This window comes from Rhinatrema bivittatum, chromosome 4 (assembly GCF_901001135.1).
Source record: "Rhinatrema bivittatum chromosome 4, aRhiBiv1.1, whole genome shotgun sequence".
NCBI lineage: Eukaryota > Metazoa > Chordata > Amphibia > Gymnophiona > Rhinatrematidae > Rhinatrema > Rhinatrema bivittatum.
The window spans coordinates 14,794,066-14,938,244 of NC_042618.1; the positions used below are offsets into that span (position 1 = coordinate 14,794,066).

Here is a 144,179-nt window from a genome sequence, read left to right on the forward strand (position 1 = left end):
TTTTGCATAGCTCCTTTTGATTGGCTGGTTTTCAGCCACGTGGACGTTCTAAATTCCATGGTATATTTCCGTTTACAGAAGAATCCACTAAGGAAAGCCGTGACCACACTCTTGCTGTTACTCCTGAAGCAGATTTGATGAATTGAAACATGGATCTATGTTGAGTATGTCAGCTTTGCAAGTTACATACAATTAAGTAAAGTTGAATTTTATAAACATTTGGAAAAAAGTAAAAAAAAAAAAAAAAAAAAAAGGACATTAATGACTATGGGACAAATGATTAGAAAGTACAAACAATGTCAGATGAATGAGCCTGTTTGTTACTGGATGATAGTCCCGCATCATTATTATAAACTTACAGTTCTGTGGCAGTCATACATAAGGTGGACTTTGTTAGCTATGTAAAATAAGATACATGACATAAATCTGAAACAGAATGACATACAACACAAAACAAATTTGTATTACATAAGAACGTAAGATATGCCATACTGAGTCGGACCAAGGATCTCTAGGGGCAGACTTCCCTTTATGACAAATGGCATACAGCCTTTTTACTTCCTGTAGGAAGAAACTTAAGGGCGCCTCCCTGTGCAAATACAATGAAATTCACAGAGCAGGGGGAAGAGTGTCAAAAAAGAGGTTTTGGAGAGCGACCTTGTCTACTTCGATGGCACAGGGCTCCCCATGAAAGAAAGTCTGCTTTCAGATGTAGCTAAAAGCACTGGGACTTTCCTCAGGGCCACAATTTAGATAGTAGGCAGCCTGCCGTACCAAAACACTGTTAGCATAAGTCCCAAAGTGCTCTTTGAGGGTGAACTCAACTGTGTCTAAGGACTCTTTCTACCTCAGCGGGGAGGCTATGTATTGTCTCGCTTCTTCACTGAAACTCCATGGGAGTAAGAGCACCTGCTCTTTTTCATAATGTGTACCTACTACCTCAAAAGTTTCATGCAGTCTAGCTAAGTGTTACAAGATAGGGATGTGAATCAGGCTTCGGACGATTGAAAATATTGTACGATATTTTCAAAATCATCAGAAATTGGGGGCTCCCCAAAACGATAAGAGAACCCCCATGAACAATATCGTGGGGGTTTCCTATCGTTTTGGGGGAGGGCGGGAAAAACGGCAATCAAAAATAACCCCTAAACCCACCTCGACCCTTTAAAACTAATCCCTTAGCTTCCCCCACCCTCCCGACCCCCCCCAAAAAAGCAAATGTTGCTTACCTGATGTAACAGGTGTTCTCACAGGACAGCAGGATGTTAGTCCTCACAAATGGGTGACATCGAGGATGGAGCCCACCACGGAAAACTTCTGTCAAAGTTTAAACAGAACTTTGACTGGCCCCTACTGGGCATGCCCAGCAAGGCACTGACCCTGCAGCCAGCAGGGGTCTCCCTTCAGTCTGATTTTCAAAGCTACAGGCAGTGCCTAGAAAGTAAAATAAAACGAACCCAACACCGCGGGGAGGCGGGCGGGTTTCGTGAGGACTAACATCCTGCTGTCCTGTGAGAACACCTGTTACATCAGGTAAGCAACATTTGCTTTCTCACAGGACAAGCAGGATGGTTGTCCTCACAAATGGGTGAGTACCGAGCTGAGGATGTCCCGACCTGCACCAAATGTACCCAACGGTGTGCAGCAGGCACAACAACTGAGGAGAAATTTGGGAAAGGGCATCCGCACCCTACCGGGAGGTGGAAGGGTGTTGGTACATCAGGTTGGAAAAAGGTTACGCAAGACAGACTGGCCGAAGATGGAGTCCTGTCTTCCAGCCTTGTCCAAACAATAATGGGCTGCAAAAGTATGGAGAGAACTCCAGGTTGCAGCTTTGCAGATGTCAGGAAGCGGCACCGATCGAAGGTGTGCCACTGACGTCGCCATGGCCCTCACAGAGTGTGCTTTAACACGGTCTTGAAAAGGAATGCCAGCTTGCTCATAGCAAAAAGAAATGCAGTCCGCCAACCAGGAAGAAAGAGCCTGCTTACCCACAGGTTGTCCCAACTTATTAGGATGGAAAGAGACGAATAATTGAGTGCTCTTCCTGTGGGAAACTGTACGGTCTAGGTAAAAAGCTAGAGCCCGTTTACAGTCTAGGGTATGCAGGGTCTGCTCTCCAGAGTTTGAGTGGGGCCTGGGAAAAAAGATAGGTAGTACGATAGATTGATTGATATGAAACTCCGAAACTACCTTAGGTAAAAATTTAGGGTGAGTGCGGAGTACCGCCCGGTCCTGCAGGAGCTTAGTGTAAGGCGGATAGGTAACTAGGGCCTGTAATTCACTAACCCTGCGAGCTGAAGTAACAGCCAAAAGGAATAACACTTTCCAAGTGAGATATTTCAAGTCACAGGAGTGCAGAGGTTCGAAAGGAGGTTTCATTAGACGACCAAGAACCAGGTTAAGGTCCCAGGATGGGGCCGGAGGACGCAAGGGTGGCTTTAGATGGAGTAAGCCCTTAAGAAAGTGTGTTACTAGGGGTTGCACTGAAATAGGATTACCCCCAATACCCTTATGGAAGGCGGCTACCGCACTGACATGCATTCTGATAGAAGAGGTTTTAAGACCTGATTCAGAGAGATGCCATAAATAGTCCAAGAATTTGGAGATTGGACAGGAAAGGGGATCAAGGGACTGAGAAGTGCACCATGATGTGTACCTTTTCCATTTGTATGAGTAAGACTTTCTTGTGGAAGGCTTTCGTGAAGCTATCAGGACCCGAGAAACGGAATCTGAAAGGTTAAATGGTTGAAGGACTAACCTTTCAACATCCATGCCGTCAGGGACAAGGCTTGGAGGTTGGGATGGAGGAGGCATCCGTCGTTTTGAGTGAGCAGATGCGGGTCCTTTCCCAGAGGAATGTGCCTGCGGATGGAGAGATCCTGGAGTATTGGAAACCATACTTGGCGTGGCCAGTAAGGTGCTATCAGGATCATGGTTCCTCCGTCCTGGCGTAGCTTCACGAGAGTCTTTGACACAAGAGGGAGTGGAGGGAATGCATAGAGCAGACCAGTTGTCCACTTGAGGGAGAATGCATCCCTCGGCCGAGAGTGCTGGCTCCGAATGAGAGAGCAGTAATCGTCCACTTTGTGGTTCTGAGGGGACGCAAAGAGGTCTATGCGGGGAGAACCCCACTTGTGAAACAGAGAGGTCGCTACCAGAGGATCGAGTGACCACTCGTGTGGGTGGAAGACACGGCTCAGCTGGTCTGCCAATACATTGTCTACTCCCGGCAGGTAAGTGGCCCTGAGGTACATGGAGTGGGAGAGGGCTTCCGCCCAGATCTGCGCAGCTTCCTGACACAGAAGGAAGGAGCCTGTGCCTCCCTGCTTGTTTATGTACCACATGGCCACTTGGTTGTCCGTCTGGATTAAGATTATCTGATGAAAGAGATGATCTTTGAAAGTGCGGAGCGCATAGCGGATTGCTCGAAGTTCCAGGAAATTGATCTGGTGTTCGGCTTCCTCTTTGGACCATAACCCTTGGGTTTGAAAGTCGTCCACATGGGCTCCCCAACCGATGTGAGAAGCGTCGGTGGTTAGGATTACTTGCGGATCCGGTGGAAGAAAAGGTAAGCCCTGAAGGAGGTTGACCTGAGTCATCCACCAGGTTAAGGATAGGCGCAGCGCTTGTGTGACTGTGACTATGGAGGACAGAGGCTGAAAAGCTTGAATCCATTGGTGTCGTAGAGTCCATTGTGTTACTCTCATGGCTAGTCGGGTCATGGGAGTGACTTGAACCGAGGATGCCATGTGTCCTAGGAGAATGAGGAACTGGCGAGCCGTGGCAGTGTTCTGAGACTGGAGCTGGCGAGCCAGGGACATTAGGGTGTGGACCCTCTGAAGAGGAAGGTAAGCCTTTGCCTGTAAGGTGTCCAAGTCTGCTCCAATGAAGAATAAGGTTTGAGACGGGACTAAGCAAGATTTCTCGTAATTGACAAGAAACCCTAAGGAAAGGAGTGTTTGAATTGTCAATTTTAGGGAGGATTGAGCTATCTGTTGGGTGGAGGCCCTGATTAGCCAATCGTCCAGGTAGGGGTAGACGTGGACACCTTCCTTCCTTAAGAATGCTGCTACCACTACGAGACATTTGGTAAAGACTCGTGGGGCAGAAGCCAGACCGAAAGGTAGGACACGGTATTGATAATGGTCGTGGCCTACGAGAAACCGCAGATATTTGCGATGGGATTGTGTGATCGCAATGTGGGTATAAGCGTCCTTGAGGTCGAGAGAGCACAGCCAATCCCCTCTTTGTAGCAGAGGGAGCAGCGCGCCTAGGGTTACCATTTTGAACTTCTCTTTTTGAAGGTATTTGTTGAGGGCTCGAAGGTCCAAAATGGGACGTAGTCCCCCTGATTTCTTTGGTATTAGGAAGTATCTGGAATAGAATCCCTTGCCTCGTTGAGAGGGAGGAACGGGTTCTATAGCATTTGATTGCAGAAGAAGAGACACTTCCTGTTGTAATTGAGCCAAATGGGTGGATAGACTCCACGCTTGAAGAGGCGGGGAGTCTGCGGGAAGAGTTATGAAGTTGAGGTGGTAACCCTGTGCGATAATTGTTAGCACCCACTGATCTGAGGTGATCTGCAACCAAGGTTGTAGAAAATGGTACAGTCGACCTCCTACAGGAATGTCTGGAAGAGGGGTTTGGCATGTGTTCCCTACAGGGGAGTCAAAGGCCAGCCGCAGGCCCAGGAGGAGGGGCTACAGTAGGCCTTTGTTTCCTAGGCTGACGCGGCTGAGGCCTAGTAGAGGATCGAGCTGGACGAGGCCTGGCCGATGGAGGGTAGTAACGGCGTGGCCGAAAGAACGACTTCTTAGAGTCCTTCTTAAGTGGTTGTTTGGAGGAAACCTCAGACGGAACAGAAGAAAGTTGTTTCAACGTCTCGTGGTGATCTTTCAATTCAGCTACTATTTGCTGAATTTGTTCTCCAAACAAATTGTCCCCTAAGCAGGGTAAATCCGCTAAACGATCCTGGACCTCTGGGTGAAGGTTGGATGACTTTAACCAAGCCCAACGTCTGGCCGAGATGGCAGTAGCTGAAACCTTTGTGGAGGCATCGAAGATGTCATAAGCCGTTCTGATCTCGTGCTTCCCCGCTTCAAACCCTTTGTTAAGAAGGGCCTGAAGCTGTGGCTGGTATTGGTCAGGTAATGTGTCAGCAAAATCTTGCATCTGTTTAAGGATGGCTCTGTTATATTGCGTCATGTAGAGTTGATATGAGGCTATGCGAGAAATCAGCATAGCTCCATGGTACACTTTCCGTCCCACACTGTCTAGGAATTTATTGTCCTTGACCGGCGGAGTGGAGGAGTGTGGCTTGAGACGCTTGGCTTTTCTTTGTGCGGACTCCACCACAACAGAGCGATGATCCAGTTGAGGCTTTTGAAAGCCTGGTGCTGACTGGACGAAGTATGTGGAGTCAGCCTTCTTGTTAACTGGTGATACAGATGAAGGAGATTCCCAGTTTTTCTTTAAGAGATCGAGAAACACCTGGTGAATGGGGATGGAAGCGATGATTTTTGGAGCGTCCAAAAATTGAAGCAGTTCCATCATCTGGTGTCTGTCATCGGTCTCAGATTGCAGCTGAAAAGGTACAATTTCGGACATCTTTTTCTACTCTCTGTAGGAGAAGGCGGTGATGGTAAATCTGTGTCAGAAGATGTATCATCACCCCAGGTATCATAGGGATCACTTGGGGGTTGAAGCCCCGATGGACCTGGTTGAGGATCCGAAGGCATCGAAGGAAACCTTGGAGGAACCGGTGGTACAATCGGTACTGGGAACGGCATCGAGGGTTTCGGTGCTGCCGATGGAGTCGGTGCCGGTCTTGGAACCGATGGAGCCAAAGGATAAATCGGTGGAGATATACGAGAAGGCACCGATGGGACCACCCCGGAAGGGGGAATCAGGAACGGTGTTTCTCCCGCCGATGAAAATCCAGTCGGAGACGATGGCGCTGTCGGTGCTACTGGAATCATCGATGGGAGGGCATGTACAAGTGCCTCCATACGTTGTAGTAGCGGTGCCAGCGCTTCCACCAAAGGTTCGGTGGTCGGTTCCTTCCTCGGTGGCGGAGTCGGTGCCGGGGTCGATGCCGGTGGCGGTGCCGGAATCGGTGCCGGAGACGGTGCCAATGGAGGTTGGAATCTTTGCATCGCTTTCTCGATGGCCTCCTGGACCAGCCGGTCCAGTTCTGCCCGGAGACCAGGGGTAACAATACCCGGCTCGACGGGAGAGGGAGGCTGAGGCAGAGCCGGAGGGACCACCGTAACCGGTGGGATCACGGCTCCCACACCCCGAGAGGGTGAGGGTTTCCTCGATGCCTGCGAACGAGACGTGGACGGTGCCAAGTCTGAACGAGGCCTCTTAGTCGGTGGCTCGGCTTGTTCAGAGGTCGATGACTGTGGATCCTCGACAGGCCGAGACTTGTGCCGTCGATGGCGATGCTTGTCCTTCCGGTCTCCTCGCCCATCCGGGGAGGGGACAGGAGTCGACGGCCGAGAAGTCATCGATGGTGGACGGTCACCGGAGGGTTGACGATGGTGGTGCAACTTCGACGGTGCCGGTTCCGATGACGTCGATGCTATCGATGGCGTTGGGGTGGGTGCATGGAAGAGGAGCCCCATCTTCTCCATCCTGGCTTTGCGACCCTTAGGTGTCATTAGGGCACATTTGGTGCAAGTCAGGACATCATGCTCACTACCCAAACACAAAACACAAACCCTATGGGGGTCTGTGATTGACATAGTCCGGGTACAATTCGGGCATCGACGGAACCCCGTCGCCATGGCTTAAGGCCAAATTTAGTCGCGGGCTCGGTAATTGCCAACAGGCCTCGAGGGCCAAATTCGACGGTAGTCGAAGAAAAAAGGCAAAAAACTTACCGGTTTCCGCGGAGGTGACAAAAATTTGTCGAAGGGAGACCCCTGAGGGGCAAATTTTCTTCGGAAAGAAAAATACCGAATTCCTGTCAGGAACGTGGTAAGAGAGCTCCTTTCACCGCGTGGCAACTGCTGCGCGGAAAAAAGAAGACTGAAGGGAGACCCCTGCTGGCTGCAGGGTCAGTGCCTTGCTGGGCATGCCCAGTAGGGGCCAGTCAAAGTTCTGTTTAAACTTTGACAGAAGTTTTCCGTGGTGGGCTCCATCCTCGATGTCACCCATTTGTGAGGACTAACATCCTGCTTGTCCTGTGAGAAAACTTTTTACAGGTACCTGGTGGTCCAGTGGGGGTCCCGGGAGCAATCTCCCACTCTCAGGCCGTCGGCTGCCACTAATCACAATGGCGCCGATGGCCTTTGCCCTTACCATGTGACAGGGTATCCGTGCCATTGGTCGGCCCCTGTCACATGGAGGGAGCACTGGATGGCCAGCGCCATCTTTAAAAATACCCGTGAGAGGTGAAGCTCCCACTAGTGTCGGCTGGTGGTAAGCCTGTCATGGTGTTGGGCTCTGATGCCAGCCCCCCTTCTGGGAGGTTGGGAAGGGCATCTTCCTCTTCCCATCCCAGGCTGTATGGGGGGGCAGCTCTGTGTGTCCCTTGCCTTTGTATTCGTGAGAGACTATGGCTTTATTTAGAAGCTAACACCTCTGTTTGTCCCCTGGTTTCAGCTTTTCCTGTGTTTCTGCTAATTTCTCCCAGTCTTGAAAAAAAGGCTGCCTGCAGCTCTGAGTTATGCATTCCTCCTTCCACCCCCACTGATCCTTATGGAGGTGTGGGGTCAGCGGCACTGCTTGAGCTGTGCTGGGATACTCTGACATTTGCTCAGCTTTGTAAAGACAGGATTGTGCATTACATTATCTGCTTTCTCTGCTGGATTCTTTGATCCTTTCCACTCTTTTGCCTATCAGTTGCCACTAATTGCCATTTTATTTCTGTCAACTGATTTTTAAAGACTTAATCTTTTTTTTCTGACTCTTCTTTCTGCATTTTAATAGCTAATTCTAATTTCTGAATCCTATTTTCATACGGCTCAGAGTCTGTCGCTATTTCCTGCTGTCTGATCCTTTCGTGCAATGCCTAGATCTGTTCAAGGTATACAGCTAGTTTATCTAGACGAGGTTCTGTAGGCTGGGCTTCAGCAACCTGTTTTTCTAAAGTTTCTATTTTTTCTGTTAATTCTAGAATTCTGTTTTTGCCATTGACTTGCAATCTGCTTCTTGCAGGGAGCATTTTTGAAGGATATCATCATTCTCCAGTACCAGATTGGTTGCCTGTAGATGTGAGTTATCACTTTTCAGTAACTCTCTTAATAAGTGCAAAGTGGTAGCATATTCAGCTAATGTCTTAAGAGTTAATTTTGATTCACTAACCAAAAATTGCAATGTAGTTAAATATATATTAGTAACATTACCTAACTGCAGATATGTTTCTTTTAAATTCTCTTATATTCTAGATATCTGGAATGGCACATCCTCTTTCTTAGTGAAAACTTGTGTGAGCTTCACTAATGCTTCATTTTCTAGTTCTACTAAATCTACCTGAGCATCTGATGTCATTTTCTACAGATAGGTGTAGGGATCTGTCTGCTACAAGACACTGCCAACTGCCCTCCCACCTTACTTGCGAACCTAATTCAGGAAAAGACAACGTGTATTCTCCTCAAAAATAGGCTTTTATTTATCAGATCTGGCAAGGTTTAGCGTTTAGAAAATAACAACAATTTCTATCTCTAACATCCTGGCCACTAGGCACCAGTTTTCCCTAAAGAAAGTTCTGTATCATGGGTGGTAACAGACACTCCATAAACCTTAGCCTGCTTAATCTATTTATTTATTTATTTATTGTTTTTGTTATACCGGCTTTCATGACGGGTATCACATCAAACCGGTTTACATTTAACTTATTTATTTATTTTTTATTTAATATTGATACTTATGGCTAACTTACTTACCCCTGGTACCGATTCAGGTGATATCCCTCTGTTTACCTTTGAAGCAGATGCTGGCTGAAGGTCTGGAGAATGTGTGCAGGGGAAAGTCTTGCTTCCTTGGTTTGGCACGGGCAGAGCTGGCAGCAGTCCGGGAGACAGGCTTCTGGCTCTGGTACTTGTCTGTTACGATGGTCAACCATGGAAGCCGTGGCTGACCGCACTCACCCGCCTTCTCAGCAGTGTGGAGACGCCGTGAGACCTTCCTCCGAGGAAGGATTACTGACGCTGCCGATGCTGCGGCAATGTCAGCCTTTCCTTTTAAAGGGGCCAGCGTGGGAAAGACCCAGGCCAGCCCCAGAAGTTCCTCACTTTGGTGAGGGTATTTAGGCTGCCTTCTACTTGCTACCTGTGAGTTAGCAAGGACTCAAATCCGTTCTTGTCTACGCTACTCTGCCGCTTCCGTGCTGCCGCAGGAAGCTCTCCTCTCTCTCTGCCCTTCGGGGTATATGCTAACCTGGGTACCCACTCCTCGGGGGCCCTCTGCTTTATTTCAGGTGCCTTACAGGGAACAGGTACTCGCTCCTCGAGGGCCTGCTCTCCCTGCCTCAGTGCCTGTACCTTCTACAACAGACCTCGTGGAATCGCATATCAACAGCAAACACTTAGTGAATACTCTAACACTCAATCTCTCATCCACAGTATCTCCTCGCTGGGAGACCTGCTGCGGAACCTCCTGACGTCATCAAGGAGAGAAGGGCTCCCTCTGCCGTGGTCCCTGAGACTGCAACTACTACACTGCCTCATTACTGCCACCTCTGGTGGTTCTCTTCAAGCTGTTTAATAAAAGAACTCTTGTGTTGGTGTAGTACAAGTCTAGCCCTGTGCTGTGGCTCCTCACGTGGCTCCTCCCCATAGGCATGGTCACCTCCACAGCACCCAAGGATCCACAAACACACATAATTACAACATTGTCGGGCTGTCTGGGGCTGGCTCTCATTCCTCACTGTTTCACACTCTGTGTCCCACTCTGCACCTGAGCAGGAGTCTCCTGCCCCAGTCTCTTGGCCACACCTAGTTTTCTCCCCTCCTCTATATTAGGGCTGATGGTCTGCTTCAGGTTCCCTTTTCTTTTCAGCGATGCTCTCCAGATTCACACTCCTCAGGGTTTGCTTCCACAGGGGGTCCTTCACTTTTAGGGTTTGTGCTCCTCCTTTTTTACTTTGTCCTTATACTTCCCAGCAGATAAATATGCATATGCTCATGCATAATCACGTGGTGGGTAGAAGGTATTTTGCCGCATTGCAGATCTCCCTCCCCCCCCTCTCCATTACTTCGAGGTGGGTCCTGCCATGTTGCAGGTCTTCTTCCCCCCTCCCCATTTCTTCATGGGTAGAACTGCTATGTCTGTATGCCAGTGTCAGTATTTTTCTCTCCGACTGTCCCCCTCTCTTCCAAGTGACCTCTCTTTGTGACCTCTGGCTGCTTGGCCTATCCATGACTCCTGCTTATGAGCTTAAGTTGTTGTCTCTCTGTCTCCCTTGCTCCTATTGACACAGGAACATGCAAACAGGCACATCTTGATAAAGTACCCTTCAGTGTATTAGGGCAGGGCCTTCATTTTCCACTGCAACTGTGCTGTTTAAAAGTTTACCTGGGTAAATTCACTCTCTTGCTGTGACAGTGTTTGGGGCCTGTACGCTTCTTTGGCTACGATGATTCATTTTGTGATTCAGTGGTACAACATGAGATATCTCCCTACACCCCCCTAAGTCCTTGTATTGTCCGAAAGAGTAAATAAGCGATTCACATTTATGCATTCAAGGCTTTTCATGATTTTGTAGACCTCTATCATATTTCCCCCCTCAGCTGTCTCTTCTTCAAACTGAACAGCCCTAACTTTTTCAGCCTTTCCTCATGCAGAGCCGTTCCATCCCCTTTATCATTTTGGTTGCCCTTCTCTGTACTTTCTCCAGTGCAACTATTTCTTTTTTGAGATCCGGCGACTAGAGTTGCACACAGTATTCAAGGTGTGGTCTCACCGTTGAGCAATAGAGAGGCATTATGACATTCCTTACACACTTCCAATTATAACGAGTGCCCCCTAGGCCCCAGCGATTCTGCAGCCAAGGGAGAAACTACATACATAGCCTGTTACATAATTTACAACATGCCAAACCATCAACAAACAAAGCTCCCCCACCTCTAAATTCAATCATCTGAAGAAAGCTAAAAGAGGTCCCTGCCTTCAGTCTCAACTCTCTGCTTTTTTTGCTCCAGTCCTTCCCTTCACAAGTAGCCTGGAGCAAACAGAAGACGAGAGTGAGGCTGCAGTAGACAGAGCAGGGAAGAAAAGAGGCACTCTGTTCCCTAATCCATCCTCCCCCCCATACCTGCCAAAAATCCTGAAGGGAACAGGAGGGAAGGAGTGAAGTTGGAATGGATAAAGAAAGCACTTAGAACATTTGAATTCAAAATCAAACCCAAAGATGATTTTAACATAATTCCTGCATGGAATGATATATATTTTTTTTTAAGTATTTTTTTTGTTTTTTTATGCAAAGGTTCTTGCACCTGCCTATTGGCCAATCATGCACAAGCTACAAAGTCCTGGATGCGTGTTGGCAGTCTGCCACTGCTGGTATCCCGCAGGTGATAGACAAGGCATTAATTTCAATTCAATAGAAGCCTTGATGACTGGAACCAGTGCTGACAAGTTTCAAGCTTGTGCTAATTCAACCCTTTTTTGTATCTGTTACCCTGTGTCCAGTATTTGTGCACCTTTCTTTCTGTGTAAATAACAGCCTGACAAACTGCTGATGCTCAGGGCAGCTTCAGCATATGTACCGTAAGCTCATATACTCAGAAAGGTGACAAGGATTTTCTCAAGAACATAGAAAAAGGTTGCCTGCACTATTTCAATTCAAAGCAAAAGTGACATTGCACAGCTAAAGGTTTGTAACTTATGTCTTGATAAATAGTTGATTTTTGTATTTGGCAAATTTTGTATATAATTTTAAATATTGTTTAAAAACAATGTGAAAGGTTTTCAGTGAAAAAAAACAGATCTTTATGTAAATTATGCAAACTTGCTGCAGAATTTTGAAAAATCTGCTGCGGGAGACTAAGGGAACTGATTATTGCCACTACTAATTGAGACGAGAACTGGACTGGGGCTCACGGATTTTGCCTTGCTTCCCTTACCACACTCAGGAAGGAGGTAATGTGCAGGACCTGGTTCTCACTTTTTTTTGTGTGTGTCTGGATTCTAGGGGGTTCTGCTCAACAGAAACACAAGAACTCGCAAACCTAACGCAAGGGGTCACCACATGGCTCCTTGGAATGGGCTACTCCAGTTCTGTCCGGACCCTGTTGCATGCATGGAGTTCTAGCCCTGCTTTTGTTAAGAAGTACTGCAAGGCCAAAATAGAATCCCCCCTCCCCCCGATTCCAAAAAATGCGAGGGATCCTATCAAAGGAGCCTGGTGGCAGCCCTCCTTCCCCCACTTACCTCTCTGTCTGATGAAGGTGATTTTACCTTCAGACTGAGGCAGTAAATGGATCTTTGGACTGGCTGCACTGCACTGTCAGACTGTAAAGACTGCACGCACATTCTCTGAACAGAGCTGGTGTCGTTGCATGCTTTTATCATCAAACAAACTCTGAAGCTGCCAGCAGCGCCCGTGGTCGCCTATACTCTGCTGAAAGCACTTGGATAATCTTTCACCAGCACCAGTGACTTAAGAGTAGGTCCCTCACCTCAATGCAAGGAATCCAAAGTGTACTAAACAGGGCTGCCAACTGGCTCCAGTTTTCTCAGGACAGGCTGATCCGGTCCTGTTTTTACCCCACTGCATGCAGGGGAGATTTATGCTCCCTCCTCCTCGTCCTGAAGAAATTAATAAGGTAATCAGAACTAGAAGTCCCATGGATGTGAAGGGGTAAAAACCAGGATCGGATCAACTTAACTTGAGAAAAAACAGGGCCTGCAACCATAATAGTGAGGTAACACAATACAGAAACAGAAATGACGGCAGAAGACGACCAACAGGCCCATTCAGTCTGCCCAGCAAGCTCTCACACTTATTTTCTCATACTTATCTGTTACTCCAACCCCCGAGTTCAGGGCCCTTATTGGTAGCTTTTTTATTCTAATTTCCTTCCACCCCCACCATTGATGCAGAGAGCAGTGTTGGAGCTGTATCAAAGTGAAGTATAAGGCTTAATGTTTGAGGGTAATTACCGTCATATCAAGCAAGTTACCCCGTTGTTTGTATACTCATACTGCTCAGATCAATGCCTTGTTAGATGTAAATCCTATTTCTTCACTCCCCCTGCCGTTGAAGCAGTGTGCTGCCCTGGATATGCATTCAAAGTGAAGTATCAGGCTTAATTTGCTAGGGGTAGTAACCGTTGCAACAAGCAAGCTACTCCCATGCTTGTTTACCCAGACTGTGCAATTCAGTCCTTGTTGGTTGTTGTCTGAATGTAAATCCTCTTTTCTTCATTCCCCTCTGCCGTTGAAGCAGAAATTTACGCTGGATATGCATTGAAAGTGAAGTATCAGGCTTAATTGGTTTGGGGTAGTAACTGCCGCAACAAGCAAGCTACTCCCACACTTATTTGTTTACCCAGACTGTGCTACCTTGTTGGTTGTTGCCTGAATGAAATCTTCTTTTTCACATTTCCTCTTGCTGTTGAAGCATAGAGCAATGTTGGTTGTTGCCTGAATGCAAATCCTCTTTTCCACATTTCCACTTGCCGTTGAAGCATAGAGCAATGTTGGAGTCTCATTAACCGTGTGAATGTTTATTGTATAAGGGTATTAATCACCAGGTAGTAGCAGTCATTCCCGCAAGCCACCCCCATACCTCTTCTCTTCATTCCCATCCTCCAGGCTTTATGGATCCACAGTGTTTATCCCATGCCCCTTTGAAATCCTTCACAGTTTTGGTCTTCACCACTTCCTTCGGAAGGGCGTTACAGGCATCCACCACCCTCTCCGTGAAGAAATACTTCCTGATATTGGTACTGAGTCTTCCTCCCTGGAGTTTTAAATCGTGACCCCTGGTTCTGCTGATATTTTTCCAATGGAAAAGGTTTGTCGTTGACTTTAGACCATTAAAACCTTTCAAGTATCTGAACGTCTGTATCATATCACCCCTGCTCCTCCTTTCCTCCAGGGTATACATATTTAGATTCTGCAGTCTCTCCTCATAAGTCATTCGATGAAGACCATCCACCTTTTTGGTCGCCCTTCTCTGGACCGCCTCCATCTGGTCTCTGTCCCTTCAGAGATAGGGTCTCCAGAACTGAGCACAGTACTCCAGGTGAGGCCTCACCAAAGACCTGTACAAGGGGATAATTACTTCCCTTTTCTTACTCGAAATTCCTCTCTCTATGCAGCCCAGCATTCTTCTGGCTTTAGCTATCGCCTTGTCACACTGTTTCGCTGACTTCAGATGGTTAGACACTATCACCCCAGGTCTCTCTCCTGCTCCGTGCACATCAACCCTTCTAACGTATTGTCTGTTCCACACAGGGGCAAGAAAGTGAAAACAGTCCAGACAGCTAAGGATAACACCTTTACTCTCATAAAAACAGGAGAGCATTCTCACATTTAAACAAAAGGAAAGCACGCATTGACGGAGTTTGATGTGCACCAAGCAGAAGTGAAACCTCGGGGTAATCTTAAGGCAGCAAAACAGCGCAATCAGGCAGTGGCCAGAGCCAGAAGGATTTTTGGGTGCACAGGGATAGGTATAACCAGCAGAATAAAGGACATGACGGTGCCTCTTTACAGGTCATTGGTGAGACCTGAGCTAGAATACTGTGTCTGGTTCTCGAGGCCATACCTACAAAATTTCATGGGGGGTACAAATGGTCCAAATACAGGCTATCGAAATGGGGCAGGGTTCAAACAGAAATGTAAACAGTTATTTTTATTTTGTTAAAGTCTTGTTATGATGTTTGATTTTATAGGTGTGTTATGTTGTTACCCACCCCGGACTTTGGCGGGTGTGGGCTACAATTAATTTTAAATAAAATACAAGAATAAACAAGAGGAGACTTAAGGACCTAAATAAGCATACCTTAGAGGAAGGGCAGACAGGGGGAACATGATAGATACATTCAGATAAATATAAACATCTTTCAGAGGAAAGAATAGTCTAGAACAGCGGTATTCACTTCCAGTAGCAAACAGGTTAGGTTGTCAGGATATCTCTATAGAATATGCATGAGATAGATCTGCATGCACATTGCCTCAACTGTATGCATGTGTATCGCATGCATATTCCTTACAGATTCCCTGAAAGCGTGACCCATATGCAGCCCTCAAGGGCTGGACATTAATGCCACAGCTCTAGGACAAGAGGTCATGGTATGAGGCTCCAAGGGTACAGATTGGGGATGAACATCAGGAAATATTTCCTCACAGAAAAGTTGGTGGATGCATGGTGTGGCCTCCCAGTGGAGGTGGCAGAGACAAAAACTGAAACAGAATTCAAGAGATCATGGGATAAGGATTCTCAACTACTGTCATCTGTTATGACAACGGTAGGAACGTGGTTAAGAGGCTGCAGTATTGCAAACAACCCAACTTTTACTCCCTCAAGAGTTGCGATAAGGGGAGAGATGATAAGGACAAAACAAAGAGCTGATAAAGGAAACCCAAGCCGGTGACACTGCAGGCCATGGTACCAGTAGGCAACAACTCCCCAGAAACCAACCGGATTGGTGCGGACATGTTGGCGGTGGCCGGATACTGCCAAGCAAGTTCACAGGGACCCGGGGAGTGCAGGTTTCTGACAACAGCCTTACTAGTTTTGGTAGCTGTTTCCATTATTACAGAGTTTAGTGGTAAGGCAGGGGGTCAGGTGATGAAGAGGCTTGAGTGCTGGATTACATATGGGATCATCTCGCAGGTTCATCTACCCAGTATGGAAAAAACAAAAAACAGCTTGTATAAGGAGCAATCCCTTCTAAGTGGCCTTGCTTCTATGGTTGGCATCGGGGACATACCCTTGCAGCGTTGATAGGGATAACTGGGAAGACTGGATAGGCCCACTGGGCTTTCTCTGCCACATTACCCACCGTGGTACCAGGTTTGTATAGCAGAACCTCCTTGTATTTTTTTTTTTATATTCACAGACCGTGACAGTTCAAAACGAGAATATTTCAGTCAGTTTTATTTTTATTGTTTTAACTTTAGCCCCATTTCGGATCCTGTGGAAGAAAGGGTCTTCCAGAGCTGTGCAAACCAAGAAAGCAAATAAATAAATAAATAAACATTTTAAAATACTCTTTAAAAAAGTTAGAAAATATGATGGCACTTAAGCTATAAGCACTTAAAACGTGTTGGTCGAACTTAATCATGGTTTTGTGTTCTTTGCTCTTGTCTTTTGTACACAGTATTGTACATTACATAATGGATTCAGCTTCTATTTAACCCTTAATCCACCAAAGGGACACAGAGCCCTGAGATTGTAACATTACCATGATTTGACTAGAAAGCTTCGAAGCCTAAATTTAATTTAACAAATAAACAAAAAACCTGCCAGAACTGGGCTTCATGCATGGAGCTGGCTCTCTTTTTTTTTTTTTTTTTTTTATCAGCATTACGGCATTAAAACTGAAAATTTCTTCAACAATATAAAGTGTCAACAAATTTTTTTTTTTTTTTTTTAAATGACCCACTCTTTAATGCAGTCACTAAATTTTCCCCTTTAGAAAAAGAAACAAACAATCAGCCTTTTTTTGTCAGCTTTTGCAGGTTCATGGTCAGTGTTCTTTGAAGACATGAATTTTTGCTTTAAAATTTCATTTTGCCATTGGTTTTTCAGGTAATGTCCACAGTGTGTTTCATGGTGAAAGCGATCAAACATTCATGATGTAACGTGCTGATGTCACATCAGCCTCAAGCTGATTTTGGAGGTTAGAAAGATGATGCATCCAATACATGAAATTAAAAAAAAAATGTCGTCTGCTTCACGTGCCAAGGTCAAATATGCATTATCTGACTTGCCAAGCACCAGAAACCCCCTATCATGTTTTGTTCACCACGCATGAACGTCGCAGCTTACTGCAGGTACCATTCAATAGGCGAACCAGTCTCATCTTTTCTCTTTTAGTAAGGTACTTCTATAGCATGATAGGTGCCTTCTGCAATCATTGTGCCCTGGTGGGATAAGTCTTCCAGTTGCATTGCCATGGCAACCCATCTATTTCCCATTCACCATGGCAACCTACCATACACAGACATCCTTGAAGCTTCTACAGTCACCATTCCCCACGTCCTCTGTTTCTGATGCATCACGGCAGAGCAGGTTTTCAGTCCTCTTATGGCACAGTGAATAAAGTCTTCACCGCTTTATACTTCGTTCCAGTTAAATCAGAAGTCTTTATAAGGCACGTGTCTTAACATTTAATCATAAAAGTACCATTTTGATCAATTTATTAAATCAAGAGTCTATTCTATCAGTTTCTATCTTCAAGTAAAGCTTTGTTCTCGTTTTCTCCATCTTTGGTTTCAGTGGGTACAGCCCCATTTTCCAGATCTGAGTGCTGGATAAAGTCGGATAAGGTGCCTGTGTCAGAATTGCACATTTTCTCCCTCTCGTCTTCCTTCTTCTCCTCGTCGCCCGTATAGTGCCTGAAGGTCTCGTAGATCTTGCGCACGTCCTCTGGGATGTTCTTCTTCAGGTCCTTGTTTTTCCGCTTCATCAGCTTGGAGCAGGAGGCGGTGGAGGAAGAGCCAAACTTGTTGACGATGTTGTCCTCCGACGCCCCCTGTCCGTGCTTGCTGAGCTGCTCTGGTCCCTTCAGGCGCAGGTTGTTGGGCCGGTTGTTGATGCTCTCCTGGGAGGAAGCCTTGAAGCGGCCAGCCTCGAGCTCAGCAAAGACGGAGCGCTTCTCCGGGGAGAGCATGTCCAGCGAGTGGGCCCGCTGGTCGAGGCCCAGCCGCCGGCGCTCCATGCTGCGGATGGTGGCCGCCCTCTGCAGCTTGTCGTGGATCTCCACGCTCATCCGCCGGCGGGTCTCTCGGAACTCTGCTGTCACATTGGCCTTCCACTCCGCGGCGTGGGCTTTTATTTCACCAACCTGCACCGCAAAAAACATACAGGAGACAGGGTCAGGCATCAAGGTCGCACCTCTCACTTTGTGTGGCTTTCTTTCTTCTGCCCTCTGTTCTCTCTCCATCCCTCTTCTCTCCTTTCTTCCTCCCCACATTTTCCATCACCCTTTATGTTATGTGCTATTGTGTAATTCAAGCCCTGTCCACTCTACTCCCATATTGTACTTTAAATACTATCAGAAAACCAGAGTTTCTGCCCTACTTTGTGACCTCCCAATCTAAATGGATTTGAATGTTGTTTCTAAATCAGATATAGCACTTTGGCCTCTACACATTTTAGCTATTTGTTTGCAAAAAAGGAAGTTGGGTATATAAATACCAAACCACTGCCAGCAATAAAATAGTACTCTGGTAAGGGCACAAATAATTTACTTTTTATTTATCTAAATCTACTGCGCTATCTATAGCATTATCTATCACGTTAACGCTCCACAGAGGGAATTTGATTGTCATCACATACTGTACTCACTAGCAGTGATAGAAAGTGAACATAACTATTTGTACCGTAAGGACACGTTATCTACCTTCTTGTCACTTCCTGGCTCACAAGAATAGGCTCGTGTGCCATTAAAAATGCCCATGAAGGACTAAAATAGCCACACTGCTGCTGATGGTGCTGGGAAAAAGCTGGGCCACACAGTATTATTTATAATTCAGGTCATGTTGTATTTTTGATGAGTCTCTCTCATCACACATTATCGGGAATATTTGCATGAGAACAGGATCTGCACGTGCTGCTGCTTATCTCCACTCAAAGTCATAATTTTCCAATCGGCAGAAGTGCAATGCGGTGCTCTGCAAATGAGGGCGATGCCGTAAAAACAACAGGACGGCAATCTACCCAGAAGGCGAGCTGCAGAGCGGTGATGGTGAATGCTGCCCTTGGTGGGGGAGTACAAATAGCAGAGGCCAGCCTTCGCGCTCGGTGAGAGAAGCCCCCCCAACTGATTGTTTGTTAAAGATTTGTACATTTATACATAAAGCAGAGGAAAAAAAATTACAGTTCTTCCTACACTTCTGAACTGGATCAACTGCTCAGGGGGAAGCCGGATTAAAACATTAAAATGCTGCTTTATATTCATGTATCTGGAAGAACTGGTGTTCTCAATAAGTGAGAACCCCCAAAAGCTGGAACACTTTCATTCAGTATTTCTACCTGGCTCGTCAGGGCACCTGCGCTATTCTCCCCCATGCCCCGGAGTTATCTATTTATTTATTTGATATACTGCAATTTCACTGAAAATTATCAGAGGTTCACAAAAAACTGCATGCAATTTACAAATGTGATAAAGCATAATTTAGAAAAACTACAACAGAGGCGTTGCTATGTATTTAAAAGACTCCGGCCCATAGGGTCTTCCCCTGAGATGTTGATCATTAAACTCAACAATCACTATCAGTCTCCTCTCCACCCACCTCCATGCTAAGAATGATCCTGTAAAAACACAGGAGGCTTATGGGGATAATTTAAGAAATCGGCACCAACCACACTGGAAGAACCAAAGGGGATGCACTGAACTGGCTGATACATGATCAGTTTCTTATCAAGGGGCTCTCTCGCCAGCTCTCTTCCATTTGGCGAGGTACTCCTCATCTTCTTACAAAATTATTTAGCCCTCCACCACCTCTCTCCATATAACAAAAAATACTATTTTACATAAAGCATATAGGGCCCGATATTCAGCGCCATTCGTTTTAACTTAACTGAACAAATGGTGGAATCTGACCGCCTCCGAGTTATCTGGTTAAGCAGTTAGCCGGATAAATTGGAGGGATTCCGGTTAATTCTGGGTCCTAAAGTTAGCCAGCTAAAGTTATCCGGCTAACTCTGCAGGCCCGGCAGTGATACTGAAAATGGACCTCCACAATAACTTACATTCCAGTCATGGAATTCTAGGCAGGTTCTGAAACCTTTTTACTGGATCAGCAAGTGAATGATCTAAAAATATTGTACATGAGCTTTTGAAACCACAGATGTCACATCAGAGACATTATTCACATCCGGAGATGGGAACTATGTGGTCTCAATTGCTCATTGGATAATACTTTCATTGATGCAGTAAAAGACATCTCGGCCCGCAGAGAATAGAGTTCGTTTTAGGAGCCATACAGCTACTAGTTCACTGCATTACATATTCCAGTCTCTGGATGGAAAGTCAAATTTGTTTCTCTACCTTGGTTATCTAGGAGAGATTTCTTTTGCATTGGTCTCTGTCTTTTTTTTCCCCGATGTCCTCCTCTGACTTCTCCTAACTCCTTTTTATTTTACTGTACTTTGTTGATTTCAGAAGTCGCCTTTCTTTAGTAAAATCAAGGCAACGTACAGTAAAATTAGATTGATTATTGTTTTAATGTATGGCAATCAAAACAAAATAAAACAATAATCACGTAAATGTCTTAAACAGTGAAGGTAAACCCGAATTAGAAAATAGTTTCTAAACGAAGACAATGGTTCATGGTTAAAAATGGATAATGTTAAAAACAGAGACGGTAACTTTGTGAGCAAGCGCGCTTGTTTTATTCGCAAGCGCTCATATGCTGTAATTTTAAATCGTATGTACAAGTGCGCACGATGACTTAAAATACACCAAATGCGCGTCTGCATGCTACGTTTAGGCGGTTAACGCGAGGAAACGTTCTCCGCGTATTTTCCTCAGGTCTTGTTGGCTTTTACACGCACGGGTGCGCGCCCTTGAAAACATGCGCGAGTGAAGCAATTAACCAGTCTGACCACTGAGTCCGCCAGTTTGCCCAGTCACTCTCTTAGGTCCTTCAGCCTGCGCTATCCCTCGTGTACCCTCAGACCCCTCTCACCCGGTCAGTTTCTGGCGAGAACCAGTTCTATTCTGACTTACACCTGAGAAAGAGCAGAAGTAAAGATGTGCAGGTAATAGCCTGACGCGCTGTGCTTGCCGGTTTAAAAATCGGGATTCATGCACGTAAATGTTGGCCCCGCCCCCCCCATAAAAAAAAAAAAAAAAAGCACGCATTCTCTTGCGCACGCGCGTACATGTTTGTGCGTAATTTGCCGGCTTTAAAATTGAGCCTTTTAACGCGAGCATCGCTTAAAAATTCACCCCACAAGGTTAAAACAAAATAGAAAATTAAAATAAACTAAAACTAACGTGTTGCACAAAACTCGAATAAAGAAAGAGAACAGTAGGCCACGAGGGCCAAACTCGACGGTAATCGACGAAAAAAACTTACCGCGGGGCCAGAGAAAGTTAGAGGAGGAACCCCAGTGGGGCAAAGTTATTTTAAATAACTCCGTGAGGAAAAATTCCTGTGTTCAGGAATGTGTTCAGAGCTCCTAAACCGCGAGGCTACTGCTGCGTGGAAAAAAGAAGACTGAAGGGGGACCCCTGCTGGCTGCAGGGTTGGTGCCATGCTGGGCATGCCCAGTAGGGGCCAGTCAAAGTTCTGGAAACTTTGACAGAAGTGTTCCGTGATTGGGCTCCATCCTGATGATGTCACCCATATGTGAGGACTACCACCCTGCTTGTCCTGTGAGAACACAATATACATCACAGTCTTTGAGTAATTAATTAAAAATGTAATACAGAAAAGGTATTACTCAAAGATTTAGAGTTGTAAATATTTTGAGCAGAATTCCCCTAGAAGTGCAGTGTAAGAATGTCCCCCCTTCCATCTTTCACCCTAGTCCCCTGGCCAGACCTCTATCACTCTGCCCTCTCAGGCCCCAACTCTTCTGCTCTCCACTATTTTCCCCCTGCCCCTCCAGGCTCAACTCCTTCCACTCTATTTCCACCCTCAGCCCTCCACCCCCACAGTTTGACCTCTCTCTCATGCAGCCTCTCATCCAAATTCCCTCTAACCCTCTCATACAGGCTCCCTCTCTCTCACACACACACACATAAACATCCCATTACACAGGCTCCTTCTCTTCCTGCACATACACATCCCCTCACACAGGCTCCCTCTGTACCTCTCTCACACACACACTCCCTCTCACATAAGCTCTCTGTACCTCACTCTTACACAGGCACACACACACTGTCACACAGGTTCCCTCTCTCTCTCATACACACACACCCTCATACAGGCTCCCTGTCTCTCTTGCACACACACACACAGACACACACACACACAAACACTCTCTGTACCTCTTTCACATAGACTCACACTCACATAGGCTCCCTCTCTCTCTCATGCACGCACAAACACCCCCCTCCCCGAAAGGCACCCTCTCCTTCTTGCACAAACCTCCCCTTCATTCCTCACACAGGCTCTCTCTCACACACACATACTTGCACACAGGCTCCCACTCTTAACTACACACACACACATACCCCATCACATAGTCTCCCTCTTTCTCATACATACACAAGCAAAATCCCTCTCTCACACACACATATGGGATCCCAATCTCACACTCACATACACACTCCCTCACAATCTCTCCTCATATATACACTCCCTCACACAGGCTCCCTCTCTCACACACATACACCCAGGCACCCCACAGCACACTACCGCTCTCTCATACAGGCTCATGAGCGCTGCTTTCTTGTTCTCACACTGGGCCTTCTCTGCCGCCGGGCCTGCCTATCTTTGCTGCGAGTGGGACGGGCTCCGCTTGTGGCCCGCCAGTCATCCTGATCTTTGGGCATGAGCAGGATGGGCTCGCTTGTGTCCCACTGGGGCTTGTTGTTCCTCAGCTGTGAGCAAGATTGGTTCTGCTCACGCCCTGCCGGGCCATCTTGATTTTCAGCTGTGAGTGGAATGGGCTCCGCTCGTGGCCCAGAGAGCCTTTCTCCAAATTCTGCATGGAAAATACAAATTCTGTGCAGGAGGGGAATTCTGCGTCTGCACTCCACAGTGGCGCAGAAGCCCCCCAGGAGTAGAATTTGTCTCCTTCACGCCATTATCCCTATTGACTCCCTTACCCCATTCATCCCCTCTTCTACTTCTTCCCATCACCCTCAACCCCAGTCATTCCTGTGAATACTCTCCCCTCCCAATATCCCACTCTCCAATACACTCTCTGGCTCTCTATCGTACATTCTTGTCCATCACCCCTCTTTCTCTCTCTTAAACCCTCCCTCCTCCCAAAATCTGGATCTCCCTCCCCCCTCCACTTCCATCACAACTTTGCCTCTCCTCCATCACCATTTCTGGCTTTCTTTCACACATACCCTCCCCCTCCAGTTCTCTCTTCCACCCTATTACCACCAGCTGTTTTGCACCTCCTCTCCATGTACTCCCTCACACATATCCCCCTCTTCCCGCACCCCTATACCCTGGTTCTCTTTCATCACCTCAGAGAGCCCAAGTTTACACTGCTGATTTTAGGAAAATGGGGTAGGATACTGCATTCACCTCCCCTTTATTCATCCAACCTCTTCATTTCTCCCAATGTTTATCCTCTCCCACCACCAACCTCTTGCGACATCAGAATACACCTCCTCTTCATCTCACCCTATTTCAGCATTTACCTCCTCCCCCTCGATCACTTACAGCTCCCCGACCTTGCTCCAGAATGCCTCCTTCCTCCCTCGCTCATCCTGCCTTCAGCTAAATCCCGAGTCCTGGGATCACAGGCTGCAACTTGTCCAGCTCTCTGCTCCCGTTTCTCCCCACATGCTGCCTGCAGTGTCTGCTCAGTCTCACCCCGTCTCTCTCGCCGGTGGAGACCGGAGGGGAATTGGTAAGCGTGGAGTAGACATTCCCTTTTCCAGCCCCTCCCTTCCTGTCCCCTGCACAGAAATACACAGAGCAACTGTTTGAGATCAGAGGTCCTGGCCAATAGATTTGGGGCAAGAGCCCTATGTGCCCTTGGCTAGCAATACCCCGACCTACATCATTACCACAAACAGTAATAAATAATAAAAAAAACCGCCACAACATATAAAATAACAAATAATGAAAACTAACAAAATGAAAGAGTAAATAATTATAAAACAGATCAATCTTAAAAACCATCTATAAACAATAACTTAACTAATACATTAATCATCTGAGTTACTAATACATTAATGATCTGAGTCCTCTACTATTCTTTACAATTTCCACAGTCTCTCATATATTGATTATATTCTATTAATACAAAGTTATACATGGTATTGTATTCGTTCAGTTACTATGTTATATTGTAAAGCGCAATGCTGAATTATTGTTTGAATGTAAGCCGAGGTGATGCTACTTACGTACCCCGGTATATAAAAATCTGTAAATAAATAAATAATAAATCAATCAATTAACCAGAAAGTAGCTGCTAAAATACAAATACATCTTCACTATAGGCCTGAGTAAATAACCAGGCCTTGAAATCATTCCAGAATTTTAAGTAATTCTCATTCCGCATGGTTAAAGGAACCAGGGTCGGTGCTTCCAGTAGGCAAACTAGGTGACTGCCTAGAGCGTGAGAATATTGGGGGCAGCAAAATCCCACCAGCACGAGGCCCACAGGGGGAGAGCCAATACTGCTAAAGAAGGGAGCTCTGTGCTGGAGCTGCCAAGAATAAGTAAATTGAGGGTGGGGGAGGTTCACCTAGGGTGCCAAATACTCTTGTACCATCCCTGAAAGGAACCACTGCATTTCACTGCAGAAAAGCAAACGGCTTTTCTGCAGTGAAATGCAGTGAAATGCAGTACTCTTGTACCATCCCTGAAAGGAACCACTGCATTTCACTGCAGAAAAGCAAACGGCTTTTAGCAGATACGCGCGGAGCCGCGCGTATCTGCTAAAAACCTGGATCGGCGCGCACAAGGCTATGGATTTTGTACAGCCGGCGCGCGCCGAGCCGCGCAGCCTACCCCCGTTCCCTCCGAGGCCGCTCTGAAATCGGAGCGGCCTTGGAGGGAATCCTCTAACGCCCTCCCCTCACCTTCCCCTCCCTTCCTCTACCTAACCCACCCGCCCGGCCCTGTCTACACCTCCCCCTTACCTTTCTCCGGGGATTTACGCCTCCCGGAGGGAGAAGTAAATCCCCGTGCGCGAGTGGGCCTCCTGCGCGCCGGGCAGCGACCTGGGGGTGGGTACGGAGGGCGCGGCCACGCCCCCGGACCGCCCCGGGCCGTAGCCACGCCCCCGTACCCGCCCCCAAAACGCTGCCGACACGCCCCCCGAAACGCCGCGACGACCGGGCCCGCCCCCGACACGCCCCCCCTCGGAGAACCCCGGGACTTACGCGAGTCCCGGGGCTCTGCGCGCGCCGGTAGGCCTATGTAAAATAGGCTTCCCGGCGCGCAGGGCCCTGCTCGCCTAAATCCGCCCGGTTTTGGGCGGATTTAGGCGAGCAGGGCTCTTAAAATCCGCCCCTAAGTATCTTACATCTCAAAACCCGCTTTTCTTTTATTAAGTGGCTTTCCTTCCTAGGGCTGCAAACCTCTGCAGAGAGCACACGCAAAGGGAAGGGGGACTGAGACAAAGCAACCTCGATTCCTGACAAATAAGGCACGGAGCTTGTGCTGAAATGAGTAAACCCATGGAATCCGGGTTCAGCCTATCCTGGGGAGAAAGAAAGAAGTTTCATGTCCAACCTAATCATTCAGGCACTAAGCAAACTGACTGGCAGAGAAAAGAGGAACAGAAAATGCCCACAGAAAGCTGTTCAGTCACAAGGAATAATTACAAGCTCTGCCATACTCCACCTTTGCACTTTTCTGCAATATCAGACATACAATACCTCTTCTTTTGTTTTCCTGGATATGACTCGAAGCCAATCGCCGATCATACTGAGCACCGCGGCAAAATAGGCAAGGCCGACCAGAATCCAGAACCACACTAAAGGTTTGTACCATGTCCGGTAATTAATTTCTATATTCCCACCTGAAAGAGGAACACATTTTTGTTAGCGGCATACAGCTCCTCGATATCTGCTAGCATTCTTATTACCCACCCACCACCTCGTATCCGTCATCAGCACCGAGCTGGAGTTGCAGGGTCCTTTCCTGGGAAGTCTTATTTCTGCCCGGCAAGGCGGGCAACTGGAGTTCAGGAGAACCCACACATGATAGAAAGTACAGCAGCAAATATATTATGTCTAGGGCTTCTGATTTTAGGTGTTTATGGATTGTAAATTTAGGGGTTTGTTTTCCAGCTAATTAGGGGTTCTTTGGGGACATCAAAACCCGGTGTTTATCGGTGTTTTCGTGGCGCTGGTACTATTGTTGGGTTCCTTTTCTAGCTTAATCAAATGCATACATGTTTGCAGCTGAGGAGTCCGTTAGGGTGGAGAAGGCACAAAAATAAAGCCAAGGATCCAGGATAGTCAAAGAAAGGGTGAGAAAGTACTAGGGGAAATTGTATTTTTCTGGTGTTTATCTAATAAACACCTATTTGTTTTTGCATCGGGCTGTTTTATCAAGGTATAATCAGTTAAAACCTACTTTGAGAAAAGTTTATAGGAAACTCCTTCAGACTAGCTTAAGGGACTGGGCACAGCTGTCTCGCCCGGTCCCCCTTAAGATCCAGATCCACAGGGAATCCTGGGTGAAGGGAGGAGCCCCTCACCAGAGTATAAAATCTCAGGGCCTAGAAGGGTTAAGCAGGCCCTGGGGGGATGCAGAGACCCACCATATACAGAGACCTGTTACCTGAAGTTAAGGTGAGATGCACAGACTGTTTTTTTATTTTCTCACTGTAAATGGACTGCACCTAAGGGACAGCCAGAATCTGCCTCCTCATTTCTCTGGCTGTTTCCGAGCCTCTATCGACCAAGTTACCACACCTAAAACCAGAAGCCCTACTTATGTCTTATTAAAGCTATATACATCCATTTAACTATATACCCATCATTGAGAAGAAAGAGGGAAGATCCAATGGGAAAGAGGAAAGGAGAAAAAAAAGAGTTTATTCCTTCACTTGCCGCATGTCAGTACCTGGGAAAAAGAGGCAGAAGCAGAAGGCGCTGTACCAAAATAGTTAAGAGACCACTGAATCTTCCTATCGAGCTCATTGGAAGCAGCAAGCTAGAGGTCCAAGTATGGGCTGATTCCAAGCTCTGCCCTGCTGGGCTATAGTATACATGAGCTTAATGCAAAATAAATATAAATAAAATACAACAACATCAGGCTACAGGGAAGTGCTATTCTGATATCTCACCACCTATTATTTTCACTGAATTGTCTCTCCCTTCTCCTTGGTGATGCTTTATCATGCTAGAAGCCAAGAGGGCTCAATGGATAGAGCAACAGCCTGAGAAACGGGGAAGCTAGGGTTCAAATCCCCACTTCTCCTACTATCAACCCCTTGTAACCTTGGGCAAGTCACTCTAGCTCCCACTGCCTCAGGCATCCACCTACACTTTGGGGCTGGCAGGGTCTTATCATACCTGCATACTTATCTCCACTGCGCACACAGCACCGCGTACATCCAGAAAATGTTAAGTATCATTACTTAACATTCATTATAATCGGAGGCATTTCCACTGGTAAAACTGTGCTTTTACCTGCAGAAACGGAGGCTTGGATTATTGCCCACCCACAACGTGGGCCAAATTGCCTGAATCGCAGAACTGGGTGATTTGATCCGCATCCTTCCGAGGCATCCCTGGGGGCAGCGAGAGAGAGAGAGCAGGCTGCACAACGATGCATGCGATTCTGCATGACAAAACTACCTGCACCGTTTCAGATGGGGAAGGTTATCAAACAGATAAAGCGGGTGCTAATCTCTGCTTGTAATTTTTTTTTCAGGCGCAACAATCAAAGCAAAGCTGCCCGTGGAATATGCACCAATATTATTGCCCCCTTATATGAGCGATGGCTGCCTTGCCGTCACAGAAAGGATGGTGAATGCATACAGCAGCCTCCCGATGTGGGTAAAAACAGGGTTCAACATTCAAGCCAGCCCGGAGTTCTTAGCTGGGAGGGTAAAGCTGGAGATGAAGCAGACTCTGTGGTATTGCAGTACGAAAAGAACTTGCAGAAAGACTAAATGAGCCTTGCAGTCTCTACCTGTGCGCAGCCAGCGATACGGGGCTGTGCCTGCAACCTCTCTCCGCTAGCACCGGCCCTACAGCAGACTAAAGCACAGCTGCCAAACACTGGAGGCTAATGATACTTTACCATGGAAGTTACACATCTGGGATGCAAAACTCTCAAATATCGATTTGGAGGGGATGAACTAGCAGGAAGGAGCCCAGGGCGGGGCCATCCGCTCTGAAGGTGCATTCACTCCATAGGACAGAAGCACCACTGAATATACCCGACTAATCTTAAAGAGAGAGGGATAACTTTATCCGTTTAACTTTAGGGCTACTCTATGGCACAACCAGAGTTAGCCAGATAACTTATCCAGCCAACAGGTCCCACCAGGGAACGCCTGCATGTTATCCGGCTAAAATGTACCTGGTACATGGGGGAAATCTTAAAAAGTCAGCACTCAAGACGTATAACTCACAAGGCATCCAGCTACTGAGTGAGACCTTTGTGACAGAGAGAAAGCGAGAGAGAAGATTACAGATCGAGTTAAACCTGTCACAGCACGCGAGGCAGGTGCTTCTGTGGTGCTGTAACGGTGGCAGTGGATTGGTTTTTGACTGCATTTGTTCCAGGAATCTGGCAGCCGAGTCCCTGAGTGTTCATCAGGTTCAGGGCAGCCCCACACTGCAGTATGACAAACTGATTTACCTGTTCCATTTTAAAATGTTTTCCTCTGCTAGTCTGAGTCCTGTGATAACGTGATGCTAATACTGCATGAAATCATTTCTGAGTTACTTTTACAGGACTGCACATTACGAACTTATGGATACGTTCCCAGAATATTTATGTTTACTTATTTTTATTCATTAGCAAATTCTCATTCTGTGTCAGATTTATAATAAAAGACTTTTTTTTTCCCCCTTGACTGCTTTTAATGACCAGTATAATCTTTTCATAATCTGTTGCAGAGCTTTAAAAATTAATTTTACCTGACCCGGGCAGAAGTGTGCGCAGAATGAGAATACTGCAGTATCCCTCTCAGGACAGAATTTTAAATGCAGGCAGATACCCTTGAATTTAAGTATTAATGATGCCTCATATGAATGCGTACACCCTAGGCCAGCGGTTTCCAACTTGGCAAACAAGCCTAATCCAACAGGTTTCTAGTATATCCAGATATATATATTCTATGCATAATCATTGCGGATACCCCAAAAACCAGACCTGCCTGGGGACAATAGCCATACAGTAGGAAGCTGGGGATATGAAAGAGACAATCAAATACCGCAAAGATAAAAATTAAAGCATAGGAGGAAAGCATTTTTAGAAGAAGTAAAATTCAAGGACAATGGGATGATGATATGAGGCCAAAAGGAGGTAGGCTTGTAACCAAAAGAAGGCATTTCTTCACAGAGAATAAGAAGTGCCACATGGGGTCAGACGAAAAAGTCCACTGAGCTTTACAGCTTTCTGTCTTGCCCTTGTATCTGCCATCCCTTCATCATCCCACCTTTGGCCAGTGGTCATCATCTGGATGCCATGCTAGAATAGGACTTGGGGTATTGGATTAAGTGCTGGTCTTTTAGGAATCAAAGAGGAAGATGACATGGTCTGAGGTGGTCTGCAAGTGGTGGTGGTGGAGGCCAGCACTGTGACAGATTTTGGACATTCTGAGGTCAGAAACCAGGGTTAAGAGGGAGGGCTGAGGGGGTCGGGTGGAAGACATGGTGGGGTGGGGGGCAATGAGATTGATTTGCAAATATGGAATTTGTATGCTTATCTACCCAGGATGGCAGAAAACCAGAAGAAGAATCTCAAGCCAGCAGACTGGATGGGTTGATTACTCCTTATCATCCCTCAATTACTATGCTTCTATGTAATAAGAACATTTATTTATTTATAGAATTTATGATGGCAGATAAAGACCAAAACAGTCCATCCCTGCCCAGCAAATTACTTTCGGTAGTAACTGCCGTTCCATGTAGGTTACTCCCATGCCTTCTGATAAGAGTAGTTACTGCCGCTCCTTGCAGATGGAGGGTTGTGGTTGTTGGTGACTCACTTCTGAGGGGCATGGAGGCATCCATCTGCCGACCAGATATATTGCCCCGGAAAGTATCCTTTTCGCCAGGTGCCAAAATCCAAGAAATTACAGAGAGCTTGCTGACAATCTTCAAGCCTACTGACCACTATCTGATGCTGCTCAACCATGCTGGCACAAATGATACTGCAAGGTACCACACAGATCGTATCAAAGGTGACTTCATGGCTGTGGGAGGTGGAATTCTCAATCCTCCCGGTTAAGGATAAAGACCCAGCCAGGGAAGCTCACATTCTGGAGATAAATGAATGGCTACCTAGATGGTGTCGACGTGAGCATTTTGGCTTCCTGGATCATGGGATGACATTTCAAGGGCTGCTGCTCAAAGATGTGATCCACTGGTTGAAGAAGGGGCACAGCATCTTGCATCACAGAATGGCAAACCTGAGGAGGGCTTTAAACTAGAATCATCGGGGAGGGGTGAACGAAACCCTACGGTAAGTAAAACATTAAACCACAAATGAGAAATATGGGAAAAAAGGGGAATATTTGGAAAGCTAATGCTCATAGTATGAGGAATAAAACCCAGTATCTAGAAGCACTCATGGAAGAAGCTGATTTAGATATCGTAGTTGTCACGGAGACCTGTTCCTCGCAAAACTGACTGGGATATAGTTATACCGGGCAGAAATCTATTCAGGAAGGACTGGGTAGGAAGGAAGGGAGGAGGTGACTGTTACATCTCTCACCTCTGATCCGAACCTCTTCCAAGGACCCGGGATAGAACTTCCTGTAACTCTGGACTGTTTTATAGGTCCTCTAGCTGGGACTTCCTGAGGCGCTGGCTGATGACATCACATTCTCCATGAGTATTTAAGGAAGTCCATTATAACCAGCCAGCACCTTAGCAACAGGTCCCCCATAGCGTCCTTGTGCCCCAATGCACGGTGCTACTTGTGCTTTGTGCCTTGCTTGTTCCTGTCTTGTTTCCTTGGTTGCCTTCTTGATGCTTTGTGCTCACCTGGTCCTGCTTTCCTGTCCATGCCCACGCCCTGCTTGTCTCATTAGTCCTGGTTGTCTTGTTTGACCTTTTCATCTCGGATTGATTCTCTGGATTCTGACCTCAGCCTCGCTCCTACCTTTCCTGTTTGCTGCCTGCCCTGACCTCTGTCTTGGTATCCATTCTACTGTCTGTTGCTTGCTACAACCTTTGCTTGGATTGGACATTCGATCTGGATAGATCCAGGGGACCCACCTAAGCCCTGACAGCCACCAGAACCCAAGGGCTCAACCTGCGGAGGAGATGGTTAGTATAGGCGAAGCTCCAGCTGGACCTGCCTACAGATTTCTCTGCCTGCTGTCAGTGTGGGCCTAGCAGGTTTTATTAGGCTGCGTCAACCGCACCGCTGTCACAAGGGTCCACTTTCTCCATCGGTGTTACAGAAGCATTATAATAAAGAATAAGCAAATGTTGCTTACCTGTAACATGTGTTCTCACAATACAACAGGATGTTAGTCCTCACATATGGGTGACATCACAGGATGGAGCCCAACCACGGAAAACCTCCGTCAAAGTTTCCAGAACTTTGACTGGCCCCTACTGGGCATGCCCAGCATGGCACCAACCCTGCAGCCTGCAGGGGTCCTCCTTCAGTCTTATTTAAAAGCTACAGGCTTTTATTTAAAAGAGTCCTTCCTGAAGGGCTGTTTTGAAGAGAAGTCGGAATGCATCAGAGAGCTGTCTTAGGGTCTCATGATGGTCCTTTAGTTCCGCCACCATCAATTGAATCTGTTCGCCAAATAGATTATTTCCGACAGAAGGCAGGTCGGATAACCTGTCTTGTACTTCCGGGCGAAGGTCAGAAGACTTGAGCCAGGCCCACCTTCTTGCCGAAATACAGCTGCAGATACTCTAGTAGAAGTATCAAAGATGTCATAAGATGTTCTGATCTCATGTTTGCCTGCCTCAAAACCCGTGTTTTCTAGGGTTTGAAATTGTTCTTGAAATTGCTGAGGCAGGGAGTCCGAGAAGTCCTGTATCTGCTTAAAAATGACCCTATTATATTGGGTCATATAAAGCTGCTAGGCGGCAATCCAGGAGATGAGCATGGACCCCTGGAAGACTCGGCGACCAAAGGCATCTAGGAACTTCTGTTCCTTGTCAGGTGGAACAGAAGAGTGAGGCTTTGACCTTTTTTGCTCTCTTCTGTGCAGACTCCACCACTACAGAGTGGTGATCTAACTGTGATTTCTGAAAGCCTGGAGCTGACTGCACCAAATAGGTAGTGTCAGCTTTCCTGTGGACTGGAGGAATGGTGCCAGGATGTTCCCAGTTCTTCTTCAGGAGATCCAGAAGAAACTGGTGGATAGGGATAGAAGTGATTACTTTAGAGGCATCCAGGAATTGGAGCAACTCCATCATCTGGTGCCTATCATCCTGTTCAGTCTGCAATTGGAAGGGAACTAATTCAGACATTTCCTTCACAAAATTTATAAAGGAGAGGTCCTCTGGAGGAGAACGCTTCCTACTTTCAGTGGATGAAGGTGGTGAAGGTAAATCATCGGTGTCTGGAGAGGAATCATCAGTCCAGGTATCATAAGGTTCAGCATCTGTGCCTCTAGGAACTGGAGGGGGTCGGGATGGTGGAATACCTGAAGGTCCTGGTCTAGGCTCCGAAGGAATTGACGGAATTATCAGAGGCACCGATGAAAGCTTCTAAGGCACCGGCACAGGCATCGAGGGCATCGATGGATGGCTCGGTGGCACTGATGAACGTATCGGCACAGATGGTTGGATCGGTGGCGAGGGACATATCGGCATCGATGGCTGAGGCAGAACTCTCAAAGGAGGAATGCGAAACGGTGTTTCTCCTCCCGATGACAGAGTGAGTGGGGAGGGCACCGGCGCCATCAGTGACCCAGGGTCCATCGGTGGAAAAGCGGCTATGAGCGCTTCCATTCTGGAGAGCAGCGGTGCCAACCCTGCTGGAATCGGGTCAGTGATCGGTTCCGGAGTCGGTACCGGTGTCTGTGCTGGAGGAACCTGGAGTCGTTGCATCGCCTTGTTGATGGCCTCCTGAACCATCCGGTCCAGTTCTTCTCGGAGACCTGGAGCAAGCAGCCCCGGCTCCGGAACAGAAGAGGGAGGCAGAGGCATACCGGAGGGACCACCATTAAAGGCGGAGTCGCGGCTCCCGATCCCCTGTCGGGTGAGGGTTGCCTCAGTGACCCGGTCGCAGAAACGGTCGGTGCCTTTTCTGGATGGGGTTTCTTCAACAGCGGCTCAGACGATGGCGAGGTCGATTATTTCGCTCCCTCGATCGCCATCGACACCGATTACGGTGTCGATGGCGATGTTTGCCCCTGCGATCCCCTCGGTCCTGAGGGGGAGTAGAGGGTGTTGATGGCCGAGAAGTCGTCGATGCCAGGAGGTCACCAGCCAGTGGTCGATGCTGGCGCGAAGTTGACTGTACTGGCTCTGATGACGTCGATGCAATGGATGGAGTCGGGGTTTGAGCATGGAAGACAAGTTCCATCTTCTCCATTTTGGACTTGCGACCTTTTGGTGTCATTAGGGCACATTTGGTACAGGTCAAGACATCGTGCTCGCATCCTAGACACATTACACAGACTTTATGGGGGTCTGTGATAGACATGGTGCGGGTACAGTCCGGGCACCGACGGAATCCCGACGCCATGGAAAAAAATCGAGCCGCTGTACGGTCAACGGCCAGTAGGCCGTGAGGGCCAAACTAGACGGTAATCGACGGAAAACGGGTAAAAACTTACCGGAGTACCACAGTCTGAAAAAAGTTAGAGGAGGGACTCCTGTGGGGCAAATTACCTTTTAGTAATTCCGTGAGGAAAATTCCTGTCAGGAATCTCTGTACAGCTCCTTTACCGCGAGGCTACTGCTGCGCGGAAAAAAGAAGACTGAAGGGGGACCCCTGCAGGCTGCAGGGTTGGTGCCATGCTGGGCATGCCCAGTAGGGGCCAGTCAAGGTTCTGGAAACTTTGACGGAGGTTTTCCATGGTTGGGCTCCATCCTGTGATGTCACCCATATGTGAGGATTACCATCCTGCTTGTCCTGTGAGAAATATTAAAACAACAGAATTCCTGGGCTTATGAGTAAGGAGGAGGCACTGTGGATTAATCTGGAAAGAGGGAATGGAACATCTATTTATATTGGTGTAACATATAGACCTCCATTAAAGACAGAGGAGATGGATAGAGATTTAATGGAGGATATTCATAAGATTGCTGTGAAAGGGGAGGTGCTGCTGCTGCTAGGGGATTTCAATCTGCCAGTTGTTATTTGGGATATTCCAGCTGCACCATCTTCTAGAAGCAGGGAGATCCTGTATTCTCAGCAAGGAGAACTGGTTTGCAACTGGTAATGGAATCCACACGGGAGGGGGAGATACTGGACCTGGCGCTTACCAACATGACAGTATTTCTGATGTAGCAGTGGATGATCATCCGGATTCCAGTGACCGCCGGATACTTTATTTCAATATTAGGAGGCAAGAGATGGAGTTCATTCTAAAGCGAGGGTCCTAGACTTCAGGAAAATTAACTTTCTCCTTAAGGAGTAGTTAGCTGGATGGGAAAATCTAAGGGAAGAAGAAGTGCAGAAGGCAAAACTAAAAGGAGATATCATAAGAGCAACTAATCTTTTTGATAGGAAAGTAAATATAGGGAAGAGGAAAAAGAGGCTGTTATGGTTTTCTAAAGAAGTAGCTGAAAAGGTAAGAGAGAAAAGGTTTGCGTTAAGAACATAAGGAACTGCCATACTGGGTCAGACCAAGGGTCCATCAAGCCCAGCATCCTGTTTCCAACAGTGGCCAATCCAGGCCATAAGAACCTGGCAAGTACCCAAAAACTAAGTCTCTTCCATGTTACCATTGCTAATGGCAGTGGCTATTCTCTAAGTGAACTTAATAGCAAGTAATGGACTTCTCCTCCAAGAACTTATCCAATCCTTTTTTAAACACAGCTGTACTAACTGCACTAACCACATCCTCTGGCAACAAATTCCAGAGTTTAATTGTGCATTGAGTGAAAAAGAACTTTCTCTGATTAGTTTTAAATGTGCCACATGCTAACTTCATGGAGTGCCCCCTAGTCTTTCTATTATCCGAAAGAGTAAATAACAGAGTCACATCTACCCGCATTCATAAACTTCAGGAGATCACAGAAAGAGGAAGACAGGCGACAATATCTGGAAAAGCAGTCAGGTATGCAAAAATTCACATAGAAGAAAAAATAACAAATACACTAAAATGGGGGGACAAGCTTTTTTTTAGATGTGTTTAGTGATAGAATGAAGTGCAAAAGGGGCATTGAGAGACTCAAAGGTGAAGAGGAGAAATATGCAGAGGCTGAGAAGGAAAAAAACAAAATTACTTGAATATTTCTGTTTGGTGTTGACTGTGGAAGGTCCTCGAGCAAGACCACATAAAACAAACAAGATTGGAAGTGAGGTAAACCTCAGTCGATTGTGACAGGGTGTTCTTGAGGAGCTAGCTAAACTTAAAGTAGATAAGGTGATGTACTAAGGGAACTTAAGAGACGTCCTGGCAGCTCTGCCGATTGATCTTTTCAAAGCTTCTTTAGAGTCGGGAGTAGTCCCAGAGGACTGGAAAGGGGTGGATGTGGTTCCTATTAATAAAAGTGGACTTAAGGTGGAGGCTGAGAACTACAGGCCAGTTAGTCTGACCTCTGTGGTGAGAAAACTAATGGAATTCGCTGCAAGATCTGAGGCAGCCTGGTTTTACCAGAGGTTAATCTTGTCAGACGAATCTGATCAATTTCTTTGATTGGATGACCAGAGAGTTGGATCAAGGGCGAGCACTAGACGTAGTGGCACTTGGATTTCAGCAAGGCCTTTGACACGGTTCCGCACAGAAGATTTATAAATAAATTGTGCATCCCTTAGTATGGATCCTAGAGTGAGTGACTGGGTTAGAAACTGGCTGCCTGGGAGGAGGCAAAGGGTAATGGTAAACTGAGTTTTCTCTGAGGGGGGGTTGCTTGCGGTGTGCCTCAGGGACCCGTTTTTTTCAACATTTTTGTGAGTGACAAAACAGAAGGCTTTTCAGGAGAGGTTTGTCTTTTTCCTGATGATACCAAAATCTGTAACAGGGTGGACAGCCAGAAAGGTGTGTAAAACATGAGGAGGGATCTAGCGAAGCTTGAGGAATGGTCTACGGTCCTGGCAGCTAAGATTTCATGTTAAAAAATGCAAAGTAATGCAAATGGATGCAAAAACCAAGGAAAAGTTCCGTATTGGAGGTGAATTTCTTCTAAGCACAAAGGAAGAGCGGGATCAGAGAGTAATTTTATCTGATGATCTGAAGGTGGTCAAACAGGTGGTGGATAAAGCGACAGCAAAAGCCAGAAAGATGCTTGGCTGCACAGGGAGAGGAATGGTCAGCAGAGAAAGGGAGGTGATATTGCCCTTATAGAGGTTTCTAGTGAGTCCTCATTTGGAATACTGTGTTCAGTTCTGGAGACCGCACCTTCAAAAGGATATATACATGATAAGAGTCTGTCCTGAGGGAGGCTACTAAAATGGACAGTGGTCTTTGTTCTAAAGCATATGGGGATAGACTTAAAGATCTAAACATGTGTACCCTAGAGGAAAGGTGAGGTAGGGGAGATATTTGTAGAGACATTCAGATATCTCAAAGGTTTCCATGCACAGGAGGGGAGCCTCTCAACGGAAAGGAGACTCTAGAACGAGGGGTCCTGAGACGAGGTTGAAAGGGGGGGGGGAGACTCGGGAGTAATCTGAGGAAATATTTCTTTACAGAGAGGGTGGTGGATGCGTGGAACGGCCTCCCAGCAGAGGTGGTGGAGACAAAAGCAGTATCTGAATTATCTGAATTCAAGAAAGCAAGGGATAAAATACAGGGGATCTCTAAGGAAGGGATGGGAATTATAATGCTAAATTAATTGGATGGATGGGCCATACGGGCTTTTTCTGCCATCATGCCTACTGTTAAAGGTAATAACTGCCATGCTGTGCAGGCCACCCATAAGAACATAACAGTGGCATGTGCACTGCAGGATAACATCCTGCAAGTTTTCTCCTGGAATAAAGACGTTCACATCTTATTACTACACTGCTAGCACAACACATTGGCATTTTTAATCAGGGCGGTGCAAAAAAAAGGCACCCGTCCAGTTTGGAAACCTTGAATTCTACAGGAAATTCATTTACCTCACACACAGTACATCATTTACTGCCGTGATAAGGGCAATAAAAGAGAGCAGTAGGGATGAAGAGAGAGGCAGAGAACATGATAGAAGCAGAGGATGAGAAATAGAGGGAGAATGAAAGAGACATGGAGAAAGTCAGAAAATGAAAGAGACATATACTGAGTGCAGGGCAGAGTGCTTGAGGCATTTTGATAGCTTGGTCCTTGCCTTGCTGGATTTGAAGGCAGCCTGTGCTCCTATTTGTCGATGGCACTGCTGGCTCTATCAGAAAAGAGTCCATCTTCTAACTGGACAATGTTGAAAGGGACAGCAGAAGTAAACAATATTAGGAAGCATGAGGGTGGGGGAAACAGTAAGAATATGAAGCACTCAATACTGTGGATTGCACTGTGGGGCAATGCTGAATAGCTGACATTATCTGCCATGTACACAGGCACATTCAGCCCATCTGCACTGCAGTCAGCGTTCAACGGGACACTGCATGCATAGTTTCCCTTTACAACTCAGCAGCCGCAAAGTATGCAGCCATGTACCTGGCATCTGCTATTTCTACGGGTGGCCAGGAAGGCTAAACTAGCACATAGACTTTTCACAGTGCCAAGCACGTGATGCTTTATTACTCCCCACCATCTACGCACGCCCACGAGAACACCCTTTCCTAACCCAGCTGAAAGTGCTCGCCTCATGAGAGCCAGCAGGGTACGTCCAAGCTGGGCAACCTTCAGGCAGGCCACTGGCTTTGAAAACCGTCCTGCCTACGGGCCGGGTAATTTACCACTAAATTTCTGTTGCTGCTGACGTTAAATATTGTTGCGCGGTACTGCGCATTCTGTGCCCGGGTCATGCTGGCCACGCCATACCCGGGAGATATTATTACGCTGCAGCAATACGGGGCTGTCCTGCCACACAGGGCACACTTAAGAACCGTGATGGTACGGGTGGGCTGATTTCTCCACTGAACCGTTAACGTATTCCCCCGGCTGCAGCCCTCGCAGGGGGAGATGGTTTACTCCTGCACCCAATACCTTAGGCATTTTACATGTTAAAAGGGATTCAGGCGGCCAATCACGGGGGGGTTAAGGCAGTAAGATCCCTGGATCTGAGATCTGGGCAGAGCAGCTGAATGCAGCCGGATGGTTTCACAACAAGACTGCACGTCACCTGGGCGGGGGAGGGGAAGGGGGGGGGTTGCGTGTGGAAAACATGGCGCACAGCAATATATATTTCTCCCCGGGAGCCCCAGCCGCACAAACGGCAGCAGCAAAGCCCATAATTACTTTTTGTGCATGTGCGCCTTTAGCCCCGTTTCCAAAAGGGAAAAACTACCCGGGTTGTTTCTCTTCCAAAACCAGCCCAAAGGCACTCGGGTACAAAAGCAGATCCAGGCTCTGCTACGCTGCAGCTTTTTGAAATTTGCACCACCCTACACTGCAATTACGTGCGTCGTGACTGAACCAAAATTATTAAGCAGATCTGAAAGACCGCCGAGTCCGGGTGCTCGGACATGAGGGCCTCATTCAATAAAGATTTCTTTCCTTACGTACAGGATGGGAAAGATGACTTTTGGGAAAAGGCCCTTTTCAATAAGGCACCCAAAGGGTATGTAGGACTCGGCTGGGAAATACATAATCTTCAAAAATGGGTGACGCAATCTAACTAAAATGTTCTCAGTCAGAGGAAAGTCATCCTGAGAACGGAGCTTTAACAGGGGAATACGAGAAATAATCAATCAGCCAGCTGCCACATTTTTCACAGTGCCGGTTGTTATGCTGAAGATTAGGCCTCATTACAACAACAACTGTATTATTTTATTGACATTCATGTTATTATTTTGCTTGCTACAAAATTGTTCAAGGACAGTGGTCTGCAAGTGCAGCATGACATAATGCATTTCTGCGTCACAGGCAAAAACCTCAGAGGAATTTCTCAGCGCACCCAGGACAGGCTGCTTACCTGCCACATAATCCCCAAAGCCGACCGTGGTGAGGGTGATGACCACGAAATAAATGGACTCCAGGGTCGTCCATCCTTCGATGTACTGGAAGATGACAACCGGGATTGTAACGAAAACCACGCAGCCTACCAGGATGAAGAGGATGGTGGAAATCACCCGGATCTTTGTCTGACTCACTTGTTTTTTCTAGAAAAAGAACCGAAGAAAAAAAAATAATAATACACAAATATATTGCGAAATGTTGGTAGGACTGTTGCGTTCATGCCCCGGTTGAATTATTTTCCAGTTATAATTTATGGAGCGCTAAGCTCCAGTAGCTAAATTGTTCCTGGAAGCAGCTGGAATTTTTGCAGGTTTTGATAAAGTTTTATTCAATAAACAGGAAAAAAAACTTTAGGGCTTTGCACTTGAAATGCACTTAAGATGTAGTTTTGAGACCTTGTGCAACTTCTTAGATAATTTTCATGCGGGTATGAGAAATGATACTGTAGACCTGTCTTAGAGGTTAATAAAAATGCCGAGGTCCCTTTATAAATTTACTAAAGTTTGCAATAGCCTCTAGGTGATTTCCTTGCAGTGACTCGTTAGGTGCAGCTCAGAGGCCGCAGTGAATTTCTCAGGACGATATCGTTTGAGGAGAGGTGACCTTCATTTTTCTGTTTTGTTGCAAAAGACTGCAGCAGTGACCCTGGAAATTTGCAGGGAAGATCTGGCAGGGGTGGTGGTTCAAGGCAATCTGCTGCCCGAGGCAAACAATGAGATGGGGGGAACCCCTTCCTCTGTCCAGGCACAGGTCAAATCACCGAGATGGGGGGGGGGGGGGGAGTCTCTTTGTAGCCTGGCCCTTTTGGTGATTTCAAATGCTGTGGCAGGGGTAAAGCAGGGGTCAAAACTCCCAGAGTGGCGGCAGATAGAGTATCAGTGATAATATCTCTAGGAAGCTGGCAACGACCCTGTTACACTCCCAGGAACCCTAAGAACTGCCTCCCAGCATTTCCCCCCCCCCCCGGAGAAGTGGTAGACGGGTGAATTACAAGGGGTCTTTGTGTGGTACAATCTCTCCGGGCTGGTGCAAGGGCATTAGACACCCTGGGGGAACATTACAACCCTTGTGCTCTCGCCCCCTCACTCCGCTCCTCCCTGGCCTCACCACCCACAATTAAAAATTTTGCATTTAGAATAAGCAGTTCTATATGAAGGAGGTCACTGAGAGTATAGTCTTCCGAGGTAAAAATATCACAGCCCTGCAAAAAAAAAGCAAACACACACGTTTGGAGCCTGGCCTGTTGGACCCAATATTCCAAGTGCATTTAGCGCTATTTAGCCGGATAAGCGGGACTTATGTGGATTAAGTGGCGGCAGCTGATCATGCACTCACGTTCAGTGGCTACTGCTTAGCCGTACAAGTCCCTTACACGGTTAAAGGTTAGACATACAAAAGGTAGGTGTGTACTGGGCGAATTGGGGGGGGAGCAAATTATTCAGCTTTAAGTATGTGTGTACAGCCGGGTAGACTTATCTGGCTAAGTGTGTCTATATACACACACATATATTCAGTGGCTTTGCTGTGCCACCGAATATACATCATAACTTACCTGGCCAGCTTTGAATATCTATCCCATTCTAATTATAATATTTCAAACCTCCCGTACCAAAAGAGAAAACTCTAACTGCCAGCACTCAAACAGCAAAACTTCAACTATGAAAGGGCAATGCTGCAAATGTTACACCAGGCCCTAAACACCAATACGCTTCCTATTAAAACAGAACAATTATCTCATGCGCATTTGCTGTGGGTATCCTTACTGGATGGGCGTGTCCGGGGTTCTAGAGCAGAGCCCTGCTCTAGAACACCAATACACTTTGTACTGGGGAGTGCAAACTGGAAAACAGAGCAATCTGCATGATTATCGATTGCAACAGAAACATGATCAGCATTCTGACAGCCAGTTTTGCCATTGAAACACTATTGTATTTCTCCCTGCCTGCCGTCAAATAACCAAGAAGTAGAGAATTTCCCAGACACTAACCCAGCACCAGTTCATCACTTTGCCCCTGAATCCCTCTCTTTCCCTGCCACAGTTTGCCCTGCCCTGGACCCCAGACCACAGCTGCAGCTCCCCCTCCCCCCACTCGGTCCAGTGAGTATTCACCATGTTTTGCCTTCAAGTAGGGCAACTCAGGATGAATCTTGGTGGCAGCGCTCGAGGGACCCTCACTCGCTGAACCAGCTCTAGGGCAAATGGCGCCCTGGGTGAAAATATTGATGGCGCCCCCCACCCCACGATCCAATCCCCCCCCCCAACTGAACCCTGTTCTCAGGAGGGGGGGGAACAAAGAGTTAGTCAGGGTGGAGAGGTAATTAAGTCAGTCGGGTGGGGGAGGGGAACAAAGGTGAATACTTCCCCTCCCCCAAACTGACATGGGTTAGCAGCAGTGGGCACACTTTCTCTCCCCCCCCCTTCCCTTCCCCCACCACTGCAATACTGGCCTTAGAAATATAGGTTCGCTAGAACAGCGGTCCCCAAACCGGGGGGGTCCGCGAGACCGCCACAGGGGTCTGCCAGAGGTGGAGCAACCAAATTTGCAACCGCCGAGAAATCCAGCAGACTGAGCCCACCTCTGAGGAGCCCCCCCCCCCCCCCCCGCTCTAAGGCTCATGACCAGGAGAGGAAGAACCCAAACCGATGCAGAGAGGAGGCGGACGCTGCACCGAGAGGAGGAGGAGGGGGAAACGCGCTGCCACCAGCCCCTTCCCCAGAGGCGGCGGCAAGGAGGGCGATAACCAGGAGGGGCATTTCTGTCCCCCGCTACACGTTCTCCGCCCCCCCCCGCTGGCACCCAGGGTGTAACATGGCCATGGTAGGGGGGGTCAGAAGGCAGGAAAGGAAAGGACCACGGTGGGATGAGCAGTCAAAGGTGTGGAGAAGGGGGGGGGGGGGGTCACACTGGGAGGAGGGGGCAGGACTGAAAGCACTTGGAAAAGTCCATGAGAGGGAGCAGGGCGCGCGCTATTAACTGCCTGGCACCTTAGGGGGCACCTTAAAAGTGTGCTGCGGCCTAATGTGTTACGGAGGTGTTTGTAGCCTTGAAAACGCTGCTACAGCCCTACCGCTGTGCTGAAACGCTCGCATTCTTACCTAATTAGTCCTGGGTTGATTTTACTGAGATGCGCTGTATTCTTAGTTGTGTGGATTTATTTCAGGTTTAGTCCTATGCTACTTTTTATCTAGTTTTTAGTTCTGTCCTTGATGGATGTCGTTTTCAGTCCTCACTGAAGACTCCTTCAGACCGCGTGTCACCTTTCCAACATGCTGTGGCTCGCTTTGGGCGCGTTTCTTATTTAAAAAGGTGGATAATGAATCCAAATAAAGAAAGAAAAGGACATTTGGGAATGGGGGAGGGGGACCGGGGAAGGTAGGAGGGACAGAGCCAGAAAAGGGGGCTGCAGGAGGGAGTGCACTCAGGAAGTGACTGCAGGTGGAGGGAAGGGGCCATTGTGGAGGTGGAGAGCAACACTCATGGAGGGGCGAGGAGCAGGAGGGAGAGCAATGTATCAGAAACCATTCCTGATTTAATGTGAACTTTTCTACATTACAAATTAACCTGGAGAGCGAGCGCTAACATCACACTAACCCATGTTTCCCGGGGCAATTACCTGCATGTACAAATTTGAGACGTGGGGGTCCGTTAGGTTTTTGTAGGTTGAGGAGGGGGGTCCCTGCTCCCTAAAAGGTTTGGGAACCCCCTGTCATAGTGCATTTGCAATTAATTTGAGACTTCCAGCATCAATTTTATGGTGCGTTTTCACCCGTGATTGCAGAAAATCAATTACAGAGCTTACCATGCTCTCATCTAGGGGGAAACTCCCATCTTACTTGGGTCCAAAAAAAAATGAGCTGTAGCCAGAAATCCTCCTTTCTCCGCCGTCTTTCCATGAGAAATTCCCCTTCCTACGATGTCTCAGGCACTGGACAGTACGCTGCGTCTGCACCAGTCAGCCCTTCCTGCTGCCTGCTACCCGTTATCATCCAAACGTAGCCTTTCACCTAAACCTCCCCCTCTTGCTCGGTTTCCTCCACATTAACACAGGGGACTGCGGAGAATTCGAGTTAGACCACATTAATCACGCTTGCTCTTGACCTCTCCCTCAGCTACCCTGAGAAATCATTTTGATTCAAAAGTGCCCTTTCAAAAACATTTAACTGCAAAATGCTGTAAAAACTCTGCCGGGTTCGAGATAGAATCTGTTCTATTCTAGGCTTTAAAATCCTTATTTTGAAAGCAATAAAAATGAAACCGATGTGGTCGGAACTGTAATCGTCCAGCGCCGTGGATTCCAATGTCCTAACCATGGTCTCCCTCCCCGAGAGTGAATGAGGTGCCTGCCGTCTGCCATTCTGTGCTCCAGGGGGGGAGCACTGCATCCCTGACCCAAGGGAAGAGGGCAGGCTGGGGGGCGGGTCTAGTCTAGGATTATCAGAAAGTGCAAGCAATTGATTCAGAACTGATGGTAATTCAGGAGCTTTCGGAACGACCCGTTGTCCAAAACGGTTCAAGTTTCTTCACGTCGCCTTTCCAGGGCCACCTCGTGATGGAAAAACCAAGTGCCAACCCTATGGAAGAGCTTCAGGTGCACAGAATCCCTTTATGGTAAATCAGATCTAAAGGGTGGTGCGTCCTCTTCGTAAACGCACGAGATTGTACCGTTTCAATGCAGATCAAGAACCTCAGTGGTGCAGAAGATGATGAACGATCCTGGTTGCTGGTTACTCGCTGGTTCCAGGGAGTTATCATTAAGGGATCTCAAAATAACATTGGCAGTTAACTAATAAGATAAGTTTCAATGAGATATAAGATGCATGGTATTGAACTGATTTTATCTGCACAAAAAAATCCTGAACAATTGATTTTGTTACAAGTGACCAATGATTAAATAGAAGGCAGAAAACAGGTGTAATCAAAGAGTGCTTTCACACTATTATGACTGTCATTTTATGAACTATGTATTGTGGAGGTGGGGAGGATATATTCACCATTGTAATTGAGCTGCAGGCCTATCTGCTGCGAATGATACACACGCTGCAAGCCTGCGTCCAACATATTTCTGAAAGTGTCAGAGTAAACATCTACAGAAGGTAAGAACCCAAGAAATGCCATGTGGGGTCAGAGCAAGGTCCATCCAGCCCAGCATCCTGTCTCGGAAGGTAGCCCAGCAGATCCCAAGGAAAAGATCTGTTTCTTGTTACTCACTCCCAGGGACAGCGCTGGCTTTCTCTTAGTCTGTATGCATCTTCTCTAGGAGGTCAATATTCTTAATCAAAGCCACTCTAAAGTTATCCGTTTAAATGGCAAATTTCTGTGTATATTCAGCCCCTTATCCAGCTAGATTTTAGCTGGATAACGACTTACCCAGCTAAAATCTAGCCGGATTAAAATTAACTTCACTGATTTTTAATTAAACTTAATTAAGCTTTAGACCTTCTTCACAGCAGGTCCAAAGTTATATGATCTCATGTGGCCGGATAACTTTCTCGGTAACCAGCTATCATCAACGATATATCCGGTTAAGTAAGGCTATAAAAAGAAGAGAGAGAAAGAAAGATGAAGGCCTGATTTTCTGCTTTCCCCTACAAACCTGTGCAGAAGCCCCGCCTGGCCGTGCAATCCCCACCCCTTAACCCCCTTTCAAATGCACTGGAAGTGTTCCAGCTCCTTCCCCTTCCACGGATTTTGCAGCATTTTTAAATGCAGCCACCGGGCCCCTTCCATCCACACCCAGTCTCAATGCTCAGGACTACACTCACACAGAGACAGCCCCCCCCCCCCCCCGCCAACCAAACCCTAAAAATCCCTGCCAGGAGTGGGATGCGAACTTACCCACTCTCAGCAAGGTCTCGCACAGCTTCCATCATAAAGTACGCAGAGTTTACGCATTCAGCGCTAGAATTAAATATCTGTGAGTATTTTTTTAAATTTGACTGTAATCCGCTCTCAGTCCTACTTATCAGACTATCGAGCGCTGAAATTTTGCTTTGAATATTGGGCCTCAAATATTTGGAAATAAGAGGTTTTCAAATGGGATTATTTTCTGTTGCAGAAACCAAGTCAATAGGACATAAGTCAGACCATGAAGGGTGCTGAAACGGGATTTATTCATATGGTATAAATCTGCCATTTTGTGTCCCTCCTTACAAAATTATAAAGGGGAATTTTGAAACCGGCACGTGGGCATCCATGTGCACACGGACGCGTTGATTTTATAACATTCCGACTCGCACGCGCGAGGGGGGGAGGGGGGATTTTAGTCACGCACGTGACAACACGAAAGGGCCATCCCAGTTCGCTTCCGAAAAAACAAGCGAAAAGGGAGGGAACTTCCTAAAATGCCTATCTACCCTGCCTGCCTTTTCCCCTATCCACCCTGACCCCTAAAACCCCTCTATCTTTTTTTTTTTGCTTTTATTCTTACCTGCTCTCTGGAGCAGTAGATTGTGCAGGCTGGCTGGTCACCGGTGCATACTTCAGCGGGACAGCACCTAATGGCACTGGTGAGACGCCGAGCACCGCGGGAGGCAGCTGGAGAGACGTTGCACGCAGCCGGAGGTCAGGCCAGAGGTGGCTGAGAAACAGAGACCAGGCTTACTGGGCCAAACAATGAGAAGAGGCTCCATGTGAGCTTGTGTGTGTGTGTGGTAGAATGGGTGCCTGGATGCATGAGTGAGATCTTGTGTGTGTGTGTGTGTGTGTGGTAGAATGGGTGCCTGGGTGTGTGGTAGAATGGATGCCTGGGTGGTGAGTGGCAGCTTTGTGTGTGTGTGTGTGGTAGAATGGGTGCCTGGGTGCGTGAGTAGCAGCATGGGTGCATGTGTGTGTGTATGTGTGGTTGTAAGTGACAGAGTATGTGTGAGCTTGAATGTAAGTGACAAAGCATGTGTGTGATTGAGAGAGATTGGTCAGGGAGGTGACTGGTGTGTGTGTGTGTGTGTGTGTGAGAGAGAGAGAGAGAGAGAATGGTCACCGAGGTGACTGATGTCTGTGTGAGAGAGACAAAGACTGGTCAGGGAGGTGACTGGTGTGGTGTGTGAGAGACAGAGACTGATCAGGGAGGTGACTAGTGTGTGTGTGTGTGTGTGTGTGTGTGAGAGACAGAGACTGATCAGGGAGGTGACTAGTGTGTGTGTGTGTGTGTGTGAGAGACAGAGACTGATCAGGGAGGTGACTAGTGTGTGTGTGTGTGTGGGAGAGAGAGAGAGAGAGAGAGAGAGAGAGAGAGAGAAAGACAGACTGGTCAGGGAATTGACGTATATGTGTGAGAGAGAGAGACATAGACTGGTCAGGGAGGTGACTGGTTGTGTGTGTGTATATGTGTGTATGAGAGAGACAGAGAATGGTCACCGAGGTGACTGATGTCTGTGTGAGAGAGACAGAGACTGATCAGGGAGGTGACATGTGTGTGTGTGTGTGTGTATGAGAGTGAGAGAGAGAGAGACAGAGACTTGTCAGGGAGGTGACTGGTGTGTGTGTGAGGAAGAGAGATTGGTTAGGGAGGTTACTGGTCTGTGTGAGACAGACTGTGTATGAGTGACTGGTTGTGGGCGCTAAGGAAGAGGACCATGAGGACAGAGCTTCAGCAGCCACTGCTGCTTCTGGTGAGTGCTATTGGCCTGCAAGGGAAAGGAGTTGCTGGAGAGGGTAAGTAAAGGTGGCTTTTTAAGTTTATTTTTCTTGATTGACTGCCATTTTAATTATTGGGTATTATGTGATGTGTCTGCTGTTTTGAAATATTGTATTGATATTGGATAATTTTACATCATTTTTATGAGTTTCTAATTGTTGAATGTTATTCTGTTCATTAGCTGTTTTGTAACATTTATTAGTATAGTTTTACAATTATTTCTAAGTGGGTATCTATCTATAGCAGCTTGGCTTGCTCTGTTTTCCTAATAGGAGGTGTATTAGTGTTTAGGGCCTGGTTAAATATTTGTAGTGGTAAATTACTGTCTTTTCATAAGGAGGGGTATTGTGCCTGCCAGTAAAGACAGTTTGTTTTGCTTTTACTGAGATGTCATCAGATCCAGAATATCTTTTTTTGTATGGTGAGCTGTACGGGTAATGCCCTAGTTCTGCTCTGCACCCATTTTTGGGGGTCGAGGGAGTTCCTGAGGATGCAGAATGTTTATTTACATTTTGCCCTGTGACAGTCACATGTTCAGTGTGTCACGCATGTGAGAACCATCTGTCAGGTGTGTCCCGGCCGAAAAAAGGTTGAGAACCACTGTTCTGGAGCCTCCTTTCCATTGAAAAAGGTTTCCATATATGGAAACCTCATATTTGAATGTCTCTATCATATCTCCCCTACCTCACCTTTCCTCTAGGGTACACGTTTAGATCTTTAAGTCTATCCCCATATGCTTTAGAACGAAGACCACTGACCATTTTAGTAGCCTCCCTCTGGGCTGGCTCCATCCTGTTTATATCCTTTTGAAGGTGGTGTCTCTAAAATTATACGCAGTATTCCAGATGAAGTCTCACCAGGGACCTATACAGGGCAATATCGCCTTGCTTTTTCTCCCTGTGCAGCCAAGCATCTTTCTGGCTTTTATCGTCACTTTATCCACCTGTTTGGCTACCTCAAGTTCATCAGATACAGTTACCCCTAGATCCTGCTCTTGCTTTGTGCTTAGAAGAATTTCACCTCCAATACTGTACCTTTCTCTTGGGTTTTTGCATCCTAAATGCATTACTCTTCAAATTTTAGCATTAAATCTTAGCTGCCAGAAATTAGACCATTCCTCGAGCTTTGCTAGATCCCTCCTCATGTTTTCCACTCCTTCCTGTTACAGATTTTGGTATCATCAGCAAAAAGACAAACCTTTCCCAAAAACCCTCCCATTACGTAGTTCACAAAAATGTTGAAAAGCTCCAAGGCACACTACTAGTAACAGCCCCCTCCTCAGAGAAAACTCCTTTTACCACTACCCTTTGTCACCTCCCTCTCAGCCAATTTCTAACCCAGTCACTCACTCTAGGATCCATACCAAGGGTGCACAATTGATTTATAAATCTTCTATGCGGAACCGTGTCTAAGGCCTTGCTGAAATCCAAGTACCACTATGTCTAGCGCTCTCCCTTGATCCAACTCTGGTCACGCAACCAAAGAAATTGATCAGATTTGTCTGATAAGATTTACCTCTGGTAAAACCAGGCTGCCTCAGATCTTGCATTCCACTGGTTTTTAAAAATTGCACCCTCCTCTGGTTTAGCAGCGATTTCATTAGTTTGCTCACCACAGAGGTCAGACTGACTAGCCTATAGTTCCCAGCCTCCTCCTTACTTCCACTTTTATTTATAGGAACCACATCCGCCCTTTTCCAGTCCTCCGGACCTACTCCAGACTAAGGAAACATTGAAAAGGTCACCAGCGGAGCTGCCAGGACATCTCTAAGTTCCCTTAGTACCCTCGGATATATCCCATCTGGCTCCATTGCCTTATCGACTTTAAAATTAGTTAGCTCCTCAAGAACACACATTTCTTGAAATCGATTGAGGTTTACCTCGCTTCCAGTCTTATTTGTGTTTCTTTAATGTGGTCCTGCTCCAGGCTCTGCCACAGTGAACACCAAACAGAAATATTTGTTAAGCAATTTTGCTTTTTCCTTATCTTCACAGTGCCACTTTTGCACTTCCTTCTATCACTAACATATCTTAAAAAAAATAAAGTCTTGTCCCCTTGTTTTACCGTATTTGCTTTTTTTCTTTTTATTTGAATTTTCACATTCCTGACTACTTTCTCATCTTCTCTTAATTTTTCCAGATATTGTCGCCTGTCTTCCTCTTTCTGCCATCTCTTGTACTTTATGAACGCAAAGCTTTTCTCCCTTAACATTGCAGCTACTTCTTTAGAAAACCATAATGGGTTTTTTTTTTCCTCTTCCCTTCATTTATATTCCTAATAAAAATATTAGCTGCCCTTATGATATCTCCTTTTAGTTGTTCTCACTGCCCTTCTATAGTTCTCCTAGATTTTCCCACCCAGCTAACAACTCCTTAAAGTAGCCCCCCCATTTTGTGAAAGTTAGTTTTCCTGACGTCTAGGACCCTCACCTTAGAATGACCCAAACAGTCCAGTGTAATACTAGCAAAACTGCCAGTCCCTTATTTCCCCCCCCCCCCCCCCCATTAATACTTTCAGTCGTACAGTGCCTCAGCAACAGAATATTGAAGCAACTCTTTGCTAAATAAGAGTATATTTTACACAGTCTACAGAGGGATTTGATTGGCTGAGTCCTCAGTGAAAGCTATAATTATTCAAAGACAATACTCATAAATGAAACATGCTTCCAAAACCTATTTCCCAAAGTTTTGGTGACACTGAAAGCACAAAAATCTCTTGTATCTGTATCAAGCCAACTAGAATAATTACAAAGAGGAGAAATACTGCCTGGTCTTTTTTTGCCCTGCAATTCCCATTCCATCTGATGCAAAAATGGATTTATTACCTGTGAGACACTCATTAAACAGGAGATTAGTGCCAGTCCTACAGAAAAAAAGCAACATAAATGCAAATGAAAGCAGTTTAATCTGTTTAGCCGAACAAGTTAGCAAGATTTCATGCAGAGGCTGTATCGATTGACCCTGTAGGCTAAAAGGTAGAGAGCATGAACACAGGGCTGTCACATGACCCATGTCAGCCTTGCCTGGCTGATAAAGTCCTGGTTTTAAATTAGATTTATATTCTGCCTTTTGTGACTGGTCAGCCCCTTCAAAGTATTTTATATTCAGAGGGAGTGCTGACTGCAGAGCCTTCATCAGCTGGTAGTAAGTTGGACTTGCTGAGATAAAACACTTAAAAACTTAAAAAAATAATTCTTAAAGGGTTAAACTATTACTGGCTGTGATTACTGTGTGGTAGTATTTAAGGCTAGTATTTGTTTGCCAGTATTATGAATAGTGTGAGTTTAGAAATAACAGACTTTGGATTAAATTTGAGTGCTTGTATAAATTAGTCTTTATTTGTAAGAATTAGAATTGGGCAAATGTCACTTACTTGATCAGAAAAGGTTAAGAAAAAGTGTGCAACAGGTATGGACATTGTTAAATAATACCATTCTAGAAGCACAGTTCTTATGTATTCCTTGTATTAAGAAAGGTGGAAGGAAGGTCAAACAATTGCCAGCATGGCTAAAAAGTGAAGTGAAAGAGGCTATTTTATAGCCAAAAGATCTGGATTCATCAGAAGAAAACAGGATTACGCATAAGCATTGGCAAGTTAAATGTAAGACATAGCTAAGACAGACTAAGAGAGAATTTGAAAATAAATTGGCTGTAGAGACAAAAACTCACAATAAAAACTTTTAAAAATATATCCAAAGCAGAAAGCCTCGTTAGATGGTCGAGGAGTTAAAGGGGCACTTAGGGAAGATAAGGCCATCACGGAAAGATTAAACAATTTCTTTGCTTCGGTGTTTACTGAAGAGGATGTCGGGGAGATACCCGTTCCGGAGACGTATTCAAGGTTGATGATTCAGATGAACTGAACCAAATCACAGTGAACCTGGAAGATGTGGTAGGCCAGATTGACAAACTGAAGAGTAGTAAATCACCTGGACCAGATGGCATACACCCTAGGGTTCTGAAAGAAGTAAAAAAATGAAATTTCAGACTGAATTCAATTAATTTGTAACCTATCATTAAAATCATCCGCTGAACCTGAAGACTGGAAGATGGCCAATGTAAACCCGATATTTAAAAAGGGCTCCAGGAGTGATCTGGGAAACTATAGACCAGTAAGCCTGATTTCAGTGCCAGGAAAAATCGTGGAAACTGTTATAAAGAATAAAAATCACAAAACATTTAGATAGGCATTGTTTAATCTGACACAGCCAGCATGGATTTACCCAAGGGATTGCCTCACAAATCTACATTTTTTGAAGGGGTGAATAAACATGTTGACAAAAGTGAACCAGCAGATGTGGTTTATTTGAATTTTCAGAAGGCATTTGACAAAATCCCGCATGAGAGGCTTCTAAGAAAACTAAAAAGTCATGGGATAAGAGGCAATGTCCTTTTGTGGATTGCAAACTGGTTAAAAGATAGGAAACAGAGAGTAGGATTAAATGGTCTGCTTTCACAGTGGAAAAAGGTAAACAGTGGAGTGCCTCAGGGATCTGTACTAGGACTGGTACTTTTTAATATATTTATAAATGATCTGGAAAGGGATACGACGTGTGAGGTGATAAAACGTGCAGATTTATTTATTTATTTATTTATTTAACATTTCTTTTATACCGATATCCGTTCGCACATCGTATCGGTTAACAGTGAACAAAAAACCATTGGGCAGTGCCTGTACATATAACAAATGACACAAAATTATGCAGAGTAGTTAAATCTCAAGTGGATTGTGATAAATTGCAGGAGGACCTTGCGAGACTGGAAGAATGGGCTTAATGGCAGATGAAATTTAATGTGGACAAGTGCAAGGTGACGCATATAGGGAAAAATAACCCCTGCTGTAGTTACATGATGTTAGGTTCTATCTTAGGCATTACCAGCCAGGAATTAGACAGTTGGCTCAGTGTGCTGTGGCGATCAAAATAGCAAACAATGTTAGGAATTATTAAGAAGGGAATGGCAAATAAAATGATGGATGTCATAATGCCTCTATATCACACCATGGTGAGACCGCATCTTCAATACTGTGTGCAGTTCTGGTCGCCACATCTGAAAAAACATAATTGCACTAGAGAAAGTGCAGAGAAGGGCGACCAAAATGATTAGTGGCGTGGAACGGCAGTCCTATGAGGTAAGACTAAAGAAGTTAGGGATGTTTAGTTTGGAGAAGAGACAATTGAGATGGGATATTGTTACGCTCTCCTCCTCCAGAGGGGAGGAGTTAGCGATCTGTTATCGCTCACCCCGCCAGGAGGGCGGTGTTAGCAATCTGTTCTGCTTTTCTCCTGAAAGGGGGAGGAGTTAGCAATCTGTCATGATCTGCTCCTCCAGAGGGGAGGAGTTAGCTATCTGTAGTGCTTACCCTGCCAGGAGGGCGGAGTTAGTAATCTGTTAGTGAACTGCTGTTAGATGCTCCTGTAAGCAAAGGAGGCAGCAATCTGTTATGGATCAACTCCCCAGGGAAGAGGAACTGGCAATCTGTTCCATGATACTCTTCTGAGGAGAGAAGCTAACAATAGGTATATTGTACTTCGTTACTGAGATAGCAATCTATCATGCCTCCGCTATGGAGTAGCAATCTGTTATACATAGGCTGCTGGAAAGTCCCATAGAAAGAGAAGGTAGCTATCTATATAATACTTCCGTAAGCAGGTGTTAGCTCCCACAGAGTGACAGTAGTGTAAGGAATGACCACTTGGAGGAAATGGTGAATCCCTGGGCCGATGGCAGATGACAGCGCCCCCAGGAGGAGATCCTGAGAGGAACCACCGGCTAGGCTAGAATATGAAATAAACACAAATAGTTCTTTAAGCAGCTGGAACATCAGTGGTGGCAGTAGTGAGTCGATGTGTCCAGTAGGGCTGAAGTCCTTCTGATACTGGAATATAATCTCTGGGTCGCTGAGCTGTAGAAAGAGACTAGAAGTAGTGAGTAAACAGGATATACTGGATACAAGATGGTACACTCACAATAGTAGATGCCTGCAATGGTCTCTATGCCACAGAGAGTCTTCAGTATATACAGGAACAGGAGCCGTAGGCGAGCACTGGTTTCTCTAAACAGTCTGTAATAAGAACTCACAATAGCTGGATATGAAATGGCTTCTAGAGTAGAAGAGTGTCTGTAAAGGATTCTAGGAACATAGGCCCTCGTGGAGTGAGTACCAGTTCCTATCTGCAATCTTGCCAATATAACTCTCGATCTCCATACCTGCAATAACGTCTTGGACGGAAGGGAGTCTTCAGAGCTATAGGAATGTAGGCCCTCGAGGAGCGAGTACCGGATCCCGTCTTGGCAATCTGAAATCAAGAAGAGAGAACGGAGCCCCCTTGGAGCTGGTACTCCTGGTAAGTTTGAAAAGGCCGAGCAGTGGGGAAGGATTCCCCTCGCTGACTCGGATCGTTGTTGCAAGTATCGTGGACTGCCGAAGCAAGTCCTGTTGCAGTTCCTTGCTAACTCGTTAGAGGTTAGCAAACAAAGACCTTTTAAAGTGAAAATGGATGACGTCACTACGGGGGGACGCCCCCGAGGTTCGCGCCCTTGCTGGTACAAAGTCTGGAGCGCGCGTGCCCTTATGTCATCAGGAACATGGCGGATCCGTAGCGTCAAGCCAGCCCGGGGACACCGGGACCAAGAGGCAGGGAGAAGCCGCGGCTGCACTGTCCGTCAGAGCCAAAGGGAGTCGCCACAAAGGTAGAGAGGGTGGAGCGAGGGGCGAGAAGAGGCACGAACGCAACAGATATATGATAGAAGTCTACAGAATCATGAAAGGACTTGAAATAGTTAATGTAAATCAGTTATTTACTCTCTCAGATAATAGAAGGACTAGGGAGCACTCCATGAAGTTAGCATGTAGCTCGTTTAAAACGAATCGAAGAAAATTATTTTTCGCTCAGCACACAGTTAAAATTAAGCTCTGGAATTCATTGCCAGAGGATGTGGTTACAGCAGTTAGTGTAACAGGGTTTAAAAAAGGTGTGGATAAGTTCGTAGAGGAAAAATCCATAAACTGCTATTAATTAATAAGCAATAGTAGCTTGAGGTTTATTTATTGTTTGGGTACTTGCGACTTGGATTGGCCACTGTTGGAAACAGGATGCTGGGCTTAATGAACCCTTGGTCTGACCCAGGATGGTGATTCTTATGTTATGTTCTAAAGGTGATAGGACTGGTTCCTGGGCAACTAGTCACTAGTTTGATTCCCAACCACCCCAGGCTCTTTGTCTGTTACACAGATACCCCAACCCCCACATTGCAGGAAAATCTTCAAAATAGGAGTCAATTAATCAATTAACCCTTTTAATGATCGACTCTTTTTAGTCTTGATGCTGGTCATTCAAACTAACATAACTCACCTCGAGGTCCACTATCCAGCTGAGCTAGATAGTTGGATAAATCTATCTGGCAAATTTAGGATGAATATTCAGTGGCATGAATATGCTACTCGATATACCTAGCTATCTAAAAGTTAGCCAGATAAGTCAATCTGGCTAACTTTAGGCCAGGTCATTGGCATGACCCTGCTGGATAAGTTATCCGACTAACTCTGAATATCAGAGATAGCCGGATACCTTATCCAGCTAACCCGACTCCTCCCAGTAAAGCCCCCACCTTAAACAAATAAATAAATCAATCAATAAATAGTTATCTGGCTACGTGGCGGCTGCTGGATCCTGGGCAGATATTCAGGCGCCACCAGTGAGCTGGATAAGCCAAAACATATCCAATTAAAGTGGTGCTGAATATGGACCTCCTAGTTTTCAATCTTAAACCCTAAAAGGTAGATTTTAAAAGCCTTGCATGCGCAAAAAAACGGCCATTTACGTGCATAAGTGGCCCGAGTGGGAGCTAAGTGAATTTTAAGTAGCCGGGAAGGGTGCATGTACATTGATGTACACACGGCCAGAAAACAGGTAGGGCATGGGTTTCCAGAGGTGGAGCCAGCACTGACACACGTAGCCCCTAATTTTCCTGAGCCAGTGTGTGTAATATATGTTATGCCACTTTGCTACTGCTCCTTGTTCGGCCCAGGAGTCAGAAGAAGAGAGAGCGACTGACTCTTTATAGGGCTCCGTCTGACACTCAATATATGGACCATTGTAAGCGGGCACTTTGATTCGGGGCGAGTTTTCGGGAGGTGGTATTACTATACATTCAGGAGGTATGCACTGTAAAATTGACATCAGTAAATAATTTTAGACGGATAAGTGATGAAAAGGAGTTGATCTGTACACTGCACCAGAGACTGTGTTTGTTTTATGTGGTCCTGCTCCAGGCCCTGCCACAGTGAACACCCAACAGAAGTATTTGTTAGACTGCAGTTTGTCAATCTGGCCTAGTACTTCTTCCAGGTTCACTGTGATTTGGTTCAGTTCATCCGAATCAGTGCCTTTGTAAACTGTCTCCAGAACCAGTATGTTCCCAACATCTTCATTAGTAAAACAGGGAAGAAAACATTTCATTTAGTCATTCTGCAATGGCCTTATAGTACCTAAGTGCCCCATGGTCCAACCAACTCCCTCACAGGTTTCCTACTTGAGATATATTTTAAAAAGTTTTTATTACGAGTTTTTGCCTCCAGGGGCAACTTCATTTCAAATTCTGTCTTCGCCTGTCTTTATCAATGTTTTACACTTAACTTGCCAATGCTTATGCTTTTTCCTATTTTCTTCAGATGGATCCTTCTTCCAATTTTTGAAGGAAATTTTTTGGCTAAAATAGCCTCTTTCAGCTCACCTTTTAACCATGAAGGTAATTGTTTTGCCTTCCTCCCACCTTTTTTAATAAATGGAATACATTTGGACTGCGCTTCTAAGACAGTATTTTAAAATAATGTCTACGTCTGTTGTACACTCTTAACCTTTGCAGCTGTTCCTTTCAATTTTTTTTTTTTTTGAATATTTTCCTCATTTTATGAAAGTTTACCTTTTGAAAGTTTAGTGTTAAAACTGTAGATTTACATATTGTCCCCCCTACCAATCATTAGTTTAAATTTGATCATGTTATGATCACTATTGCCAAGTGGTCCCACCATTAACCTCTCTCACCAAATCCTGGGAGCCAGTAAGAATTAGATCTAAAATAGCTCCCTCTCTCATTTATTCCATCCAGGAGCTTTACCTCTCTAGCAAGTCCTGATGATACATTTACCCAGTCAATATTGGGGTAATTGAAATCTCTCATTATTACTGCACTGCCAAATTGGTTAGCTTCCTTGATTTCTCTTAGCATTTCATCATCTGTCTGACCATCTTGGCCAGGTGGACGGTAGTATACTCCTATCACTATACTCTTACCCAACACACATGGGATGTCTACCCATATAGATTCTACTGAGCATTTAGTTTCATGCAGGATGTTTATCCTTTTGGACTCTATGCCATCCCGGGCATAAAGCGCCACACCCCCACCAAGTCAATCCTCTATCATTACGATATAATTTGTACCCTGATATAGCCCTGTTCCATTTGGTTATCTTCCTTCCATCAGGTATCTGAAATGCCAATTATGTCTATCTCATCATTCAGTGCTATAACCTCTAACTCTCCCATCTTATTTCTTCGACTTCTGGCATTGGCATACAGATAGACTGATGACTTTCCCCCTTGTTCTAGTTAAAAAGCTGTTCTCACTCTTTTTTTTTTTTTTTTTTTTTTTTTTTAAGATTAGTGTCAGCAGCCTGGTTCCATTCTAGTTAATGTGGAGCCCATCCCTTTGGACAAGATTGCCCCTTCTCCAAAAGGTTCCCCAGTTCCCTACAAAACTGGATCCCTCTTCCCTGCAGTACTGTCTTATCAACCTGGACTGAAAGCATGAACTTGGTGTAGCAGGCCCTGCATTAAACTTTCTTACCAGGGATGGGTTTCCAAGGGCTTGTGCCCAGGAAGGGAAGGATTAGGATGGCTGATATAGCGGGTGATTGGATCATTAGAAATGTAGATAGCTGGGTGGCTGGTGGACATGAGAATGGCTCGGTAACTTGCCCGCCTAGTGTGATGGTAGCAGACCTCACGCGTCGCCTAGATAAGTGTTTAAAGAGTGCTGAGGAGGAGCCGACTGTCGTGGCGTATGTGGGTACCAATGACATAGGAAGGTACAGGAGGCTAAATGTAACTCTTTCGTAAGAATCTGAAATGCAGAACCTCCAAGGTTGCAGTCTCAGAAGTGCTCCCCATTCCACACGCAGGACCCCCAGAGGCAGGCTGAGCTCCAGAGTCTCAACGCATGGAGGAAAGGATGATGCAGGTACCAGGGTTTTAGATTTGTAAGGGACTGGGGGAACATTCTAGGGAAGGGCAGTGCCAGCAGCCTGGTTTAACCTTAACCAGAGTGGAACCCAGACTGCTGGCACTGACCTTTCAAAAGAAGATAGTGCAGCTTTTAAACTAGATGACGGGGGAAAGCAGACAGTGGCTCAGAAGCGCATGGTTTGGAATTGTGTATATTTATTTTAAAACACTTCTATGCCGTGTAATCAGACATCCTTAGCGGCTTTCAGTAAAAACACACATAATATAAAAACATACAAAACCAATTCAGCCTCTGGATAACCCTCTCGTCAGACCAACTAAAGTATCATCAGTGTCTACTAACTCAATAAAGCAAGGGATAACCAGTGGTTCTGGTAAAAGATTTCACAGAGCAGGACAGCAGCCCAGCCCAGCCCAGGGTTATCTTTTTTTTAAACAGCAGGGGGGGAGGGGGGATCTGGATCCTCACAGTAATATTTTTGTGAGGGATAAAGGGATTATTCTTGACTTTAAAAAAAAAAAAAAAAGATGAGATCAGCTGGATGAAAGGGAGGACTGAAGAACGTATTGGCCCAGGTTTTAAGGGGTGATCAGCCCTAGATTGTCCTTTTTTTTTTTTTTTTTTTTAAATAAATATGGGCAGGCTGTAGGAGGGAGGGAAGGGTTTGGCACTCTTGGGGGAAGGGTTTTTTAATTTAATATTTTGATATCATATGTGGAAGGAAGAAGGGATGTCTTTTTTTTTTTTTTTTTTTAAAGAGGACTTAATGGGACAGTGCCTGATTTTCACCACTGACCATCTGAGTTTAGCTGGGAAGCACATAAGACCATGCCATACGGGGTCAGACATAGAAACATAGAAACATAGAAATGACGGCAGAAGAAGACCAAACGGCCCATCCAGTCTGCCCAGCAAGCTACGCACTTTATCCATTTTTTTCCCCTTTTTTTCTCATCCACCTGTTACTATTGGCTTCCAGTACCCTCCAGCCCTAATTCCCCTCCACCCCACCACCAATTTAGAGAGCAGCGCCGTATCTGCATCCAAGTGAACGTCCAACTCAATTAGGGGTGGCAACCGCTGTAACAAGCAGGCCACACCCTTACCCCATACTCTTACCCACCCCTGTTTTTATTTTTTTGTTTTTTTTTTGGAGATAGCAGCCCTCCATCCTTCCGCTCGGTGAAGGAGGAACACTAACTACTGGCCACTGGCATCCCGCTCCGTGAATGCCTCTGTGGCTACTGCCGCTCCGTGCAGTGTTTTGCTGCCTCCTTTTTATTCACGCCCTCTAGACTTGATGGATCCACAGTGTTTATCCCACGCCCTTTTGAAGTCGTTCACAGTTTTAGACTTCACCACTTCCTCCGGAAGGGCATTCCAGGCATCCACCACCCTTTCCGTGAAGAAATAAAAGAATTTGAACCGTGGCTTCTCTGGTCCATGGCCTGTCGCTCTAACCACTAGGCTACGCCTCCATGCCAAGGGTCCATCAAGCCCAGCATCCTGTTTCCAACAGTGACCAATCCAGGCCATAAGAACCTGGCAAGTATCCAAAAACTAAGTCTATTCCATGTTACCATTGCTAGTAATAGCAGTGGCTATTTTCTAAGTCAACTTAATTAATAGCAGGTAATGGACTTCTCCTCCAAGAACTTATCCAATCCTTTTCTGAACCCAGCTACACTAACTGCACTGACCTCATCTTCTGGCAACAAATTCCAGAGTTTAATTGTGCGCTGAGTGAAAAAAAATCAAATCCAGTCGGTCAAATTCTGACCAGCTAGTTTTATCCAAATGATCAGCTCCACACCCAGCCAGTTCAGCTGAAAATTCTCCTAAAACATTACCTGCTGAAAGTGGTCCTGGGATCCTACCTGCTCAGTGGGATTCTAAATATCTTCCTGTAAGAAACCGCAAAAGCATAACCCGGTGGCAAGTGTTTGTTTAAAGTCCCTTACTCAAATGATTCGATGAGTTGCCAGAATGAGAATGCGCACAAATGGTGAATATAAAGCATTAAAGACCTAGTGGCAATATGGGCACAGCCACGCAGCCGGGTCTCTCTGGCAGGCTGCGCCCCCCAAACTTACTCCCAGTCAGGTGGCGCAGGGGCCAGAGGCCAGGCTAGGTCTGGCAGCTATTTATTTTATTACAAAGCTATGTGGCTAAGGAAAGGGTGACGGGTGTGACTTTAAGTGAGGGAATCTGTACGCTTCTCAGCACAGAGACAGGAAACCCAGCAAAAACTCTTCTGGATAAGGATCACGCTCTATGGCTAGCAGTTGGGAAATATTCTTTGCAGGGGAGACCGGATGGCTTGCTTGGTCTTTTTCTTCCGTCATTTACTAGGAGTCAATTTTCCAAGATGTCTAATGTTGGGCGTGAGACTCCTGAATTGGTCCTTTTGAAAGTTTGCTAGGGCTGAGTACCTAAACTTTGAATTTAGCCTCCTAAATTTAGTATCCAAAAAAGTGGGTGGCTACAGGGGAAGAAGAACGGAGGTGCTTAGCAGAGACTTTCAGCTCTAGGCTTCTAACTTACCCCAAGTCTAGGCAAAGGGACTGCAGGCCATGGATCTAGGGAGCCGCAGGGTTCAGCGCTATCCGCCATGTTGTTTAACTTGTATTTGATGCCCTTGTGTCAAATAGTCTCATCTTTCACAGAAGAATTTCAGAAGTCTATGCTAGTGATATACAGCTTATTTTTCCAGTTAATCTTCCACTGGCTCAGGTTTGTGACATTCTCGTGAATTGTATTTATGGCTCAGACAACAAGGTCTAACATTTAACCTTGCAAAAACGGAGGCCTTATGGCTGAGCAGGCAGCTGTCCCAGGTAGCTCCACCTCATATTACTGTGGAAGGGACACCTCTTGTTTTTTCCTCCAGTTATCGTGACTTGGGATTTTTGTTGGGTTCTAGTTTTGGATTAAAACCCCAGCTTCGAGCTGTAATTCGGTCTGCGTTTTTTCAAGTTATGGGTTCTTCATCCTTTTAGATTCCTTTTACCCATTTCTGAATTTAGAACTGTAGTGCAGGCTTTCATCTCGACTACAGTCGACTACCGCAACTCTTTTGTGTGTTTTGGGCTGCCAAAATACATGATTGCGTCACTTCTATTGCTTCAGAATGCTGCCGCCCCGTTAGTCATATCATGCCCCCTTAGGGAACATATTTCTCCTGTTCTTCGCCAACGTCACTAGATTCAGTTTAATTCGATGACTCTTGTATACCAAGTTCATAATCCTAGTGGTCCAACTCCTGTGTCTGATAAGGTGGCGAGTTATAACTTACCATCTGTAGACTACTCCCTCTAGGGCTTTTGCTGTTTCAGGTTTCATGCTATGGAATGAGTTGCCCATTGAGGTGAGAAGTCTTAATGATTTTAAACTTTTTAGAAAACAGTTAAAAAGATTTTTTTTTCTTTAGCCTTTCCTTGATGTTTTTAGGGTTTGTTTTTTTTAATTAATTATGTTATTTTGAGGGTGTTTTGTACGACATGTTAAATTATTTGATTTTGTTAACTTATTTTTATGTTATGCATCATTTTGTTGGAAATGTTAATTACTTGATTTGTGGTTATTTTTTTTTATGTTGTGCACTGCTTAGCAGTTTTTCTGTAATATGCGGTATAAAATATCTGTAAAACAATTAAATACATGTATGCAGGCTGCTATGCTTGTCTGAAAACAGATGGCTAAATTCAGCAGCTCAGCTTTTCTTTTTCATATTGCTCTGCATGCGGCTATTCTCACCATCAAGCTCTGAACAGGGAGCCCTGTGGTTTTACATTTAAGGACTAGAGCCCCAACGAGAAGTAATGAATGGCTTGACACGAGTCCTAAAATCCTGATCAGAGCTCCCTTCAATCTGTAATTAATTTGGCAGTAAATGCTGCAGCCCGAGTTTCATACTTTTTCTACAGAATTAAAGGTCCAACAAACAAGCTGTAGGTGACACTTTTTAACTGAACTGAATGCATCTGCGACGAGCTTTTTGAGAGTTATCCTTTCATCAACAGTTTCTGTATTATTTAAACCCCGAGTGACCGTGCTGTTTCTCTTCTGACCTGAAGAAGAGAAGAGGACTCTCAAAAAATCCTCGTCACGGGTATTCAGTCCAATAAAGGTCTCCACTACAACTTTTACGTTGACCTTTAATTCGACATATCCAAGTGGGCTAAACACAGCAACCTCAATTCCTTGCTGACCGAAAAACTCCATGAAATTCTGCGCTGCCTGGAAACTGCCAGCAGTCTGTCACCGGAGCTCGCCCACCAGAAGAACTCCGCAGCTTTCGGAGACACCCCCCCCCCCCCCCGGTACAACCGCTCTGCTGTTCCTACCGGGGCAGTAACACAGAGAAACATGGCCAATCTCTCCAACTCCACATTAAAAGGGGATATCATTGCTGCATTCTGGCCCTGGACTCCATTTGGCAGGGCTGCAGGCAGCAAAGGGAAAAGCCAGGATCTGTGCGGGTGCAATATCCGGGTCACTTGCCCAGTGTGGCTTCAGGGCCCGGGCACCCCATATCTTTGTAAAACCGGACCCTGCGCTTACTGAATATTTCCCAAAGAAGAAAAAAAAGACGTGGAACTCCTAAGAATTTCTGCCCGAGGCCTATCAGACTGGGGAAAGGAGTCGAGTCCTACCCTGAAGATCTTCTCCACTCTTGAAATACTTTTTCCAAAGATGGTCCCCAGCTGGTCTCCGATCCCAGCCAAGAGAAACCCGAAAAGAGGGATCCCAAAGATGGCATACAAAATGCAGAAAATTTTGCCTCCTTCGGTGCTGGGAGCAATGTTTCCAAACCCTGCGGAGAAAAGGAGAAATCAGAGCTTGACAAACTTCCAGAACAAAAGGAAAAAGTAAGGAAAAAAAAAAAAAGAGGGAAGCTGGAAAGAATGAGTAATGCCTTTTCGACTGGACACGTGAAATCTTGACTGTGCACGAGGGAAGATTCTGTTATCAGAGATGCTCTAAAGTGCCTATAACATTGGAGAACAGGAAAGCCATTATTTTCCTACAGGTTTCTACGATTTTGTGGCCGGAACAAGCACTGAACCCATGTATGTGACCTGCTTCTGCTTACACAGTGAATACTGGAGGTGGGATTAGAACCTGGATCTCCAAGTTTCACAGCTCTGAGTTTTTAAATAAGAGCTTACATTGCCAGCCTCAGTCACTTGACAACACACTTCTATCGCACTGCCTAGCCTTCCTTTCAAAATGCTGCCTTGATCCATATTTTCCAGAATAATTCTCCTCTTCGGTGTCCATAAGGACAATCTCTTGAAAAGAAGGGTGATTAATATTGGTCGGGGTACTTGACCTGGGTCTGCCCCTTCTCTTATGATCTGGGACTTTCACAGCTTCCAGGAGCTCTCACATGACTGCCTGGAATTTTGAGGGCATCCTAATATTAATATCTCCCTGGGTGGTTACCAGGAATGAAGGCAACAAGTCAAGTCATGATCTCACCGCACGCTTTAAAAAGGTATTTGAAATGTCCTTACCTATTGTCGTGATGACCGTTCCAGCAAAGAAAAAGGCACTTCCAAGATCCCAGTGGCTGCTGTTATTGGAGTTGTTTCCAATTGGACTGACGCCCGCATTTTTAGCATCGATGGCATGCTGGAACGAAAACGAGAGAACATCATTATATAGAACGGCCGGGGTAAGAGAGTATCTAGCCAAAAGCTTATTAGCCCATTGTTATTAATGACTCCTGAGTAACAGATTCTGTTCTTGCATATGGACACACTTAGCTAATGGCACGTGTCCCAGCTAGGTTTATTTTCGGCGTGCCTAGCTTGGATTTGCTATGGCTTTGTAGTCTGTCCACCTCTTGTTGTATGCTTGTTACTCTCCAGGACGGCCAAAAGTCGTAAGTAGGCACACAGAAAAGAAGCTGATGGGTGATGAATTAGTGACTCTGCCTTCACATTGTGGCTCATTGGTGATCAGCTTCATCATTTGCTGAAGGGGGGACAGGGAGGTGCCCTGTTTTCACCTCAGTCAGCATGACACTTAGATCTGCAGACAAACCATGAAGATATCTGGAAAGTGCTTTATTAAAATCAGAGGGTTTACAGATAAGCATCCATTGAAAACGCCCCTTCAGCTAGAAAACCGGGCTGTTGCAGCGCTATCTGCGTTCACTACAAGTACCCTGGACAAAACCAACAAATGTAACCACTTTTATTGATTTTACTGATTATTTGTTTAACAAATGTATATATTGTATAAATAAGGGAGATTCTAAACCATAAACTTCCCACATCTGAGAACTGGAAACTACAGTCAGATTCACATACTTGATTCCTTCGCTCATTACATTTATAATCTGCACTTCCAGAGCTCAGAGCAGAGTAAAATAAACACAGATCCTATATAAACAAAATATAACAAAAGTCAATCAATTATATATATATATATGCATCAATGAAACAAAAGCTCAAAAAGAACCAAAAAAATATTTATATATATATATATGTGCAAGTAACCAATGACTCTGGTTTGTTGTGTTTGCTCTTGTCTTCAGATGCTTCAAACTGAAAAATCTCAGCTGCTCTGGACAGAATGATCCATAGCATGCCCCCATTGCTAACACAAATCACATAAATCTACCTCTTCAGTGCAACATTGTAAGGAACAATGTGCTTTGGCAAGGCCAACCACCGCGTCATGTTATAGGCCGGCATCCACTTCAAGGCCAGAATTCGATACAGTGCTGCAGGAAGCCATTGAGTCAGCAGCAGCAGCCGCCACACAGTGCGTTCCATGGCGGAAAGGGAGGTCAAGGAAGACTGGCCAGCCGGCGCACTCATCTTCGTTATTAATGCATGCACCGCTTGCTTTACCCCCCACTGTCAAACTGTTTTCACTTCCAAAAGCAAAATCAGTAACCCCAGTAATGTAACCCTTCCGTTTAACTTCATTTACTTACAGCAAGAAAAGGACATGGTCCAGTCTACCTTGACAGAAAAAACAAGGACTAGTTGTAGCCAGAACTTGACTGTAACCAACAGACTCCCTTTGGTCAGTTTTCACAGGTTTACCCTGAGGAGGTAACAGTTTCCAAATGCATTTCATTAGGGAATGTGATACAATCTCAGTACACCGCAAGGTGAATGGCTCAGCATTTCCAGTGGCCCATCTGACTTTTCTTTTCCATGAAAATCAAGCTAATAAGTCATGAATCAAACCCAGTGCCATAATGCACACCCAATGCTAATAAGGCTGTAAGTGGCATTGAGGCAGACTAGTGACATCTTAAGTCTTGTTATGAAAGGGTAAGAGACCATTAGCGTGTTATGCCACCTATTTCCTAATTATACACAGTACAAAGACTAATGAGCATAAATGTACTTAAACTGGCACCAATTTCAAGTATGATAAATGAAGCACAAGATGTTACCTGTGCTCAAGTTACTAGACACATTAAGGAAAATTAACTTGACATTTTCCCTCCAGGGTGCATAGTGCTGAAACATAGTGCTACAAAGTTCAATGAGAAGAAGATACTTATTTAACAAAAAGGAACGATCCAAGTAATTTGGGACTTGGTATAAGCTCTCTCCCCAGCAGTTCTCCATAAAGCTCAATAAAGGAGACCTGCACTTTTCCGAGCAGATCCCTAGTAGGTCCAGCAGAGGCAACTGAATGTGCATCACTTAAAAGAGTAGGCACCTAGCCAGGCCAGTGAGCTAGCACGGTCGAATTGCCCTTCCAATCATACCAACCAGGATGTCAAAAGCTAGACTAATCTATAAGAAATATTTTGGCATCCTTGTCTCTTGAGAGCATGAATAGAAAAAGATCCTTCGCAGGAAACAAAAGGAAAATCTCGTTTGTCTGTACCAAGTGTTCACCATTTCCAGCTTTGGAGCACCAAAGATAAAACAGATTTGGACTGTGCTCTAGAATCACATTCACGGGGGATAGATGCCCTCTCCATCCCAGTATTATTCATCCCCACCCCCCACTTAAAATGCCTTATTTCTGAGGTCCAGCTAACACAGAGCACTAAAGGACATGGAAGCAGAGGCTGCCCAGGAGGATGGGGCTGGGAGAAAATGACTCCTGAAGGGACAGGGCTCCCTCATTCACTGTTCCTTAACAACAAGGAGGGAGCAGTTTTCAAAGGCATTCACACGGGCCAAATGACCTGACGGAAAACTGAAAGTATGCGGCTGGGGGGGGGGGGGGGGGGGGGGAGGGTCCCACGGGTGTGCATGCTTTTTATCTGCAAGAAACAAAGAGGCGCTCTTCTGGGCACGTTTAAGAAGGGGGAAGAAATCAGTGCATGCATGTACATTCAGTTTTCAAATGTATAAATGCTATTTTACACACACACACACCATGCTCCCCCCACTGCTGCCTGCCTGAGCTAGAGACCAAAAGAAACAAGAGGAAACTGCTGGATAAAGAAAATGTTGAGGTCCATATTTAAAAAGCATTTAGCCGGCTAACTGAGAAGTTATCCGGCTAGATGAATATTTGAGCAGTTACCCGGCTAGATTTTATCCTCCTAATAAGATAGCCGGCTAGAATTTAGTAGGGGCATTCCGGGGACATGACGGGAAGGCAAAGGATGGAAGGCCAGAGCCATGGGCCATAGTTTGGGGGACCCCTGCCCAATACTGACATCCTTGGCGGGAGCGCAGAACCAGGCACTGCTGATGGGGCTCAGTCACAAGCAAAAAGGACAACGTTAGACGTGACCCTTAGGAGACCCGCATCCTGCTCCCTCAGCCACCAGGGGGTGCTGCAGGGCTGGAACAGCAACAGCGACTCAGATCAATCACAAACTTCACTCTGCTGTGCTCTGACACAGTGTAATGGACATAATACATACATGCATAATACATTAAAATGACTTAAAGCAATTCAACAGAGAGGAAAGCCAACAATGAAATCATGCTACAGACCACAGCAATCTTATCCAAAACATCATGGCACATCTGCATTTAAGCGATGTTGCTACAGTGTATCTGGGAGCAAACCAAAGGAAAAAGGCCACAGGAAGTAACAGAAGATGCGAGAGACAGCCGATGGAAGCCAGTTGGGCCAGACAGAAACACAGAAATGACAGCAGAAAAGGACTGCCCAGCAAGCTTATGGTAGTATCTGTCATACCGTGCAGGTTACCCCCACGCTTATAGAAAGCAGAGTTGCTTACCTGTAACAGGTGTTCTCCTAGGACAGCAGGATGTTAGTCCTCACATGTGGGCGACATTATCAGATGGAGCCTGGCACGGAAAACTTTTGTCAACGTGTCTAGACTGGCACACTAAGCTTGCCCAGCATGCCACTATCCATGTGTCCACGCAGGGTCCCCTTTCAGTCTCGTAACATAGAATTTACGAGCGAAAAAATGAAACAAAAACGCAGGCGACCCCCAACTCCGCAGGGTGGCGGGCGGGTTTCCCGAGGAGAACACCTGTTACAGGTAAGCTTTCTCCCAGGACAAGCAGGAAGGTAGTCCTCACATGTGGGTGACTACCAAGCTAGGCTGCTCCCAGATACAATAATGATCGATAGCCCCTAACTGGGTGCCAACGGGCACACGAAATTACAGTACTGTTGGTAACAGAAGGAGGCAGCCTGAACCCTAATAATGGGCCCTAGGTAGGGAGAGCTGGGTTTAAGGCTGGAAGAGACTGCTGAAGCTACTGTCATGCCGACCATCCTTGTCCAAGCAGTAGTGGGCAGCAAACATGTGTAAGTAACTCCACGTTACAACCAAGCAGATTTCGGTGATAGGAACCGCCCACAAGCGGGTTACCGATGCTGCCATAGCTCTCACAGAATGAGCCTTGACTCAGCCTCCGAGCTGCCTGCGCATAGCAGAAGGAGATACAATCTGCCAGCCAGTTGGACAGTGTTTGCTTGCCCACAGCAACTCCAAATCTATTCTTGTCAAAAGATACAAAGAGTTGTGTGGCCTGAGGCCTGCTGTGCGTTCAAGGTAGAAAGCTAAGGCCCTCTTGCAATCCAAACTGTGCAGAGCCTGTTCACCCTGATGTGAATGAGGCCTCGGAAAGAAGGTGGGCAGAATGATTGACCGACTGAGATGAAAATCAGACACCACCTTAGGATGCGTATGCAGAACCACCCTATCATGAAAGAATTTTGAGTAGGGTGGATACGTAACCAAAGCCTGAAACTCACTGACCCTGCCAAAGTGACTGCCACCAGGAAGAGAACCTTCCAGGTAGGAACGTCAGATCGCAGAAGCGCAGAGGCTCAAAAGGATCTCACATGAGCCGCACCGATACCACGCTGAGGTCCCAAGACTCAATGGGAGGCCGGAGGGGAGGCTTCAGCTGAAGCAGACCTCACATAAATCGCCCTACTAAGGGCTTCACAGAGATGGACGTACCAGCAACACCCTGATGGTAAGCACTGATGGCACTCAGGTGTACCCTGACTGAACTGGTTTTCAACCCAGTCTCTGAAAGGTACCACATATAGTCCAGCAGCCTCAGAGTGGGCCAGGCGAAAGGATCCAAGCCAAGACCCTCGCACCAGACAGAGAACCTCTTCCACTTCAAACTGTAAGATTTCCTGGTGGAAGGATTTCTAGAAGCAACCAGCACATGTCAGAGGTCAAGGGACTGCAGGATTAGCCTTTCAACATCCAGTCCTTCAAAGCTAACGACCTGAGGTTTGGATGGCACAGTCTGCCGCAATCCTGTGTTATCAAATCGGGGGAGGTCCCCAGACTGATCGGCTCTGATAGACAGGTCCCGCAGGAACAGGAACCAGATCTGTCTCGGCCAATAGGGAACCACCAGGATTATGGTCCCCTTGTCCTACTGGAGCTTCAGGAGAATCTTCATTACCAGCAGAAGCACAGGATATGCATACAGGAGACCCTTGGCCCAATGGTGGGCAAAGGCATCTGAGGGTAGTAGTCCATCTGCCCTGAACAGGGAGCAGAAGTGGCTCACTTTGCTGTTGCAAGGGGAGGCAAAGAGGTCCGCGTCCAGGGTTCCCCACAGGTGGAAGATCCGGCCCGCTCCTGTTTGATCCAGCACCCACTCATGCAGTCAGAATGCTCAGCTCAGGCGGTCCACAACCACATTCTCTGACCCTGCTAGGTACTCTGCTTGCAGAGGCATGCCTTGTGACAGGGCCCAGGCCCATATCTGCACCGCCTCTTGACAGAGGAGGAACGAACCAGTGCCCCCTTGTTTATGCACCACATTGCTTTGCTACCTGATTGCCTGGATCAGGATCACTTTGAGGGACAAGCAATCTCGAAATGCCCAAAGAGCATTGCAGATCGCCTGAAGCTCCAGGAAGTTGATCTGGCATTAAGATTCTTGAGCTGACCACAACGCCCTTGGGTACAGAGGCTGTCCACATGCGCCCCCCAACCCAGAAGGGATGCATCAGTGGTCAGTATGACCTGGGGTGGGGGAAAACGGACCCCTTGCTCCAGATTTGACCAGTCCTCCCACAGGACAGGGAGACCTGGAGAGGTGGTATAATGCAGATATGCGCATTGAGGTCTTGGGTCGCCTGCATCCATTGAGACTGCAACATCCACTGCACTCTGCACATGCACAGACAGGGCTGGGGGTGGGGGGGGTAACATGGACGGATGCTGCCATGTGACCCAGAAGACACAGCAGAAGGTGAGCTGAAACCTACCAGTGTCAGCGGACCAAACTTGCAAGGGACGACAGAGCGAGTGCTTGATCGTGAGGCAGAAATGCCCTGGCTTGCACTGTGTCCGGTCTGGCCCCGATGAATCTCAGGAGTAGCATAAGGATGAGATGGGACTTGGAGTAATTGATAACAGACCCCAGAGACTGCAGCACCACAATGGTCTGATTAAGAGCACGTAGCGCGCCCTGCTGAGTGGCACTCTTGTCTAGTCGGTCGTCAAGGTAGGGGAACACGTGTACCCCTTGATGGCAGAGGTGCACCCCCACAACTGCCAAGCATTTGGTGAAAACACGAGGAGCTGACACAAGGCCGAATGGCAGCACTCTGTACTGGAATGTTCCCTACCCATAACAAATCGGAGATACTTCCTGTGACCAGGGAAGATCTCGATGTGAGCGTAGGAATCTTTTAAGGTGAAGGAGCACAGCCCGTCTCCTTTTTGCAGGAGTGGGATCAAGGGGCCCAGAGAGACCATCTTGAATTTTTCTCTTTGAAGAAACTTGTTCAAGGCTCTTAGGTCAAGAATAGGGCAGACGACCCCTGTTCTCTTTGGTATCAAGAAATACCGAGAGTAGAACCCCTGACCCTGCTGACGCAGAGGAACAGGCACGACCGCTCCGGCTGTAAAAGGGCTGACAGCTCTGTCAAAAGTATTTCTTGATGCACGGATGAGGCACACGATGGACACGGGGGAGAGTCTGCGGGAACTTCCCTGAAATTTAGCCAGTACCCTTGACGAACAATGGAGAGAATCCACTGGTCCAAGGTAATATGGGGCCAGTGTTCCGCAAAAAGATGCAGCCTGATCCCAACTGGAGGGCAGGGCACCAAGCGTACGGCAGTCTGGTTCATGCTCCCCCGGCTCCCAGTCAAAATCCCATAGCGGGACTCTGCTGGGGGGGCTGGCTGAGCCCTAGGGGCCCTCTGTTGCCTAGAGCGACCCCAGGAAGCCGCGCAAGCCCTCGAGGCAGGAGGATATATATTTCCTCTAGTGATAGGAGGACTTCCTAGAGCCCTGTCGTGAGGATTTTCTGACTGAAGATGGCAGGTCAGAGGTACTGGTGGAAAGGTGCTGAAGGGTCTTATGGTGGGGTCCTTTAGCTGGGTCACCGCATCCCTGACCTTTTCCCCGAAGAGATTCTCCCCCGTGCAGGGCAGATTTGCCAGCTTCCTCTGGACATCTGGTCGAAGGTCCGAGACAAGGAGCCAAGCCATCCTTTGGGCACCAATGCCTGCTGTGGCCACCCTTTCAAAAACATCGTAGGTGGATCTCACCTCATGTTTACCCGGCTCCAGACCCTGCTGAACCACCACTGAAAAGGCATCCTGCTGCTGTTGAGGCAGGCGCTCCGACAGTTACTGGACTTGCTTCCACAAGTTCCAGTTGTACTGGGTCATATACAGTTGGTAGAAGGCAATACGAGCGATGAGCATAGTGCCTTGGTAGATCTTCCTACCTAGAGCATCCAATGCCCGATGCTCCTGATCTGGAGGAACAGAGACGTGGGTGCAGGAGCACATGATTTTCTTGAGGGCAGACTCCTCCACCACAGATTGATGCAGGAGATGTCGCCTCTCAAATCCCAATGCTTGTTGTATTAAATAAATCACATCCACCCTCGACTGACCAGAGGAACGGTCACCGGGTGTTCCCAGATCTTGAGGAGTAGTTCCTTGAAAATGTCATGGACTGCGACCGCCACTATTTCCTTTGGGGCATCTACAAACTGGAGGACTTCCAGTATTTTGTGCAAGGCATCCTCCTCAGTGAGGAGCTGAAATGGGATGGCCTCCACCATCACCCGGACAAAGTCCACAAAGGAAAGGTCTTCCGGGGTGACCTATACCTCTCGTCTGGTGAAAACAGTTCCGAGAGAAGGTAGCCGGAGTCATCCAAAGAGGACTTGGAGCCATCATCCCCTCATGGATCATATGGGGGCTCCTCCTTGCTAAGGTCCCTTAGGAGCCGATGTGGAAGGTCCCTGCCCAAGCCTCTAAGTTTGGACACCGAGGGCAAGATGGCCCCACGACGGCCCGGGGCCAGAATCGGGGAATTGCAGCCACGGAACTAGCACCTCCATGGAGGTGCTAGTTCCGTGGCTGCAATTCCCCTCGGTGGACCCAATGAGGGGAATTGCTCCAGAGGAGGGCATCAGTGGCCACTGGGGCACAGATGGTGCCCCGGGCACCAGTTGCATCGGAAGTACGCCAAAAAGGACATCTAGACACTCAAGCAGGGGCACCAAGAGAGATGGCACAGGCTCCAGCACTGGCATGGGAACCACCGTTGATGGCGGCTCGATAACCTGCAGGGCTCGTAGCACTGCTAGCTGAACCCTGAGATCCAACTCCTCTTGAAAGTCCGTTGAAGAAAGAATGGACTGAGGAGGAGGAGATGTCACCAGACCAGCACCAACACCGATGAGGGATGCCTGGGACTCCCGGGTCTGATAGAGGCTGATGCTTCCTCTCCATGGGATCGCTTCAGTGCCGGCACAGCAGACGCCGGAGCAGCACCTGACCCAGTGCATGTAAGGACAGTGACTGGTGCCGATCTTTGCAGGACTTCCCTTGATGTTCGGCTCTGCCTTTCCCTGAAACCAAGAAAGGCGAAGATCCCGAAGTCTTGGAATGCGAGGACACCGGAGATGGCCTATCTCCGGCCCCTCTCTCTCTCGAGGGTCCAATGGAGGAGTAGAGAGGGACAGAATATCTAGCAGCTCCCCTCAGCCTCCTGGTGTCTATGCCACCAATGCCGGAGTAGATGGGTCAGACTTTTTGAGCCCAAAAGGCTTTTCCATCTTATCCAGCCGGGCGCAACGGCCTTTGGGGGTCATTTGATCGCAGAGAGCGCACCCCCCCAGACATTGTGCAACGCCCCCAGGCAGAGGATATAAACGTTGTGCAGATCAGTGATAGACATGGTCCACGGGCACTGGGTGCATCTTCGAAAACCAGATGATGCCATGAAAAACAACCAGTGAGCAGTCGATGGCCGGTGGGCTACTGGGAACCAACACTAACGGAATCGATTGCAACAAAGGGAAAAAATTCAACCTACCATGCCGCAAGGAGAACACCGACCCGTGGAAGCGGGACCCGCCGCAGAGACCGCTGAAAAACGCCGGAAAGGTTTTGGAAAAAACGAATGAAAGAGCAGGGCTCCACTACAGAGAGGCAAACTCTTTATGGAAAAAAAGAGACTGAAGGGGGACCCCACGTGGACAGAAGGCTGAGCATGCTCAGTGTGCCAGTCGAAGTTTCTAGAAACTTTGACAAAAGGTTTCCATGCCGGTCTCCATCTGTCGTCACCCACGTGCGAGGACTACCATCCTGCTTGTCCTAGGAGAGACACAGAAATGATGGCAAAAAAAGAACCAAATGATCCATCCAGTCTGCCCCGTAAACTTATGGTAGTATCTGTCGCACCGTGCAACTTTCCCCCATGCTTATATAAACACAGAAATGGCAGCAGAAATGTACAGTGAGAGGTCTTACTGCATACCCTCCAATGCCCTTCCAGAGCGTTTCCAGAACTTTGCCAGAAATCTGCCGACAGATTCGATGGCTTTGCACGTGAAGAACAAATGGTAGAAATAAAAGTCAAACATGCAGCTGAGACCTTTTTTATGGGACTGAAAATACATTTGCAACTGACTTTTTAGAGGCGTGCGTTAAGGTCCCAGTTACAACTTGTCTGTTGACCCTTATTTCTATAAATCCAACAGGACGACAGCCGCCCTACTTTATTCGAGACAGAACAACCAGGAAAGTGCAGCAAAATGCCGGAGTCTTGGGAGTCATGGAAATACCGAAGCACAGAGTACCACAGATCAATACCTCCAGGCTAAGCTTCTCGGCCCATTTTACCCCCAACTTGCCGCAATCCCTCCTCGAGTTTTACCTTTGCTTCCCTGCCACTGAAGCAACTCTGTGCTTCTCTCAGGCTTTCTGGACTTGGTGCGACAATGAGGGCGAGATACACAAGAATGAAAAAAAAAAAAAAAGAATGAAGCAGAAACAAAGCAGAGGGAGGTGGTGTCCTTACCTTAATCAGTGTCTCCAGCTCCTGGGAGCTCACGCAGGGATGGTCCCAGAGGAATTCCGCCTTCTCGATGGCTATCGTGCTCTTCTGGCTGCTTTCATACGGCTGCTCAAGGGCTTGGAAAACGAGGCCTCCAGTCACCAGATAGAGCACAACCACTACAAAGATGGTCAGCACCGTTTTCCACTTCATGACCGAGTGCAAGCCCACTGAGGTGCTGTCCATGCTCGCTACAACCGTGGTCCTGGAGGTAACGGAGAGTCGAGGGCCTGGATGATGCCCATTAGTCTTGGGGTCAGAAGCTGGTACTGCCGAAGGAACAGCCACTGGGGGGGGGAGGGAGTAAAAAAAAAAAATTGTTGTTATAACAACTTGATCGCAGAGTATTATTTGTTTATATTTATTTATTTATGAGTCATTTGGTGCCAGGTCACCGTTTGGACACCTGAGCAAAAGAATATTATGTTAAAACTTAGCTTCCAGATATTATAAAAAGGAGATATCCAGATTTTGAAGTCAACGCCACAGAATGCAGGGCATCGATGATTACTTCTGAAATGGACATCATAAGTTAACAATGTGATCACTGGCTGATGTCACCGCTGGAATATTTGTCTGACGTGCCACTGTGTGCAGCTATGTCTAATACTGGTCTGAGAGCTGCTATAATTAATTTCATTCCATTGAAATTTTTATTCTGCTTTTCGTAGAAAAGCCCAAGTTCAAGCTGCATAGCAGGGCAGGATTAAAGAAAGCCCAGCCACGCTGAAAGCAAATAACAGTAAGGACAACGAACACTCCAGGACAAGAAGCGCCTGGGAACGCTTGCCAGAACAAATAAGCTTTTAACCAGGACTTGAAAGAACAGAGCCTTGCTGCGCTGTGTGAATCTGTTCCACTCTATGGAGGTGCTATACTGAAAACAACTGGGCAAAAATGGAATTAGATGCAAAGTAGGACACCCATCCTTTGACAGGTGGTGCAACACAAAACGTCATGCAATACTGCCAACCCATGTCAACTCTATCACTCCACGCGTGATAAGTGAGCTTCATCGAGCATTAAGCCACACCCACTTTCTATTCTTGACTTTGCATGGGAGCTTGTACCAGGACACGCCTACTGAAGGGTCATCGTTCCCAGTCCTGTTAAGCTGCTGGAGCCAGAGTGGCCCTGCCCAAAGTCTATGGGGATGCAATGGAGAGGAAATGAACCAGACTTATTATTAGCTTGTATACAGCAGTGCAAAGTACCGGGTAATTAAGAGTCACAATCTGAGATCAGATGATGTTGTGTAAAAGGAGCCTGAAGGGGAGGCGTTTACAAAGAAGAGAGAGAGGCAGGCCATGGAGCTCAGATGGCTCTTAGTCTCCTGAGTGCAGAGAGAAAATGGGAACAGTTCAGGTACACAGCTGCCAACTACCTCCAAATTCTTTTTCTTTGCAGAAGCCGTAGTTTAACACTGTGCACTGGGGGAAATTTTTAAATTAGCCGGCACACCAGCTGGCTCAGTAGAAGGCTGCGTGACGGTACTGTATCGTCGAAGCGGGCGTTCGCAATATTCAATTGTTCTTTTAGCTGGATAGCGTTCCCCTGCAAGACAGCAAGTATTTCACTGTATTGCACAGTGGGGTCACAGAGCAGCTTGGGAGGGGAGGGAGGGAGGCGGGGCTGAGAAATAAAGAGATCCGACCATCACATCCACATATTACCTGTGTTACATCAGAGATATAGAAATAATACAAACAAGTATCCACTGCGTATCAGAAAATGATTTTGTCAAAAAAAAATTGTGAAAGCAGCAAAATGGAACAAAGTCAGGAAGGGTTAAACCGATGCTTGAAGCTGACAATGGTCAAAACTGAGAAATGTCATCCTGTAAAAGTGAAGAGAACTTATCCAATCCTTTTTTAAACACAGCTACACTAACTGCACTAACCACATCCTCTGGCAACAAATTCCAGAGTTTAATTGTGCGTTGAATGAAAAAGAACTTTCTCCGATTAGTCTTAAATGTGCTACTTGCTAACTTCATGGAATGCCCCCTAGTCCTTCTATTATTCGAAAGTGAAAATAACCGAGTCACATCTACTCGTTCAAGACCTCTCATGATCTTAAAGACCTCTATCATATCCCCCCTCAGCCATCTCTTCTCCAAGCTGAACAGCCCTAATCTCTTCAGCCTTTCCTCATAGGGAAGCTGTTCCATCCCCTTTATCATTTTGATTGCCCTTCTCTGTACCTTCTCCATCGCAACTATATCTTTTTTGAGATGCGGCGACCAGAATTGTACACAGTATTCAAGGTGTGGTCTCACCATGGAGCGATATAGAGGCATTATGACATTTCCGTTCTATTAACCATTCCCTTCCTAATAATTCCTAACATTCTATTTGCTTTTTTGACTGCTGCAGCACACTGAGCTGACGATTTTAAAGTATTATCCACTATGATGCCTAGATCTTTTTCCTGGGTGGTAGCTCCTAATATGGAACCTAACATCGTGTAACTACAGCAACGGTTATTTTTCCCTATATGCAACACCTTGCACTTGTCCACATTAAATTTCATCTGCCATTTGGATGCCCAATCTTCAAGTCTTGCAAGGTCCTCCTGCAATGTATCACAGTCTGCTTGTGATTTAACTACTCTGAAAAATTTTGTATCATCTGCAAATTTGATAACCTCACTCATCGTATTCCTTTCCAGATCATTTATATATATATATATTCAAAAGCACCGGTCCAAGTACAGATCCCTGAGGCACTCCACTGTTTACCCTTTTCCACTGAGAAAATTGACCATTTAATCCTACTCTCTGTTTCCTGTCTTTTAACCAGCTTGTAATCCACGAAAGGACATCGCCTCCTATCCCATGACTTTTTAGTTTTCGTAGAAGCCTCTCATGAGGGACTTTGTCAAACACCTTCTGAAAATCCAAATAAACTACATCTACCGGTTCACCTTTATCCACATGTTTATTAACCCCTTCAAAAAAATGAAGCAGATTTGTTAGGCAAGACTTCCCTTGGGTAAATCCATGTTGACTATGTTCCATTAAATCATGTCTTTCTATATGCTTTACAATTTTGTTCTTGAGAATTGTTTCCACTATTTTCCCGGCACTGAAGTCAGACTCACTGCTCTATAGTTACCTGGATCACCCCTGGAGCCTTTTTTAAATACTGGGGTTACATTGGCCACCATCCAGTCTTCAGGTTCAATGGATGATTTTAATGATAGGTTAAAATTTTAACTAATAGATCAGAAATTTCATTTTTGAGTTCCTTCAGGACCCTAGGATGCATTCCATCCGGTCCAGGTGATTTGCTACTCTTTAGTTTGTCAATCTGGCCTACTACATCTTCCAGGTTCACAGTGATTTTGTTCAGTTCGTCTGACTCATCACCCCTGAAAACCATCTCCGGAACTGGTATCTCCCCAACATCCTCATTTGTAAACACGGAGGCAAAGAATTCATTTAGTCTTTCTGCAATGGCCTTATCTTCCCTAAGAGCCCCTTTAACCCCTCTGTCATCTAATGGTCCAACAGACTCCCTCACAGGTTTCTTGCTTTGGATATATTTAAAACTACTCTGAACAATTTTGTATCATCATCATCAATTTTGTATCATCTGCAAATTTGATTACCTCATTCGTCGTATTTCTTTCCAGAACATTTATAAATATATTGAAAAGTAAGGGTCCCAGTACAGATCCCTGAGGCACTCCACTGCCACTCCCTTCCACTGAGAAAATTGTCCATTTAATCCTACTCTTTGTTTCCTGTCTTTTAGCCAGCTTGCAATCCACGAAAGGACATCACCAACTATCCCATGACTTTTTACTTTTCCTAGAAGCCTCTCATGAGGAACTTTGTCAAACGTCTTCTGAAAATCCAAGTACACTACATCTACCGGTTCACCTTTAACCACATGTTTATTAACTCCTTCAAAAAAGTGAAGAGATTCGTGAGGCAAGACTTGCCTTGGGTAAAGCCATGCTGACTTTGTTCCATTAAACCATGTCTTTCTATATGTTCTGTGATTTTGATGTTTAGAACACTTTCCACTATTTTTCCTGGCAAGGAAGTCAGGCTATCCGGTCTGTAATTTCCCGGATCTCCCCTGGAGCCCTTTTTAAATATGGGGGTTACATTAGCTATCCTCCAGTCTTCAGGTACAATGGATGATTTTAATGATAGGTTACAAATTTTTACTAATAGGTCTGAAATTTCATTTTTTAGTTCCTTCAGAACTCTGGGGTGTATACCATCCCCAGAGTAAAGGCCCAAACCTTGACTGAGAAGTCTTAGAAAGTAAAGAGAGTACTTTTCCACTCACCCCCCCCCCCCCCAATGGTTGATCAGTCATCTCTAGTGATTTTTGTAGTTAAAGTATCCTCAAGTGGAATTTTGTTCAGGAGGAAGTTTTATTCACCCTTCTGGCCCACCCAAAGAGGACCTGAGAGAAGAAGTTCTGGTCAAGCGTGGAGGAAGAAGGAGAAAGGATACCCATCCAGTATCCAACAAAGGGAGTGGAAATGAGGGATGAGGAGGAGGGGGCACCCATAGGGGGTTTAACCACAACAGATACCCGTCCGGTATACAGAGGAGCATCAAGGAGGCACATAACCGGTACAACAGAGGAGAGGTGAAGAATAATCGGAGAATTCAAGGTCAAGCACTTGGATCCCAGGTATTTGAAGAGGGAAGTTACATTGGGAAGAGGACCCCGTATTTCAAAGTTACCTAGGGTGGCTTCACATTCCAACCAAGGATCAAAGGCTCACAGAACCACAAATTTACTATTTTATCTTGCTTAATGGAGATTGACTGAAAGAGGCTTGTACCAAGTGCCTCACATGTGTCTGTTTGAATTACTTTATCAGTAGTTGTGTTGGAACACCAGCATGGTGTGCAGCTTAGTTTTTAGCACTTACTAAACATGGTATTGTATATGGGATAAGAAGTTTTCTATTTCTTGTTTTATTGCTACTGATTGTTTGTTTTATGAATTTTATGTGATTGTTATACTTTTTTGTTGTTGTTGTACTTTGCTTTGGGCGATTTTTTTTATCTGTCAAGCAATTGCTAAAAGCTAATAACTGAAAACGAAACTCCCAGAGCCCAGGAAGTTATCCTTCCGCCCCCAGAGACTCCTTTTTACCCCAGCCTTGAAGAGACAGACTCTTTAATGCAAATCTCTGAACTTCCTCCACCCAGGAAAGTGGCTGAAACCTGCTCCTCTACAGGCATTAGAAGTCAACTGACTCCCATAAACTGCCTGCTGCCACCATGAGTGCCTGAATGTACTGCTATAACTAGCCATTTGGGGTTTGTTTGGTCTTTTTAATAAGGCAATACTGATGATTTATTCCAAGACTAGGCTTTACTGTCTACCTTCTTCCGACTAGAACTGTTAATCTGCTGCTAGTCTCTCCCTGCATGCTGCCTTTCTAATATCTGTACCTTGCCCAGAGTGAATTTCTTATTCAAAAAGATGAGTAAAGGATCCAAATAATCTGGGAAGGACACTTAGCCCTGGTACTCAGCGTGTGTAACCTTAGTCCAGGGGCTACACTCAGGCCACAGAGAAAGCTCAGAGACTTAAGGGACTCACTCGAAGGACTTTTTCCCCCCCATTCGGTGCTTATGGGGAGGTGGGTGGGAGAATCTTTATTAATTAAGGCTGTAGATCAACAGAAAGCACTCCCTGTTACACCTGAGGCTCCTATGAGTATTCAGCACTGTGGAAAAGTGCTCGACCCCCACTGAAGCCCAAACATTAGCCTGAGAAATAGTCATTTTAAGCAGAGGAGATGAGCATAAGAACCGCTTGCAAAAGGAGGGCCATCAAGCTTGTTCCTCTGGTCCGTACATTTCTAACGTCTTACTCTCTCATACCCAGTTTTCTTTAATTATGCTATTAACTAAGACCTGGCTCCCACCCAGGAAGGAGCTACATTCTCATGACCTCGCGGCTCGAGTCATGCCTGCTGAAGGAAGGCAGTACATCCTGGAGCACAGGATTAACAGAGTACGTGGCAGATAAACATGCCACATAGGGATTTATTTAGGCAGAGATATCTGGGATATCTGTAAAGGAACCAGAGTACAGTGTGCTACAAAGAAAAATCCGGTAAAAAAAAAAATAAATAAATAAAAATGGCCACTAGAAACACACAGCAACACGTGGCTAGTTAAGGGACAATCATGCATTCAGGTTTCTCTGAAATATGCCCTATTATCCCGTTAATATGATCATATCTACCGCTAGGTGTTTTTTGTTTTGAAAAGGTACCGTGCTACCAAAAAAAAAAAAATCTAAATTGAATATGATGGTTCCCGATGCATATTAAAAAATACTTCCAAGTAAAGCTTATTTAAAAACTATAAAATCCATATATAAAAAGAAACATTTGTCAAAGTGCACAGTGCTACAAAAAATGTCCAAAAATTCATTGCAATAATCAAAATTCAAAGAAATTAAGTTTATCACACACACACATTAGTAAACCGGATAGTTAGCAAGTGTAGACAAAAGGCTGATTGCCCAGAGCAACAAAAGGAAGGAAAGCCAGCACAGGACCTACCAGCGAGCAGCGAAGCACCAACCCTGGCACAGCACCCTTACCGTCTGGTCCTCTGGGTCAGCGCTTCTCAAGCCTGGCCGGGTTCTTCCTGTGCCTCAGTGTTCAGCCTGACAGCCTCAGCATGAGCCTCCTCCCCAGTGCCCCACATCCCTCGCTGCTTCAGCCCCTCCCTTCCCTCCCCACAGCAGCCAAGGAGGGGCAGGAGCAGGGAGCCCACACGGCAGCAGCCTCTGCCCAGGCCCCCACCTACTAACTGGGGTGCAGGGCTCTTCTCTGCTAGGGCTCTCTCTCGACTTGAGAGAATCACTGCCCCAGCGCTCGGGGCAGTGACTCTGAGAATGAAAAAAAAAAAGAGAGAGAGAGACACAATCAGCCAGAAAAGCAAGCCAGAGAGAGACATCCAAGTTTGGAAACTTATTGCCCAAGAGAGAATATAAAATATCCTGGGGCACAGATGAAAGTCTCTGACCTGGATGAGTCTCCCAGAAAGAATTTGCATGATGGGAAGAGCTGAGGTTTGCTGGCTAATTTTGATTTATTCTGGTGTATAATTAAAATTCCCTTGTATGCAGGACATACCCACCAGCACGGAGGCTTTTTGTACTGGGCCCAAAATATTTTGTGGTAGCAAAAAGGCTTAAAGAATGTGCTTTTAGGGATATTTTGAAAAGTAGATTACTACAGTTTCCCAAGGGGACAGTCCACCCCATCAAACTGAACTGCTCGCTCACTGCTGCCATTATGGGTAACTATCCCAGATCCGCTCCCCAGAACGCTGGTCAGTTTTTACCCTCTTTCCCTCCTTCCCACTGGGAAGAGAGGAGCAGCGTCTCTCCTACCTGTGCGCCCTTCCTCTGCCAGCTTTCAATCTGCCGTGTGTGGCGGGCCCGGTAATCTCCCGGGATCATCTGGTTCCGCATGTTCACGCGTGGGATTGAAGCAGGCAGAAAGACGCGCGCAGTTAAAAACGAGCTGCTCTCCCATCCTGCCGCCTGCGGGGGGGGGAAGAGGAGTAAGAACCCAGCAAAAACTTGGTTTGATGCGCCACGAGCTCAGAGCAAACTTGAAAGCGTGCCACGGAATAAAAAAAAAAAAAGAGGTTTGAGCAGCGCTGCTCCGGGTGACTGCCCCCATTCACCCATGCCCGGGTCTGGCACTGCCCAATGGGCATTGACAGAGTGTTAATTAACTAGAGGGTGAAAGGAACAATGCAGCCTATAGGGCTCCTAGAGAGATGGGAACTAATGAGGATTAAAGCCAGGAAGAAACAAGGTTGGCTATCAATAGTGCACTATTACAGCATAATTATCCTGGTTTATCTTCAGATGCCAGAACCAAATTATTGGTAGGGACAGTTTATCCCAGGATAACACCTGCCGCTGCGGACATTATCATTCACGTTTTACTGAAACGGCTGCATGGATTAAAGTAAGTAAAATACAGGCTTTGTTGATTCTTAAATACACTCGAGATACATCCAGACAACTGATCCAATAAGGGGGAAAAAAAAAAAAATCAGGCGTTTTTTTTCTTGTTGATGTGGAACATAATTGCAATGAGAAACCTTCATTCATGTTCTTTCTGGCACTTCAGATTAGCACCGGGGTGGCTGACTGTGCAATTCTTGCTAGTTTCAGCCAATCAACAAGATTCCCTTTAATTGACCCTAATTGAAAGTCAGTTATTAATGGCTCCTGAAATTACCCTGTACTTAATTGTCATGTAATGCAATTGCAAAGAGTGAACTGAAAATACAGCTGTTCTGGAGCTTTGATTTCTCACTTTTTCATCTTCAATACAAACTGCCAACGCTATTAACGCCAACACCGTAGATCACACCTACTACGCTATGTGGAACTGCCTGCCCTGGAAGGAAGGATCAAAATTTCACTAGAGCGGGTTAGAGCACATGACAGGAAATAGGGACGCCGGTGACCTGGGACTGGGTAGAGGGTAGCCAATTATCAAATGTTATTTTGAAGGCCAATTGGGGCAGGTGTGGTGAAAATAAGGGACAAAATTCATAAATCCTATTGAAATGGATGCATTTTTTAATACACATAAAAAAAACCAACCCACCCAAAACAGAATATTCCTCCAAATGGAAGGCACTGAGTCTCTGAACGATTGGGCATTTTACTTCCTATGGGCCTTGAGTACTAGAAAGTATTTCCCTATCTTGTATTAATTCAGTAACGTGATCCTTTCAATCCTAGAGATGGCAGCACATCATGCAGTATCTTTCAGACATGAGATGATCCAAAACTGCTTTGGGATAAAGGGTGGTATAAATCCTTCTATTTATCTCTATAACAAGTTACAAATTTACAGCAGGGGGGGGGGGGGGGATTATTTTTTTTCCTTTCAAGTAAATTGCTTTCTTTTTCTCCTTATCCACTTCTGTGGGCCGATTGCCCAGGAGGTTTATTCAGGTCCCCAAAAGCTTTCGGGGAGGATTCCAGGCAAGCTGCTGCCCAAGGAGAGGGATGAGGTAAATGCTTGCACCCCTCCCCCTCCAAGGTGCAGCGCAGGTCAAGTCACCGAGAGGGGCAGGGGGCGACCTCCCTTGGAACTGTGCTCTCGGAGTCTGACCCTTGTGGTGATTTGTGATTTGAAAATGCTGGGGAAGGGGTGAGCCCGGGGGCGAGGGTTCCCAGAGGAACGGCAGATAATACTGCATGACAATATTTCTAGGACGCTGGCAACTCCCAGGAGCCTTGCCACCTGCCTATCACCTTTCTCCAGCATCTGCCCCCTGGGCAGGTGGGAGATGGGTAAACAATGGGGGTCTGTGTGGGGTGCACTCTCCCCATATAGTCTTGCTTCCTCTCTGCTTCCCTCCTTTCCCCCCCCCCCTCTCATCTCACTCATACCCCCCTTTCCATCTCATTCTCCCCTCATCCTCTTCCCTCTTCCTTCCTTTCCCTCCCTTCTCGCTCATCCCACTTCCTTTCCCTTCCTTCGCACACCCTCCTCCCCTGGGTCCTTCTTCCTCTTGCCGGCAGGGAGTGGGAACCCCGCTGGCACCTTACTTACCACGCTGCCATGTGAGATGGTCCTCCTGCCAGTAGGGGTAGGAACCCCAGTGCTGTGCAGATCTTCTTCCTGCTGGCGGGGTGTGGGAACCCTCCCAGCACATCACTAAACTGTGCTGCCGCATGGATCTTCTTCCTGCTGGGAACCCCGCCGGCACATCATTAAAGCATGTTGCCATCCGGGTCTTCTTCCTCCTGCTGATGGGGTGGGGGGGGGGGGGGGGTGTGGGATCCCCGCCAGCACATCATTAAACTGCACCACCGAGCAGCTCTCTCTCCCTCCTGGGTGGAAAGCGAGGCGGCCACTGCAGGACTGTTATGGGGGAGACCTGCTGCTGCCGCCCCAAAATGTTGCCACCTGAGGCAGTTTCCTCACCCTGCCTAATAACAGAAATGCCTCTTTCTCCAAAGCCGAGCCTGCAAAGCCAGCAGCAGCTGCCCCTTCTCGGACTATCATCATCCTCTTGCTTCACTGAGGCTTCAACCCATCACCTCCATGCCATGCACATCATCAGCCCCAACGGAGAGCAGACCAGGATGTACTGTGGCTGGTTTGAGAGAGAGAGTGTCTTACTCTAACTGCCTTGCAAAGAGCAAAACTGGATGTAGTCTCATCTAATTTTACTAACAGAAAATAAAATTAGCAAGACAAGCTTCTGAATAAAATATTCATCAGAATTTTGACATGGAAAAAAGTCATCACATGTAAAACTGGATGCACTGCACCGCGCAAGCAGTACAAACAGACCAGCCAAGCTGCCAATTATCAGCTGCCCTAGGAAGAAATCTGAAATCCATCATAGCAGGCAATTGCACTGTTTGGGAAGTAAATAATTCAGCAAGTTTGATCTCTCTTCATCCTGAGTTCCAGAAGGGATTTCATGTGATATCTGCAAGTGCAGTGGGATAAACGGATTCCTCGTCATCACCGTTTAGATGGATGAAGTATGCATTTCCACCCTTATGCGCGCATCTTGATTACAGTCTCATTTGTAGTCTCTGCATAAAACAAAGTCCCATTTTAATGCAGCTTCTTTCTAAGTGAGACTTCTGGAGAAAGGGACCTGTGAGATCTCAAAAGCTTCTATATGACTGCACCTTTCATGATGCTCTAATTAAAAAACAAAAAAAGTCACAGCCCCTTAAGATTCTGGTCTCATACAGCTAAAGTGACCACATGAAACTGATTTAATTTTGCTGCCTTTGCCAACAACCTGCTGGAAGGTCAAACCAAACCTTTTCTAAGCAATGGGGGCCACCTTCAAATGCTGCAGAAGTTGAGGGCAACTGGGCCACAGCTCTGAACCGGGACCCTTCCATAGGGGGGGGGGGGAACGACAGAGCTCTAAGGCTTGGAGGGATCGCCACGCAGTCTCCCCAAAACAGAACGTCCACGGCTGGCTGCACTTCCAAAATAACCCCCAGACCGGGGAATCCCTTTCAGGAATCCACAGGGCACGCGCATCGCACCCTAGGCTAAGTGACTGCCCCACTTCTCTCCAGCCTTGGTCCTACAGGATTCTCCATGGGGAAGGGGGGGGGGGGCGACGACGACAACGTCCTGGACCCTGGGTGTTAACTTTCAGCTTCTCACAGAAGTGCCGATAACCAAACTGGAGGCAAAGCTGGTGTTACAAGACATCTTTACTGATGATTTGGTGAAAACAGAAAATACAGCACACTGTACAAATATCTTCCTTTTTCCCCATCGTGACACACCCGACAGGCCACACTCACATGTGTGACACACTGCTCATTACGCTCAATTCACGGCGGAAATAAAAAGTAAAGGCCCGGTAATTATTTTTTTATTGTTAAGAATGACACAAGGGAAAGATACATATACTGTCTGAACAGAAATTGCATAAATAGTAAACATCCCACACCAAAACAGCAGTAAAGGCCCGGTAATTATTTTTTTATTGTTAAGAATGACACAAGGGAAAGATACATATACTGTCTGAACAGAAATTGCATAAATAGTAAACATCCCACACCAAAACAGCACCAATTTCCAGCACTTAAACAGTAACCACCTTACCTAAGAAAAGGCAACACTGAAAATATTACACCAGGCCTTAAGACACCAATACATCTCCTATTAGGAAACGGACCAAGCCAGGCTGCTATAGAGCCCTACACAGAAACTACACCCCAGCAGAGAACCTCACCCGAATCACATGTACTGACCCTCACCTAACAAAGAATAAAGAAACCAAAACACATAACTAGAACTATGCAGACAAAAACTGAATTGGAAACCGCAACAAGCCAGAGTCTCTGTATGCAGTGTAACAAAGGAAAAAAAGAATCACCAGTCCTTATAAAACAAATCAAGAAATATAAAATCAGTAACAGTAAAACCATACTAACAAAAAGAACAGATTATTTCAAAACAGCTGATGAATGGAATATCCAATAATTAAAAACTCATATCAAAAATTTCTAGATACCAATAAAATATTTCAAAATAGCAGACACAAAGACCCAGTAATGAAAAATGATACAAAAAATGTTTTGCTCTGCATATCTGGGAAGGTTTGTTATCCAGGTGCCCTGATATTGTTTTGAATTAGCAGCAGGGATGGTTTGCTTGAAACTTTCTCCTCTCTCTCATACTGTCTCTAAATCGCTCACATATACACATGCTTTTTCTCTCTCACTTACATAGGCTCTTAATCACACATTTACACACATGCTGTCTATCTTTTCATGCTTACACTCACAGGCTTTCAATCACACACATACATGCTGTCTTTTTCTCTCACACACAGACTCTCATTCACATGCTTACAAACATGTCCTCTCTCTTTCTCTCAATCACACACAGGCTCTCAATCGCATACTCACATGCTCCTTCACCTAAACCAGGTCTCAATCACACACAGACACACATGCTCTCTCTCTTACTTATACACACAGGATCTCTCTCACACTCAAAGGATCTCAATCATACACACACACACTCTTTCACACAAACAGGTTTTCAATCACAAACTTACACATACAGGTACTCAATCAAACTTACATTTATGTTCTCTCTCACAGACATACTCTCTTTCACATATACAGGCTCTCAATCATTCACACACATGCTATCTCACTCACACACACACACGCGATCTCAAACACACAAGCTTGCTCATTCACTCACTCTCCTTCCCTCCCTCCCTGGAACTAGCGGCAGCAGCAGCCTCCTCCTTCCCTTTCAGCCCTCACGGAGAAAGGAGTCTCATCGGCCACAAGGGTTGACATTGGTCCTTATTTTACTCCGAGCTGCGCTGCTCATCCTTCAGGCCGCACCTCTCTTCTTTTCTTCGGGCCGATGCTGACTGCACTGGCATGGTCTCTTCTTCCCACGCACGCGCCTGCTGCTCACCACTTCCTCTTCCGGGGCGTGGGAAGAAGAGAGCATGCCGGTGCCGCTGACTGCACCTGTCCTGCTGTGTTCCGCCCGGCCTGTCAGCATTTTAAGCCAGGAGGAGGACTGGGGAGCAGCTGGGTCAGCGGGGGACCGGGAAGTGTGGCGACACACTGGTGGGATAGATAACATCCCTCAAAACCGGTCAAGCGGATAAATAAATATCTCTATTGTTCCTGGATCTCTTAAATCAAACCCCAGGGTCCCTCCTTATTCCGGATCAGAATTTTGAAGCACCTCTGGGTTACCGTAAATAGTGGAGTTGTCTTCCCAATTTAAATTTCCCAGGCAAATAACTCGAATCTATCTGTGGGATACCCACTTCTCTTCTCCTTTCCTTATTCTAACTGTACTGGATGGGCACAGGTAGCAGGTAACACCAGACAGGTACCCTGGATGCTTTTCTCCGTCACTTAGATCGGATACTGGTGAAGTCTCTTACCTCCTGCAATACTTCTGCCATGCTGGCACCGACCCTCCTGGGCTAAGAGGGCCAGATGGGAAAAATAAGGGTGGAAAGCTTCTTTTCAACTGAAACTGCAGTTAGGGACAAATCTTTTTTTATGTATTTATTAAAAAAAAATATTTATATGCCACTTATTCTGAAAATTCAGTGCTAAGCAGTGTACAAAACTATACATTGTATAACAATAATGTGAATGCAACAATATAAACATAAAATTAAACACTCTATAGAAAATAAATCAAACCACAGGCAGGCTAACTTTTTTGCTTCAACTTTTTCCTAAAAAAATTAAAAAAAAAATGTATAATCAGTGGTATCACGTAGTTCAAATGGCAATTCATTCCAAGGGATAAAGCAACTAGAAAAGTCTCAGATCTATAACTATAAATTCCATGTCCCACTGTCGGGCCTAGGAGTTTCCAGGAAAAAGGAACAGACAACTTTCAACTAAAAACTTCACAGCTCCCGTAGGGGCCTCCATCTTCTGCAGGCACAGGAAACCACCATTGCAGGTGCCGTGGCATAGACAGGTACGTTCCTCTCTCCTTCTCTGAATGCATAACCTTTCTACAGGCCTCACCTTCACAGGATTCCCAACAGGGCCAGACGTATACTTTACCGAAGACAAAAAAATAATGGAGAAAATATATGCATATATGAAAAAAGCCACCAGAAATAGTTCTTCCAAACGTAGCAGATGCAAACATTGGGAAAACACAGTCTTTAAACAGTCCACAAGCTCGAAATTCAAACCCTCATCGCAGCTTGCGTAAAATGCGGCAGAAAACCTTGGACTTCGCTTGTCTCTTGAAAGGTCTCCTCTCATTCAGATACCCCCTCAGAACCTAGGAATCTTCTTCTTTCAATTGGTAAAACACTGTCTCCTGGATAAGCTTCCTACGCCAGAAACCTGGAAACAGCAACCCTCTTGGACAAGCTCTGAGTGTTGTTCCTGGAACTCCTTCCAACTTCATGACAGAGAGAGAGAAAGAGAGATTGAGAGTGAGAGTGAGAGAGAGAGAAAGAGAGAACCTGTCCCAATACTCATTTCCCTTCATGGAGTTAAGGAGAACCAGAGTCTTTGCAGTCTCTCCCTTGCTCATTGCGCCAACAAACTCCTCCCAGTGACTTATTGATTTGCCTTTATAGGATGTGGACCAATGACCCACCCTGAAGGAGATGGACCTTGACTATCACTCAAACCTTTGGGCTACAACCTTAGAATCTCCCACTGCTGGAAGTCCCAACATTCTAAAGAATATTTAGAAAAAAGAATATTCCATTTGTTACCTGTATATCTCAATTTAGCCTACCCTCTTTTTAGCTATTCCCTACATTTATTCACGTTATTTTGACGAGTTATTGTTGTCTATTTAATATTTATGTTCTTATGTTCAGAAACTCTGTTTAATGTAACGCCTTAACCGCGACAGTTGTGTTCTATGGAAACCGACCTGATTTGATATTTGTATCGAGAATGTCGGTATATAAAAATCCTAAATAAATAAATAAATATAGTGAGGCCTAAGCCCTATAACAATAATAAAAGTCCTTGTGAAACTCCATACAAAGAGAAGCCAAGGATAGGGACCTATTTACTAAGCATTTTCCCATAATCACAAATTGGGGGAAGGAAAAAAAAAACACTTTAGTCAGGTGGCCCCTTCATAAATTGTTGCGTACCATGATGGATTTCAGATTTCTTCCTAAGTAGACAGATAATTGTCAGGCTGGCTGCTGTTGACTGGGTTGGTGTGGTGGGTTGGAGATGAGTGCCATACAAAAAGGCCATGAGGACCAAATGTTCAGGTAACAACAACACTACTACTGTTGGTGACTGGATTACTGTGGGACCTTTGGTTGAACGCTGGAGAAAAGTGAAGGAGAAGGGTGTTAGGTATGAACTAAAAAGGGAATCTTGCATGCTGACTTGGATATCATACAAGCAGTATGCTCCCTTGGTAGGCCGGATAGGCCAGTTCGTCTTCTTCTGCCATCATCCACTATATTATCGGAAAGAGATTTTATAGTTGCTGTTTCTGCTTTTTAAGGCATTACAAGAAGAGAGACTTATGTCTGAGCATTTACCCAAATATCTACTGTCTAGACTTGCTTTACGTTCTACTAATCAATGTCAACTGGAAGTGCCCTGCAATGATCTGAAAATTGCCCCCCTTTAACTTTTCAGATTCTCTAAGGAGTAATGTTTAGTGAAGGCTGATCCTCAACTGTCATGCTCTGGAGGTGTTTTAATGCAGGTACTGCAGCAAAACAGCCATTGTACATCTTGCAAAAGCTGTCTGACTGTACAGATCATACAGAATTCCGGATCATTTCTCATTCTGTATGGAAATTATCAAGAATCCAACGTCTGAATTTTCAGACAGCAGATATCTTCTGTGAGCTAAAGAAGCTCAATAACATAAATACATGTGTATGTGTCTGTCTGTGTGACTTTTCAATGTGTTGATACGCTTTGTGTGCTGCTGTACAAGGTATACAGAAATAAGTCAACCCCAAGATTCAATGAAGAACACGCACAGGTCGCACGGTTATGGTAAGTAAAGGGGGATATCTGCCAGCTCTCTTTACGTTCCTCTCTTCCCATCCCTTCTTACATTTAGCACACTCCCGAAAACAGAGATCAAAATATTAACAGCAAACTTAGGGCCAAATGCGCACTAAAGGGTTCTTCCCCCTGGAGACAATAATTCCACACAGCCCGCACAGCAGTAAAGTCCCTGTGTGCATTGTACTCTCGCTCTTGTTACTCACTCCCAGGGACGGCAATGGCTTTCTCTACTCTACCTGGCTGATGATGTGTTATGGACATTTCCTCCAGGAACTTGGGCAACCTATTTTAAACCCTGCCATGCTCGCCACCTTGACCATGTCTTCCGGCAACAGAATCCAAAGCTCGATTGTGCCTTCAGTGAAAAAGGACTTCCTATGATCTGTTTTGAATCTTCTGGTTTAGTTTCATGAAGTGTTTTAGTATTATTTGAAGGAGTGAATAACCATCTTTTATTTACCTGTTCCAACCCAGTCATGATTTTATAAACTTCTATCGTGTCCCCTTCTCTTTTGAAAGCTGAAGAGCCCTCACCTGCGTAGCCGCTCATCATGGGAGAGATGTTCCATCTCCTTTATCATTTCTGTCACCCTCTTCTGCACCTTTTCTAGGTCTGCTGGGTCTGTTTTTCTAGACAAGCAGCAACCAGAACTGCACCAGTCTCAAAAGTGTGATCGAGGCAATATGATATTTTCCATTTTACTGTCCACTCTTTTTTGAATTATTCTAACGTTCTATTTAGTTTTTTGACAGCTGTTGCACACTGAACTCAGGATTTCAATGAATTGTCCATAAAGACTCCAAGGTCCTTTTCCTGGGCAATGACTCCCAATACAGAACCCAGCATTGTGTACCTGAAGTTGAGATTATTTTTCCTTATGTGCATCACTTTGCACTTTTCTACATGAAATTTCATCTGCCATTCTGATGCCTAGTCTCCCAGTCTGACACAGAACATAAGAACATGCCATGCTGGGTCAGACCGAGGGTCCATCGAGCCCAGCATCCTGTTTCCAACAGAGGCCAAAACCAGGCCACAAGAACCTGGCAATTATCCAAACACTAAGTAGATCCCATGCTATTGATGCCAGTAATAGCAGAGGCCATTCCCTAAGTCAACTTGATTCACAAGACCATCCACAATCAGCACTCGCTTGAGCTAAAAATCTCGCTGCGACTCCACACCTCAAATAGACCGGTTAGAGCTGCCTATAAAGAAACCCTCCACACACACACACACACCCTACCAAATCCACTATTCACACCTCCACTAGGAAACGTGCCTTCTCCACAGCTGGTCCATCTCTGTGGAACGCCATGCCTCCAGACCAACGCCAGGAACACTGCCCGCTGACCTTAAGAAAAAACTTAAGACCTGCTGTTCAAACAAGCCTATCCTTAACCTTATAAAATGTTATTTTACACTCAACAAGAATGTAGTTAACAAATAAGTATATTATTGTTGTAACCATTATCACTTATATGTTCCTTCCTTTTACTCCCTACCTTTCTTTTTATCTTCCAACTTTAGTAACCCTCTTCTCTCTGTAACTTTCCTCACTTCTTAAATGATTAATGTTAATCCACCCTTGTTGGATGTAAACCGAGGTGATATGACTTGTGTCATGAACATCGGTATAGAAAAGAAGTAAATACATACATACATACATACATACATAAATAAATAAATAAATAAATAGTAGCCGTTAATGGACTTCTCCTCCACGAACTTATCCAAGCCTTTTTGAAACCCAGCTACACTAACTGCACTAACCACATCCTCTGGCAACAAATTCCAAGCTTAATTGTGCATTCTTCAGAAAAGAATTTTCACTCAATGGAGGAGGAGGAATAGCCTAGTGGTTAGAGCAGTGGGCTATGAACCAGGAGATCAGTATTTGAGTCCTGTTGTCACTCCTTGGGAAAGCCACTTTACCCTCCATTGCCTCAGGTACAAAACTTAGATTGTAAGCCCTCTGGGGATAGAGAAATACCTACAGTACCTGAATGTAAACCAATGTGATATCTCAGATCAAATGTTGGTATATAAATAAAATAAATGTGCTACTTGCTAACTTAATAGAGTGCCCCCTACTCCTTCTATTCTTTGAAGGACTTTACCCATTCTGGATCCATCATGATTTTAAACACCTCTAACATATCCCCCCTCAACTGTCCAAGCAGAACAGTCCTAACCTCTTCAGCCTTTCCTCATAGGGGAGCTGTTCCATCCCCTTTATCATTTTGGTCGCCCTTCTCTGTACCTTCTCCATCACAACTATATCTTTTTTGAGATGCAGCAACCAGAATTGTACACAGTACTCAAGGTGTGCTCTTACCATGGAGAGATACAGAGGCATTATAACATTTTCCATTTTATTAACCATTCCCTTCCTAATAATTCCTAACATTCTGTTGCTTTTTTGACTGCTGCAGCACACTGAGCCGACGATTTTAAAGTATTATCCACTATTATGCCTAGATCTTTTACCTGGGTGGTAGCTCCTAATATGGAACCTAACATCATGTAACTACAGCAAGGTCCTCCTGCAATTTATCACAGTCCGCATGTGATTTAACTATTCTGAATAATTTTGTGTCATCTGCAAATTTGATCACCTCATTCGTCGTATTCCTTTCTAGATTATGTATAAATATATTGAACAGCAGCGGTCCAAGTACAGATCCCTGAGGCACTCCACTGTTTATCCTTCCTCATTGAGAAAATTGACCATTTAATCCTACTCTGTTTCCTATCTTTTAACCAGTTTGTAATCCACAAAAGGACATTGCCTCATATCCCATGACTTTTTAGTTTTCTTAGAAGCCTCTCATGAGGGACTTTGTGAAACGCCTTCTGAAAATTCAAATACACTACATCTAGCGGTTCACCTTTATTCACATGTTTATTAAACCTTTCAAAAAAATGAAACAGATTTGTGAGGTAAGACTTCCGTTGGGTAAATCCATGCTGACTGTGTTCCATTAAATCATGTCTTTCTATATGCTCTGTAATTTTGATCTTTAGAATAGTTTCCATTATTTTTCCCGGCACTGAAATCAGGTTCACTGGTCTATAGTTTTCCAGATCACCCCTGGAGCCCTTTTTAAATATTGGGGTTACATTAGCCACCCTCCAGTCTTCAGATACAATGGATGATTTTAATGACAGGTTACAAATTTTAAACTAATAGATCAGAAATTTCATTTTTAGTTCCTTCAGAACCCTGGGATGTATACCATCCAGTCCAGGTGATTTACTATTCTTTAGTATGTCAATCTGGCCTACTACATCTTCCAGGTTCACAGTGATTTTGTTCAGTTCATCTGACTCATCACCCTTGAAAACCATCTCTTGAACTGGTATCTCCCCAACATCCTCCTTAGTAAATACGGAAGCAAAGAATTCATTTAGTCTTTCTGCAAAGGCCTTATCTTCCCTAACAGCCCCTTTAATCCCTCGGTCATCTAACGGTCCAAACAACTCCGTCACAGGTTTCTTGCTTCTGATATATTTTAAAATGTTTTTATTATGAGTTTTTACCTCTTGTGCCAATCTCATTTCAAATTCTCTCTTTGCCAGTCTTATCAATGTTTTACACTTAACTTGACAATGCTTATGCTTTTTCATGTTTTCTTCAGGTGGATCCTTCTTCCAATTTTTAAAGGATTGTTTTTTTGGCTAAAAACAGCCTCTTTCACCTCACCTTTTAACCATGCCGATAATGTGTGGCATACATCTGGATTGCGCATCTAAGATTGCATTTTTAAACATTGTCCATGCTTGTTGAACACAAATCAAATCAATAAATAGTTATCTGGCTACGTGGCGGCTGCTGGAACCTGGGCAGATATTCAGGCGCCACCAGTTAGCTGGATAAGTCAAACGAATCCAATTAAGTGGTGCTGAATATGGACCTCTTAGTTTTCAATCTTAAACCTAAAAGGTAGATTTTAAAAGCCTTGCATGTGCAAATAACGGCCGTTTACGTGCATAAGTGGCCCGAGTGGGAGCTAAGTGAATTTTAAATAGCCGGGAAGGGTGCATGTACATTGATGTACACACAGCCAGAAAACAGGTAGGGCAGGGGTTTCCAGAGGTGGAGCCAGCACTGACACAGGTAGCCCCTAATTTTCTGCTACTGCTCCTTGTTAGGCCCAGGAGTCAGAAGAGAGAGTGAGAGACTTTTATAGGGCTCACCCTGACACTCAATATATCAGTGATGGCCAACCTTTTGCGCTCAGTGTGTCAAAATTCATTAAAAAACCGAGCATAACTCGAGTGGTGTGTCACTTCTAGAAAAATCCATCATTTTGTGATATTTGTAGCTCTAATATTAATAACAAAAAGTTATAATTTTAATATATGTTCTGTATTTATTAATAAAGCAAAAACAAATAATTCTTTACCTTACCTGCTTAGTGACTTTTTTGTTGCTGAATTTCATTGGCTAAATCTTCAATTAAAACACTCTCTCCCCCTCCCCCCCCCCCCCCCCAAACTCTTACTCCCCTGGATTTTCTCATACACACTCATGCTCTCACATTCACTGGCTTTTTCACACACACACACTGAACCCCAGGCAGGCTCCCAATTCATTCTCATGCAGGCACCCATGCATTCACACACATACACCCCCAGGCAGACTCCCATTCATACACATGCACACTAAAGGCAAACCCCCCTCTCTTTTGCCAGCAACCTGAGAACCTCTCTCATTCCTCTGCTGCCACTGTCACTGCTGCCACATGGCTATTGGGGAGGTGCTGATTGCTGCTACTGACACTTAAGTCCATTCTGCTGCCTCCTCTGTGCAGGCCCCGTGGGCTTCCATTTTCTCAATGCTGATCTCGTACATTGTGAGATCTGCATAGAGAAAGTGCTATTCTTGCACATTCCCAAAGATTACATGTGCCAATCACTAAAAAGTAATTTATTTTGGTTTTTACCTTTACTGTCTGATCTTCATTTTCTAATTGGTTGGTCACAGGCTTTTTTCCCACCTTCCCTTTCTTATTTTTTTTTGCCAATTCCTTTTATATTGTCTTTTTTTCTGTTTCTTTTCTCTCCATCTTCTTCCCTCAAACACACAGGTTCTCATTCTCACATGCATTTCTCTCTCTCACACACACACACAGGCTCTCACTGTCACATGCTCTCTCTCATACAACCATTCATACACACAGTCTCATGCTATCTGACTCTCACATACACAGGCTCTCTCTCACTCCCACATGCTGTCTTGCTCAGGCACATGCAGTCTCTGCAAACATTCAGGTCCTCACACTCACACACAATCTCTCAACTCATCTCATACACACACACGCACACACACACACCCTCTACAGACCCTCAGCCTCTCTCACACCTCTGGGCCTCCTCTTCGCGGGTCGTCGCAGGATGGGCTCTGCGGCAGCCCTGCTACCAGGCCTCTTCCTCTTCTCGGACTGCTGCGACTTGGGATTCGCGGCTGCCCGTAAACGCAAGTGCTGCTCCTCTTCTGCACGCGCCGATCCTTCACCTCTTCCAGCCCACGTGGCTCCGGCAACGTTTACTTCCGGGGCCGCACAGGCAGGAAGGAGGAGGAGCATCAGCGCGTTTAAACATGATCTTTTTCTTCGGGCCGCGGCCCTGCCTATCTGTCTGTCACTGTGCCCGGGGGCATTGGGGGGGGGGGGGGGGGGGAGGGGTCCGGAGGGTGGGGGGATACTAAAAAACTAGTTTTAAAGGGTTGGCGCAGCCGATTAAAAAACAAATTCACGATAGTCCACGAAACGCTGCATGTGTCAGCAAAAAGTCTCGGTGTGTCATAGGTTAGCCATCACTGCAATATATGGACCATTGTAAGTGGGCACTTTGATTCGGGGTGAGTATTCGGAGGTGGTATTACTATACATTCAGGAGGTATGCACTGTAAAATTGACATCAGTAAAGAATTTTAGACGGATAAGTGATGAAAAGGAGTTGATCTGTACACTGCACCAGAGACTGTGTTTGTTTTATGTGGTCCTGCTCCAGGCCCTGCCACCGTGAACACCGAACAGAAGTATTTGTTAGACTGCAGTTTGTCAATCTGCCTAGTACTTCTTCCAAGTTCACCGTGATTTGGTTCAGTTCATCCGAATCAGTGCCTTTGTAAACTGTCTCCAGAACCAGTATGTTCCCAACATCTTCATTAGTAAAACAGGGAAGAAAACATTTCATTTAGTCGTTCTGCGATGGCCTTATAGTACCTAAGTGCCCCATGGTCCAACCAACTCCCTCACAGGTTTCTTGCTTCGGATATATTTTTAAAAGTTTTTATTATGAGTTTTTGCCTCCAAAGACAACTTCATTTCAAATTCTGTCTTCGCCTGTCTTTATCAATGTTTTACACTTAACTTGACAATATTTATGCTTTTTCCTATTTTCTTCTAATTATTGAAGGACATTTTTTTGGCTAAAATAGCCTCTTTCACCTCACCTTTTAACCATGCCGGTAATTGTTTTGCCTTCCTCCCACCTCTCCTAATGCATTGAATACATCTAGACTGCGCTTCTAAGATGGTATTTTTAAATAATGTCTATAACCTGTTGTACACTCTTAACCTTTGCAGCTGCACCTTTCAGTTTTTTCTAACTATTTTACTCATTTTATCAAAGTTTCCCTTTTGAAAATTTAGTATTGGAGCTGCAGATTTACTTATTGTCCCCCTTCCAGTCATTAGTTCAAATTTGATCATGTTATGATCACTATTGCCAAGTGGCCCCACTACAGTTACCTCTTTCACCAAAGCCTGCGTTCCACTAAGAATTAAATCTAAAATAGCTCCCTCTCTCATTGGTTCCTGAACCAGTTGCTCCATGAAGCAGTCATTTATTCCATCCAGGAACTTTGTCTTTAGCGTGTCCTGATGTTACATTTACCCAGTCATTACTGGGGTGATTGAAATCTCCCATTATCACTGCACTGCCAAATCGGTTAGCTTCCCTGATTTCTCTTAGCATTTCATCATCTGTCTGACCATTTTGTCCAGGTGGATGGTAGTATACTCCTATCACTATATTCTTACCCAACACACATGGGATTTCTACCCATATACAGTAGATATAATCTTTATCCTGTTGGACTCTATACCCTCTCGGACATAAAGTGCCACATTCCCACCATGTTGATCCTCCCTATCATTGCGATATAATTTGTACCCTGATATAGCACTATCCCATTGGTTAGCTTCCTTCCACCATTATGTCAATCTTATCATTTACTCTTCAGGTACAATGGATGATTTTAATGATAAGTTACAAATTTTAACTAATAAATCTGAAATTTCATTTTTGACTTCCTTCAGAACCCTGGGATGCATACCATCTGGTCCAGGTGATTTGCTACTCTTTAGTTTGTCAATCTGGCCTGCTACATCTTCCAGGTTCACAGTGATTTGGTTTAGTTCATCTGACTTATCACCCTTGAAAACCTTGAGAACCGGTATCTCCCCAGTAAACACAGAAGCAAAGAATTCATTTAGTTTTTCTGCAATGGCCTTATCTTCCATAAGGACATAAGAAATTGCCATACTGGGTCAGACCAAGGGTCCCATCAAGTCCAGCTTCCTGTTTCCAACAGTAGCCAATCCAGGCTACAAGTACCCGGCAAGTACCCAAACACTAAATAGATCCCATGCTACTGAATGCCAGTAATAGCAATGGCTAATCCCTAAGACAACTTGATTAATATCAGTTAATTGGTAAAAAAAAAGCCTTCCCCTTGCTAAAACCATGTTGACTCTTGTCCATTAAGCCAAAAATAACTTCTACCATTTTACCTAGCACCAATGTCAGGATCCCTGGTTTATAGTTTCCCTCATCACCCCTGGAGCCCTTTTTTTTTTTTTTAATGAGTCGGAATTATATTGGCCACCCTCCCATCTACAGGTATTGTTGTGGTTTTAAATGATAGTTACAGATCATTAGTAACAGGTTTGCAGTTTCTGTACCTGTACCTTCTCTGTACCTTCTCCATCGCAACAATATCTTTTTTGAGATGCGGCGATCAGAAATGTACACAGTACTCAAGGTGTGCTCTTATCATGGAGAGATACAGAGGCATTATAACATTTTCCGTTTTATTAACCATTCCCTTCCTAATAATTCCTAACATTGTTTGCTTTTTTGACTGCTGCAGCACACTGAGCTGACTATTTTAAAGTATTATCCACTATGATGCCTAGATCTCTTTCTTGGGTTGTAGCCCCTAATATGGAACCTAACATTGTGTAACTACAGCATGGGTTATTTTTCCCTATATGCATCACCTTGCACTTATCCACATTAAATTTCATCTGCCATTTGGATGCCCAGTTTTCCAGTCTCACAAGATCTTCCTGCAATTTATCACAATCTACTTGTGATTTAACTATTCTGAACAATTTTGTTATCATCTGCAAATTTGATTCCAGATCATTTATAAATATATTGAAGAGTAAGGGTCCCAATACAGATCCCTGAGACACTCCACTGCCGACTCCCTTCAACTGAGAAAATTGTCCATTTAATTCTACTCTCTGTTTCCTGTCTTTTAGCCAGTTTGCAATCCACGAAAGGACATCACCACCTATCCCATGACTTTTTACTTTTCCTAGAAGCCTCTCATGAGGAACTTTGTCAAACGCCTTCTGAAAATCCAAGTATACTACATCTACCGGTTCACCTTTATCCACGTGTTTATTAACTCCTTCAAAAAAGTGCATGGGAGATACCAGTCATTCTGTTGAAGCACACTTGTCAGATGTCAGATTCAGTATAAGAAAATTAATTTATGAATATCATTTTCTTGAAATAAGTTTTTATTACATTCCCTGCTTGAAACTGATTTAGCTGCTGGGTAGAATTTGATTTTCTTGTGAAATGGGCTTTCTTAATGAAGCTATTACATTCAGAACATGCAAATGGTTTCTCTCCTATATGTGTTTTGTTTTGCCTGTATATTTTCCTTCAGACTGAGGACTTTTGTGAACAATCCATCCCAATAAATTCAAACAAAAACAAACAGGGTGGGAGAACCAGACTGTGACTGTGGAGGGGTAGAAGAAAAAGTTTTAGATGCTGCAGTAGTAGTAATCCGTATCTTATGTCTTTTTTTAAATATTTTTGTTCTGGGGACAAAACATGCCAGTATAACAAACCAAGAAGAAAGCTAGTATGGGAAGAACACCCCAAAGCTCCAAAATAGGGCACCAGCAACAGTGGCATGAACCCTTGATGACAGCATGAGAGGCAAGCTGGCACTCAAAGTGACTTCGGCTTCCTAAGGCACAAAGTGACAATCCAAGTGAGCACAGCTCAGACTGCTGCCTGCTGTATGCTGCTCGCTTGCTGAAGTGATCTGCTTAAACTACTGCTCGCCTCTTTTAATTGGACTGGTGCAGCAGTGTCCGGTACACAGTACCCACACAGAGAAAAAAAAAAAATAGCACTGTACTGGCACTACTGATCTGTTGCCACACTCCCCACTCTCTCCCTTCTACTCAAAGACCCTGCTGCATCCTCAGCCAGAGGAGAAAAAAAAACAAACCAGCCCCTGCTTGGCTGGCAGCAGCAACCTGGCGTTCCTTTCCACAGCGTGAAGCAGCCAGATAGATTTTTACTAAAACTGATGAAAACATGACCGGTGAGATCAAAACAAAATATACAATATCCTCCCAGAAGAAAGTCCGAGAGGAAATGGTGCAACACTACCCACGCCACACACCCCCAGACTGCAGGATCAGCATCACTGGATCCAGAGAGCAGTGATAGGTTGCAATTGAAAAAAGCTTCTCTCTTGATACATTGCTTCGGAGATCTCCTTGCCAACAAGTCCGGACCCGTGCCCAGCAGTCCCATCACAAGGCTGTGATGTCACGCATGACTCATAGGGAAAGGCTGGTTGCTATGCTAACAGGGATGGGCTGGCTGATAGTTTAAAAAAAAAAAAAAAAAAAGTTACTGTAACCATCAGTACAATGAAGAAATTTATTTATTTATTTACAGATTTTATATACCGACATTAGTGGGGAACATCATACTGGTTTACATACAAACTAAAAGCAGGTGGAAATTACAAAAAATGCATCTGTTACCATCCCATTCATTCCTACGAGTCAATAAAGTCATAGGAATGAATGGGATCAAAATGAATGAACCTAATTTATTTATTTATTTATTTATTTAAAGTCTTTTCTATACCATCATTTGGTGGGGACCGTCACAACGGTTTACATTAAGGCACATAAAAGTAATGATACTACAATTTGTCCGTTTACATAGGTCCCCATTCATTTCATGGGCCCCACAAATGAAACAAATTGAACCCATTCATTTCAGATGTACGTCCCTAGAATGCATTCAGTTCTTGTGCTATTTCCTTGTCCTTCCTGGAGCACCCCCCTCAGTCACCTAGCAGCATAACTGACTCCGTCACAGGCTTTTTGCTTCAAATGTACTTGAAAAAGATTTTATTAATAATTTTTGCCTCTGACAAGTTCTTCTCAAAGTCTCTCTTATCATGTCTTATTACTATTTTACATCTCTTTTACCAAGGTGGTGGCGTGGATTGCAAACTGGTTGACTGACAGGAGACAGCGTGTAATGGTAAATGGAGCCTACTCTGGAGGAAAGAACGATGTTAAGTGGAGTTGCCACAGGGTTCAGTTTTGGTTCCGGTCCTGTTCAATATCTTTGTGAGCGACATTGTGGAAGGGATAAAAAGGTAAAGTTTGTCTATTTGTGGATGATATTAAGATCTGCATCAGAGAGGACACGTCGGAAGGAGTAGAGTAAATGAAAACTTGAAGATTGGTCAAGGATTTGGCAGCTGGCATTCAATGTCAAGAAGTGCAGAGTCATGCGGCAATCCAAAAGAGCTTCATGTGATGGGCAGTGAAAGACCGATGTGCACGGACTGGGAGAAGGATCTTGGGGTGACAGTGTCTGGTGATCTGAAGGTGGCGAAGCAATGTGACAAGGCGATAGCTAAAGCCAGAAGAATGCTGGGCTGCATAGAGAGAGGAATAACCAGTAAGGAAAAAAAAAAGGGAGGTGATAATGCCCTTGTACAGGTCCTTGGTGAGGCCTCACCTGGAGTACTGCGTTCAGTACTGGTGCCCGTATCTGAAAAGGGATAGAGTCAGGATGGAAGCAGTCCAAAGAAGAGCGACCAAAATGGTGCAGAGGTCAGCATCTGAAGACTTATGAGGAGAGGCTGAAGGATATGAATATATATACCCTGGAGGAGAGGACGTGCAGGGGAGATATCATACAGACCTTCAGGTACCAGAAAGGTTTTAATGATGTGCAAGTCTAACCTTTTCTGTTGGGGGGTTAAAAAAATAATCGGTAGAACCAGGGGGGGGGGGGGGGGGTCACAAAAATGAAACTCCAGGAAGGACAACTCAGAACCAACATCAGGAAATATTTATTCATTGAAAGGGATGCCTGGAATGCCTTTCCGGAGGAGGTGAAGATGAAAACAGTGAAAGAATTCAAAGGGGCATGGGATAAACACCGTGGATCTCTAAAGGCTGGAAATGAAGAAAAGAATGCAAGGGGGTAACTTGCTGATGCGGCAGTTACTACCCTTAACTAATAAGCATTGATGCTTTTGATGCAACTCCATCATTACCCCTTGTCATGGAAGCAAAGAGCAAAGGGAAATTGGATTCAAACAGCAACCAATAAGGGCCCTGACTTTTACGGTCTAGGGAACAAATACCCTTAAACCAATAAGCCTATTTCTGATGCAACTCCAACATTGCTCTTTGCTTCCATGGCAAGGGGTAAAGGGAAATTGGATTCAAACAGCAACCGACAAGGGCCCTGAGTTTTACGGTCTAGGAAACTGATAATTATGGGCATGTAAGGCAGCACCCCTAGTGTTCCCCTTCTTACCTGTGCAGGACCAAGCTAGACACCTGGTCCACCTTAAATGCCTTAAGAAGAGTATGCTCTATGGGCAGGATCCTGTGGAGCAGCTGGGGTTCAGAGGGCATAACCAGAGACTGGGGAATAAGAGCTGGGATCCAGGTGAAGATAGCCAGACCAAGCCTGGGGTCTCCAGGAGGAAGACACCCCTGTATGCAACACTGTCCAAACCTTGAGCTGAGACAAAGCAACACACTGTAAGTAAAGAGTGTACACTGTCTGAGGAGAAGAGAGTCTATGGCTGTGCATGTGTGAAGTTATAATAAAGAATACTATTTTAAGAAGGCTGCAGTCAGTCTAGTTTATCTCCAGGCTTAAGGGAATAACCGCTCATTCCCACAGGGGGTAACCTGCACAGTGCGGCAGGTTACCCCCTTAAGTTTGCTGGGCAGACTGGATGGCTCATTTGGTCCTTTTCTATGTTATAATCTTGCCTATTTTCTTCATTTGGCTGTTCTTTCCATTTTTGGAACGATGCCCTTTTGGCTTTAACTGCCTCTTTCACCTCACCATTTAACCATGCTGGCAGTTGTTTGGTTTTCCTTCAACCTATTTCAATGCATGGAATACAATTTATCTGCTGGAGAGGCAGGAACAGAATTTTCGCAGCTGCAGAGGTAGAAAGGCCAAAAGGAGAGGAGGCTGGGAAAGGCAGGGAGCACGTATTCAGCATTGAATTGTCAATAGGTTGCAACTAGCAAATAAATAAAACAACCAAACTCAGATTTGAAGTCAGAAACATCTACTTAGTCACTCAACTAAGAGCTGGTTGCAGCGGCGGATTCCCGAGGAAGACCGGCCCGGGGATTCGCCGCCCAGGCCAGCCCAGGGCACATCACGTGGTCTGCCGAGCGCGGCTCCGTCACGGCCGCGCACGGCAGACCACGTGACTGGAGCGACCGGCCCACCGGGGGGATGCCCGATCCCCCGATAGGCCAATCCGCCCCTGGCTGGTTGCATGCACACGTGTCTGAGCAACTATAACCCTCAAGCACACCAAGATCCTTCTTGAATGAAAAGTACCCAACCCAGCCCAAATTACTATTCTTATTACCACCATTTCTAGCATCCAAAAACTTTTACTGTTTAACAGTAGAAAAGAAAACAGATTTAAGTAAATAATGGTCCTAGTAAAATACTCCTTGTTTGACGTCCAGTCCTAACTGCATGTTTATAAATGGGAAGAGAGGAGATGAAAGGCATTCCCTATTCAAACTGCATCAGCACAGCAGGCCAGTATTTATACGATTTGAAGAGAGACCAGAGAGCATTGAAAAGTATTTATCCAAAAGAGAAGCATATCCAGAGATCAGAACCTGTTTGGCCTTCTTTCATGCCGTTGATTGGGAATGAAAATGTTGCCTGGGCCCTGCTTGGCTAGGAATAGCTGTATAATACCTAAATTACCTTTCCAGTACTTTACAAGCAGAAACTAAAGCAAGCTGAAGCCCGGCTCCATTTCAGGCAACAAGATTACAGCAAGCAAAGCGAATTCTTGCACGGCTTCTCAGGGGTCAAAAAATAATTGCATGGAACTTTCCTGGCAGAAACCCTTTTAATTTAAAGATTTTGATTGGTTTCCGACAGTTCAACAGCATTTTTTTTCCTTGGAAACTGTTCTAACCTCTCTCTTTGCCCAGGAGTAAGGATTCTTGACCCAAAGTCATTATCATGCTGTAGTTAACCCTTTTGTAGACCGAGAGAGATAATGACTTTGCCAAGCAGCAAATGCACACATTTCTTCAAATATTGTGATATCTATCTTTTGACCATAAATCCAAGTATTTCTTTGCTAGTTTTCCATCTGTATGCTAGTCTGGTAGCATTTTGCTACCCAGTGGTGTATATATATATTACTATGGACATTCCTTTAATCTAACCACGTCAACATTGATTTCTACAACAGTCTTGTCTTCAGCTGATTCTTATTCCAGAATCTCCTTCCCAATCCTTATCTATTGGCTCATGCTGTCCTTGAAATTTAAAAGAAAATAGCTTTGCCTCCTAATGCTGTACAGTGTTTATATTAACTAAAGAACAGGCGTTCATGCTTGTGTGGAAGCTTTTTCTCACAGCCAAGCCTTTCGGCAGCTTTCAGTTTACTTGGGTAGCTGGATATTTATTTATACAACTTTTCTATACCGTTATAGAGGGAACAATGTCTCTATCTCTACGGTTAACACATTAATACTATAAAAACAATGAAAATAAAAAAAATAGATTAGGATAAAAAATACATAAAATCAATCAATACAAATAAAATCTGACTAAAAGTACCTAAAAATCATTACTTAAAATAGGAACAGTAAAGGAAACAGTAAAAAAAAAAATAAAAAAATACAGTGCTTACTGCTGAACAGAGCCCAACAATTCTTGAAAAATCAGTTACAATTGATTTAGGTATTGTTCATGAGTTACTCTTTACAAAATCTCACCAGTATGCCTTCTCTCAAAAAGAAATGAAATATTTAACAGCAGAAAATTAGTCCGTGCTAAAAGATGCAGGAAAAAAGAAAGTTGACTTTGGCTGATCTCACAAGCCGAAATTCTGCAAAGTTTATGAGCTGTATAAGTGGCCAAATAGCAGGAGATATTTACCACAATATTATTCTCATGTTTCATTCTCCCCCTCCTCCAAAAAAAATGTTTTCTTAAATTGGGAGGTCTTCTTCACTCAGAGGGAACACTTCCAAAATGTAGACAACTGGAGGTTTCTCGTTTCCTGCTCTATGTAAAAATTACCTGCAGGAAGATATTGAATCCAGAAACTAGGAGCAGCCTCAAAGATGAGAAGTTCTTGTGATGGAGCGAGGGCTCTGCACGGACAGCCGCACTCTAGAGACGCCGACCAGCAAGCCAGGGGACGGGAGTAACACTGGGCTGCCGGGAATCCTAACTCAAGGACGTTACCAGCCAAGAAAGGGAAACGCAGATAAGCCTGGGACTGTGGTCCAAGAGAGGCCCGACTGTGAAGACCAAGGGAAGATAATCCAGGGCGTGATCCGAGTAGGGAAGACAAAAAGGTCTCCAGGGGAGGCGGAGACCAAAGACTGCCCTGAAGGCAGAAAGAAAAATTGTTTTACTGCAAGTGCCAGGCCCGCTTCCAGACACCCGCGGTGTTTGCGGGTGTCTGGAAGCGGGCCAGGGTGGCTTGTGAGCAGCAGCGTGTCACGGTGCTGAACAGACATTGGGCAGAATTTTAAATTCAGATATTTTTGTTCTGGCCTGGCGATTTTCTTCTGTCGCTTTGGGCTTTTGGTTGGAAAAAAAAAAAAAAAAGTCAGTTAAAATCTACAGTTGTTACCAGGTGGGCTGTGGTTGTAGGCACAGACATGAACTCCAAGCAACCTTTTACTCACCTACCACTGGATGGATTAAAGAACAAATCAGAGCAGAGAGAGCGAGCATAATTTGCCCATGCTTAAAATACACAATAAACCGAGTGCCACGCCCTGCTTGGAGTCCAACACTGCATTCACACATTCGCTGTGAAAATAAAATTAATGTTCCAGAAGTAACACAAAACTGGTTAAAGTCCAGTTGATCACAATATTTTTCTGCCCTTTTGTAGCTTTATAAAAAAAGAGTCATATTATTGCTGACAGATTTCTCAACGTGAATGAGATAAATCTTTTGTGCTTTCATATGAATCGACGGAAATGTCGACATTCATAGGAATGTCCGGATTATTACAATTAATCCCAGCTAGTCAACGTAAGGATTGTTACTTCTAACAATCCAACTGTCTGCATTTGTTCTAGTCCATTAGCCTCTGAAGACACCTAAAAACACTGTCAACTCCTTGAAGCTTCAGGGTAATGAGATGAACAAGACAGCCCCATTTATGAGACGCAAGTTGTAGGAGGACCCCTGGCTGCAGTGCGGTTCTCCTGCTAGCAGGGGTCCTCAGCGGGTCGCGGTCTGAGCTGCACAGGCTCATGCCTTGAAGACTCCATGACTCGGCATTGCTACGCCTTATTAAGCCTGCCTCACCCGGTCTCATCTTGGAGCCTCCTTCTCTCTCTCTGTTGGGGCCATTTTGGTGCTTCTGCCTTAGTCTTTAGTTGTCGCTCTGGTCTGGCTTTTCTGTTCTTTGTGTGGCTCCTTGTTTGTCTGTGCTTTCCCTGTTCAATTTGGATTCCTTGTCCACTTGGCCTTGTGTTCTGGCTTCCTGTTTTGTTTGTTCTGTCTGTCCTGCCTCGCAACTTGTTTGTGATATACTCCTTGTATTGTGTGTCTAGGTTTGTCTGTGGGCACCTTTTTGTTCCTCTGCAGCCTCGCTACCCTAGTGGGGTGCCCTCCTGTACCCCTGCGCACCTCCAGCCTGAGTCCTGCCAGCCACCAGAACCTAAAAGGCTCAACCCGAGGAAGAGGTGGCCGGTCAGGCAGAAGATTCTGGCCTGTACAGCCTGTTCCTGTCCTAGAGACTACCTTTAACCAGCACCAGTGCCCTGACAAGATGCTGCGTCACAGATTGAAATGGCTCGCCTGTTTCTAAATGTACCCATGCTTTATTCATGGAGGTTGGGGTTCCAAATTAGCATGGCCCTTTTCTCTTCACTTGATTCAGCCGTGATTTGTAAATGACCTTCACCAATGTACCGTAACTGTTAGTGAAAACTTGTTTTGTAATCTGCCATGATGGCAGAAAAAGACCGCATGGCCCATCTAGTCTGCCCATCTGATGTAGCCCTTAAAATAGCTATCACTCCCTCACGGATCCCCTGCATTTATCTCATGCTTTCTTGAATTCAGATAACGTTTTTGTTTACACCACTTCCACGGGGAGGCTGTTCCACGCATCCACCACCTTCTCTGTAAAGAAATATTTCCTAAGATTGCTCCCGAGTCTACCTCCTTTCACCCTCATCCTATGACCCCTCAATTCTAGATCCTCTTGTCCATTGAACCTTCTGCGAATGAAAACCTTTGAGATATTTAAATGCCTCTGCTGCATCTCCCTTATCTTGCCTTTCCTCTAGGGTGTACATGTTTAAATCTTTAAGTCTATCCTCATATGCTTTAGAACGAAGACCACTGACCATTTTAGTAGCCACCCTCAGGACCGATTCCATCCTGTTTATATCCTTTTGAAGGAGAGGTCTCACCAGGCACCTATACAGGGGCAATAACACCTCCCCCTTTTTCTCACTATGCAGCCAAGCATCTTTCTGGGTTTGGCCACCTTAAGATCATCACTACAAGTAAACCCTGACTCCACTCTTCTTTCGTGCTTAGAAGAATTTGACCTCCAATTCTGTACCTCTTCCTAGGGGTTTTGCAGCCTAAATGCCTTACTCTGTTTTTTTCTTTTCAGATGAGATCTGATAACTCTGCTTTTTTTTTTAGCATTAAGCCTTAGCTGCAATCTATAGATTATTCCTCGAGCTTCGCTAGATCCCGCCTCATGTTCTCCACACCTTCCTGGTGAAACATCAGATGCCTATAAATAAATATTTACTCAAGCACATAGAGCGCGCTTTGCAAGACCTGGAAGCCATTGTGGCAGAGATGGACTTGTGCATGGGATAAAGGAAATCGGGATTGGGATATGTCCATCCCTAGCTAGAATTGCTTCAGAAGAGACAGAACAGAGAGAAGAAGGAGGGGGGGAAGGAGGAAGGAATCAAAAGACAAACCGTAACCCCCGAAACAGAGAAACCAGGGAGAAGCTGAATTGTGGTGGGTTGCCTTGAAAAGACCTAAAACAAAAAATAATAAATCTGTGTATATTGGAATATTACACAGACCACCAGCACAGAGAAAGGAGGTGGCATCAGACATACAAGACCACCACCAGGACAGGGAGGTCCTGCTTGCAAGCGACTAATCTACAGATACGAACTGGAGTCTACCTGCTGCAGTACCAGCAAGGAGCAAAGCAGTCTTGGATTCCCTACCGGGGGGGCATTCCTCGGGCAATTAGTGGAACAGCCAGCTCGAGGGAAGGCTAAGCTGGAGCTGGTGCTGAAAAATAGCGACAGCGTCGCTGAACTCAGGGTAAAGGAAAATTTAGAAGTCGGTATTCAAAAGCCCCTTAGATGTATCACTGAAAAGTGATCCACTGTTGTGTTAGTGGACCCCCGAGCCGGCTTGAGAGCCGGTGGATCCGCCGAGGGGAGGCCCTCTAATGGTACTCTTAGCCGGGAGGCGGTGCGGGGCCAGGAGACCAGAGCTTCACCTTTACCGGCCCTCGTTCCCCGCAGGTTGAGCCCTTGGGTGACCGGGGCCGGCAGGACTTAGGCGAGGGTCTCCTGGCGAAGGGAGTCCAGTGGACGGTCCGAGTCGAGGCTGGCGGATATCCGGAAGAACAGAGACGGTCCAGGAGGCGAGGCGGGCAGCAGTGGTGCAACGCGGTATACCAGGCCAGAGGTCGGGACAGGCTGAAGACAAGCAGGAACCAGAGAACACGCCGAAGGTCAGGACGGGCAGAAGTCAGGAGAAACAGGATACCAAGCCCGGGAGACAACCGAAGCCAGGAACTGGAAGAGGAGTGGAACCACAGGAGCTGGAACACAGGAGACAACCGAAGACAGGAACTGGAAGAGGAGTGGAACCACAGGAGCTGGAACACAGGAACGGAGGCAGGAGTGTTATTTGTGATAATTGTGGGTGGATCCTTGGGCCGGTGGCAGATGACCACGCCCCCGGGGGAAGATCCCGAGAGGAACCACCGGTCAGGCTCAGAGTTGGGAGACAGACACCCACAATAGATTTTTTATTAAACAGTACATTGAACCACCAGAGGTGGCAGTAGTGAGCTGGAAGAGCCCGGCTGGGCTGTACTCCCTCAGGCACTGGAACAGCGATCCCAGGATGGCTGAGCTGTAGAGAAACTGAATATAGTGAGTAGGCAGGGTATGCAGAGTTCAGGAACAGAGCCTTGATGGTAACACTCACATAATAGTCTCTTGAAGCAGTCCAGAGGCTGGAATGAAGTAGGCCCTCGAGGAGCGAGTACCTGGTTCCAGGGAAAGCTCTGAGAGAGCGATGGTAACTCACTGGTGTTGTAGGCAGCGGTGACTTCCTGGCAGAAGTTGTATTTGGTAGCAGGTCCGGGAACATGGGCCCTCGAGGAGCGAGTACCGGTCCCAGACTGCGACCTGAAAAGCAAAAGAGAGAGTGAGGCCCCCGAGGAGCGGGAACCCTTGTAAAGTCCGAGGAGGCAGAGTAGCAAGGTAAGTGGAGAGCGAATCCCATCTGCAGCGATACCTGGAGGAATCTCCTTGCTAACTCGAATAGCTAGCAAAGACGAAGACCTTAAGTATCCGGTGAGGATGACGTCATCTCAGGGGGACGCCCCTGAGGTTCGCGCCACAGCTGGTACTTGAGTCGGGGCCGCGCTGCGCGCCCGCCCTTAGGCCTCAGGAGAACATGGCGGAAGGCAGTGTCTAGCCAGTCCGGGGACACCAGAGGAGGTCGGCAAGATGACGCCGCGGCAGCCAAACTTCCATCAACCAAAGAGGGAGTCGCCAAAGAGGTAAGGAGGGCGGAGTGGAGACGTCGGGCAGCGACAGTCACAACGAGGAGCAAGCAGGCACCAGGAATGAAGGCAGGAACAAGCAAGAACGCAGGAACAAGCAAAAACACAGGAACTGGAACAAGCAACTAGCTACTCGCAAGAGCTGACCTGTTGCCATAGCAAGGCAAGGAAAGGAAGCAGGAAGTAGGCTTATATAGCCCTGAGCAATGATGTCATCGTTGGGGGCCGGGCCAAGGTTTCCCGCCGCGGCCCCTTTAAATTTGGAGCTAGGCCACACGCGCGCCTAGGGAGGAGTCGTCCAGGAGGCAGCCGGCGGCGTCTCCCTCGTGGAGAGAACGCCACTGCAGAGGCCCGACGCGGCCTGCCTGTCGGGGCCGCGGGAGAGGATGGAGACCGGCGTCAGCCGGGTAAGCCGGGGGGGGGGGGGGGACCCGGTCACAGCAGTCCGCGACAGAGGTTCCCAACATCCATCTCAATAGCTAACCGGCGACATTAAACGCTGTATGTGGCTAAATTATTTAGCAGCGTAAGGCAGGGGTATTCTGTGGAGGAGGGGAGTCAGCCACATAACGTATGCTGTTAACTCTGGTCGCTCCATAGGGCCGTCCTAAAGTTGGCCGGATACACTTATCAGGCTAACGTTAAGATTTCCAGGTATATTCAGTGGTGCGGCACCCCATTAAGTTAGCTGGAAATATATATATATATTCCACGTAATGATTCCACGTTTATTAATTCCTTTTCCTGCCTTAGAATCATCACCTTCCCCTTCGTTTGTAAATACCAAGAAGAAAAAAACTTAATTACTTTGCCTTTAGATGGTCCATATATATATATATATATATATATATATATATATATATATATATATATATATATATATATATATATATATAGGAGAAGGAACAGAGGCAGGATTATCAGGAAAACCTAAGGTTGGTTAGATGAGCAAAGTCTGCCTAATATATTGGGGAGAGACAAAAAACTGAATGTGGAATAGGAGAAAGAGGGATTTGTGATCAGAAAGACCATCTAAAGGCAAAGTCATTAAGTTTTTCTTCTTGGTATTTACAAACGAAGGGGAAGGTGATGATTCTAAGGCAGGAAAAGGCGTTAATAAACGTGGAATGATTACAAACTCGTTTACGGAGAAGGAAGTACCTTAAGTAAAACGTATGGGAACGTGCAATCTTCCAGAAAAAAGGAAATTCAAGAACAAAATGTTCATGGTATGAAGTTTCAGAGAAAAGAAAACATGAGAAAAAAAAACACACGCTTATTTTCCAAGAGGGTAGTGGATGCCTGGAATACCCACCAGCAGAGGTAGTGGCAGCCAGAACCACGAAACAAGGTAAACACGCTTGGGATGTACATAGAATGCAGCGGAAAGTGAAGTTAAAAAGGTAATACACGTGGCGGGCGAGAGCGGGAGACGGAAGAAATGAAGGAGAGGGCTTGAATGTTTGCTCAAGCCCACGAAACCTGCAGGGTCAAAGAGGGGAAAACAAAGGCGAGTGCTCAGAGAATGGCAGTACCACTACATCAGGACTGGTGGTAGGGCTGCATTAGACTGCCTATGGTTAAACCCCCTGCTCCCCTGGGGTATCCTGCACACAGCAGCCGATACAACCCTAACGCAGCAGTACAACTGCAACAGGCTTCCAAAGAGGCAGCGGTAAGCTGCACAGCGCATAGGTGAGCTCCCCAACAGGGAACATATGGCAGCATTAGACTGCCAAGCAGGCTGGGATAAATCAGCAAAAGAGAGACCATGGTTGAAAAACAAAATTTCAATAAGCAAGGGGAGAACAGATGTTTTGGGACAAGGACCTTGCTAGTTATGGTGGCTATATGGATGTTATGAAATGAGGTCGTATAAAATGGAATAAAGCCTGGATGTTACATTAAGTGTGAGGCTTTAAGAATCAAAGAGGAAGATGACAAGGCCTTGAACAGCCTACCAGAGGCGATGGTGGAGGCCAGGATACTCTTGGAACAGATATGGAAGGCAGTGGTAGGAATAGAGTTGAGAGGTTGAGTCAACCTAGAGATACAGCAGGCCAGGAAGTAGATGGGTTAGTACCAGCAGACCGCAACACCCCAGAAACAAACCTGGGCCGGTGCTGGTAGCCTGGTGGTGGCTAGATAGTGTCCAGCAAGTTGATAAGGAGAAAACAACGAAAGCAGGAGCAAGCAACGTTGCAGGTTATGGGGTAGCCAGGCTGGTTCCAATAGACTACACATCCCCAGATACCACTGAGGTCGGTGCCAGCAGGTTGACTACCATCCAGCAAGGCCATGGAAAACAAAGATGCTGGGTATGCAGGCAGCAACCGCACTACGTTTGGAAGCTGTTTTGTTTATTGCAAAATTTGGTGGTAAAAGATGGAGGGATAGGTTTTGGATCATGTATGGAAACCTGTATGCTCATCTACCCAGGATGGAAAAGCACCCAGGAAGGAAAGAAAAACTTGACTTTGATGAGGAGCAATATCCTTCAAGCACCGGAACATTTATGGCCGACAGCTGGGATGCATCCATAGCAATGTGGACAGAAATAATTAGGCAAAGTGGATGGGCCCTCAACCTATGGCTCTGATCCACCATCATACTCCATGCTTCTTTATAAATAAACATAACCTCGGGATGTTTGGGTATCATGAACATGCAACAAATCTAAACACTAATGAAAACACCAAATTCAGAAAATATTATATTAGTGCAACTCTAAAAAATATATATATATATTTTCCATGACACTGTATGCTTAATTATCTGAAGAACAATTGATCCTGATAATTTCATCAACTAGAATTTGGTTGTGGATCGACCCTGTTCCATATTCTGATTCACAGTGTGATTCTTGAGTCTGGCATTTTTCCCCTCCTTTCCTCACCTACCCGCCTGCCCAGAAACCCTGCAATCATTTTTCTGGTCTCTGTTAGAACTTTTTTTTTTTTTTTTAGTTTGTTTGCAATTGTAGTTAAAATGTGTCGAGGCTGTCTACAAAACTACAAGTGAAGCCAATCTGCCTCCTACTCCCTTCATAACATACAAAACAAAAAAAACCCACACAAGTATTAAAATTAAAAAAAATAATATTAAAAAGTAAGAAATGTTGCTTCTCTGCTTCTGCCTGCCGCTGGATTGTAGATATGTACTGTATACCCTGGCAGCGCTTTTTCAGGCCATGCAGTCGATATCAAATTGTGACATTAATTCACTTTTAGCCTGCACTGGTGGAGGTTGCAATGCCTACAGCAACAGATTACATTTCTCAACATTACCTGCAGTTGCTAGTGGAATTTTCATTACTTCTGGGAGGCTTTCAGTGAAAGGCCCTGGTAGAAAAAAAGTCACTTTCAGGTTTGAGGCGTGCACAGAGAATTAAATATTGGAAATGGAAGAGTTTCTGATGTCATAATGCAGGATGAGCCTCCCTAATGTGCTTGGCAACGAAATGGTATTCTATCCAGTGGCATATAATCAAATTATTACCCCCCCCCCCAAGTAACAATATCAGAAAAGGGACCCCCCCCCTCCCCCACAGAGCAGGGTAGGAGACTGATGCGCAGCTGCACCTTGGTCCTCCCTTCTTACTGCAGGCGTTGCTTGGTTAGAGTTTATACCACTGATGCTATCCCCATGTATGTACTGATGGATTCCCACACACCCACACATACTGCAGGGAGTTTACGCCACTGTCACTGATGCTATCCCCATGTATGTATGTACTGATGAGATTCACACACACCCACATACATATATATATGCAGCATATTTAATTGTCATGGAATATAAATGCATAAGTTACAACCATTACTATGTATCTGTATCTATATTATGAGTTATACACACCGTGAATAATATATTTTTTTTAATCATAAGATGCCTACAACACTAGATTTTGGTAATAGTAATGATAAAACTATATTTGCGTTCGGGGAGGAAGTGATTTCCACGTTGTGCATTTCCTGAAAAATTAATTATTCACTAGATCCCGTACGGGCTAAACTTAAATCGGACAACTTCCACCTAGAAAGTGTGGAAGAAATCCGTAACGCAACGTGAACAAGAGGGCGCCTTTAAAAACAAAACAAAACAAAACGCATTATTTATTTATTTTTTTTACAAATCGCAGCCCCGGGTCTCGCGCTCGGACCGGTGCGGTGTCCCGGGTTCATTGTCTGCCGATCCGCTCGCGCCTCCCCCCGGGAGCCCCCCCTTGCCGCAGCCACGGGCGTGTGCCGTAAACAGCCCCAGCACAGGGTCGACTTTCTGCCCCTTCCTTGCCCAGGCCGGGCGGGCGTTACTATTGCCCCCACCCCCTTCCAATTGGTGCGGGCTGCAACCGGGGGGGGGGGGGGGGTTTCCTCTGGGCTCCCGGCTACTGCACGCGGGGCCCGGCAACAGCTGCAACCGGTGGGGCCAGCGCGCCTGAACAAGAGGTGGCAAATGCCACCCCTCACCTGAGGGGAAAAGAGAGAGCCCGCCAGACAGGCACCAAGGCTGGGCGGTAAAAAAAAAAAACGCTACGCGAAGGCGACGCTGCAATGAAAATAAAAACGTGAAGTACTGCTCCGTGCTCCCTTCGCCTCGTGCGAGCGGGGACCGAGCGCCGCAGCGTTTGCCGTGCGAGCGGGGTGAGGTAATGCTGGGAGCCCTCCGTCTGCACAGCGGCGCCAGAGCCCCCCCACACCCACCGCCCCTGGCATGGAAAACAAAACAAAACAACCCCAGAAATGCGGCACCAACCTGGAGGATCCCAGTTCACCTCTTTCCGCGGGTTCTCTATGGGAAATTTCATCGCTTCCTCGCACGTGAAAAGCCCTCAGCAAGCAAGAAAGCGCCAGCCTTCCCCTGCTCGGCAGTCCCGCTGCAGCCACGCAAATTAAAGTGGAGGGGGGTAACGTGGAGCTCGCGCCGTCTGGGAGACCCCCGCAAGGAGTGGTTGGCTGTGGGGTTTGTTTGTTGTTTTGTTTTTTTTTGGTAGTAGAAAAGGATAAAAACTGCCAATCGAGAGGGAGGGAGGAAGGAAAGAGAGGGGGGGAGGGAGAGACATAAAAGGCAACGCACCCCAGACGCCGAAAGGGCTGGAGCACTGCGGTATTACGAGGGTGTCCGCGGCGCACGTGGTCACGTCGGGCTGTCACCGGATGCAGGGAGCCAGTCCGGTCCTCCTCGCCATCAAACCGGTCGGCAGAGGGGCAGACAGAGAGAGAGAGAAAAGGCGCCACCGACGGCAGCCGAGCTGCACCCGCCCGAGCGGAGGGCGCGCAGAGCAGCGCCGGGGCTGAGGAGCTTAACCGGCATCGCCGTTCGCTTCCGGAGACGAGAGCTGGAAACGGGCGAATGCCCCTTTTGCAGGGCGAAAGTCTCCCGACTTGCATGGGCAGCGGATGCAGCGGGACCGATTTATTCGGAAGAGGCAGGAGGGCGGCGCGCGCGCAAAAAGCGAAGCCCGGCGGCGAAGGAGAGCGCGCGCGCGGCGGCGGTGCGGTACTCACTGGCTGCGGGGGGCTCTGGGCGAGGAGGACGCGGGGCTCTTCTTGGGTGGAGTTTGCAGCCGGAGACTCGCTTGGCTGGTTAGCAGCAGCAGCACATGGCGGGAGCGCCGGGAGTCCCTGCGGCAGAGGGGGGCTCCATCCGCATGCATAGTCGAGCGCGGCAGGGCTGGGGCTCGGGGGCTGCTTCGCACACGAGCCGGCCGAAGCCTGCGATCCCACGGCACCGCTCGCCCGGCAGGTAGGGAGGCACCCCCCCTTCGGAGACTACCAGGCTAATTCCGATTTCTCTTTCATTTGCATTTCTAATCCCTTATTTCTCTCGTCCCCCTGCAGGCAGAGGCATACGCCCATCAGCCAAAGACTTGTAACAATCAGCTGGTTCAGACAAAGGCAATCCGATGAGTGTTGCAGCCCTGCTTTACTAAGCTCAAATCAAAATGTTTTCGTTTCTTCTTTTCCCACTGGGGAAGGCCCTTAAGGGATTTTGCACAGAAAAAAAAATTGTTGACTTCTAGCCTTAAAAAAAAAAATACAACTCAGCCACCATTACTTCTCTCTTGCAGCTTTCTCTGAAGAAGTGTCAAGATTCATTTGTGCTGGTAGCCTTCGTTTGCGTGTTTGGGTCATTTTCAGAACCAGATGATGTTTAACCGTTCAGAATGTAAGGAGCCTCTATTTACTGCTATGGGTGGCAACTTGCTGACCACGAAAAGCAAGTCTGAAAATACAGCAGAGCGGCACTCCGTGAAGTGACGGGCTTCAAGTTGGTTTTTTTCCCTCTACCCTTTAACAAAAGATCCGCTGTTAAACTAGAGACACCTCCAGGAGTACGGGAGCAAAGCAACCCTTGACGCTCAGAAAACAACAGCATCCCCTCTCCATCTTTCGCAGCCGACGGGAAACATTTGCCGGCTCTGCGCTTGATCTGTGCTATGTTGGTCTTGTTTTTCCAAACAACTAATTGACCTCTGTTTGAGAAGATGGATAACCTGATAAGTCGGCTTTTTTTTACTCGGTTTAGTTGTCTATATTTCTCTCCCTAAATTAATTTATAGCTGAGAATTGTGGTTGCCCCGTTATCCCACTTGGATATGTAGAATTAAGGGTCAACAAACAGGTTGTAGGTGAGACCTTTTCATTAGACTAAGTGTGGCAATGGCTAGACCCTTAGAAAATCCAGAGGTAAAAGGAGCACTTAGGGGTGACAAAGCCATAAGGGAAAGATTAAACAGATTTCTTGCTTTCATGTTTATCGAGGAGGATATTGGGGGGATACCCATGCTGGAAACCGTATTGACTGGGGATAAATCACTGTGAACCTGGAAGATGTAACAGGGGAAACTGACAAATTAAAGAGTAGCAAATCACCTGGATCAGGGCATACACCCCAGAGATCTGAAAGAACTAAAAAATGAAATTGCTGAACTATTACTATTAATTTGTAATCTGTCATTAAAATCGGCTACTGTACCAAAAGACTGTAGGGTGGCCAGTGTAATGCCAATCTTTAAAAAGGGCTCCAAGGTGATCCAGGAAACTGGTATATCAATGAACCCAATTTCAGTGCTGGGAAAAATCAAATAAACTATTCTAAAAAAACACAATTACAGAACCGACAGGCCGATCTAATAAAGCAGAGCGGCAAACGGGCGCTCAGTGTTGTTCCCTTTTCCAGATCATTTATAAATCTGTTAAAAAGCCTTGGTCCCAGTACAGATCCCTGGGGCACTCCATTGACAAAACCAACCATTTATTTCTTGCTCTCTGTTTCCTGTCTTTTAACCAGTTCACAATCCACATTAGGGACATTGCCTCTTATCCCATGACTCTTTAATTTTCTCAGGAGCCTGAAAATCCAGATATACTGTGTTGCGTCCGTCGGTCCCAGACGCCTGCGACCTCTCTGCCTTACCTTTTTTCTCCTGTATCTCCTTCTCTGGGAAGAATGGCTACACCGGATGTCGAGTGCCATGGGCATCGGCGTCCTCCGACAAACATGGGCGTTCCCAGTCGCCATGCTCACTTCCATGGTCTCCTAGGGCATTGTTATTATTTAGGAGAGTTGTGGGTGGATCCTTGGGCCGGTGGCAGATGACCACGCCCCTGGGGGAAGATCCCGGGAGGGACCACCGGTCAGGCTCAGAGTTAGGAGACACACACACTAGTTCTTTTATTAAACAGTATATTGAACTACCAGAGGTGGCAGTAGTGAGCTGGAAAGTCCGGCTGGGCTGTAGTCCCTCAGATACTGGAACAGCGATCCCTGGAGGCTGAGCTATAGAGAAACTGAAATATAGTGAGTAGGCAGGGTATGCAGAGTTCATGGACAGAACCTGATGGTAACACTCACACAATATCTCATAGAAGCCCAGGAGCTGGAATGAAGTAGGCCCTCGAGGAGCGAGTACCTGGTTCCAGGGAAAGCTCTGAGAGAGTGATGGTAACTCACAGATGTAGTAGGCAGCGATGACTTCCAGGCAGAAGTGAATTCCGAAGAAGTCCGGGAACGAGGGCCCTCGAGGAGCAAGTACCGGTTCCAGACTGCAACCTACAAAGTAAGAGAGAACGAGGCCCCCGAGGAGCGGGTACCCCTGGTTAGTCCGAGGAGGAAGAATAGCATAGATAGAATGAATTCTTATCCTTGCTAACTCAAATTGTTAGCAATTCAGAGACCTTTAAATATCTGAAGTGGATGACATCATCTCAGGGGGACGCCCCTGAGGTTCGCGCCACTTCTGGTACTTGAGGTGGGACCACATGCATGCGCGCCCCTAGGCATCAGGTCAACATGGCGGATTGCAGCGTCGGGCTGGTCTGGGGATGCTGGACGAGGACGTCCGAAAGACGCTGCGGCAGCTAGCCTTCCATCAACCCTGGAGGGAGTCGCCAATGCGGTAAGGTGGGTGGAGTGGAGACGTCGGGCAGCGATGGTCCCAACAGTACCCCCTTCAAACGGCGATCTCTTCGGGTACCAGGTTTAGGTTTTGAAGGATGCGCGAGATGGAACTGAAGCATATCTTTGTCCAAGATATTGATCTGAGGCTCCCAAGAGTTTTCTTCGGGGCTGAAACCTTCCCACTTTGGAAGGTTTTCAAAAGTCTTGCCTCTTTTACGAACATCCAGAATCTCTTCGACTTTGTATTCTAAGTCATCTTCTGCATTGATGACAGGTGGATCTTGATTCTTGGAAGAAAATTCGCTGAGTATGAGTGGTTTCAACAGTGAAACATGGAACGCGTTATGAATGTGGAGACCAGGTGGTAGCTTCAGACGATAGGTGACATTGCCAGTACGTTGAAAAACTGGGCATGGTCCTACGTAGCGAGGAGCAAACCGAGAGGAGGGTAGTTTGAGTCTGAGGTGCTTGGTTGACAACCAGACCTTGTCTCCTGGCTTGAAGATTGGAGCTGGCGCATGGTGCGTATCGTAGTACTTCTTGGCACGGTCACTCGCTTTGATTAGCATGTCTTTTGTCTGAACCCACAGTTTATGGATATCAGCAGTGGATTAAGCTGCTGGGGATGTCACTGAGAGCTTCAGTGGAAGTGGCGGTGTTGGAGAACGTCTGAAGACCACTTCAAAAGGTGACAGTCCAGTAGATGTTGCTGGATGAGAGTTGATGGCGAATTCAGCCCATGGAAGCAATTCGGCCCAGTTATTTTGTCGGGACGTGACATAGTCTCGTATAAACTGCTTCATTGTATGATTCATCCGTTCCGTCTGGCTATTCTACTGCGGATGGTAGGCTGAGATATAGTCTAGAGTGATGTCAAACAACTTGCACAAAGCCTTCCAGAATCGTGCTGTGAATTGGTACCCACGGTCAAATACGATGTGTGAAGGTAGGCCAGGGAGGCGGAATATGTGCGTTATGAAGAGTTGTGCAAGCTCCAAGGCTGAGGGTATGCCAGGGAGCGCCACGAAGTGTGCCATCTTGCTAAAGCGATCCAGTCACCCAGATGGTGTTCATTCCTCCGGAAGTAGGTAAATCGACTACAAATTCAGTAGCGATGTGCGACCAGGGTCGATCCAGAACTGGCAAAGTTTGCATTTGACCCCACGGTGGTCCAGAGGCCGGTTTGTTCTTGGCGCAGTTGGTGCAGGATGTCACATAGGAATAGGTATCCTTTTTGATGGTAGGCCACCAATACAGCTCCTGTATCCTGAGCAGGGTTCAGCGTTGACCAGGATGGCCAGCCAGCTTGGAATCGTGCGCCCAGAAGAGCACTTTCTTCCTGAGGTTCTTTGGAACGATAGTCTTTCCAACGGGCACAGACTGAGTGGATGTCAAGAGGATTTTCTTCGGGTCAATTATGTGCTGTGGCTCATCAAGCACATACTCTGAATGAAATGAGCGTGACAGTGCATCTGCTCTGGTGTTTCATCTCCAGGGTGGAACTTGAGCACAAAATCGAAACGATTGAAGAATAAAGACCATCTGGCCTGTCTGTAATTCAGCCGTTGTGCGTGGAGGAGATACTCAAGGTTCTTATGATCCGTGAAGACGGCTATTTGATGTTGAGCGCCTTCGAGCCAAGGCCGCCATTCCTCGAATGCAAGCTTTTATTGCCAGGAACTCCTTGTCGCCGATCCCGTAGTTCTTCTCGGCTGGAGAGAATCTTCGTGAGAAGAATGAACAGGGATGTAAGGCTTTCGAGTCTCCAGCTTGGCTTAACACAGCCCCTACCCCCACATACGACACGTCGACTTCTACTATGAAGGGCTTATTGGGGTCTGGATGCCGTAAGCATGGTTCTGTGAAGAAGGTAGTCTTCAATTTCTTGAGCACGGAAATGGCCTCTGCTGACCATTTTGAAGCGTTGGCACCCTTGCGAGTCATTGCAGTCAAGGGTACAGTTAACGAAGAGTAGTTCTTTATGAAGCTTCGATAATAGTTGGTGAACCCCAGGAATCTTCTTAAAGCCTTCAGGCTGGTAGGTTGAGCCCAATTCTTGATACTTTCAAGTTTGTGAGGGTCCATTTGGAAGCCTTCCTTAGACACAATGTAGCCTAGAAAAGGCACTGAGTCTTTGTGAAATTCACACTTAGAGAGACGTCTGTAATGTGGGTGTCCAAATCCTGGGAGAAGATTAGTATGTCATCCAGGTATACCACAACGTTCTTGTGCAGCAGATCCCGCAAGATGTCATTCATCATATTTTGGAAAATGGCGGGTTTATTGCACAACCCAAACGGCATTACAAGATACTCGAAGTGGCCATCTCGCATATTGAAGGCTGTCTTCCATTCATCGCCGCTTCGAATGCGAAAGAGGTTGTAGGCCCCTTCAGGTCAAGCTTTGAAAATATCTTGGCCCCTTGCAGCCTGTCAAATAGCTCCAAGATTAACTGCAAGGGGTAACGGTCTTTGATCGTGATTTCATTTAGACCTCGATAATCGATACATGGATGTAGGGTACCGTCCTTCCCCACAAAGAAAAAGCCTGCACCAGCCGGCGACTTTGATGGTTGTATAAAGCCCTTCTGGAGATTTTCTTCAATGTATTCCGACATTGCTTTATTCTCTTTAGCTGAGAGGGGGTACACCCATCCTTTCGGTGGCTCAGCATTGGGCTTCAGCCTTATGGCACAGTGATAGGGCCTATGTGGAGGAAGATTATCAGCTGCTTCTTTGGAGAATACATCCCCGAAGGATGCATATTGGGGCGGCATCGCTGGAGTCATAGATATGCATACGATAGGAGAGATCTCCTTAAGGCACTTCCCATGACATTCTGGGCCCCAGCGGGAGAGATCCAGGGATACCCAGTCAAAATGGGGTTGGTGCACTTGCAGCCAGGGTAATCCCAGGACGATAGGGTGCACAGCCCTCTCCAGTACAAAGAAGGAAATTGATTCCGTATGGAACACCCCGGTGCGAAGAGTAACTGGTATAGTTTTGCAAGTTGCCTGGTAAGGACTCCCCATAAATGGAGGATAACAGTAGTGGATCTTTCAACTTGATGAGGGGAATCTTCAGGTCTTCCACTAGACGTCTGAGAATGAAGTTGCCTCCTGCCCCTGAGTCCACTAGGGCAGGAGTCTGAACTGTGATCGGTCCGTAGGTCAAGACTGGGAGAGAGAGCGGAGGAGATGTCGCATTATGGCCTAAGAACAGTCCTCCTGCAGGACTTAGGCACATCTATTTCCTGGACAAATGGAGCATGTAGAAGCATCATGGCTAGGTTGACCACAGTACATGCAAAGGCTGCGCTTCTTCCGAAATCTTCTCTCCTTTGTCAGGCATCCATGACCAAGTTGCATAGGTTCATCTGTATCAGCAGCAGGGATTACTGGAACCATCCAAGGGTAGAGACAGCACTGGCCTGTTTCAATCCGGATAACACCCTAGGCCGGAATTCCTTCACCTTGTCCCGGAGCTGGTGATCAATCCGAGTGGCCAAGGCTACTAATTCATCCAGCGAGTCAAGTGTTTGGCGAGCAGCCAGCTCGTCCTTTAAACGGTTATCTAGGCCTCTGCAAAAGAGAGTCTTGAGACATTTGTGGTCCCAGCGAAGTTCTGCCACAAGAGTTTTGAACTCTATGGCGAATTCAGCCAATGATCTGTTGCCTTGCTTCAAATCCACTAAAGCAGAACCGGCTACAGAAGTTCGAGCAGGTTCATCAAAAACGGATTTAAACAAGTTCATAAATCCTTCTATGTCTGCAAAATAGAGTCCTTGCCTTCCCACAAGGTGGATGCCCAAGACAGGGCCCTACCATCCAGGTATGAAAGGATGTAGGTAGTCTTGGAGAGAGCTGTAGGAAATAGAGACGGCTGTAAGGCAAAGTGCATGCAGCACTGGTTCAAAAAGCCCCGGGTCTTCTGGATTTCTCTGGAAAAGCGGATTGGAGCCACCAGTGGTACAGCAGTCTTTAAAGTTACCTCCCGTAACTGACCTTCTTGGTTGGAGGCTGTGCCTTGAACCTTCTGTGTGTGTAGCTGATGAAATGCTGCAGTAAGTTTCTCCAAGGTGTCTTGCGCTGGGCCAGGCCCTGTATGGCCTGCAAGGCATTGAGTTGTACCGGATCCATGGAGTTAGCAATCTGTTATTATGTAGGAGAGTTGTGGGTGGATCCTTGGGCCGGTGGCAGATGACCACACCCCTGGGGGAAGATCCCGAGAGGGACCACTGGTCAGGCTCAGAGTTATGAGACAGACACACACTAGTTCTTTATTAGACAGTATACTGAACCACCAGAGGTGGCAGTAGTGAGCTGGAATGCCCGGCTGGGCTGTAGTCCCTCAGATACTGGAACAGCGATCCCTGGAGGCTGAGCTGAAGAGAGACTGAGATATAGTGAGTAGGCAGGGTATGCAGAGTTCATGGACAGAACCTGTTGGTAACACTCACACAATATCTCATAGAAGCTCAGGAGCTGGAATGAAGTAGGCCCTCGAGGAGCGAGTACCCTATTCTAGGGAAAGCTCTGAGAGAGCGATGGTAACTCACAGATGTAGTAGGCAGCGATGACTTCCAGGCAGAAGTGAATTCCGAAGAAGTCCGGGAACAAGGGCCCTCGAGGAGCGAGTACCGGTTTAGGACTGCAACCTACAAAGTAAGAGAGAACGAGGCCCCCGAGGAGCGGGTACCCCTGGTTAGTCCGAGGAGGCAGAGTAGCGTAGATAGAACGAACCCTTATCCTTGCTAACTCGAGTTGTTAGCAATTCAGAGACCTTTAAATATCTGAAGCGAATGACGTCATCTCAGGGGGACGCCCCTGAGGTTCGCGCCACTTCTGATACTTGAGGCGGGGCCGCACCACGCGCGCGCTCGTAGGCATCAGGTCAACATGGCTGATTGCAGCATCGGGCCGGTCCAGGGACGCCGGACGAGGATGGCCGAAAGACGCCGCAGCAGCCAACCTTCCATCAACCCCGGAGGGAGTCGCCAATGCGGTAAGGTGGGCAGAGTGGAGACGTTGGGCAGCGATGGTCGCAACAGGCATGAGCGCGCACACACCAGACGGTCTAATACACGTCATGGCGAGAACCTCGGGGGCGGCCCCACCGCATGACGCTATCCAAGGGCTTCGCCCCTTAGAGTTCCAGACACCCGCTCCTCGGGGGGGGGGGGGGGTCTTTCACTCTGCTTCCCTTCGGGGTCCTCACTAACATGACTACCACTCCTCGGGAGTCTCTCTCTTCTCTATCTCCACAGGATACTGGGTACTCGCTCCTCGAGGGCCCTCCTCCTCCGATATCCTGCACCACTGACCTTCAGTCCCAACTACCATCCACAAGAAGAAGCCTTTCTTCCGTGAGTAGCACTACGAGCCGGTGCTCCTACGCCACCCACCAGCCGCAGCATCTCCCGCACTGCGGGCTTCTGCCTATTCATGACCATCTGGGTGAGACCACGCTACTGAGCTCCGTAGTGCGTATTGGCACCTCTTGGATCAGTGCCTTTTCTTGCCTACCATCATCTACCAGCAGTACACTAAAGACTGTCCTATTCTGCCTCTGCTATCTGTGTCAGCCAATCGCAGTGGTTCCCCTCGGGTCTCCTCCCCGTGGGCGGTAACACCTCCACTGCGACCAGGGGTCCACAGTGCCACAAACACAACATACTGTATCCACCGGCTCACCATTATCCGCAGTGTTCTGCTCCCGTTTTCCTGACGCACACCCAGCCACCTCTCCTGGGCGCGCGATAGAATGTTTAAATGAGGGGGCGCGGTGCCAAGGGACAAACGTGTGCCCCTAGCACCTCCTCGCCAGCAGGCGTCCAGGAGAGGTGGCTGTCAGCGGGTTAGGAAAACGGACGCTCTATTTTACAAGCATCCGTGCACAGCTACGGGTTAGGAAAATGGACACTCATTTACTGAGCGTCCCTTTTCCTAACCTGACTGCCGGCACACTTTATTTTTTACCTTTCTCCTTTTTCTGTTCCGACTTAATATCACCACGATACAAGTTGGAGGAAGTACTGAAAAGCAGTATTTTCTGCTTTTACACTTTTTTGGGGGGGCTGCTCAGAAATAAACACTTGCTCTGGGCAGGTGTTAATTTCTGAAGGTACAAATGTGCAGGTCGGGAGCACTTTTTTTTTTTTGTTGGATTGGGGAGAATAGCTAATAGCCTCATTAACATGTGTTTGCATGTGATGAGCGCTGTTACCCAAATCAACTACACGACCGCTTCAAATTTTACAGAACGCGGCAGCTAGAATCCTAACTGGTCATAAAAAAACGGATCACATCACCCCTGTCCTAAAAGCATTTCACTGGCTACCCATCGACAAATGGATTGAGTTCAAAGTACTCTCCATTCTACACAACACAATATATGGTAAAGAAGTCGAATGGCTAAATGCTGTAATCCAGTTACGCACGCCATGGCATAACACGAGATCAACAAATAAGGCCTTATTATCAATCCCTGCAATCGCAGCATCCCAACTCACAATGGTAAGGGAGAGAGCGATTCCACTGGCCAGCCCGGCTCTATGGAATACACTACCCGAAAACCTAAGGCTGCAGAGCAACATAAAACTGTTCAGAAAACTCCTCAAAACTTGGCTGTTCCAACAAACTATAGAGACGGCATAGGTTAAACCGTACTAAAAACTCTTTCCACCTAACACCCTCTCCTTCCCCAATCTTTCGAACAAACCAGGCCTATCACGTATATAGCAACTAATTTCTAAGGTTCTTCGTGATCTTTTGTTCTTTGAAGGTCCGACCCTCTTTTCCCATAATCAGCCATGAAAGCAGATTATTTTATTTTTTCCCTTCACTTTCTCGTACTCCTTACTTTCTATTATACATTCACACGATCCTATTTATATAGTCATAGCATAATATTTTATATTTTCTTGATCATTGTTTTTCATTGTTTATTTTTATTGTTATTTCAACAGATTGTGAACCACCGAGGTTGTATTGTTGGAACTGTAAACAGTTTGGACCCAAAAAGCAAAGCGGAAGCCGATCCAGTTGGCTGTGTTACAGTAAAAACAATAGGAATCGGATGATCAAAAGAAGCCCTTTATTTCAATGCCCGACTCTGGCCGAGTTTCGCTCATAGAGCTGCCTCAGGGGCAACTAGAAACAAATAAATATGTAAATAAACACAATTAAATAATTAAAAACATTAAAAACAAAACATACATGTATAGGTGTACATACTTAAATCATAAAATCAAACACATGTATGGGTGTTCAAACTAGAATTAAATAATGTATATGTAGACAACACAAATACATTAAAATCATAAGATACATGTATAGATGTGCAAACTCAGAACATAAAATAATAAAATACATGTATAGCTATGCACACTTGTAGATTACAAATAAATGATACTTTAAAATGTATTTGAACATCAAAATGGTGCAGACAGAAAAAATGAAACTGGAGTGGCTGATTTTTTCGTAATTATAGTTAGTAATCAGAAACTATAGGGGAGTCAATATTATTAGTGATACAAATATTAATATTAATTATTTCAGTGATGCTTACTTCAATTAGCAGGACTTAAAATGTGCCTGCTGGGCTGCTGTCGCAGTGTCACAAGGTCACAATACCACGCACGAACATACATTAATTCCTAAATGAAAATCAACAATAAATAAAACACAAACTCAAATAAAACTACGGAGAATCAAAGAAATTAAATATGTAAAACTACAAATCCACTATTTATTGCATTTACTTGCTTAGCACTATGTTACTCAAAAGCAAATGCATATTTAGTTGATAACACAAATAACTTTTGGTTAAATAATATTTGGAATATATCACTAAAAGTGAGATAAAATACTTGTGAAAAGTCTGTTATAAATCTCAAAGTAACCATAAATTGCCTATCTAATAAATGTCTGTGGTATATATATATGCAGCTAGTAAAAACTCATTTTTTGCAGACTAAAGAGAGGCTATTATATTGCTATTACATGAAAACAACTCTATTTAAATACAACCTCTGCCATTTATCCAACCTAAGTTAATACCTCCGTTACATACGTGGATCGCAGTGATAACTCAAAAAATCGCGCTACAAGGAGATCTCAAACCTGCGAGATGCATCGACGTTCATTCTGCTACTAACATCCAAGGACGCCGTCAAACTGTAAACAGTTTGTAAACTTTTTTATGTTTTGTTGTTATACCTGTAAACCGTTGTGAAGGCCAGTACCAAACAATGGTATATAAAAATCTACAAATACATTTTTAAAAATTAGTTTTGCAGGGGGGTAGGACGCGCGTTTTGGATGTGCTAATCGCCTTACGGAGCGCACTGTATTGGATTGGCCTGAAAGAGATTTAATGGGACACAGCAAACATGGATTTACCCAAAGGAAGTCTTGTCTCGCAATCTGTAACATTTTTTTGAGTGGCTTAATAAACATGCGGGTAATGGTGAGCCAGTGGATATAGTATATCTGGATTTTCAAACTCCTGAGAAAATTTAAAAAGTCATGGAATAGGAGGCAATGTCCTTAATGTGGACTGTGAACTGGTTAAAAGCCAGGAAACAGAGAGCAAGAACAAATGATCAGTTTTGTCAATGGAGTGCCCGAGGGATCTGTACTGGGACCAAGGCTTTTTAACACATTTATAAATGATCTGGAAAAGGGAACAATGAATGAGGTGATCAAATCTGCAGATGATGCAAAATTATTCCAAGTTGTTAAACCACAAGCCGGTTGTGAAAAAAATTGCATGAAGACTTTGCAAGACTGGGCACCCAAATAGCAGATGAAATTTAATGTGGACAAGTGCAAAGTGATGCACATAGGGAAAAGTAATGCAAAATGTAGTTACACGATGCTAGAATCCATATTAGGAGTCGTCACCCAAGAAAAAGATCTAGGCTTCAATGTGGACAATACATTTAAATCCCTGGCTCAGTGTGCGGTGGCAGTCAAAAAAAGCAAACAAGAAATGTTCTAACTGTTCAGTTCCCTTCTGAATTGAATACACTTTCCAAATAGTTATTAGAAACAGGTTTGGAAGCAAATAAATAGGGGAGCGTCATCAAATAGGAACAACGCTTAAAAAATCTGCTATCTTATGCCCACAATGGTCTATATATAAATTGAACTCTCACCTTGCTTCTCTCTTCAATTTATATCTGTCTTCTTTCTCATTTCCGCCAGCTGATGAAACTTAAAAACAACAAAACTCTTGTATATCTTTCCTTGTCCACTGTTTACTTAGCTGGGTGACTTCTGACTTCGCCAGGTTTCGGAGAGCCTCCTCCTTGTTGACTGTTTCCCTGACGAAGGAGGCTCTCCGAAACCTGATTTTATGAATCACAGGAGAGCACAAAATACATTTAACAATCTTTCAAAAAAACCTAGTTTGTGAAACTGCGTTTATCAAATAACGGTGGTCAGTCAGTGATTATAATATATGAAGCATTAGGCAACCATGTAGGTGCCTTGACTAGCTGATATATGAAACTACCACCTGTCCACCTTCATATATTTATGAAATAAGGAGAGTCAATAAAGTGGTATTTCACATATCAGTTTGTTGTAAGGGGTGAGAGATTTGATTTTTTTTTACATTTTCTAAGTGTTAACCCCACGAGTGGAGATTGCTTGGTCACAAGGGGCTATAGGCAGAATCATTCATCTACATCAGTCTATAATCATTTACCACTCTCTTAACTATATTCAAATATATTTTGTATTTTTTGTTTGCTTTTTTTTACTTTTCAAATGCATCTAAAAGTTCCATAACTTTGCTTGTTATCAGCAAAATCGCTATATATCTAGTCATACGATGAAACTGTTAAAAAAAAAAAAAAAAAAAAAAAAGCACTCCCGAGGACAAGAGTTTAGTTGTGTATTCATCACCCGAGACTGGCAGTGTTAATTTCCTTCTGCCAGAGAGGCAGCAAACGACATCTCACTGACTCCATATCAGCACCCTCAGTATACACTGTGGGGGTCCCCCAAGGCTCCATACTGTCAACAGTACTACTCAGCTTATACCTCAAAATCACTGATGCGGCCGAGAACGTTCAACATCAAAGCTATGCGGATGATGTCCATGTTGAGCTACCAACGTACCCGGACATATCAGCGGCTGAAAACGAGCTAAACATTTGTCTCACAGCCCATCCAAGAATGGACAAAAAAAAATATGAGAGCGTAAGATCTGCCGCACTGGGTCGGATCACAGGAGGCCCATCAAGCCCAGCATCCAGTTTCCAAAGGTGATCAATCCAGGTCACAAGAGCCTGGCACGGTCCCAGGAGTCTGACATCTTCCATGCTGCCGTAACACGGCATGAGCGACCTTTGGCTTGCCGGTGGACAGAGCAATCTGGACTCTTGGTGATTCTTCCACAGTGCTATATTATTTACAAACGAGTCTGCTTACGGCAGCAATGGTGGAATCAGAAATGCAGCAGTTTGCAGATAAGTAGTTTTAACATAGCTCTTGCATTCTTTTACTCTCTTCTGGGGTCCGTTATCCTCTCTGCAATTTCATTTTTCAATTCTTTCAACACACTGGGATGATTACATAAGAACATAAGCACATGCCATACTAGATCAGACCAAGGGTCCATCAAGCCCAGCATCCTGTATCCAACAGTGGCCAATCTGTTCAGTTCGGAGTTAACAGTCTGTTTGGGATTAGCAATCTGTGGTTATTTAGGAGAGTTGTGGGTGGATCCTTGCACCAGTGGCAGATGACCACGCCCCCGGGGGAAGATCCCGAGAGGGACCACCGGTCAGGCTCAGTGTGGAGACAGACACACACACTAGATCTTTTATTAGACAGTATCACGAATACGCACCAAGGTGTAAGCTCCTTTAAGGTCCAATTTGAAGAATATCTTGGCTCCCTGGAGCCTGTCGAACAGTTCGGATATTAAGGGCAGGGGATGCCTGTCCTTGAGGGTAATCTCATTCAAACCCCTGTAATCGATGCAGGAGTTTAAGGTGCCATCTTTCTTTCCTATAAAAAAGAAGCCTGCATCAGCAGGAGATTTGGAGGGTCATAAGAACATAAGAAATTGCCATGCTGGGTCAGACCAAGGGTCCATCAAGTCCAGCATCCTGTTTCCAACCGAGGCCAAACCAGGCCACAAGAATCTGGCAATTACCCAAACACTAAGAAGATCCCATGCCACTGATGCAATTAATAGTGGCTATTCCCTAAGTAAATTTGATTAATAGCCGTTAATGGACTTCTCCTCCAAGAACTTATCCAAACCTTTTCTGAACCTAACTACACTAACTGCACTAACCACATCCTCTGGCAACAAATTCCAGAGCTTTATTGTGCGTTGAGTGAAAAAGAATTTTCTCCGATTAGTCTTAAATGTGCTACTTACTATTCACATCTACTCGTTCAAGACCTTTCATGATCTTAAAGACCTCTATCATATCCCCCCTCAGCCGTCTCTTCTCCAAGCTGAACAGCCCTAACCTCTTCAGCCTTTCCTCATAGGGAGCTGTTCCATCCCCTTTATCATTTTGGTTGCCCTTCTCTGTACCTTCTCCATCGCAACTATATCTTTTTTGAGATGTGGCGACCAAAATTGTATACAGTATTCCAGGTGCATCTCACCATGGAGCAATATAGAGGCATTGACATTTTCTGTTTTATTAACCATTCCCTTCCTAATAATTCTTAACATTCTGTTTGCTTTTTTGACTGCTGCAGCACACTGTGCCAACAATTTTAAAGTATTATCCACTATGATGCCTAGATCTTTTTCCTGGGTGGTAGCTCCTAATATGGAACCTAACATCGTGTAACTACAGCAACGGTTATTTTTCCCTATATGCAACACCTTGCACTTGTCCACATTAAATTTCATCTGCCATTTGGATGCCCAATCTTCCAGTCTTGCAAGGTCCTCCTGTAATGTATCACAATCCGCTTGTGATTTAACTACTCTGAATAATTTTGTATCATCCGTAAATTTGATAACCTCACTCATCATATTCCTTTACAGATCCACTGTTTACCCTTTTTCTACTCTCTGTTTTCTGTCTTTTAACCAGTTTGTAATCCACAAAAGGACATTGCCTCCTATCCCATGACTTTTTAGTTTTCTTAGAAGCCTCTCATGAGGGTCTGATGAATCCCTTCTTTAAATTCTCTTGTATGTAGCTGGACATGGCTTTAGTCTCAGCTACTGAAAGAGAGTAGACTCTTCCTTTGGGAGGTTCTGAATTAAGCTTCAGATTTATGGCACAGTCAAATACTCTGTGTGGTGGAAGTACATCTGCTGCTTGTTTTGAAAAAACATCCTGGAAGGAGGCGTATTGAGGGGGTAAGACAGGTAACGATGGTGTAGAGGGCATGCAAATGAGTGGTGAAACCTCCGTGAGCTACCGGCCGTGACAGTCAGGCCCCCACCGGGACAGTACCAACATGGCCCAATTAAATTGAGGCATATGATCTTGAAGCCAAGGCAGCCCCAGTACCACCGGATGCATGGCATTTTCCAATACTAGAAATGAGATGGATTCAGAGTGTAAAGCTCCAGTGCGCAGGCCAATGGCCTGGGTAGTCAATGAAACTTCTCCAGGAAGTGGTTCTCCATGGATAGATGATAATATCAAAGTTTTAGCTATTTGTGTGGTAGGAATCCGTAGATGTTCAACCAAGCATTTGAAAATAAAATTACCTCCAGCATCGGAGTCAATGAGAGCGAGAGTCTGAAATTCAAGGCCTCCGCAGAGCAGAGATACTGGTAATGATAATGGAGGAGTAGGAGATGTGAGGCCCAGGAGAAGTCCTCCTGCAGATCCTAGGCCCATCAGTTTCCCGGACAGATGGGACAAGTTTGGACGGCATGGCCCGATTGGCCACAATACATGCATAACCCCATGCGTTTGCGAAAATGTCTCTCTTTGGAAGTTAAATGGCTTCAGCTTAATTGCATAGGCTCTTCCTCTTCTGAGTAAGTTGACAGTAGACTGGAAGCAGTAGGCACAGGTTTAGGACAGGTAGCCCCCACCATGGACTTTTTGTTGACTCTTAGCCTCCTGAGTTTGGTCTCGGATACGGCGTTCAATTCTCCCAGCCAGTTCCATCAGGGACTCAAGGATATCAGGCAAATCATGAGCCACTAATTTGTCCTTTAAGCGAGAGTTTAGGCCCTCCATGAATATGGCATGAAGACATCCAGTGTCCCAATGTAGTTCGGATGCTAAAGTTTTAAACTTGATAGCGAAGTCTGTGAGTGGCTTATTACCTTGCTGGAGATTGAGCAAAGCAGATCCAGTGACAGTCTGGCGAGCCAGGTCATCAAAGAAGACTTAAAAAGTTTGAGAAATCCTGATAGGTTATTCAGGATAGGATCTTCACATTCCCATAATGGTGAAGTCCAAGCCAAGGCTCGTCCCTCTAGAAATGATAGGATGTAGGTAACCTTGGAAGCTTCAGTGGGAAAGAGGGTAGGCTGCAATGAAAAATGCATGCTGCATTGATTAATAAACCCTCTACACATCTTGGCTTCACCCGTAAAGCGGGTAGGCGTAGATAAGGGTACAGTGGTCTTGAGGGTCACTACTGGAGACAGTGCTTCTTTCACAGGAGTTGCTGAAGAATTCAGTTGAGCATGTAACTGATTGAAGGCAGTAGCTAGGCTCTCCAAAGACTTTTGTTGTTCCGTGATCCGCTGGGCTAGGCCAGGAATGGCCTGCAAGGCCGCAAGCTGAGCCGAGTCCATGGAGTTAGCAACATGTTGTGTTTGGGGCATTGTGGACACTTGGTCGCTGTGGAGATGACTCCTCCCATGGGGAGGGGCCCCATAAGGAACCACAGCGATAGGCTGGTCTCAGAAAGCAGACACGAGATGGAAAGCTTTATTGTACTGCTGTAGATAGATGCAGGAATGTAAGGCACTGATGTCTGCAAGGTGACTATACATTCAACAGTCTTTGATGTAGAAGTCTCACCCAGATGTCCTAGATAGCTAGCAATCCGCGGTGCGGGCAACACCAAGCCTGGTGGGTGGAATTGGAGCACTGGATCGTAGAGGTACTCACAGGAGCATAGTGCAGGCGTCTTCCTGGTGATGAAGATGGGGGGACCGAAGGTCCGAGGTGCAGGATGCATAGACTGGTAGACCCTCGAGGAGTGAGTACCTGATAGTCCAATCCTGAAAGTAGAAAAGAGAAAGACCCCTGAGGAGCGGTTGTCTTAGGAGAAACCCCGAAGGATAGTTGGAAGCGAGAGACCCCGAGGAGCGGGTGTCTAGAGCTTTGTAAGGAGCAAGATCCCTGGAGGGTAGCGAGGCATCTAAGTGAGCAGCTTAGGGTGGTCAGAGAAGCTTAAACCGAAGTCCTTGCTAACTCAAAGGTGGTAACGTTGTGGAGGCTTAGATACCCGCAGGTACTGACGTCATGCGGTGGGTACACCCCCGAGATTCCTGCCATGACGTGTATTTGAGCATAGGCAACGTGCGCACACACTCCCTAGGAGGCCACTGGAAGAAGTATGGCGGACTGGAATGCCCATGCTGAGTTGGAGACGCCAAGAGTTTCGGCACTCTGCACCGGAGGCAGCCATCTTGCCCAAGGAGGAGGAAAAGGGTAGAAAAGAGGTAAGGCAGAGCGGTTGCAGTCGTCTGCGACCAACGGACGCAACACAAACATATCTGCAGTTAGGAAATGTTACTAATTATTATCTAACAACATTGCAGTTTTTGATTAATAAGTCTAAATTAATCCTTAAGATAGCTGAATATGCTACCGCTTTGCACTTACTAAGAGAATTACTGCAAAGTAATAACACATATTTACAAGCAATGAATCGGGTATTACAAAATATCATTAGCCAGCTAAGAGCAGAGATAGGTGACATCATTCAAAAATGCTCTCTGCAAGAAGCAGACCACAAACTAATGGCAAAAGAGAACCAAGAATTAAGAAATAGAATACAAGTTTTAGAAAAACAGATTGCAAGAGCTCAGCCTACAGACCCTCATTTAGAAAAGCTACCTGTATATCTTGAACAAATTCAGGAGGGAGGAGTCTGAGGATGAAACAGATTGAGTTCAGGAATTAGAAATAGCTATTAAAGCTCAGCAGAAAGAGTCAGAGAAAGAGTTTAAATCTTTGAGAAGCCAATTAACAGACTTATGACTGAAATTAGCTGTGACTGATAGCCAAAATAGTGTTTTATTTATTTATTTTAAAGTCATTTATTTATCACCTAACAGAAAATATTTTCCTAAGTGATTTACAACATAAATTCAAAACATAAGAATAAAAAATTACAAAACACATTGTCAGACCTTCTGGACAATTTTTTCTTCAATTCCTCTTCTAAACACCTTCTAATTACCAAGCAGTTTCACTCAAACTATTTTTTAAGGCTTTTCTAAATTTTAAAAGATCTATCTCCTCTCTCAAACTCAGTGGTAAGTTATTACAAAGATGGGGGATTGTTCCAGAAAATGATCTTTCCTTTAAACAAGAATGATGAAACATTTTAATCTCCTGGATCTTTAAAAGAACAACCTTTCAGGGACCTTAGACTTCTACTAGGTCTATACCAACTAAGTTGATTCTTCAGTTGCTGTGACCCCATTCCTTTCAGAGTTTGTTTGTTTTTTTTAATTTATTTTTATTAAACTGTCATAGATAATACATGACTTATAAATCACATTTCTATAGCATATTTACATTTAGTATTCATCCATTTGACTTAGCCATAATAATAATGATAATAAGAATAATAATCATAATAATAATGAGTAATAAACGAGTGAACCAGAACAACAGTATAGATATCAGTAGAAGAAGTAATCCCATGATATCTTAGATATAGGGATATAGAGATATATAGGTCGTCTGTGAGAGCGGTCTAAATAGTTCTGCATAGTCCATGCAAAGGCAGAATTTTAAAAGCCAGGATCAAATTCTTAAACTTACACCTAGCTCTTACTGGTAACCAATGCAAATCCAATAATAATGGTTCTGTAAGGGTTCTCCTGGAACTTCGAGTTACTATATGAGCTGCCATATTCTGGATAATCTGCAGTTTTCGGGTAGTTCCAACAGGCAATCCTCAAAATAAAGCATTGCTATAATTGATGTAAGATAGAACTGAGGCGAAGACTACAGATCTCAAAATTATCACATCCAGAAATGGCCTGATTTGTTTAAGCAATTTAATTCTCAAATAACATTTCCTCACCAACAGATAGACATGTTTTTCTAAATTCAATACTGAATCCAATTGGCTTCCAAGAGATTTTACCTCCCCCTTTGGAAAAAAAAAACTCCTTCCCCATCCATTTCAGTGGGAGATCTAATTTATTATTTCCCAAAAAACATAATTTCCATTTTCCTGGAATTCAATACCATTTTACTATCTGACAACCATGTTCTCACTGATTCTAAGCAGGTTAACAATTGCTCATAATCAGCTTCCCTATTTGGTCCCAAAGGAACAAGAATCAGGATATCATCTGCTGGTACCCAGCTTTCTGAATAATCTCACCGATCCTGTCATAAAAATATTAAACAGTATCAGTGAGATGGAAGAGCCCTGTGGAACTTCAGAACCCACCTCAATCGCAGCAGAAAGATTATCCTGAAAGTACAGTACTTGTTTTCTTCCTGCTAAAAAAAAAATTTCAGCCAATTCAAAACGAGACCACCAATACCTAATGATTCGCAACGTCTCAAAAGAAGTTGGTGGTTTAAAGACGTGGAGCCAGAAGTGCGCTCAGTTAAAAGTTCAGGCCGCTGAAGAAGATCAAGGAATCCATCAGATTGAATTACAAAGCTTGTCTCTTCAGGAGACATACCTTACTGAGATTGAATTGTTAAAAGCTGAAAATAAAACATTGACCCAACGGCTTTCAATAGAAAAGTGAGATGAAATGCTCTCTGCAGACAAGGAGCGTAAACAATATACAGCCTGGATTTGACAGCTGCATGAAGCCAAATTAAAGTTAGAAAAAGAAAATCAAGAATTATTATTTGATTTAAATGAATCCAGGTACCAGCTCCGGCTGTCCCAAAGTATGGTCCAGTCACTGACACAGTGACTGTTAAGTCAAATCTTGCCTCTCCAAAGCTGGGCATGCATGCAGCAGCAGCAGAGTATCCCAGCACAGCTCAAGCAGTACCCCTAACCCCCACACCTCACTAGGGATCAGTGGCAGTGTAAAGAGGAATGCACAGCCCAGAGCCACAGACAGCCCTTCCCCCAAGACTGGGAGAAATTAGCAGAACCATGGGAGCAGAACCAGAAGAGGGAGCTGCCCCTCCCCTCCCCTCCCCTCCCCTCCCCTTCCCTCCTCCCAGAACCCCGACAGGCTTACCACCAGCCAACACTAGAGGGAGCTTCAAACCTCACTAAACAAATTAAGCTCCTCCGAACATTACTCCATTTAGAGAGAATTCTGGCCCAGATATTTTGTAGCATTTAACCAGATCGCATTTTAGGTAGTAGGTGCACATTATGAAAAAGACCAGGTAGCCCTACTCTCATGGAGTTTCAGTGAAGAAGCGAGACAATACATAGCTAGTATCCCCGCTGAGGTAAAAAGAGTCCTTAGACACAATTGAGTTTACCCTCAAAGAGCACTTTGGGACTTATGCTAACAGCGTTTTGGTACGGCAGGCTGCCTACGATCTAAATTGTGGCCCTGAGGAAAGTCCCAGTGCTTTTAGCTACATCTTAAAGCAGACTTTCTTTTATGGGGAGCCCTGTGACACTGAAGCAGACAAGGTCGCTCTCCGAAACCTCTTTTTTGAGGCTCTTCCCCCTACTCTGCAAACTTCATTATATCTCCACAGGGAGGTGCCCTTAAGTTTCTTCCTAGAGGAAGCAGAAAAGTTGTATGCCATTTGTCATAAAGGGAAGTCTGCCCCTAGGGAGCAAATGACAGATAAGAAGGAGAGAAACCAAGTGACCACCATGATTCAGAGTCCAGAAATACCCTTTGAAATGAGTCTTGTATCTTTTTATCCTAAGTCTGACAGGCCCTGGATGCCTCCTCTCCAGGAGCAATCTGATGGCCCAGCAGCTAAGCCAGGAAAGGGTGCAGGAGATTCACAGGCACCCACAAGAAATCACAACTGTGGGAAACAGCAAAAAATATAATCAGAGATCTCCTATGGAGAATAAGCCGGCTGAGCTGACAGCTGTCATCCAGAAGCTCGTCGACCAAAGCCACAGTGTGCCTGCTCTGCCAAAAAAGGTTCCCCAGAAGAAAGAGAAAACGTCTGAGAAACCTAAGAGTGGCACTAGACCTATCACACCAAAAGATGGCCCCCCTATCTCTGGGTCCTCCCCTAGCATACAATGTTTTTCCTCTCCAGGTCTCTGTCATAAGTGCCCGAGAGCCTTCCCTGTTTGAATCCAGAGATTCCCATACCTCTATGGTACCAAGTGACATCCAGCCGCAGGAGAGTCCTGTGCCTCTTCTGGATGTGGACTCTCTCAGGAAGCATAAGTATCCCAATCAGAATACAAAATGTGTTCAGTTGTGAGGGGCCCTTAGTGATTCCTGTTTGTGTGGGTGTTTTGTATCTTGCACTTCCCAGCAAGTCCCCGGATTCTTTTCTTCCTTCTCTTTTTGAAAGGCTTGTTTAAATAGCCAAGTTTTTAGATTTTTTCTAAATGTTTTGTTTTCTCATTGTAGTCTTAATTCTAAGGGCATGGAGTTCCATAGTATGGGTCCCGCTAAGGATAACACTCTCTCTCTTACCTGGGTTAGTCTTGCTGTTTTGACTGATGGAATAGTTAGAAGTGCTTTGTTGGCTGATCTTAGATTTCTGTTGGGGATGTGTACGCGAAGGGCTGTGTTAAGCCAGTCTGCGTTTTCGTTGTGTATTAATTTGTGTATGGTGCATAGTGTTTTGTACTGTATTCTTTGTTCAATGGAAAGTCTCAGCGGAGGGACTACGTCCACAAAAGAAATGAATAGAAGCCTTGTAAAAATAAAAACACCCACCACTCTGAAAGAGTTATGTTCTTTACTGGGAATATGCAATTACTCACGACAGTTCATAGACCAGTATGCCGAGATCACACAGCCTCTGGAAAAACTCCTGAGGAAGGATGAGCCCTGGCAGTGGGGATCTGAGCAGCAAGCAGCCATGGACGAGTTGAAGGGAATCCTGGGTAAATCTCCCTGTCTCGTTTATCCAGAAAGTGGGCAGAGCTTCTTCCTGGAATTAGTCTTCAATCCCCAGTGCATGAGTGCTGTCTTGTACCAGAAATATGATACTGACCGGTGGGTCATTGCATATGCCAGTAAAGCTCTGATAAAAGTGGAAATGAAATATGCGGAGTATGAGAAATCCTTGCTAACCAAAGTGTGGGCACTTCAACACTTCAGAAGCTATGTGCAAGGGGAGAAACTAATAGTAGAGACTTGCCATCCGTTCACAGAATTCACACAATTTTACTGCTGGATACTTGACCGGCTTTGATTCGAATCAAAGCCGGTCAAGTATCCAGCAGTAAAATTGTTTCCCGGACAATTGCTCTTCAAGGCTGGCCATTTAAGGTGCAATATGCCCAAGGACATAAAAACACTATGGCTCAGAATTTAGCTGAATTACATGATTGCACTGCTGAAGAAGAACAGGAGTTGATCTCGGAACCTGAGACTGAGACAACAGAACCCCACCATCAGTACGCTTATGATGAAGAAATGTGCAACCGTTTTCCTATAGCATATGTTGACGGTTGTGCTTTCCATGGGGTTAGTGACCACGAATTAGTAGCCAGATAACCAATGGGTCAGTGCTATATCAGGGTACAAATATACAAATAATAGGGAGGATCAACTTGGTGGGGGTGTGGCACTTTATGTCCGGGAGGACATAAAGTGCCACACCCCCACCAAGTTGAGCCCTGGCAGCCCGGGCTGCCAGGGCTCATCCTTCCTCAGGATAAAGATCATACAAGAGCTAAATGCTCAGTAGAATCTATATGGGTAGAAATCCCATGTCTGTTGGGTAAGAGTATAGTGATAGGAGTATACTACTGTCCACCTGGACAAAATGGACAGACAGATTATGAAATGCTAAGAGAATTCAGGCAGTGCAATAATAATGGGAGATTTCAATTACTCCAATATTGACTGGGTAAATGTATCATCAGGACTTGCTAGAGACATAAAGTTCCTGGATGTAATAAATGACTGCTTCATGGAACAATTGGTTCAGGAACCAACAAGAGAGGGAGCTATTTTGATTTAATTCTTAGTGGAACGCAGGATTTGGTGAGAGAGGTAGCAGTGGTGGGACCACTTGGCAATAGTGATCATAACATGATAAAATTTAAAGTAATTACTGGAAGGGGGACAATAAGTAAATCTGCAGCTCTAACACTAAACTTTAAAAAGAGAAACTTTGATAAAATGAGGAAAATAGAAAAAAACTGAAAGGTGCAGCTGCAAAGATTAAAAGTGTTCAACAGGCATGGACATTATTTAAAAATACAATCCTAGAGGCGCAGTCCATATGTATTCCACACATTAAGAAAGGTGGAAGGAAGGAAAAACGATTACCGTCATGGTTAAAAGGTGAGGTGAAAGAGGCTATTTTAGCCAAAAAAAAAACCCTTCAAAAATTGGAAAAGGATCCATCTGAAGAAAATAGGATAAAACATAAGCATTGTCAAGTTAAGTGTAAAACATTGATAAGACAGGCGAGGAGAGAATTTGAAATGAAGTTGGCCATAGAGGCAAAAACTCATAATAAAAACTTTTTAAAATATATCCGAATAAAGAAACTTGTGAGGGAGTCAATTGGACTGTTAGATGACCGAAGGGTTAAAGGGGCTCTTAGGGAAGATAAGGCCATTGCAGAAAGACTAAATTAATTCTTTTCTTCCATGTTTACTAATGAGGATGTTGGGGAGATACCAGTTCCGGAGATGGTTTTCAGAGGTGTTGAGTCAGACGAACTGAACCAAATCACTGTGAACCTGGAAGATGTAGTAGGCCAGATTCAGAAACTAAAGAGTAGCAAATCACCTGGACCAGATAGTATGCATCAAAGGGTACTGAAGGAACTAAAAAATGAAATTTCTGATCTATTAGATAAAATTTGTAACCTATCATTAAAATCATCCATTGTAACTGAAGACTGGAGGATGGCCAATGTAACCCCAATATTTAAAAAAGACTCCAGGGACAATCCGGGTAACTATAGACCAGTGATCCTGACTTCAGTGCCGGGAAAAATAGTGGAAACTATTCTCAAGATCAAAATTGTACAGCATATAGAAAGACATGGTTTAATGGAACATAGTCAACATGGATTTACCAAAGGGAAATCTTGCCTAACAAATCTGCTTCATTTTTTTGAAGGGGTTAATAAACATGAGGATAAATGTGAACTGGTAGATGTAGTGTATTTGGATTTTCAGAAGTTGTTTGACAAAGTCCCTCATGAGAGGCTTCTAAGAAAACTAAAAATTCATGGATAGGAAGCGATGTCCTTTCGTGGATTGCAAACTGGTTAAAAGACAGAAAACAGAGAGTAGGGATGTGAATCGTTTTTTGACGATTTAAAATATCGTCCGATATATTTTAAATCGTCAAAAATCGTTAGAGCCGCGATACAATAACAATTCCCCCGATTTATCGTCAAAAAATCGTAAATTGGGGGAAGGGGGAGGGGAAGGGGGAGGGCGGGAAAACCGGCACACTAAAACAACCCTAAAACCCACCCCGACCCTTTAAAATAAATCCCCCACCCTCCCAAACCCCCCCAAAATGCCTTAAATTACCTGGGGTCCAGAGGAAGGGTCCCGGTGTGATCTTTTACTCTTGGACCTCCTTGCATTGTAGAGATCGCTCCCGGACCCCCGCTGGACCCCCAGGGACTTTTGGCCAGCTTGGGGGGGCCTCCTGACCCCCACAAGACTTGCCAAAAGTCCAGCGAGGGTCCGGAACGACCTCCTGCAGTCGAATCATGTTGCCGTATGGCCGGCGCCATTTGGGGGTCCAGCGGGGGTCCGGGAGCTATCTCCTACGCTCCTGACATCTGGGGACAAAAAAACAAAATGGCGCCGGCGCTACCTTTGACCTGTCATATGACAGGTCAAAGGTAGCACCGGCGCCATTTCTACAACACACGGAGGTCCGAGAGTAATTTAAGGCATTTTGGGGGGGTTCGGGAGGGTGGGGGATTTATTTTAAAGGGTCGGGGTGGGTTTTAGGGTTGTTTTAGTGTGGACCATTAAAAGAGGGGAATCACACAGTGGGTAGTCCTGCAGTCCCATAGGGGGATCAGGCTACAGCATGTCCATGATGAGCCATGTGCCAGACACCCAGGTGATCAGATCACTTATGATGCCCTGAAACAAGTAGCCTATTGGCCACCCATGTACCAGGATGTGAAATCATACACAAGAGGTTGTCTCACCTGCTGCAGGTTCCAGCCCACTTCACCCGCACACAGAGTACCCTTACAGACCCGAGATATTACCATGCCCTGGTCTGATATTCAAATAGATTGGGTCGGGCCTGTTGTCAGATTCTCTAGAGGTAACAATTGTATGCTCAGAGTGACCTGCCTGTTTACTAAGTGGGTGGAGTGCAAACCTGCCCCTAACAACACTGCTGAGACCACAGCCACCCTACTCTTGAATCACGTGGTCAGTCGCTGGGGTCTGCCTATGAAAGCAGACTCGGACCATGGCCCACATTTTACTGGACAGGTAATTAAACACATGTGGAAACTGTTGGGTGTGAAAAGTAAGCTCCACATATCATATCACCTCCAGTCATCAGGACAAGTGGAGAGAACACAGAAAACCATAATCAGCATTCTAAAGAAGTATGTGTCCACATCAGGTAAGGACTGGGACATCAAAATACCCCCAGTGTTAATGGCTATCCGAGCCACACCACACCATACTACGGGGTTCTCCCCATTTGTAATGATGACAGGAGGAGAACTTACCTTACTTATTTGCTTTCAATTTCACTATACCTCTTGAATTCATATACCGTTTTGTCTCCATCACCTCCACTGAGAGGCTGTTCTATGCAACCAGTACCTTCTCTGTAAAGAAATATTTCCTACAATTAGTCCTGAGTCTACCCCCTTTCACCATGACCTCTTCTTTCTTTTGAAAGAGGCCTATCTCCTGTGCATTGAGGTTGTTTGCATTTTAAAAAAAAATAAAAAGATCTGGGGATGCTTGTTGAAGTTACTAAGTAGCACATTTAAAACAAATGGGCGTTATTTCATAATATTGGGCTATTTTATGGGTTAAAAATTAATCTTCTCAAATGGAAGTATTACCCCTTTATGAGGCTACAAAAATACAGTGGCCACATGAATTTCCCCTGAGTTGGGTGGATGGGAAAATTAAATATTTGGGGATTTGGGTGCCACAGGAAAAAAGTAGATTGTATTCTCTTAACATCAGTATTATGAATGTGGAGATTGGGTCTCAGCTTCAGGCCTGGAAGGACTTACCTCTTTATTGGGGATGAGTGTATTATTTAAAATGGTTCTTTTTCCAAAACTTTTATATAAATTTCAAATGGTACAATGCTGGGTGCGTAATAAGGATATAACTGCTTTAAATCTATGCTAGGCCAATTACTGTGGCGTGGGAAAAGAGCTTGTGTCAGTCTCCTAATGCTAACCAGACCTAGATGTTATGGGGGTCTTAATCTCCCTGATATTCGTTTCTATAATGTGGAAAGCCAACTACGTTTTTTTTTTGGGAATGGTATACCTCTTTATCAGTTTTGTACTCCTAACCTGATTACCTCTAAATTATATCCCCTTTCCTTTCTTGGCCTTCTTCATGTGTAAGACTCAGAACTGCCCACTATCCAGTGCTGGTGCAAGAATGTTCAGCATTCTAGGTGGTGACATCACCCTACCATATGATCTCTCTCACTCCACGATCTCACTAGTCTACACATCGCACCGTGCAAGTCGTTCACTTTCCAAAATGGTGCCCTTACATCGACCGCGATGCCCTGCCCACTTCTAGTGCCCTAGGCAGCCACCTAATCTGCCTAATGCCTCCCACCGGCCCTGCTGCTATCTTGCGGAGCTGTTTATTTTGTCCGGTTTTACTGGCTTGGCGCTATGTACATAAATGGTGGGGATTTTCTCATCATGTCTCACGCTTTCTTCCACTACAGGGCAATTTATCCTTTGAACCAGGATCATCAGGTGGAATTTTTAAAGATTGGTACATATAAGGCATTGTAAAATGTCATATCTTTATTTTTCTGATACAGAAGCAGTATATTCTTTTCAGCAAATGCAAGATCTGCCCCGAATACAGTTTTATGCTTTTCTTCAAGCTAGACGTTATGTACTGAGTCTCCTGCAGAATTCTGTTGATTTAGTTCACCCTACGGCATTGGTTTCAGCACTTCGCACTGTGGGAGAAAAAAAGAGAAAAAGGTTGTCTGGCTGGTATGAATTACGGTTATAGAAGATTACCCATGGCTCTTTGTTAGACTTAGCACATTACTGGACTCACTCATTGGGGATTACAGTATCTACTTCACATATTCGACAGTGTTTTGAATGTACATCGAAGTTATCTATAGACGCCAAGTACCAAGAAATGTTCTTTCAAATTTTGCATCATAGTTATATTGATAATGTAAAAGCTTTTAAATTTGGCATTGCTACTAATGATGTATGCAACAAATGGAAAAGGGTTCTCTCATCCATAAATTCCTCCTGTGCCATTTGCTTGTCCCATTCTGGGAGGTGTTTTTTCGGTGGTGGAAAAAGTAACCTCCTGGCAGCCATCATTTGTCGGTCAATTAATATTGTTGGGGACATCCTAGTTTATACTACCCACTCCCAAAGGATGTCAAAAGTTTATTTTTGTGGCATTACTAATGGCTTTTTTTACGATTCTTAAATACTGGTTACAACAGGAGGCTCCATCTTCTGAATCCTGGCGGAATACTATGGCGGAATGGACGATTATTAAAAGATTTGATATAATATTTGTACAATGGTCTTTGCCTAAGGATTATCCCAGAGCATGGGCCAAATTCTATGCGTTATTACCTATCGATATACAGGATAAATTTTGAGTTTTGTGTTACAATACTTATTGGGGACCATAATCTTGTTAATCTCACTATACACCTTTTGTTACATGATACTGGTGCATTTCTATGTGTGATATAATTAGTTGGAATAGATGCGTGAATGGGTGTGAATGTCTTGGGTTTATGTTCTGTAATGTGTGCGATACTTTTTTCTGTTATAAAATAATTATGGGTACACTTGCGCTTGATAAGGATGCTTATTTACTGTTTCATGGTTTAATGCGTATTCACAATCTATAAATAAAGAAATAAAAATTAAATTTAAAAAAAACTAGAGAAAATATTTTTTTCATTCAGTGCAAAGTTAAACTCTGGAATTCATTGTCGGATGATGTGGTAAAGGCTATTAGAATAGCTGGGCTTAAAAAAAAGTTTGGGCAAGTTCCTGGAGGAAAAGTCCATAACCCGTTATTAACCAGGTAGAATTGGAAAAAGCCACTGCTTATCCCTAGGCATAAGAAATATGGAATCTATCTACTATATGAGATCCTGCCAGTTAGTTGGGACTTGGATTGGCAACTGTTGGATTCAGGATACTGGGCTTGATGGATCTTTGATCTGACCCAATATGGCAACTTCTTATGTAACCTAATACATAAAATTCTAGTCATGGATATCCAATATGTTAGACCAATGAAAAGTATCACGAATGACTTGTTTGATGACCCTTAATTCTACATATTAATTTCAGAAGTTCCATAATCCTTTGCAGTGACATTCTGAAGAGGGAGGTAAAGAAAGTGATGATGGGCAAACACTGGTGAGCCAAGCTGAGCCCAGCAATGGAAGCATGATTGTAGTGACTGATGGTGACCTCTCTGGAGATTTGTTATTTTCTGTTTAGAGGGAACAGGTCATTCCATTTTTGTCACTTCTACAAACTCAAAACCAAAATGTGCCATACTGTTTACATTTTTGCTCAGATACTGAGATGAGAAAAATGACTTCAATACATTTTTAAACAGTACCTACGATTTAGGTATTCATCTTAATTATATATTGGGCTCCAACCTGATGCTGGAGGAGAAAATGAATGTTAAATCCCCAATAGTCCCAGACAATCTAAATCCATTAAAAATCAAAGTGAGAACAGAAAATGAGAGCACAGATTATTAGGGCCAGAGAACAACTTCTTTCAGGAGAAAAGGTGTGCATTATATGGTTTGTTGTAAATGGCGGACTTGGTGGTCGGTCCTTTTTGGTAACTGTTTGATTTGAATTTCCTGCCATCCCCTGCCATTGATGCAGAGAGTAATGTTGGAGTTGCATCAAAGGTGAGCATAAGGCTTAATGGTTAAGGGTAGTAAGTTACCCCGATGCTTGTTTACCCAGACTGCACAGATCAATGACTTGTTGGATGTTGTCTGAATGTAAATCCTGTTTTCCACATTTCCCCCTGCCGTTGAAGCAGAGAGCAACGCTGTATATGCATTCAAAGTGAAGTATCAGGCTTAATTGGTTTAGGGTAGTAACCTCCTGTTATGAAGTTACCTTTAGTCAGGTTGGGATTGGGGCAGCGAGATCGCCGGCTTCATTTGTTTGCATGCCAGTCGGGGGTTCTGGTGGGGCTCGACAAGGCTCATTTGCTTCGGCACGCACGCACATGCGTGCCTGACGTCTAGTCGCACACATGCGTGTTTGTGATCAAGGTTTCGATCACAACGCGCGCATGTACTCTGGAGATGAGGAGTCTTACAGGAATAGCAGGGGGCTCGAGTTGGTTCTAACGGTAAAGGTACATCATGAATTTCTAGTTTATATGTACTGAGGAGGAGCATTAGCAACGGTGAACGCATCTCCTCAGCTTTGTCTCTGCCCTTTTGCCTTGTATTTATGTATTTTGTTTGTTGCCAAGTAATTACTCTTTTACAAATGTTAATTTACTGAAATATATTTGAATCTACGATGTTTCTTGAATAAATATTTTTAAGAGAATTACCTACGAGTTCAGTTAGACTTCTCATCTTGAAGGTCAGTTTCATTGAAAGACTGTGTACTATTAGATCCACCTATTGACTTATTTAAATCTTAAGTCAAACAAGAGTCCACGAATATAACAGATAACAATTTGACAAGGCCATGGACCCAGTGGATCTCTCTGGCCTCCAGGCCATCCCTGGCTTGGCCCAACGGATGCAGCAGCAGCAGTAACACTGCTTAGATGTCTTGACCGCTACCGTTGAAAGACTAGCTAGCCGCCTGGATTCAATACCCCCGGTGGTAGGCTCGCCGCCGGATCCTCCAGTCGCCGGTCCAGCCGCATCTACCAGCGCCACCTCGCTATACGGGAGAAGCCAAGCAGTGCCGGGGTTTCATCAACCACTGCCTCATGCGGTTCTCTCTTCAACCCATCCAATCAGGTGAAGACCACCTATATTCTGTC

The 144,179-nt window shown here is 45.5% G+C and overlaps 1 protein-coding gene across 9 annotated transcripts; it reads right to left on the reverse strand.

Annotated features, from left to right (window-relative positions):
* Nucleotides 1-16,043: 16,043 nt before the first annotated feature.
* Nucleotides 16,044-113,926, reverse strand: KCNK10 (potassium two pore domain channel subfamily K member 10). Of its 9 annotated transcripts, none has more exons than XM_029597731.1 (10): nt 113,789-113,926; nt 111,569-111,622; nt 72,773-73,095; nt 62,559-62,676; nt 61,695-61,855; nt 39,111-39,297; nt 25,656-25,798; nt 24,178-24,193; nt 23,638-23,723; nt 16,044-17,972 (listed from the first exon to the last, which is right to left on the reverse strand). In XM_029597731.1, the coding sequence occupies exons 2-10, from the start codon at nt 111,591-111,593 to the stop codon at nt 17,349-17,351; spliced, it is 1,683 nt and encodes a 560-aa protein (XP_029453591.1). In that variant the 5' UTR covers nt 111,594-111,622; nt 113,789-113,926; the 3' UTR covers nt 16,044-17,348. The 9 variants fall into 9 exon arrangements, with proteins under 9 accessions (XP_029453591.1, XP_029453592.1, XP_029453593.1 ...); XM_029597732.1 differs by lacking the exon at nt 113,789-113,926 and adding an exon at nt 113,358-113,473; XM_029597733.1 differs by lacking the exon at nt 113,789-113,926 and adding an exon at nt 113,056-113,315.
* Between the last annotated feature and the right edge of the window lie 30,253 nt (nt 113,927-144,179).

Bases quoted from the DNA above. Each gene is read 5' to 3' on its own strand.
- KCNK10 (XM_029597729.1), bottom strand. From the start codon at position 113,088: ATGAAATTTCCCATAGAGAACCCGCGGAAAGAGGTGAACTGGGATCCT. The intron at 111,623-113,036 runs GTTGGTGCCGCA...TTTTTCTACCAG, and splicing joins GGTGAACTGGGATCCTCCAG to GGCCTTTCACTGAAAGCCTC. The intron at 61,856-62,558 runs GTAAGGACATTT...TTTTCTCCGCAG, and splicing joins AACGGTCATCACGACAATAG to GGTTTGGAAACATTGCTCCC.